The 104,731-nt window shown below is 36.1% G+C and overlaps 1 protein-coding gene across 3 annotated transcripts; it reads left to right on the forward strand.

The window, feature by feature from the left end:
- Nucleotides 1-3,801: 3,801 nt before the first annotated feature.
- LOC140166199 (epidermal growth factor receptor kinase substrate 8-like) lies at nucleotides 3,802-101,320 on the forward strand. Of its 3 annotated transcripts, none has more exons than XR_011860825.1 (20): nucleotides 3,802-4,062; nucleotides 30,059-30,288; nucleotides 32,402-32,511; nucleotides 35,138-35,209; nucleotides 40,672-40,781; nucleotides 43,898-44,209; nucleotides 46,423-46,493; nucleotides 65,050-65,243; nucleotides 68,300-68,415; nucleotides 70,155-70,373; nucleotides 70,797-71,020; nucleotides 74,877-75,057; nucleotides 78,708-78,787; nucleotides 79,571-79,796; nucleotides 80,416-80,646; nucleotides 85,220-85,343; nucleotides 88,031-88,268; nucleotides 91,489-91,621; nucleotides 95,993-96,144; nucleotides 99,460-101,320. XR_011860825.1 is itself a non-coding variant. In XM_072189606.1 (19 exons), the coding sequence occupies exons 2-19, from the start codon at nucleotides 30,137-30,139 to the stop codon at nucleotides 99,547-99,549; spliced, it is 2,883 nt and encodes a 960-aa protein (XP_072045707.1). In that variant the 5' UTR covers nucleotides 3,802-4,062; nucleotides 30,059-30,136; the 3' UTR covers nucleotides 99,550-101,320. The 3 variants fall into 3 exon arrangements, 1 of the variants encoding a protein (XP_072045707.1); XR_011860824.1 differs by having other exon boundaries at nucleotides 3,804-4,062; nucleotides 95,990-96,144; XM_072189606.1 differs by lacking the exon at nucleotides 95,993-96,144.
- Nucleotides 101,321-104,731: the final 3,411 nt, after the last annotated feature.

The following is a 104,731-nucleotide window of genomic DNA, read 5'->3' on the forward strand; positions in this document are numbered from 1 at the left end:
ACGTTGTCTACAAATATAGATAGCATTGCATCATAAGATGCTAATGTTTGCTATCTTCAGTAGATAGCAACATAGCATATGTCTGATTAATAAAACACGTTAATACAGATAGCATTGCAACATAAGATGCTAATTTTGCTATCTTCGGTAGATAGTAACATAACATATGTCTGATTAATAAAACACGTTGTCTACAAATATAGATAGCATTGCATCATAAGATGCTAATGTTTGCTATCTTCAGTAGATAGCAACATTTATATGTCTGATTAATAAAACATGTTGTCTACAAATATATATAGATGGCATTGCATCATAAGATGCTAATGTTTGCTATCTTCAGTAGATAGCAACATTTTATGTCTGATAAATAAAACACGTTGTCTACAAATATAGATAGCATTGCACCATCTGATGCTAATGTTTGCTATCTTCAGTAGATAGCAACACGACATATGTCTGATTAATAAAACACGTTGTCTACAAATATAGATAGCATTGCATCATAAGATGCTAATGTTTGCTATCTTCAGTAGATAGCAACATTTTATGTCTGATTAATAAAACACGTTGTCTACAAATACAGATGGCATTGCAACATAAGATGCTAATTTTGCTATCTTCAGTAGATAGTAACATAACATATGTCTGATTAATAAAACACGTTGTCTACAAATATAGATAGCATTGCATCATAAGATGCTAATGTTTGCTATCTTCAGTAGATAGCAACATAACATATGTCTGATTAATAAAACACACGTTGTCTACAAATATAGATAGCATTGCACCATAAGATGCTAATGTTTGCTATCTTCAGTAGATAGCAACATAGCATATGTCTGATTAATAAAACACGTTGTCTACAAATATAGATAGCATTGCTCCATAAGATGCTAATGTTTGCTATCTTCAGTAGATAGCAACATAGCATATGTCTGATTAATAAAACACGTTGTCTACAAATATAGATAGCATTGCTCCATAAGATGCTAATGTTTGCTATCTTCAGTAGATAGCAACATAGCATATGTCTGATTAATAAAACACGTTGTCTACAAATATAGATAGCATTGCTCCATAAGATGCTAATGTTTGCTATCTTCAGTAGATAGCAACATAGCATATGTCTGATTAATACAACACGTTGTCTACAAATATAGATAGCATTGCATCATAAGATGCTAATGTTTGCTATCTTCAGTAGATAGCAACATAACATATATTAATAAAACACGTTGACTACCAATATAGATAGCATTGCTCCACAAGATGCTAATGTTTGCTATCATATCCTCAGTAGATAGCAACATAGCATATGTCTGAATAATACAACACGTTGTCTGCACATATAGAGCATTGCACCATAAGATGCTAATGTTTGCTATCTTCAGTATTTAGCAACATAACATACATTAATAAAACACGTTGTCTTAATATATATAGATAGCATTGTACTATACGATGCTAATTTTGCAATCGTCAGTAGATAGCAACATAACATAGGTCTGATTATACACATTGTCTATAGATAGCATTGTACATTACTTTGTCTTTCCCTTATTGTTTGTCATATCAAAATAGGCATATCGCAATGAAAGCCTTAACAAAACTGTCGTGCCCCCCCCCCCCATCTTCCCGCCTAGCGCCTACAAAATATAATCATAGAACAAAAATTAATATAAGCATTATTCAACTTCTAACGGGGGGTAATCGAATTGCATTTTGACAGGGGTGTCCAGCTGGAATCCTTAAACCATGTTCAGGGGTTTTTAAACCTAAAAACGTCTGATTTGACAGTTTTTAACAATTTATTTGTTCAAATTGGGACCCATGTTTAGGGATTTTTGTCTCAAATCGGGACATATGTTTAGGGTTTCTTGCAAAAAAGGGACCAATAAGAGCAGTACATCCCCGTACATTATATACGTGAGTACCCCACCCCAGAGATCCGCCACTGAGATGGCGAAGGGGGTGAGACTCTAACCAGTGGTGTAGACAGGGGGTGCAGGTGGGGGTGCCCCGCCCACAGAAAAATTTCATCAGGGACAAAATGGGGACGGCTAAGAGCAAAATGTCCTTGAAAAATGACCAAATATGGGACAAACAATTGACAAATCGGGACCAAAATCTGGCTTTGCATGCTTCCTAAACGGGGACAAAAATCTGGCCTTTCCCTAATTGGGGACGAAAAATAGGCTTTGCCCCTCACACCATAATCCGGGCTAGACCACTGGAGCTAGCCATATTCTACTGCATAAATCAGCCCACTTGTGGGTACATGTATACTATTATAAACGAACAATTTTAGTTTCTCAGCCCCAATTATAAAGTTGGACATTTTTCAAATCCTGTCATGCCAGTAAAACTAATGTATACTTTCCAGGTGCTACAAAAAAGTTTAGAAATAAAGGTTAACATATTTGCATTTTTTGTGTGTGTTTGCCTGTTTTTAGCAATTGGGGCTCTTAAAACCAATTTCGTTTAGGGCTCACTTTTAAACAACAACTTGACCATCGGTTCAAATCCACCTTGTGAGCCCCATCATGCAAATGCGATATTAGACTGGTCATCTGAGGGCGTTGTGCGATTTTGGTGCACATTTTCAGGGCATTTTAACCTCCCAATTTTATATGACAGCACTATTTGGGGATTAAAAAAATAAATATTATCCTGTTCATGTTTTGCCAATTGAAACTTAATCATTTAGTTTAGTTGGAACTAACTGTCTAACAAACACAGAAATGTTTTTAAAACGTTTATCCAAAACATTTTACTAACATTCAAATGTCGGGATATAGGCCTATAAGGGTCATGATGAAAACGTTTTTAAAACGTTATTATAAAATATTTTGGGCAAACATTTTGCAAGATATTTTGTCAACATTCTGTCTTGAATGTTTTGCATTAAGTTTTCAAAAAATTTTTTTAAATGTTATTAAAACGTTTTTATACCCTTTAACCCGACATTTTCTGCAAAATGTTTTGTGTTTGCTGGCGAATATATAGCCTATATTTCTTTTGTATTTTGCAATTTTGAGAGAAAAGGGGGCAAAAACATATTTGCACATTTTGGTACAATTGCATTCGAAAAATTGAAAAAACACAAGTTAAAGCATTTCGAATATTGGGCATGGGCTTAGTCTTCTTTTATGTTAATTTTTAATCAAATGTTATAAAATAAACTGTGTTTGCTAAAATTGAGAAGATAATTATTTAGAGTGCATAGGCTTGATTGTCACAGCATGCAAATGTTTTTATCCTTATGTCAAAATATTGGCCATTTAACATTTTACTTTTTATTGCCAACTATTTCCAACTAAAGGATTAGGATTGAGATTTTTGAGATTGAGTTTTATTTTGTCAAAACCGGCCCGTGATGTTTTATTTCTTTACAGGAATAAGCATGTAAAAGTTAAATTATAAATTGGTTTAAAATGATGATGACTTTTAAGGTGAAAAAAAAATGAAATTGACCATGATCATGGATGATCAAGTTTATTCCCATTGCATACACATCACAAATCACCATGCAGGCAGTCTGCATGCAGGCATCAGGGCATCATCAATGTCATGCGCCATCACTAATTTACAGGTGCCATGCTGTTTGAACTGTACAACATACTCCCTCTGATCTTTAGCCTATGCAGTGGCAAATTGTCTTTTAAAAGAAAGTGTTTGCTCTTAAACCGTAATTATTATTTTAATACCAATAAAATTGTATCTTGCTATCTTCTCATTGTTCATATAGCGAGATAAAAGCGGTGAAAAACAACTGTAAGACATTTTAAAGAAGCTTATTTGGAAGGAGTGCCAACGGCGATACCAGTTGGCCTGCAATCGTCCTTATCAATATCAACAACGCCCCTATGATAAACATGCGCAATGACAAAATACGTACGAAGTTCAGCTCGCCTATGAAGTGACCGAATGACATTTTGATGTGAAAGCCAAGTTGATACCAGTACTGTTTTGGGTCGATTTTTCACATTTTCTGACCATTCTGAAACTGAAAGTAAGGTCACGCAAGGTTGTTTGAAGGAAAATAAACCGGACTATTGGGTAAGTGTGACATGGTGTGAATATTTACGTGTGAATACAGTAGTATGTATTATCATGGACATTTAACATGTGTGTATGACAACATATTATAAGCTTACTCACATGATTTTCCACTGTCATGACTGTATAGTTTATCCGGTAGTCATGGTAGTTTATCATTATGTATAGCTATACTTGTGAGGATATGGATTGAAACCTTTAGAAGAACGTCACAATGTGCATATCAATAGCCAGGCCGGGTACAGCTAAATTAAAGAAGTAGTTACGGAGATTTCTACGGATACTCCACTCCGTACAAATGGCCTATACCGTTTTAATTCGCAAACGTCATACATGATCTTGCGACGATCATGTCATGAGTTGTTCGAGCATGAATGCGAGGGCATCCGTGAGCAAATTCGTTGCTAGTGTTTCTCGAGCAAGTCATGAGTATATTCGCGAACGAACTCTAGCTTCGAAATTGCACACAATAGTTACGCATTCGATGCTACATTGCTATCATTTTTCTGTCGGACAGCGTTGACATTTTTTGTTTATTTTGTCATTATTTATTCTGTAAATGTCGAAATTTGGATGAAAGTTATTTTGATGAGTTAACTGCATCTTTCGAAGAAATGCCTATTTTGAAGAGTCTAAAAATTTGTTGAAGTGCAAATTTAGCGGGAATTTTAGCAAAATATTTGATGCGATCGCCCATCATGATCAGTTGTGTTTACTTCTGAATATCCATTGCTTTTCACAGTGTCATGTTTCAGCGAATCCGACTAGATTTTGAATGCAAAAGGCTCTAACCTAGAATGTGAAGTTATCAGCGAGCAATTTCATGGCTAGACTTCTCGGGCAAGTCATGAGAAGAGACCACTGATATTTTAAGGGCTCTGTGGGAGAGACGGTTCTGAATTTCGAGCCATGGATAATTTATCGTACTCTAATTTATACTCTCTATTAAAAACTTACCATTCCCCTCAAGTTCAAGTAAAAAATTCAGATTTCTCCCCTCGAAACCTCACAAAAAATTTTCGCGACGGGAAGGGAAAGAAGGAAGGAATAAAGAGAGAAAAGAAAGAAAGAAGTTGTTTGCTGTGGGTTGGATTCGAACCCGAGACCCCTCGCATGCCAAGCACTGGGTCGGCGACACCTTGCCACAGGTCTTCGGCTTCGCTGGCCAGCGAAACCGTGCCTATACATGTATATCACTTAGGGCGATTGCATCATCACACCACGTGGGATGCACACACGAACAGCGCATAATATCAAGTAGTATTTTGTAGTACTTGGTCCTGTTAGGGTTAATATGCAAACCATTAACTTGTGTTTACTTCTTCATCTATATCATGCATGGAAAACCAATGCATCTATGATGAAGAGGTAAACATTAGAGTTAAATGGTTAATTTTTTCGTATTATTTGTTAAAATTAACTGTGAATGATCCTAGCACTGCAGAATAGGTCCAGTGGTTCTCCAAAGTCGCCAAAATTTTTTTTTTTAATTAAAATTTTTTTTTACCGATATATGATCAGATTGGATATCGGCCAATATTACAAAATCAATATCGGATATCAGATCAGTAGACAAATGCCGTATCGGTTGAGCCCTAGTTGTTTTTTAAAATGAAATAATATTTTCATTTTGTTCATATTATTAATCAGTGATAAGAAAATATGTCTTTTCTGAATCAGTGTATTTATTTATTTTGGTCACCAAGAGCAATAAGTGCCTAAATAAGCGAGTATAAATATGGCATAGACAAGGGACATTATATAGCAGGTGTTTATTGTTGCTGTTGTCAGGAAATAATCCGAGATACTTGTAGCAGCTCAGGAAGTCATTGGTAGGCACTCCTATGTCAAGTATCTACTTCAGTATGTCTACACTGCCTGATACATTTACCATTTGAAGGTCTGTAATACTGGGTCTAGATGTATAGGGTCTACAATTCTTAGTCCTCTGAAGCAGTTGCCTTCCCCGGATGGATCAAAATACTGGTATATAAATTATCAACATTTGTTGGTTCCAAATTTCATTTTGAGTCATAGTTTTGTATACTATACCGGTACTTGCCAAATAAAAAATGATTCAGGGAGTGGGTCAGCATTTAACGTCTTAATAGTTTTCCTTGGTATGCCATTGGTGGGGAGATATACAGGAAAAGGGGGTACAGTTGAGATAATTTGACATGGTTATAAGTGGTCCAAATTTCAAAAAATAGGGTGTAACTGGCAGTAAACAACCACAGTTTTCCACACCTACATATAATATTCCTGTAATACTGTGTGTATATATTTGCACTGTAGGGTGTTTGTAACCACCCCCAACTGGGGACATACACAGTCGAGACACGTGAAAAACCACTGGGACAAAGGTTTGCTTGAACCGCAAACCAAAACAACCTGATGATGACCTTACTGGGTCATCTTGGACGATAACCTTCCAGATCACCAATCACCATACAAATGCAACTTTATTTATTTACATTTTTTTTTATATTTGGAAAAATTAATATTGAAATGTTTGGCTTAAAATATATCTATTGGACATTGCAATCAGTGAAGCATGCCTCAGTTATTATTAGTTATTAGGCCTGTATTTACAGGTTAATGCAGGACAGTTTTAGACATAATTACTGAACACAGGAAATGGTATATAATGTACATTATAAGGGTTGCCATGGTAATCTGGTAGGTTGTTGCCATCGTGCCAATCAAGGGTTATGAGGCTATCATTTTTTCTTCAGAAAGGGGGTTCCAAATATACGGGGGGGGAGGCATATATTTTGGACAGAAAAATAGGGGGTCATAAAATGATGACCACAGATTGTGTATTTATTTTATTCAAAAAGACTGATTTCAATACAATTTTAGCCTGTTTAGGGGGTAAGGTGTATCAGTGGTTGGGTCATAACATTTTTGTTACTGAAGTAGGGGGGTCGTAATTTTATTGACGCAGACTTTTTGTAAATTTGGGACCCCTTCCGAATGAAAATGGTAGCCCCTTTAAAATAAGATAAAAATTACGAGCACCAAGGATGTTCCTCTCTCTGAGCTTTAAAATGTAGGCCTATACAGATGCACATACATGTACATGCATACATGAATGACTGCTTGCTGAAGGCATAATTTATTATAGTTTTTTTTTTATAGGTTTTAAAAATAAAAACTATAAGTTTTATTTATTTCTCCAGATGGTCTGGGTGCAGGTACATGTTGTTTTAATTAAATTTTATATAAATTTTGAATAGTAATGAATTAAATTAATTTTAGTTGATCAAAATGAATATTAATTATTTTTAAGTACATGCAATAAAACCTTTTTCCTGGTTTCCCAGAATTGGGGTCTGTCGGTTGAGAACAAGCAAACAATTGTTTTTGCCCAATGGGTGGTTACATATACTACGCCAAAAAAGTATCCTTACACTTGGAAGAAAAATCCTAATTTTAAATCTAAAATATATTTGAGTAAATTTATTTGTTTAATAGGTGCACATCTAATCCGGCACATACTTCAAGAAGCAAAGTTACAAGTATTTGATTAGACAAAGGTCCAGTTTTAAAAGTGACAAACTGTCCTATTCAAAACTCCACGGACTAGACATCTGGTTTGAGAGTGGTGAATCTATGCGTGCCTTTAATTTAAAACAAAAGGAACAAAAGAAAACTGAAACAAAAGAACAGAAAAGTACAGAGAAGTAAAAACTGAAATAAAAACTGCTATATGTAAAGCTTCATTGAAGAAACTGTGTTGTCTCTTTGTTGGGATCTTTTTGCGCCTTGTATAGGCCAGTTTGTCACTTTTAACACTGGACATTCGTCTCTTCAATTGCTTGTATAAACTTTACTTCTTGAGGTCACATTGGATTTAATAATAATAATAATAATAGCGACAAGGCACATATCCACTCAATTTAAAGAGCGCTCAAGGCACTAAAACAAAAAACAAGAACTACATTAACATTAAGACAAAGAAAACTGGAACTAAATTAAGAAACATAACTTAAGAATTACAGAGTGTCTCTGACATAAGATGAGTTTTTAACAACTTTTTAAACACAGTTACATTTTTAGCAGTTCTAATATAAATAGGCAGTTCATTCCATAGACGTGAAGCTGCGATTGCAAATGATCTGTCACCCCATGTGCGGTTGGATTTTCCTTCTTGAAGAAGTTGCATGTTTCCAGATCGAAGCGTACGGGTGGGAACATAATGTGAAAGGAGTTCAGATAAATATGATGGAGCAATATCATTAATACATTTATATACAATCAACATAAGTTGTAAAACAATTCTTTGTGTGACAGGAAGCCAATGCAGTGGTGTCATAATGTGTAGGATTAGATAGTGCATCAATTACAAAAATAAATTTACCCCAATATTGTTCAGTTTTGAAATTGTGATTATTTTTTTCAATTGTAAGGATACTTTTTTGGCGCAGTATGTTTCAGATAAACTGATATGATATTAGATTGTAAAAGCAAATTAGGTTATTGACCGATACATTGATGTGGAATTTGTGGTAAAGATACTCAAAATGCTTGAAATGACAATGATAATTGAGCAAGTAAATTGAACACTGGAAATGTGGTATTAATCATGAGAATATTGGGAAAGTCATGTTCAGTCAACATAACTCATTTCCCGGGCTCATTTCTAACCAGATTCCTGGTAGACTGTCTCATACACAACTGATAATAATCATCCTAATGACTTGGTGTTTTCCATGTTATCTGCATGTGAAGAATGTTAATTTTAGGAGCACCACACTAAGATTTCAAGCATCCCTGTTTGTGTCATACAGGGGTCGGTTTAGAAAATAAAAGTTACATGCACCACTGCAGTTTTTCCTTGAATAGGGGCTGAATATCACAAAATTTTGCATGTACATGCAACATTTTACATGCACAGAACCAATGAACCAAAACCCCTCTAAATCGAGCCCTGGTCTCATATCCGTGATCTGACAGTAGGGCCTACACAGTTCAATGCCAATATGTTCACAATGTCATTGAACTTAGCCATTGGCATGAGATTATTTTAGCTGATAATGCCAGCTGATGTGTATTTGCTCACATGCAGATGTACATGTGCAGAACTCAGAGATGAGCAAAAACAAATATTGAGCAATTATTGCTCTCAAATCAGAAAAATCGGTGCAAGTATTCAATGTGAACTTTGATCCGTTATTGTTGATCTACCTGAAAAAGGTTTTATTTGTTATCTTATTTATTTATTTCACATGTTTTTACAGATAATATCCGGTAGGTTTTACACTTAAACTTGAAAGAATATATTTAAATAAAAAGTACTTGAACTGGGTGTGAGATTTGATGATGACTAGACTGCATTAGCATTTACACAAATATAGAAAAACATCAGATGGTCATTGCTCATTCATACTGAGTTTCCGTGGGGGTACTCAAGTTTGATTTGGGTAGGGGTGTTCTGCTGAGAAATTGAAAGTGGACCATCAATATCCAATTTTTCAAACCTCGGACCCCTCGCATGCCACGCAGAAGATCCCCAGCATGTAGCCACACAGGTGACGTTGGCCCGGCCAACGATTCCCTGGGTATATATGACTTGGGCTGATTGCGTCATCAAGTCACGTGGAATGCATGCACGCAGAGTGGTTTTAATAGTGAGCTTTATTGAGACCTAGTTGGGTTAGGGTTAAGGAATTGGATAGTAACTTTTACACAGTATTGTTTGTGGGACTTTGAGAGCATATCAGACACACCAAATTGCATTCTGAATACGAGGAATGTCCTTGTGAAATTTGCGATATAATACAAATTTTTTGGGAAATTATTAAAAATTGATATTTTTGATATTTTTGATATTTAACAGTCCTTTATAAATCTAATGATATGTACGTAAAGTGTATGTAGCTGGGAGGAAAATCCGGAGGAAAATCCATCTATTTGAAAATTTGGACCTTTTATTGAAGATATACATTTTTTCCCCATTTTCTTCCATTAAAATGTCAATTCCTTGACAGTCCTTAACCATACTTGAAATACAAGTGCATAAGGGCAATCATTAAATCTGTATGATTTATGATTAATTTCTATTTTATACAGAGCCTGCATCCCTGAATGAATAAAATAATAAATAAATAAAGACTGACAAATATGTGAAAATAAAATAAAATATGGGCCTACATGTACAAATGCAGAGATAGCACCACTACCAGTACTTGGTCAAGGTCCAGAATGATAACCGACTCTTCTACGCAGTATTTTATCGGCATCATAAAACAAGTGCGTGATCAGATCTGGATTTTCATGCATTGTTTTGATGTCATGAAACTAAATTTAGACTTGATATAACAATTAAAATTGCCCCCTTCTTTTTTTAGTATGGTCATTCTTTCAATTTTGTTTTTGAAATCCCATTTTCACATATAACTGGAGCCCAAGTATCAATATTTTTTGAAATTGTTCAAAATTGAGCAAAATTGTGTTAAATTTAGCTAATAATCTTGGCGTCAGGTATATAAATGGATCAAATTTTCTTCTCGGGAGGAAGGGGGAGGGGCTATCCAAGGGAACCCAGAGGCCTATGAAAAGGGAGCAGAAATCTTTCATAATAGCATTGTTGGAAATGAAATGATTGGATTGGTCTATTTTGGGTGGTGATAGGTACAAAGCACAAATGTGCTATTCTAGTAGTCGGACATCCGGGCACATTGTCACCTTTGCACAAAAGTGTCAGTCAAAGCAGCAGAGAGATAATATGTGCACACATTGGTTTCTTGGTAGTAATGGTATTCTTTGGTCATCCAGTCCGGAGCAAAAGAATAGGAGTGTACTGCATATGCTGTAATCATGGTAATAGGATCTATGGTATCTACATGTTGTCTTTGTGTTGATGTCACTTTGTTTTTAATTAATAATAGCACACAATTAGCATTACTGAACGAATTATTTCAATTTCAGTTTACTTGTATGTATCTGTGAATAAATTGAACTTTGTAATGTGACATCAGAAAGATTAACTACCACACCTCACCTAACACTCACCAATCTGAATGACGTATCGCAGTGTTCATGTACAGTTGCTTCCATATCACAGATGCATTTCAGTTTTAAAATAATGATAAAGGTTTACCAACTTTTATGGAAAAGAAAAGAAAACAATGACCTCTACTGTCCAAAAATAGTTTGCAGTTTTCAGCAGCATGACATTTGAAGTCCAAAATAAGCTAGGTTAAAGCAAAATTGTATTTTTTCGAATTCAATTGATCAGGCTTTGATTTGTTTAGAAATCAAGAAGTGCCTTCCAGGGGAATTCTGGCATTTTGTTTTGCATTTTTCTCTTTCATATAAAGAAATACATAAGAAATAGTGGAAAAGTTTGCTGTCTGGGTAAGAAATTTGGCCATCTTCTCAGGAAATGAACATTTTCAATTTGAGAGTGCAATCACTACACAAAATTTATCAAAAATGCACCCCAAAGCATGAGCACATACCCATTACCCATACATGTCCATTATTAGCATGATTAGAAGTATACCGTTTTTCACCCTGATGTGGTAGTGACATCAGTGTGTTTTTCATTGGGCACAGGTTCAAATCACTAGCGGTCGCTCAAAGTATTGGCATACGTATAGATGCCGCATAGATGCACACGCGAAACAGCTGCCTCAACACGGTTACGCCACAGCCAAATCCAATGTGAAAGATGGTACAGTCCAGTGGAATATTATAGAAAACTCGATCCACTTGGAAGAAATGCTATCATGACTATTGTTATATTGTTTTGACTTTGTTACCATAAAAACAACAAAAGACAAGTTGACCTTGATAATTTATTGTCAAAATATTATTCTCAAAATAGATACATGTATTGGACAAGAATATTCAAACAAGTGCTACATGTACATGCATAAATCCCCGGGGGAGTCACTCCTATTGTGGCCTGTACACCATCCGCTATAATCAACTTTTGAAAAGCACCCTAAACAAGGATTTATCCCACATTTCTACATTGGTCGGGTAAGCTTTCCATACAACTGGTCTCATGATGACGCAATCGCATCACATGGAATACCTGCGCTTGGAGAAGCTTTGTGAATTGAGGTTGTTTGATGTTTGGTTCGGTTAGGGTTGAGTTGTGTGTGGGAGCTGGGGAGTGGGGACTCAGGTGCAATAATTTTAATACACTGTGTTTTTTATTTGTTCAAATTACAATGTTGCTGCAACTTTCATTTGGTACGTCATGAAGTCTAAAATATAACAACATTTCAGTCGACCACCCCCACAAAATGTATGCATGTAAACACCAAGATCATCTTTGATAACCAGGAAGTTTTTGACATTTCATGCCATTATTATTTCCTTTTTGAAACAGAAATGCAGTGTATATATTAATCCAGCATTTTCAAATCTGATGAACCATGAGTTACCATGACATTAAGATGATAATTGTTTATATTTTTTTTTACAAGTATGACTCATTGTTTGACCAGATTTACCCTGTCATTGCACGGTAGGTGCACCCATTGTGTGTTAGTATTTTGGGTGTTTTCCCGACACAAGTTGTGTACGTACAACGTACATGAAGTCAAGTGTCAGTGTCTGCTGTTAGTGTGACATGCATCCATACCGGCACACCTGTACATGTATACATGTATCAGTTACACTGGCATTCAGTAAGCATTTTAGTACTTGACAATTTGTCAATTTGTCTTTATAATTGTACACTTAACGGTAGACTAGGTATTGTTGTTCGAAGCAGCCCAAAAAAAATTCATTATCTAAATCAATATATTATTGAAAAATAACACTTTGATGTTTTGCAAAAGTTCATTCTTCAAGTCATATATTTTGAAAGCTTGATTTATTGTTGTTAATGAGTTATGTACGTTTTACAATAAATGTTGTTGTTTCAGCCCTCTTTACAACACAACTCAAGAAGCACAGGCCCTACAAAAGTATATCTGTGATATTTTGAATTCTTCTACACACTCGCTATGAAATGATCAATGCAATTTTTGCCAAAGCTCACTACCATTCGCAAAATGCTGTGAACTACCAAATTGTAACAGTTAAAAATAGTTGGTAACCTTAACTTGGGATTGATAGATATATCATGTACATTGTACATCTTGTGTACATGTAAGCTAATTAATGCATCCATGGCTGAATATTTCTGTCCAGTTCTGTTCTGTCCAGTGAGGTAGAATCAAAGAGTACCAACTCTGCTATTTTTACATATTGCTCATCATGGAGGTAACTTAGCCCTAACCCTACCCGTGGTTTTTTGCTATCGGAAGGGAAAGAAAAAAAAAAAAAAGGAGAGAAGATGAGGAGAAAAGTCACTTGGCACCCCCGGGATTCGAGCCTGGGACCCCTCGCATGCCACGCAGACGATCCCAGCATGTAGCCACACAGGTGACGTTAGCCTGGCCAACGATTCCCTGGGTATATATGACTTGGGCTGATTGCGTCATCAAGTCACGTGGAATGCATGCACGCAGAGTGGTTTTAATAGTGAGCTTTAGTGAGACCTAGTTGGGTTAGGGTTAAGAAGGCATAAGTCTAGGAAAAATATGCATATTAACCCTAACCCTACCCGTGGTTTTTGCTGAACCATGAAATGGTATCAGCCTATAAGTGTGTATGTTACTAGGTCCCTAACTAACCATTTGGTCTGAAATGGACATATCTCTAAATGCCACGAAGGTATGACCCCATGAGTGGTGTCATATGAAAGAGGAAAACATAAAGAATATAATAAAAATATTTCCAAGCGTCAGAGGTCATCCAGGGGTCACAGGGGTCAAAAAGGTCATTTAAACCAAAAATGCTCGATTGAGCTTAAATTTAAATGCAATGATCCTTATGACATCCTAAACATGTTGCAAATAGTGTAAAATTCATTTAAGGTCATTAAGGGGTCATAAAGGGGTCAAAGGTCAAGTTGTTCAAAATGCTCCAATTGAGCTGAAATTTAACCGCAATGATTCTTATGACATTCTAAACATGTTGCAAATATTGTAAAATTCATTTAAGGTCATTAAGGGGTCAAAGGTCAAGTTTTTCAAAATGCTCCAATTGAGCTGAAATTTATATGCAATGATCCTTATGACATGCTAAACATTTTAAAAACATTTTAAGAATCATTTAAGGTCATTGAGGGGTCATAAAGGGTCAAAGGTCAAGTTTTACAAAATGCTCCGATTGAGCTGAAATTTAAAGGCAATGATTCTTATGACATTCTAAACATGTTGCAAATATTTTAAAATTCATTTAAGGTCATTAAGGGGCAATAAAGGGGTCAAAGGTCAAGTTTTCAAAATGCTTCAATTGTAGGTATAGGCCTACCACAATATACTGCCGAAGCCACATGGTTCAGCTATGGTGCGGTTATCGCTCTAGTTTTGCTATTGGAAGGGAAAGAAGAAACGAAAAAGGAGAGAAGATGAGGAGAAAAGTCACTTGGCACCCCCGGGATTCGAGCCTGGGACCCCTCGCATGCCACGCAGACGACCCCCAGCATGTAGCCACACAGGTGACTTTGGCCCGGCCAACGATTCCCTGGGTATATATGACTTGAGCTGATTGCGTCATCAAGTCACATGGAATGCATGCACACAGAGTGGTTTTAATAGTGAGCTTTAGTGAGACCTACTAGTTGGGTTAGGGTTAGTATACCTCTGGATTATTTTGTTATGCGCCTGGCAAGCATTGATTTAAAGTGTGTGGTTGTTTATGTCCGGCATGTATACATGTTGTGTCAAAAACATTTGCTGCATGCAGAAATCTTTGTAACGCTAAAGCTTAAAGACACAAATTAAATTAATGTTTGATATTTAATGTTTGATTTTGGGCTCTTGATAAATGCAAGAGGTACCCCGGTATATTATCTGCCCTCAATGATGGACAAACCAAAATGACAGGTTTCAAGTTGGTAATTTTAAGTATAACATCTTTGGTTTTGTCATAACATATGGGAGAAATGGACATGATAATTATTATGGTCTTTCATAAAAGCAAATCTTGTGTAAATATCTTTTAGCAAGTTTGAGAGTAAGAATTTCTAATATCTTGTTTAAGAAAAATGGAAACTGCGATACAACAACCTCTGTATAGCTAAATCACTGACTGATCAAATCCTAACAAAACATCAATTAGTGCATTTTATTGACTGTGATTTTATTGATTTCAATCGATTTGTGAGCCTGGTGCTATATACTGGTGTCAAATGTTGCAGGTTGTTGTATTCACTATGGACCACAATGGCCTCATCCCAATGGCATAGTTCCAATAACCTCAATTTAAAAACACTCATAATGCAAAATTTGACCTCAAGTTGCAGAGTTGAGTTTTTGTACCCAAATTTTCTAAGGTCATTCAATGAATGTACAAATGTATTAGGGTTAAAGAACTGTGCCCTGATAGATGAACATGTTGTGGATCCTAGTGATTTCACTACATGTTATTGCCATGTCTTTTTTGTTCATTTCATCCAAAACGGTCCTGTCATACATCTTTCCCAATTAAACACATTTCTCTTGCATTTGATCATTTCCTACTCTTCCCTAGAAAAATCATTCTAATACCAAATCTACACACCATGGAATTCACCATATCACGTCCAAGCACTATTCATCATATACCCCTGCATAACGAAATTCAACAATATTCAATATCCAAATTCAACAATATTCAATATCCAAAGCAATATCCTCACTACAATAGGTCCCAAAAACAGAAATCCCCCACCCCACATAATCGCAAATTGACACGAAAGCTTCATTCCCATTTATTTCATCCAAAACGGTCCTGTCATACACCTTCCCCAATCAAACACATTTCTCTTGCATTTGATCATCGTCTACTCTTCCCTAGAAAAATCATTATAATACCAAATCTACACACCATGGAATTCACCATCACGTCCAAGCTCACATTGGGCGCCCCATTCCTTTTTTAAAGGAATTTTTATTTGTTCATCTATAGGTAAACTGCAATTGGTGGGATATGGCATTTTTTAGAAGTTTTAAAACAGATTAATTAAGTAGGGTAAAGCAGGGGGAAAGCCGGGGTGGAAAGTAACTGAAAAGAGAACAAGGTATCGGAGATTTGGTTAAGAAAATGTAGTTTTTAAAATATTTAAAAAAAATATTGTAAGAGCTGTACTCAAATTTGGGCTAAAAAATGCAATAATACAATGTAAGTCAAAACTGAGTGAAACAAATTTACTGACTCAAGTATTATAATAGTCCCAACCCTTTTTTAAGTGAACATTTGTCAAAATTGGGGAGTGGGACTATACTCTGAATTAAAAAATAAATAAATAAATAAGAAAGTAAAAAAAAAAAAATGAAGAGTGCATCTGGTGGGGCCTAGAACTAAATGCTAGGATTATTTATGGTTGATAATATACTTGACATACATACAGGCATGTGAATTTTTTTCAGGTTTAACCCTGAATTCAGGCTTTTTTTGGGTCAAAATTTCCGCACTTTCTTTTAATTTCAGCCTGTTTTTGGCCTTTTTAGCCTAATTTCACATGCTTTTTCAGACTTTTTCAGGTTTTTTTTATGGATGATCATTCTCATGCCTGTACATACCATGAAATAAAAAAAATTGCAAAAAACTTCAAAATCATGAAAATATGTTTTTACAATTCTCTGCCTGGCCCACCTAAAACAACTATAAAGTGCATTATAAATGTTCACCACCTTATTCTTGGTTATTGCTAGAGGTTATAAATAGCATTTAGAATCTGGGAAATTCCCAGAAGTATTGAAATTTCATATAGGTGATGATCTTTGGGTGATGATTTAATACAACAATGAGGTGTGAAAACAACTGCAGCTATGATACTGGAATTATACAGTGCTGGGCTGGGGGCAGAGAGAGATTTATTCCAGGGATTTATTTCCATTTCCATGTGTATTGGTGAAGATTTATATAGATCAATATCTGGAAGTGGAAAAGTGGTTTGTAGTTTTGTCAAGAAATTTCACTCACTCTGAAAGGGGTAATGAGGATCAAGTTTGTGCACATCGATTCCATTTTAATAGGGGCAGAATAATTTATGACACAATTTTGTTATTTTCATTAATTTATGTGCTTAACACCCAACATCCATTTTCGCTATGCTAATACTAGTAATAGCAGACAACATTTAAGAAATGTCACACCTAAGGAGGCATTTAATCTGATGGATCTGTATGACTGTTGGTGATATGAATTATGGTATACCTTCTTGACATAATTTCACAGAATTTGTGGGGGTGGCCAATTTGGCACAATGTCATATCATATACCAGAGGATGATTTAAGGAAGCCCCATCATGCACTGCAAACGTGTTATCACCAGAGTTTCAACTGCCACTTTACTTTTCAAATCCCATTGAATTCTGTGCAAAAGACGTTGTTTAAGAATTGTGCGTGTGTCATTATCAGTCAGTCGTGAGCACGCTCAAACGCTGCTCTGTGTGAAAGTAAATATGCATAACAACCAGTGCGGCGTAATGCTCCGTGGCCAATTATGCATACTAATTAGCTCATGACATTCCCCTGTTTGAAGAGCTCTCATTTCTTTGTTTTAACACGAAAAATTACGAAACTTTCAAATTATCATGCCAACCCAATGAACTTTGCGTTGCGAAAAAAAAAAGTAGATCCAAGTTTATTTGGATGAATAAATAGCGTGTGTTTTGAACTAGCACATTTCAGTACAAATGTCGGAAAAAACGCAGTATTAAATTCCATTTTTCTGCGGTAATTGAAATAACACATTCGTATAATTCAAAATTCTGACCGATACAAAGGTTTTGAATACAAATACCTCGAAAAATCCGTGCAATTGGCGTAAATCGACCAGGAGGTAGACACTTTTTTGGGAAGGTAAAATGAGGTTCGAGAACAATCAGCCCATGACATTTCCCTGTTTGAAGAGCTCTAATTTCTTTATTTTAAAACGAAAAATGATCACTCTCTCAAATTAGCATTCCAAACTAGTGAACTTGTATGTCACAAAAAAGAAGGAAATCAAAGATTATTTAGATGAAAAATAAAAGTGTGTTTTGAACTAAACAATTTCAGCAAAAAATATGAAAGATAAAACGGTTTTGTACACAAATGCCACGAAAATGTTGTACAAATTGGCGTAAATCACCGGGAGGTAGACAGTTATCGCGAAGATGAAATGAGCTTTGAAAATATTCAGGTTTTTAAAACTTTTTGTTTACTTATTTATGCTGTGGCGAACTGAAGCAGCGTATCACACTGTACACCACTTGCATAAGCGCGGCGTTACATAAAAGTTAACCATGGCATGGCCGGTATTTGTGTTAAGGCTGCGTACAACCCGAATGTTGATTGATAGGTGGCCTTAAAAAATACCACGAGAAAGGCCTGCAATTCGGTAAAATTCGCATTTTTCCATCATTTTTTTGAAGAACAATTTAGACACTTAATCTAAATAACACAGACCTATAAATATACCAAACGAAGCGGAATTATGTGAACTACGTGAAAATGAAGTCAAAAAAGTTCATGATTAGGTAAATCGGAGTGGAGGTAGACGAATGTCGCCTAAGGTTTTCAATTTGGAAAAATTGAACAAAAAGTTAGTGTCATTTAAATGATCAAAAACAACAAAAATAAAGCAAACTTGGTCTCGTTTTTTGTCACAGAATTAAATGTACATGCCTCCTTAGCAATTTGGAAGCAATTTTGAAATGTTTTTCAGAAAACAGATGACAGTATATACCTTATCTTTCAGGTCAGCCAGTGCTGAGCGTGTTTTTATCTAAATTATTGTACACGGATTGCGGCGAGAAACCATGAGATTCTTCGAGATCCTCATTTCACAACTAGCCGATTCAGCTCATTAGCGACCGTGCTCACGACTGACTGATTATTAGTTGGTCGATTTCAGATCTAAAGTGATGTATGCATGAAGGATAATTCACACCTTCTGTAGGTAACATAAAATGTGAAATCGACCAGCATTGTGAATGCGTTTTTATTGTAAATATATCAGTCCAAATTCAAATTTAACCATGGCCGTCAATGCAATGTGCAAGCAGTCGTGTCATGTTCACTCACACAGCTGTGCTAACGGCAAGTCAACACAGTGGCGTGGTGGGAAGTGCTTAAATCATCCTCTGATCATATACCAAATGAAAGTGGCAAGAACAGGGCTGGTAAAAAATAGCACTGGTTCAGTGTGGAGGTGACCGTGACACAGTGACATCGCCCCGATATCTTCATAGTAGAAATCACCATGGTAGGTTGAATCCACAGCCACACATGGCTATTTTATTCGGACCTTATGAGATGCATATTATTAGCGAAGTGACCTGACTAAGGCTATGACAATAGGCGGCTTAATTGATTTCTCGCTGTGTGAGCAAGCTTGTATACGACATTGCGGTCAATGGTTAATATACTGTCTCCACTTGAGTGAGTGCCGCTATAGCCTGCTGCGCGCTGTAGTCCATAGGCCTACAGGACCAACGCAATATAAAATTGAGAGTTTTGGTCAAATTTTGAGTTCAAAGCGCTGCCAATTTTCAAAGCGCACGCTAACGACTATAATATCTGTTCAACACGTATTTTCAAGTGTATGAGACCACATCTGGTTTCTTGAGAAAAATTCATTTACGGGAGATATTCATCATTTTCTAACTCAGTATCCGAAGATTTTCGTCTGATATCAAAATCGTGCATAGCAATTCACGTGTATCGATCCCGTGTATTCATTTTAATGTCTATGCTGCACCAAATAATTATTAGCCAGGCGATGTCGGTGTGCGTGATGGCACTCTCTGACATTACAAAATCCACTCGCGCTGCACGCTTGAGCGGGTGTGCACCCCAACTCTTCGGCGCGAGGAACTGGAACCATTTCTAGGTCCAAAATAGGAAGTTAATCACTAGACAATTCTCCTTCAGCTTCTGGAGATGCATGATGTAGAGTTCTGGCTAAAACTTATGTATCCCAGGGGGAGGTGCAAAGATTTGTTGCAGTCAAAAACGAGGGGTCAAGCATTTTTGGCAGGTCAAAAGGGGGACAAGTAATTTTGGCATGTCGAAAAGGGGAGGGAGGAAGCAATTTTTGGCACATATGTTTTGGCACTGCTTAGATATTATGCCCTAAAAAGGTATAAGAAAATGTTAAGAACATATTCAAAAAGGCAAAATTGATAGATCTATACATTTATAGATCACCCTACATCAATGCGTTGAGGCAGCTGTTTCGCATGCGCATCTATGCGGCGCTTTTAAGCGATTTTGTGTGTTCACCAGTGCTTTGTGCTAATGTTAGCGATTTGAAGTATTATGTCCAATGAAATGTGCACTGACTTCACTGCTACATCAGGGAAAACCGGTATATAGGAGCATAAAATCAGGATTATGCATGCATACTTGTATTGCAGACTTCAAAAGGCTTGAGAATGCCTTATGCAAACACTCCCTACATCATGGTCTGTATTGAAGCCACTTTGATAGCAGCATGTACCTATAATTATCCCTCAACCATTGTGATAAATGTTGACTTATATTATAAGTATTGTAGACCTCAAATTGTATTTGCATATAACTGATGGTATAGAAAAAACATTGCATTTCAATTTTGTGATAATAATGTTGTGTTTTCCCAGAGTTGAAAAAGATGCTCACCTCAGATGCTTGTAGGACAGATGGAGTCTATTTGTATTTTGGCTGAGGGACAATTTGTGGTTTGAAAGCCTGTTTGAAAGTCATGCGAATTTTGGTTCCACCAAATGAAATTTTATACTAGCATACATATGCATTGTTCATGGTTCATAATGACAGGGGGGCATGTATAGTCCATAACAAATACCAGTAAAAAATGATCGGTGTTCCCTGAATCAGACCCAGTACCCCCTGAATCAGTTCTGGTGTCCCTTATTGGATGACTCACGCTACGCCACTAGCTGGTCCAAGTGGACACACTTATAGGCTACACATGTATAAACCACAGGCCTGAATAAATTCAACTAAAGCAGGGAGTGGGCATACATTGTGGATATGTAGGGGAAAGTGGGGTAATCCCGGGCACCTTTCGTTAAGGCTACACAGGTACAAGATTAAATAAAGTTCATCAGTAAAAATCATATCAATGCAAAGTAGGAGTAATGTTCTAACTAGTAACTAGTTTTTAATAACTCAACATCTATGGTTAATAAGTTATAATTAAAAAACAAAATGGTAAAAATGACGGGGTAATGCGGACACGGGGTAATCCCGGACACATGATTGTTGCTAAGAGGGAAAGTGGAGTAGGATGATAATCCCCTAGAATGTATTAGGTACTTCTGTTACCTCAAGCATACAACTATGGGGCTGTTGTTGTTGTCTATATTTGCGAAATAACAAGTGTCCGGCATTACCCCATCTGTATAGAGACGCATGTGTCCGGGATTACCCCTCACGGTCCCGATTTAATTTTTCAGTGCTTGTTCTACTAATCCATTTTTAAGATACCAAAATTCACACATCCAGCTAACAATCAAGTATCAAACATAATTGTCATCCATACTTCATCTGTAACCCTTGTGGCATTAACTGTCACCCAGCTAATAAATCACTTTTCAGATAAAAAGTCAAAAATGACAATGTCTGTTTTTTCGTAATTTTCACAAAGAAAGATGAGACCCAAAGCGCTGGTAGTAGTACACGTGAGGTACACCTTGAGGTAGCTAATACCCTAAGGTAGTATAATAGTGCCACCCTTCTCCGTTTAGCTGCAATCGATGTGTCCGGGATTCCCCACAGTCCGGCATTACCCCACTTTCCCCTACCTGTCCTGACCAGGATGGTCCTACCCTGTCCTTGTGAGTTGTGACCATTTTCTCATGTTGTACCTCTTGGGTAATATTACTAACATTAATAACTTGCCAAGTTGGAAAGAAGTTCTTTAACCCTAACCGTATAAAATCTTACAAGGAAAACCTCTGCGCATGCACGTATCCCCACATCATGCCATGGCGCAATCACCCTAAGTCATTATACGCACAGAATCGCTGGACGGCCCAGTGAAACCACCGTGTCATGAGGTCGGTGATCATGTGCGTGGCACCGAGGGTCCCAGGGTCAATACAATTCCTGGGGTACCAAGTAAAATCTTTGTTCATCTTCTCTCCTTGAATAGCAAAAATCGATGGTCAGTGTTTGGGTTAATGTTTCATTGTGTTTGTTATGTGCCCTCCATATAATTAAATTCAATTGCTGTAGAAATATATTTGTACACCTTTTGTTCAACATCAGTACTTCTACAAAAGTCTAATGTTGAGGCTATTATCCTTGCTCGTCAATGATTTGGTGAATGAGTACCCCCTTCAGGTCATTTGCATTGCTAAAATGGACAACTTGGATGGCTAAATTTAGGTCTGCCAAGCATGTTAGCATTATGTATGCATGTAAACAGGGCCTTGTTCAAGTGGCTTTAAAAAGGCACACACTACACCTACATTGTTTATCATTGGACTTTAGGATTGGTTTTGAATTTTTTTAACACAAAATGTTTCTAGAAAAAAATTATAAGAATTTATGAAAAGAAATGTTTTTTAATTTGAAATTTGAGTTGCTGATAAAAATGGATGATATTTTGTATAGAAAATTTGTTGCAGTAGTTAAATTTATGTTTGAATTGATAAAAATGTAGTCAGCAGGTTATTTTAGATCAGATTTAAATTTGTTTTATTGGCTTGCACAATCGAAGTTTTGATAGACAATGTTAAGATTGCATAATATTAGTTTGCTAAAGTGCTCATAAAGGCTTTTCTTTAACTTCATGTTTGAAGGGTAGATTTGGATAGGAAAGGCAGATAGGCTTTTTATTATGTATTGTGGTGGTCTTGATTTCAATTATTGATGTAGATCTGGACTGAAAAGAAGAATTGTTACATGTGAGTAGTGTAACTTTGCTTGATATCTCATTGATTTAATGGCAACATAGTGATTGAAAGCTTACTGAATGACTGAAATTGTTGCATAAGCAACATTTTCACATGAATCATTGCAGAGAAGGATATACTACAAATCAGTGTTGAAAGAAAGACCATGTAGGCCTAAAGCTGCTTACAATTCTCATAAGGAAGTGCTTTCTCAAACCGAGTTAAGTTTATGTGAGGATCACTGGATTCTTTAGAGAAGTTTCGGAACTCTGTAATTGTACACAAAATGCACATTCATGAGTGAAATTTATTACTTCAGATCTTGCAGAGCTTGAACACTTGATATCATTGAATTGTATTGTGAGCAAATGCTGATGAACGGCAACTGCTAGCTGTGACCGAATAGGAATATATGCTGTGCTCTTGATAAACCTAATCTTGGAGGAATTCTCTAGTATTATGTCAATGTAGGTAGGTAGAGTTTTTGTCAAACTGCAGCTTCCAAAATGATATGTGAAGTACAGATCAAGTGGAGATTCAAAAGTGCAGTCATTGTCAGTAAGACTGATCCATTCTCTTGAGCACATACTGGATTCAGGAGTTCAATTATGTCGTCGCTGACGAAAAAATGCCGTTTTGAGAAAATCGCATTTAAAGTTTTTCCAATTTTTGAAGACCCACTGGAGAACACCAAAGTAAAATATGTTTATTATTATCAAAGAATATAATCAATAATATATCTCTTTTTGTTCTCAACATAATACAAACTTTTTATTCATTCACTAATTAGAAGTGATTTATCTGCAAACTCATACAGCAGTATGCCAAAATATGCACAATTTGACAACCTATATAGATGTATATGATACGCCATGTGATATGACAGTATGTAAAAACAATAGGAAACTGCAGTTACACAGTGGCCTATGGCGACGTATCATGAGACGACTATGATACGACTGTATGCCAAAACACAGAACGAAGATTTAGGGGGGGGGGGGGGTTGACATAAAAACCATGTCGTATCATACTAATTAGTGCCATATCTCATTAACAAATTACATTTAGATCTCAAAACTTTTTGAATATATAGAGTTTCATTCATAGATTTTGAAAGTTTATATAACTCATTTTGCCCAAAAATTGTCATATGACAGTATGCCAAAACAGCGACGATATGTTATCCCCAAAACAGTGTGATGCATTATAGCATTACAACATTTAATACATATCATTACAACATGCTTTTACTAATATATATTACGCTATTAATTGCAGCCTGCTTAAATTTTTTTTTTTTTTTAAAGCGCAGTGATTTATAGTGCGCTACGCACAGGCACAACGCCTAGACGTTGATCCACAAGCCTCAGCACACTTTACAGGTTGTCGCTGACCACTACGGCCTCATATCATTCCATAAACCATTAAACAGCAATTCAGGGACTTTGCTGCTTCAAGAGCGGACATTCCACATAAAACCATCGCAACCAGGATCAGCTCCCCGAGTTTCGTACGGGTTACAACGAGACAAATTAGCAGTGAGTTCCTTGTCCAGGGGAATTTCAAGCTAACTCAATTTTACACGAGATCGTACTAGGCACCACCAGGGTTCGAACCCGCAACCTCTCGCACCATAGTCGAATGCCTTATCGATTGAGCTAACTTGACTGCTACTGAAATTTTAACCCTAATGCCTCTGGTGCTTTTTGGTGTAGTGGAAGGAAAGAAGGAAGTTAATCACAAAAAGATTTGAGTTTGTTTTTATTTTTCAGATAATTTACTTTTTCATGAAAATAATGAAAGTGTTTGCCAATATGAAAAAGTGATGCACACTAGTGATGGGAAACTTGGAATTAACTTTCATTAGCCTTTTTTTGGGACTTTCAGTAGGAGACACACATGTTACCTTTGTCATGTGTGTGAAATTGTGCAAAATCCCAAACAATAATTGCTCAAATAATTCCACAGAATTGAAGTTCAACCAGAAAGGTTGGTCATATGAGCCTAGTGGGTGATGGAATTACTTATAATGTGGCTTTTATTTGAGAGAATTCACTCATGAAAAATTCTCTTCCTGGCCTGTGTCGATCTCTCCAGAATCTGGCACTGGTTGCTTGCCAACGTTATAAACAGATTTGTTTGTATCTAGAGAAATTGTTGTTGATGATCATATTGATTAGAAACACCTGCTATACATGATCTTGAAGGTAACAAATGTTTTAACTAGATATTAGTCGTGTTCACATTGTCGGATGTACGCCCGGCGGAACTTGATCGCCGTAAGTTGCTAGGAGTAGCGGTAGGCGCTGCTAGGAGTAGTGGCAGTGTGAACAATGGTCAGCGTAAATTCCGCTAGGCGTACGTCCGACGATTTACTCCTGACAGGCGTAAGTTGCAATGTGAACGCTGCTACTCCTGGCACCCGGTGTAAGTATGACCTTTTGTTAGTCGGAAATAAGAAATTACATATCGCGCGGTTGATAAAGGTCACTAATTGGTGTAGTGCTAGGAGTAGGCTAGGTGTGCACACGCGGTAGGAGTAGGGAAAATATTTGTGGAATTTTGATCCATGTTAGCGTAAGTTTACGCCGGGTGTAACTCAAAATGTGAACACGACTTTATTCTGTAAACATTATTTTGCCTCAATGCTATAAAAATTGAACAGGTTCATGTAACAACATTTAGTAGATTTATGTAATTGTTCCACTGCACTACCCATCCAACAAGTTCAAAAAGGGGACTAAGGGGAAATGAGCTCCATTGAGGCATTGCCTGTGTGTATACATGTTTATTTCAAATGGGGATGTTCCTGTCAGGCCCGTACATAGGATTTCATTTGGGGGGTGCTGATTTTGAAAAAGTGGACTTTTTTCCAAAGGGGGGGGGTGATTTTGTGAAAAGTGGACTTTCTTCCTAAATTTGAAGCTTTTTTGTCCAAAAAAGTGTAAAAACCTGATTTTTTGCTCGCTACTTGATTTTTTGCTCGCTACCTGATTTTTTTGCTCGCTATGCTCGTAAATTAAGAAATTTTGGGACTTTTTGTATACTTTTCCAAATGGGGGGGTTGGGGTGGGGGCTGCGTGTGGGCCTGGTTTCTGTGATACTTAAGGTTTTGTTTTTAGCCACTGTTGTGCATTTATTGTCTCATATAACACGGATGACATCATCATTTTAAGTAGAACAATGAGGTAAGCTGAGTGCTTTTAATTCAAATAAAAATATTAATCATATAAAGTATACAAAATTTTAATCAGTCCCGCTGCAGTTGCTATGCGTCTTTGATAGGTTGAAATAGCGCATCACACACTATTGCAGGAACTTTCTGAAGTGTTTAGGAATCCATGCTTTTTTACATTCCCCGTATTCTAAGTTTGTTCAATGTGCTGCAAATACCCTAAACATGCATTTGAAAGTGGGCGATTGAAAATATGCTGATAGTGATTTGGGCCCCAACATGACAATTCAATATGTTGGCTATATGCACAGGATGTAACTTTCCCCTGTCATTCCCCTTTGCCGATTCAGTGAAAGTTTTGCCATAAACCAGTGAACAACCAAATTGGGTTCATTTTAGGATAAAATTAAAACTGTTTGATGTACAGGACCATGTTTACACACCATGTAAATCTTGCTGGTTTTGATATTTTATGTTTGGGTGACTGCACAGTCAGTACACAAACAGGACATAATTATGTATGTTTGTTTGACTACACATATTTGATGTGAATAATATTTGGTGTCGGAAAGAATTTTAATGATCCCTACATGTATATTGACAAATTCCATGTTGTGGTTTGCCAGATGTTACTAATTTTCATGAATCATTGAGAATTTGCCCCAGAATTTGACATTACACAAAGTGTATTCAGTGTTCTTTACTTGTAGTTGTAAATATACATGTTTTATACAAAATCAGTTTCTGAACTTTTTTCATAAATAATTTTTCCACTTTTTGAAATATTTCTCTAGCACTAGTAAATTAATATCAGAGGAGTCAATAGACACATGTGCACCTATTTTTGTACAAAGTTTGAGCATCTTTTCTGACATCTTTTGAACCTTGGCTCTTGAATTATATAATTTTACACCTTACAGTCATGCCATTTGTGTAATTATGACGCTATCATAATACTTCTGTGTATTGTTTTCAAAAGTTTACCAACTGCAGTTTTGTGTTGCGCATGTCGTTGCTATCGAAATCATCAGTTATTTGCATTGCCTACTTGATAGGTATATAAGATTGACCTTTAATCGCAGATATCAAAATATGGGTCACTTCTGTCTATTGTTAAAAAAAAGTTTGTGTATTGAAAAATTTTTAACTTAATCCTGTTTTGCCAATTTTGTCCGTTATTCTAATCTTCTTTGGTTCAGATAAAAAAATTATGTCATCTACAGTAGATAGCAGGAAAGTTATAAATAAATTAATCTCAACTCACCAACTTTATATTGAAAGTGCAGACTTCTGCACCTGTCAATTGCAATCCTTGCTCTGGGATGTAACAGCTCTTTGGATAGGTTCTTTTTTCAAAATTTTCTCCATTTTTATGGAAAATAGCCCAATTTTCGATATTTTTCCCCAAATCTTTTTTGGAAAATTTGTAAGACAATGTCAAATTCAGCCGAAAATTTTGACTTTATATTGATGGATCCAAATTGGGTAAATGGGTATATTGCTGGGTCCACTTTCAAATTCTCAGTGGCACACCCCTACCAAAACCAAACTTGAGTACCCCCCAAGGAATTCGACCACCATTTTTCTAACGCATGTTGGCCCAGGCCTGGTACCCTCTAATACGACTGGTAAACAAAATATCGGATCTCATTGGCCATAAATGATAAGCTCATTATAAATACAGGCACATGATAGAATTATCATCTTTATCAAGCATTTTATCTCAGTTGTGGTCAATATAGAAAACATCCTTTACAGTACACTCAGTGCATTTGTATTGCTATCTACGTTATTTCAACTGTTTGATGGGAGCGTGATGCGGTAGTTTGTGTGCGTACCTATTGGTCATAATTGGATCTACCGGACACTGGCATTTTTCAAAGCCATCTTGGGTTTGGACTATTTGGATATACTGGACATAACTCTTTAACTGCATTGCATGGGTGTAGCAATCTTGAGTTTAGCCATTTTGTTTATTGGATCATTTGATGCAATTGTACAACATACGGTACGTACGTAGTAGTGACTGCAATATATTTACTTTAACTCAGTCAGTAGATTGAGGTGTCGTAATATTGCATACTATTGTGATTTGAAGTTGAGAGATTGACTAGTTACTGCTGTTCATCCATTTCAACAATTTTGATAATTTAGCTATTGGCATTATGTATGATTAGGAATAATAAAGACACAGGTATGTTTGCTTCTGGCAGTTATCTCTCTCTCTCTCTCTCTTTCTCTCTCTCGCTCTTAAGTCTGATTCTTACTCCACATCACAGCGCGGTGCGATGCTTTGTAAACCTCGCAGCATCGCGAGACGCTGCGAGGTTTTAAAAGCATGTGGGGTCTGCATCTCCATTTATGGTCATTCTGCCGACCTTGATTTTACAGCAGCCAACCACAAGCGTGCATGGCTGCGATATCGCAGCGCGATGCTATAAAGTTGAACAAAATCCAACTCCATCGCGGACCGAAATTTCCACCACGCGATGAGAATTTTTACCACCAAGCTCGTAAAAACCTAGCTCAGATTTCAGTTTTTATAGCATCGCAGCATCGCATCGCGCTGCGATGTGGATTAAGAACCGGACTTTACTCTTTTTGTTGCTTTCTTTTCTCTCTTTCTGCCTTTTTGTTTCTCTCGCACTACTCCGTGTCGCTGTCCGTTCCTCTCTCTCTCTGTTGTTCTCATTTTTCTTTTCCATGGTAAATAATTACCGTATTATTTTATTTTTCCTATTCAAGCGCTCTACCACCTGTCATTCGGGACCACACATAGTGGCAGAGCCAGGAATTATTTAGGGGGGGGGGCATTGGGAAGGCAAAGTGAATTTCAGGGGGGGGGGGGGCCAAAATCAATTTTGAGCAAAATTGCCGCAAAAAGTTGAAATATTTGTAAGTTTGGGTTTTCACTGGGGGTGGGGATAACTGAGGGGAAAGAAAAATATTTGGTGGCTTCCCCCTCTCCCCGTAATGCTGCCACTGACCAAGTACATCCCTACATTGTACCGTAAACGTTCGTCTAATGGCGCACCTGGACTCCTTTGCCTTGGGGTAAATTTCTGGTACCAATACAGAGCTCCCTCCCTTAAAAATCCCAACAAGAATTAAGGGCATGTGCCCTTATTTGCTGGTGGGAATTTTATGGGAGGGCACTTTAGTTTGTGTCTAAAATTCCAGTTATGGCAAGGGAGCCCATAGCGCCATTAGGCGAACGTTTACGGTATATATACACACACACACACACCCCTACATACAAAAATGTAATCATCGGTGTTGCTATTAAATACTTGAACCACCCTATACACATGTATGAAACAACAGGTGGCCATCTAATGACATTCATTATACCAATTTATGTGCAGTAAGACCATGCCATTATAACTTGCTTGATTGACTTTTTACACACCCAGTTTTAAACTTTTATTAACAAAATTGAAAAGTACTACCACTGCTAATTAACAATACAATTATCTACTAGGAAAACAAGTTTGTTGTATTATGATTGTAGTTGTGAGATCGAAATCTAACTGATACATGTATACTACTAGTCTTTATTCCTTGAAATTTGACAGAACTTCAAGACAGGCCTAGGGTTGCCAAAAATTTCATCCCAAATTACGAGTCAAATAATTGAAAAGTCACCCAATTTTGGTTTCTATGGTACAGGAAACTACCAGAAGTTGCGGGAGCCAATCTCGGTTGCATTTTGTTTTGGACAATTGTCAAAAATCTTGCCATGACCCTTTGTGACCTTTGACCTAATGACATGCTTGTATGTACTCATTGTCACCCAATATTTTTCTTAACCATTTTGTTTTGTACAATTGTCAAAAATCTTGTCATGACTCTTTGTGACCTTTGACCTAATGACATGCTTGTATGTACTCATTGTACTGTATTAATTTACTATTCTTTTCTTTTTACTATTTTACAGCTTCTGAGGCCGGAAATTAACGTAACTCTAGGAGGGGGGAATTGGAGGTATCAGGACTAAGGCCCCCCTGCTCACAGAATGCCTATTCCAACTCGAGGACAGGACCCCTATGACCATGATCCAAGATACCAAAGTGATCCCAGACAACACCCTAGCAACGATCCAAGATACATTAGCAACGACCCCAGATATCAGTCAGATCCGAGACAACAGCCAAGAAATTCACATGAGTAAGTTGACATAATGCTAAACTAAAATATTTTTGCTAGATCCATATCCATAACCCCCTCTACAACTTCATCCAAAATCATTGAGTTCAAAATGTACATGGATCTGATCCATTTTAGCCAAGGGCAGAAATTTTGAACTTAAAATTCGCTGTCGTAGTGCACGTTAGAATATGACCGTTGCTTGGTCAACTGGATCACGCTTTCTGTGTTACGAACCACTGTTCGAAATGATCACAACACAAAGCCTATGGCGATCAAAATTCGGAACAGGTGTATGAGCCCAGGCTTGGAGCAGTAACCAATGGTTACTAACGTACACTACGACAGCGAATATGAACAGAAATAAGGAGTAATAAGTGGCACCTTAAAATGGCAAAATGTAAGTGTCCAAGAGATAAAGGATTTACAAAGCAAAGGCGACAAAGAGACACACCCCTTGTTCTATGGTCCTTGTTTTGGGATTTTGTTTTTTAATTTGCTATATTGGCATGTAAAATCAGCTGTTTAAAATTGGATTGAGTTTAGGCATGGGAACGTTAAATGCATGTATACCGTCAATTTTCAATTTTTCAATGCTAATCAACAGTTAAAGGTAACAAAATCTGAAGACGACATTAATAATTTACATGAAACTTGCTCAAAACATTAATTATTTAACACTAATACGTCAAAATAATGCATAGCAAATTTCACCTTATGTACGGCACCATTGGTACTAACATATTCTGTTAGAAATTCCGGTTTTGTGAGGTGCACCACACCTATCGTATATTCATGAAATCTTGCTGGCAGACGGGGCTGGATCAGTGCATGTTAATACGTTAAACGCACGCATCACTGATGCGTTAAACGTTTAGGAAAATAAACGGAATAACCCATCCCTAATTGAGTTTCACAGAAATTGATGTCTATGCATGTAAAAAGTGAAGTAAAAAATGCAATTATTAACAGATTTTGGTGGGTTTTTAGAGTCATTTGCTTAAAAAAAAGCCCAACTGACCGACAATACTTGAAAAGTCTGTCCTGCCCATGAGGAGTTTTTTTGTTGTCAACTAACTCTATAAATTTTCATAATTGCTGACTTTGTCTTAAGGGATCTAAAATGAGCATTTATTATGCGTTTCGACAGTATTTTTGTGGGACATGAGAGCACCTCGGACCTATCGAATTGCATTCTGAATCTGAAGCATGTCTTTCTGATATCAAATAATTTTCATTTTTGAAAATCACAATATAAATTATAATACAAATTTTATGACAAATTATTAAAATTTGATATTTTTCACATTTTTGATATATAACAGTCCTCTAAGTAAATTTTTTAAATTTAATGATATATTCTTAAAGTGCATGTAGCAGGGAGGAAAAGCCGACGGTCAATTGAAAATTTTGACCTTTCATATTGAAGATATGGATTTTTCCCCAAAAGACCTAATTTTTTTTTGGTGTTTTGGGAAAAAAATCCATATCTTCAATCTGTAAAGGTCAAAATTTTCAATTGATCGTCGGCTTTTCATCCCACCTACATACACTTTAAGTATAAATCATCAGATTTATAAAGTTTACTTCAAGTACTGTTAAATATCAAAAATATCAATTTTAATGATTTGCCATAAAATGTGTATTAAATTGCTAATTTCAAAAATCAAAATTATTTGATATCAGAATGACATTCTTCGTATTCAGAATGCAATCGATATGTCTGATGTGCTCTGATGTCCCAAAATAAATACTGTCCAAACGCTCATACCCCAGCCCTTAAGTGGATCAGATAATGAAACATTTTGGAAAAACAATTTGGGAGATTTGCAGAACTCTTTAAGACTCTTGCTTACAAATTTGATTCCTTTGATTATGCTGCTAATAATAAATACACCTGCGATTGTTATGTGCTTTTCTGCCTATACTGTATAATCAAACTATAACATCATAATAACTCAGTGGATCATTTGTATTTGTGTGAACTTTGATCATCTGCATGAACATACAATGTATGAAATCAAAAATACACATATTACCCAAAAAGATAAGACTGCATGTAAGATGTTGTTAATGCAATACACTCTTGAATATTTTCATCACTTTTGAAACGTTTTCCTTACTTATCCTGTAGTACGAACGGACACATGATGAATGGTTACCCACCAGGACCATCGGCCAATGGGGCCAGTAGAGGGGCCTATGGGCCAGGAGGGGCAGCACATGTCCCTAAACCTAAATCAGGTAAGAAAAAGCAATAGCGTAGTATTGAGCGTCTGTACAACAAATGTGTGCAATCACATTATGTGTTAAAACATTAAGAAAATTATGAGTATGTGATTGTTGCCATCAAGAAATTTGTTATTTCTGTAGTCTTTATTATCTTTTTTTCTTCAAAGAACATGCTTGCAAAATTTTGCAAGAATCGAGTTTGGTTTCCCGAAGTTATGCAGTATTGTGTAAAAACTTGATAGTTAGCATATATGTGCTTACTATCGAGCACTTTTAAAACATGCAAACATGAAGAGCCCCATCCACAAAAGTGTAAAGGGTTTGGAGCAAATCATCAATACACATAGTTATATACGATACGAGCAAGTAAACCTGCAAATGTGTGTCTCAACCCCTTTAGCTCAGTTGGTAAAACGCCAGACTTTGGTACAATTCAATTTTCGTGTTTTCAAAATCGCTTGATAGTTAAAGCACATATGCTACCTATCAAGTTTTTATGGTATGAAGATTGAGACCCAGGACACAAGCACTTTTGGTTGCTTTTGGAAAAGTGTGCTACCTCATTGGTCAAATACAGGGTGTCCCAAAGGTCTCGATACCTTTTTGAACCGTCATATCTTTCGCTAGGATTGACCGAGGGGAAATCAAAATACATATTTGGAAATAGTAAATTCAGGCAATTATTTTGATACCAAACATGATACATTTTCCTTCGTTAATAAGACATACATGACCAATGAACAATGCAACTCAAATGCAACATGCCAATACTGGTAACCAAATATATGCGTTTCTCGTTGAGAATTATAAAATCGATTTTTAGACTTCGCTCTTCGCCTTCTATTCTAGTACAATTTTGAAGAAAAAGCTTATCTTATTCAGTTATGATATGGTTGATGATGATAATATTGAAATCATTTCTTCATAGAATTTTCAATCTAACAATGGTTATATATTCAAATAGAAGTTTCAACCATGGCCCTGACCAAACTGATTATGTAGCACCGACTGAAGATCAAATGTGACAATTATTGTTTAGAACATGCCTTGAGTTTGGAACACTTGTAATGGAAAACAACTGGTTGTTTCCTTGGGTTTGCAATTACAATAAGAAGAATGATACTTTAATGTTCACCTCCCGTCTTTCATCATCCACTGCGTAATTATTAAGAGTTATGTCCTTACATTCCTGGTGCAGGAATTTTGTGCAGGTTGTGAGAGAGCAGAAAATTGAAGAATGGAATATTACACAACTTTAGAAGATAGCTTTTACTGGCTTGAGTTCTGAATAAAATCAAAGCATTAGTACACAATTCCTGGTGTTGTATATCATCTTGATAGTCTATTTTTATAATTCGAGAACTGTTTGATATTTGCAATTGAATTGAATGGGGAGACATTGGTCTTGAAGTTGAGAGGAGATAGTGGATAGTTGGGACCCGGAGATGTCCTGTAAACTTTTTGTATGTTTTTTGTGTAATATACCCAACTGTGTCACCGTAGATTATTTATTATGTTAGTGATGTTATATGTCAAATTTGGTGTCAAAAAATTGCCAAAGTTTTCTCTTTTCAACGATACCTTCACTTTTATTATCGCGTGCTGAATATTAGAGTTATGAACGTTTAAAATGGTATCGAGACTTTTGGGACACCCTGTACCATTCGCTCGTCACTCATTGATGGATTATAAATTCAGCGTAACTGCTGAGGTCATTCATTCATTTATTAAATTATTACAGTGGTGTCATAATTAGAAAATTGCAAAAAAATTTCTTGTGTGACTTGGGTCTAAAATTATTCTGATCTGATTGCTGGGATGACTGTGCGGACATGCACAACAATACATGACCAATGTATAATCTTGTATGCAAATACTTTTTGAAAGATTCATTATCGGAAATATCCTTTATTTTAACATGGATTAGTATGATTGTAGCTGGAGATAATAGAGTTACATGACTTGTATGAGCAGATCTATATCAATTTTATTTTGTATCTATGATATGAAGCTCCTTGTTATGTAATACTTTGCTGGTAAACATAATATTGGGCCATTCTACAGGTAAATTAAGTGGTTCTTTGCCAAGATCGAACACTATGAATGCTAGTGGCTCCGTGATAAACACACGGCCCGCACACACACATAGCGCAGTACAGAAGAAATCATACACGCGCCTTACATTGCATTCACGCTTAGTACGCTACATGGATGCAATGCGCATGTTCCAGTTTGGCCAGAAATACTTTATTTACTTGTAGTTGAAATCCATACACCCCTATGGAAGATATGACTTTGCCAAAAGGTGGGGAACACATCTCCCTGTCCCCCAGGATTGACGCACATGGGGATCTTAGGTAGCTATATAATCCGATATAAACTAAAATTGGGTCAACTTATAGCTTACGGAGCTAAACAATTCCAATTTTTTTTTCAAATTTGAGTGAAAGAGCTACAATAGTCTAGAGTTCATGATTCAAATGTGGGTCTTAAGAAACTGCTGGGGAGCCTGAAAAAGGAACCATTGACCGCTGCACATATACCCGTACCACCTTAACATGTTAGTGACCCCAAGGTATATAATGCTCATATTAATTGTGACATTTTCATTACATCACATATGTATACATACTATCAGGGCCTAAAAGGGCAGGCAAATCAGCCTCCAAAGGGCCTGGCGGAGCCGCTCATGTTTCCAAACCAAAGAAAGGTAGGCATTGCCTGTGCAACCACTATAACTTGTGTTTATATTTAGCCTTGCTGTAAGGGACTGGTCATTGAAAGCTAAGCAAGAGAATAGGACAAAGTATACTTTGCATCTTGGATTACCCAGTGGAGATCAACATTAATTATGTGGCAAAGTTTGGTACCACTTTTTTTTAAAACTCTTATCTGTGAAAAAACTAGGTGATCTCTGTGGATGTGATTATTTATAAACATCTAAAACAAGTATTAAAAGGACTTCTTAATTCCAAAGATCAAAGAAGTACTAAGTGAAAAAAAACCCACAGAAATTGTTGTCCTATTATCCTCTTGCACAAGAAATGTCCAGTCAGTGAATGATATGCTCCTGGTTCCTTCATTCTGCATATTTGTGGGTATGCATGTTTGTGAACAAACTTTGAAAGTACCCCCTTTAGCATCTAATTTCACAAAGTTTTCAGGTGAAAAAACAATACCTGTTTTTTTGCTAAGACATGAACAATATATTTGATGGAAATGAATTTGACGAGTCCCAAAAACTGAGTATAAGGTTTGCATTTTTTTGTTTCCCAAAATTAGAATTTAGAGCAATTGACCTTTTCGGTAAATCCCATAAGCCTTTGCGAGTTCACCTGAGACCTTGTCATTTGACGTCACAGTGACTTGCAGTAACGATGTTCGATAAACGATGTGCTCATGACAAGTTCTCAGGTGTACTCACAAAGGCTTATGGGATTTACTGAAAAGGTCAATTATGATTATCTATTGATTCATAGATGAAGAGTACCCCTTTTTTACAATTTCACAAATATGCATTTGAAAAATTACCCATTTTTGTTGTGTTTCGCAAATCGCATTTTTTCATCAGAAATCGCCCCCTATTTCACAATATTTAAAAGAGCACCCCTACCCACGGATACCCGGAGTGCAAGGACCAGGAATATGCTAACAGTGGATACCATCAAACTAGTGATCTTTGACTAACTCATTGCATGAAAATGCTGGTTTTGACTAATATGTGGCAATAAATGATGACTTGAAAGTACATATGAATGCATGTTCATTATTTTATTTGTCAAGATATTTCCTTTTCCGTTAATGAGGTACAGTTGTTGTGATCACAAGCTTGCAGGTTTTAAGCCGCAGTGCTGTGCTAAAATTTAAAACAGACTTGTTCTATGAGAGGAGTGGTAAGCTTACTATCTCCACCCACCCCACCCCACTCTACCCCCAAACCATGCCACCCCCACCTCACAGAGAACAAGTTATTCTGCCGCATCTACATGTAGCTCAAACATGAAGGGAAAGAGATTGGGCACAATCTTTGCCTTAATTTGCCCTTCTATTGCCCCTTTACACCAGTTATCATACATAATTGCTATGCTGTATTTCAAAATAGCGCATGCTTATCGTTGCAAAATGGAAACAATTTTGTTGCTCCCCCTCCCCTACTCCTCACATCCTTCATTTTATATAACAACTGTAATAATCAGTTTTGTTTTGCAAATGTCCTTAATTAACAGTTCCTCTTCCTTGATTTTATTATAATTATATCATTGATTTTAAGCATTTTTCTTTTATCATTCTGTATAAGTCTATATATTAATTCTGTATAACAAAGTCTGTAAATATTTAAATGTGGCAAATTTCTTTATACTCTTTTGTTATAATTTATTTATACCATAAGTACACGTATGTTTGAAGCATAACAAATGTAAGAAATTGAGTTTTTTTCTTTTATCATTCTCTGTAAGTCTTTTTATATATTAATTCTGTTAATTATTTAACCACTGTAATTATTTATATTATGTAAATTTCCTCATACTTTCTCTTTTCATTGTTATAATTTCATTATGCCATAAGTTTGAAGCATAACTGTAGGTAAATTAGGTGATTCTTGGCCGAGCTTGTATGTACCTGCTGCGATGCGTGCATGTATGCAATCTTCTGGACCACTCTATACACGCATATGTGTTTATTGTGCAGCAACAAGCATGTTGAGTATTCCTTCTTGGCCAAGAATTGCCTAATATTCCTATAATGCAACAAATTGTATAAAATTGTGTCCCACCCACATATTCACTGATAATAGTTTGTGAGCAAGCAAATTATCAATAAATGTTCATGTTTATAGCATGTTGTGTAAGACCGACTGATATTTATATCCTAACAACCATTAAATGTAAAAATAGATTAGAATAATGAAATGTTGAATATGTATGCTATATTGCATGCAGATGTTATGATAAATATGATACTTGTCAAATTTATGCTGTTGTTTTGATTCATGAACACAATAAATATATGTGTTGTTATTGTGTGATGTGGGGTAAAAGTTGCAGATTTAACCATTATAAGAAAAGGACAAAAATAATTAGCTGTGACTCTGATAAACTGATATTGTCATGGAAAGGGCATCAAATTTGCAGTATTTGAAGACATCCTAATCAAAATGGAAAGGGCAAATTATGTCAAATCAAATCAGATCCTAAAATTAGGCCCGACCCTAAAGTGTTTTTTATTAAGTTTTTTTTTTCAAAAAAGGTCAATCAATTAATTAATTAATTAAATCAACAAAAAAAAGAAGAAAAAAGTTCCAAGCCCTTTATCAAATGCAATTTAGAGCTTTAAAAGTAAAAAAAAAACCATGTACCTACGATACCCTAATTTTTTATGTTACGCCAATCAAACAATTTTCTTTTTGTGGCCTAATGCTAGCACACTTATTTTACCGGCAATGCTAGCACACTTATTTATCAATTCATCAATTCCAATGGCATATGCATCAAGTATTTATAGAGGAAAATATTAAATATAGAAACAGGTACACCTGTCACGGCAGATACACAATTAAGTGGTGAGATGAATCCAAATGAGTTGCTTGTCATGTGAAAACATTGGGGAGCGACTTGGCGCAGCGGTTGTTCCCTCACTTGAGTCTTGGGTTCAAGCCCCGGCCATGCCCAAGGACTGTACATGTATGTGCACTTGGTTCATCCCGATCTATGCTTGCTCTAGCAGGTTTTCTCTGGGATCTCCAGTTTCCTCCTGCTTTCAAAATCAGTGATTAGTTGTTTGATTATCAAAAAAACTTCCTTCACCAAATGGAATTTGGGGAGATGCACAGAATACAGATAATACATATTTTATGGGAAAAAAAGATTGTAGTTGTATCAAAATGGGCTTGCTCACTAACAACAGTCATTTAGAATGTATTTTTCAATCTTTTGAAATAAGAGTGTGTATACATATGACCCATTTTGCTTGATCGCTTCATATAATGTGTTTAAGTACATGTGATATGAGAAGTAGTATCCCTTTTAAAATAATTAAGTTTGGCTTTGAGCACAAGACTGAACTTGGGCCACGCCTTAACGGTAATCAATAATACATGTAGTAAATGCTTACATGCAATTACATAGAGTTACCTTGACATTAACAAATCTATATTAATACGAAGCATTCTACATTTCTACTCAATCGTCCCTGAACAAGGTATTACAAAATCTGCTTGATGAACTGGAAAAATATGCGACTGAAAGTACAAGTTATCACAGGGTATAGTTATAGCAGATTTGACTTGTAATAAAAAAACATGCTTTTCAGAACAGTTACACTTAAATAAAAGCAAAGGTAGCTGAATGGACTGTTGAGGAGGGTGGATTTACATGTTGGGGTACTAACCTGGCCTGGGGTACTAAACAGAACATTCAGCTGTCATTACCATTACCTGAATTTGCCATTCCAATTGAAATCCATTACCCCCTATGGAAGACATGACTGTATATATCCTACATCGGGGGTGTCGATTTCAAATGGAGTCACTCATTTAAAAAAAAATAGGTAACCCCATTTGAAATTTAAATTCAAAATATTGTATAAGTTTTGTCCCATCAGGACCCAAGGCTGCAAGTGTGTGTCTGTCTGAACCAACTGGTAATAGACAAGTAAATGAGGCTCTTGTTGCAGGTGGACAACATTGACAAGCAAGGGGAATTTTGAGAAATTAAAATATCTTTTTGTTGGAAAATTTTCTGTAGCTTAATGTCTATATATTACATAGTTACATGTTCAGGAATGACCCCAAAGACATGTATGATATGAATCAAAGGGAAAGCTGGCATTTTGAAAAATGAAATTTCTATTTTTGTAAAAAAAATGCTGCTAGCTACTTCTACATCAATGATTAAGACTTGTATAATGTGATATTACCGTACTATTTTGGCTGCTAAATTTGCATCACTTATTATTGGCTACAGCATGCATGCAGTGCCCCTAGTGAATCTGTGCTACCCTTTTCATCAAATTCATTGCAGTGTAATAATTCACTGTTGTATATGGGTGTGGTTGCTTAGGTGAATTGCATTCTCGATCTGTCTTTGTTTTGCTTTATTACAAGGTCATTTTAATTCTGGCCATGTTTTTGACATTGACATTGATTGAGATTTGTCCGTTCCGTTAGCAGTTATTGAAATTGAGGAGATGTATAATAGTGCTGTGCTGTTTAATGCTTGTGTTTAATCATTTACATGAATGCACTTTAAAAGCATTAGAGGTGTACATCTTAAATGTGCATTTTAAAAACATCATCCAGATGGATATGTGTTGGTAATTAGGAACAGGGAGGTTTTTTTGTGGTTAGAAAATTTATTTTGAGATTTGGCCGAAGAGACATAAATTAGTCAATCGGTGGATGTTCAGAGGATCCATAAATTGAAATTTGATATCAAATTCACTGTTTTCAGTGAATTCAACAGCAATTTAAATTCAACAGCAACAATCTGATCTGATTACTCCTTTAAACAATATATACGATACCGACTTTTGAAGTCATAATCTAATAGCCAATTAATACAGATTACATTTTCTTCCTAGTGTAAACATTGCGATACACACAGACTATCACAGACGAAGCACAAACAGCCAAAGTCTCATGCTTTGTATGCTGTGAATTCTCGCATATTCATGAGGGCCGATTATTCAATCGTGCATGTCTAAAAATCACACCAGCATTGTGTGCCTGTGATAGAGTGTCTTCGCGTTTATGCAAAAAACTCTAGTATCTTTATCCTATGTATCAGAATTTTCAGGTAGTTCCAAATTTTCCAGTAAATTATCTGCATTAGACATGCACGGATCCAGGGGGAGGTGGGTGCTTTGGTGGCTGCAGCACCTGGGGTATGAATCAAGAAAGAGAGAGAGAGAGAGAAAAGAAAGAAAGAGAGAAAGAAAAAGTATGCACCAAATCGCGTGAATTGAGTTCAGAAATGCACTGCCAGGAGGCCAGCTCATTGAACCCCCATTTTGGTCGGGGGGGCAGTCCTGGATCTGCCAGTGGCATTAGATGTGGCCTTAGTCATACTAACAAACTTGCAGACATTGAAGTGACAAACCAAGTTGCTTTACAGAGACAGGGGCATATTTAAACTTCCTCAAATCTTTTTTATTTGTGTTTGCTCTATTTTACAGCAGCGGCACCTGCAATGGCTGATCCTTACAGAGATATGTACGCTGATCCACATGCTGTGAGAATGAGAAGAGACCAGCAAGGAGTGGCATCAAAGACATATTTAGTTGAAGTAAGTAATTTATGGGTGTGTGTATATGAGGGTGCGTTTATTTTCACTGTGGACTTCAGGTCCATGTTTCATGAGCTTAACACTAAGACTGTGGAAGTCCACAGTTCCTTTTTTTCAAATTTTTCTCAATTTTTTTTGGAAAATAGCCCAATTTGGCCTAAATTTGGCCAAAATTTTTGAAATTCGCCAAAATTTGGAGGAAAATTTGACTTTTGGTATATTGATGGGTCCAAATTTCTTGAAAAATTGGTATCTTGATGGGTCGACTTTCAAATTCTCAGCGGCACACCCCTACCAAAACCAAACTTGAGTACCCCCCAGGTTCCATAGGATGCTACACACCTTTAGAAATAATTTAGCCAGCACTTTTATACTGGTCCATATTATGGGTCTAATGTTTGGTTCATGGGTGGTGATTAATTGTCAGCAAAAAAAAAGCGACTAGTCCACAGGACAGGACAGGCTGCTCCTGAAAGTAACCTGTCCATATAGATGTTATGTTTAATCTTGGTTTTGATGTATCAGTTCTCGGGATGGTGTCTTAGTGTTTGAGATGTACAACAAAATTTTGGAAGTGAGCTTTTTTCATGGATATATATTGAATCATACTGTAAAAAAGAGAATGTTAACATCGCAAAATGCCCCTTTAAATAAATAACAACATGTACAAAGTCCATTACTTTACATAGAATCGTCTTCATGAAATTCTCCAAGAATACACATCATGACCCACATCTTAGTGATAATCTTTACAAGTTTAGAAATCGACATTCCCTTTTAAAGGGAATTTTTTATCCTGTCCTTACTGAGCTGTAAACCCAAGTGCTCATGGCTGGGGCTCATGGTTGCGGGTGAAAATAACCTGGGGTGTGTCTGAGAGTAATTGAAATCCAACAAATGCTCTAAATGTAAAAGACAATTTTTATGATCTCACATTCTCTGTGTAGTGGGCAGAGTCACAAAATTGGAATATAATGAATAGCATAGGAAACCATTTTGTTTTGCCAATGGCACTCATTTTACACTATTGTTAAAATGGACTTGGTCCATTGTTTTCAGGGGTTGGTCCTATATTTTCAGGACTGTTTAGGTGAAGTAATTTGTTAATAGTAAAGTGAAACAAAGCCTTTTGTGTGGCATTGTTTCTTTATAATTTGTGCAGGTGTAATTACCATAACATTGTATCATAACCATAGTCTCAACCAGGAAATTGTGGTATGTTCTTTTGATTCAGGTCAGGTCCTTTTGTGTAGTAAAACTTGTTACTATTTTTCAAATGCCGGCATGTCACTATTTGTATGACTTGTATTCAATTTCAATAGAAATTTGCCAACCTGATTTTGTACAAAACTACTTTAGGAAGCTGTCATCACTATTTTTAATACTTTTTCAATTTTTTTCCGCCCTTTTTCTTTACTAATTCTTTTTGCCGCCCCTTCTTCTGCCACCCCTTCGTTTTGGCCGCCCCCTGCTTTTACCCCAGGGGCTCGTGCCCCAAAGCCCCCAAAAAAATATGCGCATGCAGCCCCACAACAAATGTCAAAATGTGTCCTATATTTTGTTCCCCTATCTCCTATATTTTGTTCCCCTATCTGGAAGTATTGTGTATGTACTGTAGCATGCACACATTTTGCAATCTTGGAGTTAGGGCCTAATATTAAGTTAAATGTCAGTTGAAGTCACAAGCCTTTCCATAATTTTATGACCCCCCCTATTTGTTTGTAAAACAATTATAACCCCACACATTCCGTCCAAACAAAATGACAGGCCCCCCACCACCACAGAAATGGAGAGAGATTTTACTCAATTTGATTGTCATCACACAATGCCTCCATAGAACGAATTAGTACTGCAAAATTTTGAAAGTGTTTTTACTTGATGGCTGTTGAACTTTGGGTATAGACTGACTACTGTAAAAGTGAAGATTCTAACTAAGTTCCCTTAGATTGACCTATACACAAAAGGAATATATTTGTGTGTTGTTATTTTCACGGTAGCAGCTTGGAATGCGAAAAGAGCGAAAATAAATGTAGCACAAACATTTCCACATATGATTCTGTCCAGGCGTTAATTTGATCTTTTTGTGCAGACAACTTTACCACATACCAATTTGAAGCTATTTTTGGTTGCGGCTGAAATCGATTCTTTGTTACTTGTATTGTTTTTTATAATAAGAAAAATATCTGTTGTAAAATTTTCTTCAATAATGTGATTTAATAAAAATCAAAAGGTATGAGATATGACTCAATATTAATTTTTATGTTTTGCGTAAAGTCATTGATTTTGATAAGAGAAAGTAATAATGGGAAGTGATATATAAATTTGGAAAAACTCAAGAGAAAAAAAATTGCTATAAAATAAAAAAAATACAAGAATAAAAACCTGATTTCATGAAAAATGCAAATTTTCATTACAAAAACCATGTTTCATTGTGTATAATATTTTTGCAAATAATCAGTTTTTATAGCTTACTGTGTCAGATGTGAAAATATCAAATCAGAAAACAGTACCCAATTTTGATACATGTAGATTGGATCCTCAGAGAGCCTAGTAATAATTTACAGAAAAAAAAAACAATGAAAAAAAAACATGATTTTGAGTGCTTATCAGCTATTGAACTGTGTTGGAAATTGAGTTCATGGTCCTAAATTGTTAAAACAGGTGTGGGGGGACTACTCAATACAATGAGCCAAATCAATGACCTGTGATTTAATTTTTGGGGAAGGGTAATTTTTCATAATTTTCCTCAATTTTTCAACAAAAAAATCCATTTTGCCTCACTTTTGTGTTGCCTGACAATATTTGTTAATTTGGGTCAAAATTTCTTGGAAAAAAATGGGTCCACTTACTGAATTCATATAAGTGGAACTCCGTACCCAAACCAGATTTGAGTTGCCCCCCTCCCTGCGTTTTTTTAATAAAATCTTTCATGATACAAACATTGATCATGATTTTATCAAAATGCAGGAGGAGAATGGAAAATTTAACGAAGTTATGTGTAATTTACATTTTCTATGTGACCCAGTTAGCCAGTAGGTTTATTGTTTAATTGCTAATTACTAAGAAACATATTTATATTACCATTATAATTATTTATTGTTTACCATTATTTTCAGCATCTATGCACATTCACAATGGACCGTAAGGACGGACTCGTCACCGTCGAAGACGCAATACGCAAACTCAAAAGAATGGATGCAAAAGGAAAGGTCTGGTCACAAGATGTCCTCTTGAGAGTGACGGATCGGGAGATCCAGATCGTTGATGAGATGACGCAGGGAGAATTAGAGAACTTTAGTCTGTCGGATATTACACTCCTCTCTGCCGAAGAGAATCAGTGTAACTATAATAGTGTGTTGGTGATTAAATTCAGAATATCAGGACAGAAAAACCCACAGATGTACCTCTTTCAGTGCGACAGAAAATCAGTAAGTTTTAATAAGTCATAACATGGTCTGTTCTGTTGACTCCACAACAAAATGTCAGCCCCATAGAATTGTGTGCAAAATCAGTAGCAGGGATGTGAGAGTTCCTCTTTTCAGCTGATTTCCTCGTTTTTTATTGCCAAAATTTACACCTTTTTCTTTTATTATCAGCCCATATTTGGCATTTTTACCCTGATTTTACGCCGTTTTCAGCTTTTTTCCTCGTTTTTGGTTTGTGGCCTCTCACACCCCTGCAGTAGGGGGTGGGGTCGGATGCAATGTTGCCATTTTTGATGTCGCCATTAAGACAGAATCATGAAATCTTCACAAACTATTCTAAATGTGTTAAGTGGTGTCAAAGCAAAATTATGTTATTCTAAAAACATTGTGGTGTGATAAAGTACCTCACTGTAAGTATGTTGTTTTTCAATTTGTCACTGCTCACCATCTTTTTTAAACAAGTTGTCAGCCACGTGCCACATGTTTTATACCACTTGAAAATTGGCATGAACATAATGTCTGTTTCCTTTGCTAAAGCCCCGTGATTAATAGTACGTTACTTGTATTTTCGCTAGATTTTCCTGACCAAAGTGGAACATAATGGGTCCTTTAAAATCATTACAAATTACTCAGTATCTCTAATACTGTTTTACTTGCACAAAGAACACTAATAATCAAGATTAATTCAAAATTTAGCCAAAAATCAGGCCAATTTATATTCTGAACTAGCCTGGTGTGTCTTTTTGTGTTAGGAATGAATCAAAATTAATTTGTCAGACAGAGCCTGACCAGATTTTATATTTAGAGAATAAAGGTATGGGTTTTAGCCACTGGAGTGCATCTATCGTCTCATATAACACGGCGACATCATTATTTTTGGCGTAAAACAGCTCGAAGCCGAGTTGTTTTACAAAAAATAATGATGTCGCCTCTGTTATATGAGACGATAGATGCACCTAATAATCGCTAAAAACAATACCTTTATTCTCATTCTTAAACACTTCAATTCAAAGAGAAATATCATAAGTATTACAAATTTTAAGCAAATTAAATCCGACATTTTACAAGGAACTACCTAGGGCTTAAAATCTATCAGTCCCGTTGTTGCTATGCGCCTTCGATTGGTTCAAATAGCGAGTACGCGTACCACGTTGGTGCACTGCACACACGCTGACCCGTGTGATATCATGTCATATCACACGGGTAAGAACCAATAAGATTGCAGGAACGTTCTCAAGTGTTTAAGAATTTCTGGTGTAAGCTTACAAAAAGGAAATAGAGTAGATCATAATGGTGATGTAAAGATTTGTATTGTCAAATTCAATTAAGATAAATGGACCATTTCATGGAAAAAAATTTTAAATAGAAAAAGAAACTTGGGCAGACTGGCATATATTAAATTGAGAGAGCAAATAAATCAGAAGTGACAGGGATCAATTTAAAGCTATAATGTACAATTTTTTTAAAAGATGAAGCTGATTTATTTTGCTGTTTGTAGGACAACCACAATTTTTAATTTATAATGCCGTAATTGCGAAGTAAAATCCTGCATAGAGCTCCGTGTTAAACTGACAAAATAGTCAATGGGGTTTCTGTCATCTTACCTCATTATTTCAGCTTAAAATGGACAGAAACCCTGCCTAACATTTTTGATAATGAATAATAAAATTACAAATTGTCGGAATTTGTACATTATAGCTTAAAGGAAGTCTCCGGCAATCACAACATTATGCGTTATATGTAAGAAAAATAATTATCAAGAACGAATCACATGGTTTTATTTAAAACAAACTCATAGTGACCATAAAAACAAATAAAAACATCCGTCTCTCAGAACGCGATATTCAAAATTCCTGGGCGCCGAAATTGTCGAGTGCAATGACGTCTCAGTAATACAATGAATGCTGACGACAATGGTGCACAAATAACCATTACATCATTGCACTTAGACAATTTCGGCGCGGGAATTTTGAATATCGCGTGTTGAGAGCCGATTGTTTTTATTTGTTTTTATGGTCAATATGAGTTTGTTTTAAATAAAACCATGTGATTCATGCTTGATAATTATTTTTAAGGCATAATGTTATGATTGCCGGAGACACCCTTTAAGGCATCCAAGATTTGTCTAGAGCTTATTCAACTGTGCTACATGGAATATCGATAGTAGATTTCTGGTGAATATTTACTACAAATTACTTTTTGGTCTTATTTTACAGTGCAAAGAAATTGCTGATGACTTACAAGTTGCAGTAGACCAATCTAATGGCAGGAGGAAGAGGGCATCAAGGTAAGTCTAGAAACGTGTGTCTCACACCGCCAGTGAAGTGTGGAGAATGAATTCCCTGAAATCAGTCCAAATGTAACAGGCTTGGGTCTGTTGAATCGATTATTTTTTTAACAATCACCCAAGCCTATTGTGCAATATGTATGCACAGTTAGTTGCATGGTGATTGACTGATGATCTGTGACCTGTTTTTTTTTGTAGGAAGTAAATATTGCATATTTGTTGATATTTTGACTTGTTTATTTTTGAAACCACATGATACCCCTGGAGATATAAAGAAATTTAAAGATATAAAACAAATTATACATAAATTTCAAAGATGTTTAATTTTGTAGAGTTGCATAACGTCAGTGTGCTAGAGTGAGCTGATTCAGATAAAAATTTACAATGATGCAAAACTGGCCATCAATTTTGAAAGAAGAAAAAAAAGACTTTACAAGCATAAAGGCAAACACTGTATAACACCTAGACAATAATGATGGTAGTGCAGGTCAAATTCTCGGTATTTCTGATGTTGGTTGGACCCATTTTCCATTTACATACAATTGATGGCATTTCATGAAAATGTGTTGAACAAAAACAAATGAGTAAATAATAAATTGAATTGTTTCAATTGTATTGGCTCTTCTGTAGATGAAGCGTGGCTTTACTACAATTTGTAATGGTATGAAAACAGTAATTAATTTGGCCTTGCTCAAGTCATGACAATGACATTCACAAGTATATTCTTGTCTTCAAATTTGATTTCACTGATTAAAATTGTATTGAGTAGTTCTTAAAAGGGTTTATTTGTGGGGACCTGGCAATATGCCCAAACTGTGCCCAATGCCTTTGCACTGTAAACCAAAGAAATAATGACACCTGGGTATTTTTTTAACAAACTGGAAGGTACTTCAGAAAGATACATTTAAAATGCATAAAGCATCAAAATTGTCATATTTTGCTCCATGGGGAATATTTTTTTTACTTTAGCTGGAATGGAATATTTATTATTTGGAAATTTACTTAAAAATGAAGAAGGAAAAAACCCAAACACCAATTACAAACATACAAACAAACAAACAAACAAAACACCCATCAGACTTGTGAAGGAAATGACATTTGTGTCATAATTAAATGCAAAAATTTGTATAGATGGAACAACAGTGTTAATATAAATTATTTATTTGGACTACTGTAAATCCTTGAATAGTCGCCTCCCCCCTTCGATTAAATGCCCTCACCATTTTTTCAACCAAGATGTTTCAGAAATGCTGATATTTCCATGCTATCTTGTGCAGGAAGCATACAAGGTACACACACGATCGCTATTTGGCACCGGTAGTTGGCAAAAGTCTGATAGTAAATCCGGAAGTCATCGTTTCCGAGTTCATAGTTTGTCATTTCAGCGTGAATTTTAAGTTTACCTAATAATTTTAACAGGAATTATTGTTCTAAAAATGACCTCTAATAAACGCCCCTTTTGGAAAATGCAACGACCCCGGGGGCGACTATCCAAGGATATACGGTAGGCCAATTGTGAACTTTTGGTATACATGGCAAATACACAGATTATTGCAACAAAATTATTGCACAAGATGGATTTATGTCTGATTAAAGTGCATTTAAATTTGTTACAATATGGTTTATGAACTTTAATGAGCTGTTTACTAATGATATGCATGAATACACAATATATATTCAATCAGTAATTAACAGCACTACAAGAGAAGAAGAAAAATAAATGGTGATTGTACGCTTTACATATCCATTGATGAACTATTAAGCAACTTGTGGGTATCAAGAATATGCATTGGGACTGAACCATTGTGTGCAATTGTAACAAAAATTATATACACAATTGCATTTTCATTTGAAAGTAAACTAAATTAATTATATTGGGTTCTTTTAATTGGTGGATTCAAAGTTATGCTCTGTAATGTCAAAAAATTATGTTGGACCACTTTTGGTATCTTTGGTACTTAGTAGTTAAATAAAAGTTATGCATTGTGGCTGATGAATTAATGGATGATAGATATATATTTTTAATAGTAGCTACAAATCAAACTGTAATGTTGCAGCAGGGTAAGAACAAAAAAAAATTGACCCGATTCGTAGAAATATTCATTTATCATGGGAACTCCATGTGAGTAGGATCATGTGTGTCAGAGAAACGTGATGTTTCTAACAAAACCTGCAATTCAGTCTGAGAAATGGTAATTAGACCCGGGTGTTACCCAGCAGGACTTACAATTGACCACAAGTTATGTGCCACTATGCTTCCATGTTTATTTATGAGTTCACAAAAACAAAGCTGCTGGTTTTAAGTGAGGAATGGTATATATTTCACATTTGGAGGGTGATACCACAACCACATTGCACCAATACTTTGATTGCTCAAATACAGATGACGATGATATGTTAAGGTGAAGCTGTGCAGTTTGGATTTATTTTTGGTTTGGTTTGGTTTGGTTGGGCTATTCCAGTTGAAATCCACACTACCCCTGTGGAAGATTTTGGAAATATCTTCCACAGGGGGAGTATGTTTTTCAAATGTAATTGGTCAGAGGTAATCATTTTGAAACACATACTCCCTCTGTATTATATAGCTTTACCTATATCTTTCACAACTGGAGTGAGTATTACAGATAGAAGTTACCCAATTGTCTATTGTACCGTATTCAAAATTGATACGCCCTCTGTGGCAGACTAAATCTTCCACAGGGGTAGTGTGGATTTTTAACTGGAATAGCCTTAACCCTAACCCAACTAGGACTCACTAAAGCTCACTATTAAAACCGCTCTGCGTGCATGAATTCCACGGGACTTGATGACGCAATCAGACCAAGTCGTATATACCCAGGGAATTGTTGGCCGGGCCAACGTCACCTGTGTAGCTACATGCTGGGGATCTTCTGCGTGGCATGCGAGGGGTCCGCGGTTCGAATCCCGGGGGTGCCAAGTGACTTTCTTCTTCATCTTCTCTCCTTTTTCGTTCCTTCTTTCCCTTCCGATAGCACAAAAACCACGGGTAGGGTTAGGGTTAAAGGAGTATTTCTTGATCCTAGCATCCTCATTTTATGACATTTTTCAGTAGATATCCACGAAAAAAGCTTATCCCCAAAATTTCAGTTGATTCCGATTTTGCGTTTGCGAGTTATGCATAATTATGTGTATTACACTGCTCCATAGACAATGTGTTGTAATTTCGTTCTGGTATACCAGAACAAAATTCAAATTTCACGATACCTTTGCTAAACGAATTAAGCTGCAAGAAATTTTTTGTACATAAACATTATGTAGCCAGAGGTTTCCAATGATATAAAATTCTCAACTTTTTTTGAGAAAAGTGGGATGGGGCTGTGGATCACGAAATGCCCTTTTAAATGTGTTTATGTGTATTGATGTTCTTTTATCAAAACGTTTCATATTAAACTGATTCATACACTTGCTTGGGGAACTAGAAAAATTCATAGTTATGGGCAGGGCCATGTGATTCTGTAAAATTGCTCATATTTACACTGGTACATCAAAAACTGGAAAACTGCAACTGTCACATCTATTTTTTTAATAGTTTGTGCTCCTTCTGTTGCATAAAGACGCACTTTGTTACAATAAGAGAAACATTTTATTAGGAAAAAAAACACCCAAAATCCTCTCAGAACTACCTTAACAGTTAATGGCTTACTGATTAAATATGCGCTTATCGCAGATTGATTAGTGTAAACAATAGAAATTGTATAAGGCTGCTGGTAATTAGTATTGGGTCAGGATACAGTGTGTGTGTGCATGCAGTGATGCACATAACATAAGACCAGAAGGTTTCATCATTTTTCTAGTGGTTTGCCTCTATACCAACAGGTTTTATTGCGGCAAGCTTTTTTTCTATTTTCTGGGATGATAAATAAAATTTTTCCATAATTTCCTGTGTATTTCTTTATATGGGGAAGCAAACATTCTTTTCAAATGCGAAATATTCCTGAGAATGAGCTTGTTTCCCTTCTTTCTCCAGCCTAGTTTCTGGAGGTATGTTTGTAAAAACAATTTTGTTATCTGAATTGATGCTTACATGTAAATACCAGTGGACGGCACATCATCAATTTTTTATTGGGTATGTTCTCCATGAAACTGGATATGCTGGGTCTTTGGGAGCTGATGGCGTATTAGTAATAAAAATTCCTTAAAAAGGAATAGGGTGGGCAAATGAAAAATTGTTAAGAGAAATGAAAGAATGAGTAAGTCAAGTTCACAATTAATAAAAATTCCTTTAAAAGGAATAGGGCGGGCAAATGAAAAATTGTCAAGAGAAATGAAAGAATGAGTAAGTCTTCACAATTAAAAACAGGAAAATATGACACAACATCGATTTCCAATGGGGAATAGCACAAAGCGTATAAACAAAGTTAAAAGAGTTTTTAACTTTATACGTTTGTTATTCCTTCATTGGAGGATGTGTCATATTTTCCCTGATTTTAATCTTATCTATTGCTTATCCTTTGTTCTCTGCTGGTCAGTTGGAACAGATTTTCCCTGTTTTTATATTAACCCTTCACATCATAACAGAAGACGTTTTATGTTAACATTTTATATAAAACATTGTTATAAAACTTTTGTAGATAATAGTTATTTAAAACATTTTAATAATCATACCTAGAGTTTTTTTAACATCAGATAGAAAGACTTCTGCTCATCTTCTCTGGTGAGACAACAGGGCTGGGGTATCTTTCCATATCAAAGTTTAAAACTTATGAGGGGAAAAGTTTGATTTTGCAATATTTCGATATTATTTTTTAACTTTGTAACTTTATTATGATTAACATAACTGTATTTTAAAGCGTCAAACTATATCATTATTTTGTCCCAACAAAAATAATCCAGGGAATAAAATAATATGTTTATTTATTTTATTCAACCTGGGCCATAATTTTCTACTGGTGCACATGCATTCTAATAATTTGTCTATAATACCTTATACAAGCATCACCAAGCACTATTTGTCACAAGATTTGAAAAGTAAATAGCCTATGTACACACTGAACACAATGCACATACAAGCTGTATTTAAGTACATGCGAAGCTGTCAGTACAGTATAAAATGATATATATGACCTTCACGATGCTATTAATTTAGCCCAAAGATTAGGAAAACTAGCAAAACTGGTGAACTGGTACTGTTCAAATAAAAACATCTGCAAATCTTGCTGCAATTTCCAAATAGTATTTCTATTACTTAAATAATTATTTTTGTTATTTCTTTTAATACAAACACATTACTGCCTATGGTGACTTTATCGTATTCTTTACATATCAAAATCAAGTAATAATTACAAAACTCGCCGTAAACTATCACCTCTGTGGGTGTTTGGGATATAACCGGCACGAATATTTTCTCAACACTGCGGTATGTGAAAAAGTAGGTCAATAGTCAGAGAATACAGGGCGGGTGCGGCACGCCGCACCCGCCCAAAAACAGGGAAAATATGACACAACATCGATTTCCAATAGGGGAATAACAAAAGCGTATAAACAAAGTTAAAAGAGTTTTTAACTTTATACGTTTATACGTTTGTTATTCCCCCATTGGAGGTTGTGTCATATTTTCCTTGATTTTAATCTGATCTATTGCTTATCCTTTGTTCTCTGCTGGTCAGTTGGAACAGATTATCCCTGTTTTTATATTAACCCTTCACATCATAACACAAGACGTTTTATGTTAACATTTTATATAAAACATGGTTATAAAACTTTTGTAGATAATAGTTATTTAAAACATTTTCGTAATCATACCTAGAGTTGGTTTTTTTATCATCAGATAGAAAGACTTCTGCTCATCTTCTCTGGTGAGACAACATGGCTGTGGTATCTTTCCATATCAAAGTTTAAAAATCTGTCATATCAATTTCCTCAATATGTTGTATTGCAACTTATGAGGGGAAATGTTTGATTTTACAATATTTCGATATTATTTTTTAACTTTGTAACTTTATTATGATTAACATAACTGTATTTCAAAGCGTCAAACTATATCATTATTTTGTCCCAACAAAAATAATCCAGGGAATAAAATATTCATTCATAAATTATGTTTATTTATTTTATTCAACCTGGGCCATTTCTACTGGTGCACATGCATTCTAATAATTTGTAAAGTAAATAGCCTATGTACACACTGAACACAATGCACATACAAGCTGTATTTAAGTACATGCCGAAGCTGTCAGTATAAAATGATATATATGACCTTCACGATGCTATTAATTTAGCCCAAAGATTAGGAAAACTAGCAAAACTGGTGAACTGGTACTGTTCAAATAAAAACATCTGCAAATCTTGCTGCAATTTCCAAATAGTATTTCTATTACTTAAATAATTATTTTTGTTATTTCTTTTAATACAAACACATTACTGCCTATGACGACTTTATCGTATTACTTACATATCAAAATCAAGCAATAATTACAAAACTCGCCGTAAGCTATCACCTCTGTGGGTGTTTGGGATATAACCGGCACGAATATTTTCTCAACACTGCGGCATGTGAAAAAGTAGGTCAATAGTCAGAGAATACAGGGTGGGTGCGGCACGCCGCACCCACCCAAAAAGGGATCTTTTGGAGCTGCAAACTGTTAAAATCAATGGTATTTCTTAGCTTTCTGGTTGAAAATTGTTGTGGAAAAAACAGAAATGTGAGGAATGAGCTCTTTTCATAGCTGAGGTGTTTTTAGTACTCTGTTTTGGTCCCGGTTTTGGTCTATTTCAGGGGTCTTTCAGAGCTGCACAGTATATAATAAAAGGTCTTTCCAGGGGAGCAATATCTGTTTAAGTCACTTACATAAATCAAAGTGCCACCGCCCCTCCCCCTAGCTTAAATAACGGAACTGAAAATCATGATGGGCATTAGTTTCATTTGCACCCTATCTAGGATGTTGTAGCTCTGATTTTAAAAGTTGGGATTTTAAAAACTGAAATTGTGGAAGAAAGTTGATACTTCAGTTAATTACTGCAAACGTTTCAAAATTATACTGATTCACAGGTGGTGTAATTATATTCGACTAATGAATATTAAACAGTGACTATATTTGGAAACTTAGTCACTTAAGGAATGCAAGGCATTGATTGTTGCTTATTTTGTGCCTGTTAATAGTATAGAAATACCTGCAGAACTGAAAATAAGCTTTGAAAGTTGAAGGTTGGGTCTGAAGTTCAAGTTGTTGAACTTGATACTGGTGCATACAGATAAAACTAAAATGAAAAGTCAAGTACAGAAGCCATATTGATTATGTCAGAATCAGGTAACCTCAACCTTTTGGTCACAGTGCAATGACCCATGCAAATGGTATTGATATTGGTCTTTTGCACTCTCAAAATAGAATTGGTAAAGTAGAATTTTGTACAGCAGTAATTTTTTTGGCCTGCCTAATTACACATAAAAAGATGGTTTGTAAAAAGAAAGAAAACAGGAAAGTTTAATTCACACTATGATGCACTTATGAAACTATTGAGCCAACTTAAAATTCTGCTGGACAGGGAACTCCATGGGTAGTGATATGAACCCAAGATCTTGATTTACAAATTGTATGAACAGATAAAATATTTGTGGTAAAATTAGGTACGGAAAAATGTAATTTGTATCCGAAACAACATGTACACTTTCTATATTTGGATCTGTTGCGTACAGACATACTATGTTACTTGAAATACAGTATTATAATCAATCTTGGATCTATTTTAGTTCCCTCCAGATTATTATTGATGTACAATAAGCTGTTACGTGCAGACATGCTGTGTTATGAAGTATGATACAATTATAATCATAGATCTAAAGTCTGCACAAAAAGTAACTCAGCTGTTATAAATACGCCTATAGATTCAGAACAAATAATTGTTTTCACAATATTTCAACATAGAGAAGGATGATTTATTTACGCATTGTGATACCCCATTCATCAAATGTCGTTCAATATTAACAACACAGTAGTGCTTTTACAGAAAAATACCCGAATTTAAAAGTTGCAGTTTACAGCGATCAATGGTTATAATGCCAGCACTGTAAACACGCAAAGCCCGCCATTAACCTCGCGCTTACTTCAAATCAATACAAATAACTGCAACTTTTAAATTGGGGTATTTTTCTTTCAAAACACTGCTGTATTGTCATTATTGAACAAAATTGGACCAATGGGATATCTATATGTGCGTAAATATCATCCTTCTTTTTATGTTGAAATATTGTGAAAACAATTATTAGTTCTGAATCTATAGGCATATATATAACAGCTGAGTTACTTTTTGTGCAGACTTTATATTATATATTATTTTGAATGATAAAAATAAGTTATTTTTAATTTTAGTTGCCTCCAAAATCATAATGTGTACAATCATAGTAATAGATCTATTCTGAATCTGTTACGTGGAAACATTATTGTGTTATATATAACATTTATACAATAAGCCTATATAGAATCATATATCTATTTTGAAATCTGTAATACGTGCAGATGCGCAATGTTATGAAACACGAAACACGGATCGTGGGAACAAAGAGAAAAGACCCTGGATGACTTGGATGTACATCGTGTCCGGGATACATATACATGACACATGAAAATCACAATATTTTGCCCTGCATGGCCAAAGGCACAAATATTTTCTTTCTTTTGCTAGCAAAATTGTGTGTAATTTGTTCTGCATGATGTTATTGTGTTAATGCCTGATTGAATTCATGAATATAGAAATTGATTTTATGATAGAAGTGACCTAAAATGAGTGAGGACCGTATGGAGTAAAAGGTGTTTATCATATATTTTGATTCTGCATACTACTTGTATATCCTTAATTGTGTCATTTGCTGCACTTTTTGCTGATATTTGTGGGGAAAAAACCAAATAGAGCAAAAATAACAGATACATTTTTTTAGGAAACACAATTTCATGCTATTGATATGAAACCTGAAAAGCATGCCTCAAACATGGAGAAGACTATTTGGCAATTGGCAGCTGCCATTTGAAAATACATCAAACTATAGAGACCTGTGGGTTTATTTCAGTACAAATGGATATGAAAATGGCCTATTTTTGCTGCATTGAAGCATAGATCCTGTATCTTCCAGGATCTATATGATTGAAGCCAAAGTTGATGAAAATGTTCCCAAAATTTCTGGAAAATCTGTAAAAACTGCCAATTTGTTTTAAATGTTATAGAATATTTGGGCTCTTAATATAGTTATACACTTATACAGGTGGGTCAAATTTTTAGTGAGTGTAGCGATCGTATATCCACTAGTGTGATTCTTGGAGGCACCTAGGTGATGTACATGTACCCAAACTTATATTAACCCTAACACCCATAAATACCACAATGAAAACCACTGCGCATGCGTGAATCCCAGGGTCTGCGATGACGCAATCGTCCTAAGTGCTATATGCTCACGGAATCGCTGGGTGTTACGGTTAAATGGTCATCCAAAAGGTAATTTCTACTTTGATCGAGCTGGCCTTGTGTTCCTGGGTCTTCTGGTCGGGGGTATCCACAAGGTAGAAAGAGGGCACAAATATCTCAGGTACGTATATAAATAGGAGAAATAGTGGGTGCACTGTGTGAGCCTGAACAGGTTTCTTATCAACATTCAGGATTATCCTTGTGACAATAACCGGATTTAATCATGTTGTTATGTCTATTTGATAAGTCCCAATCATGCATTACATGCATAGAGAAGCAGGCATATTAATGCATGTACCAAACCATTACATATATGACGTCACAATATGGTTGGTTTGCATAATATTGGCTGTGCAAGCTATTTTTAGTAGGCCAGGACAATTGGACATTCAGGTCCGTACTTTTGCTGCGGTGCGGAATTTCCAAAATGTGGTCCTCTTCACCCAAGTGAGGACCGTATGGAGTAAAAGGTGTTTATCATATATTTTGATTCTGCATACTATATCCTTAATTGTGTCATTTGCTGCACTTATGATATTTAGGGGAAAAAACCAAATAACAGATACATTTTTTTAGGAAACACAATTTCATGCTATTGATATGAAACCTGAGAAGCATGCCTCAAACATGGAGAAGACTATTGGCAATTGGCAGCTGCCATAATAAGACTATAGAGACCTGTGGGTTTATTTCAGTACAAATGGATATGAAAATGGCCTATTTTTGCTGCATTGAAGCATAGATCCTGTATCTTCCAGGATCTATATGATTGAAGCCAAAGTGGATGAAAATGTTCCCAAAATTTCTGGAAAATCTGTAAAAACTGCCAATTACTTTTAAATGTTATAGAATATTTGGGCTCTTAATATAGTTATACACTTATACAGGTGGGTCAAATTTTTAGTGAGTGTAGCGATATATCCACTAGTGTGATTCTTGGAGGAACCTAGGTGATGTACATCTACCCAAACTTATATTAACCCTAATTCCCATAAATACCACAATGAAAACCACTGTGCATGTGTGAATCCCAGGGTCTGCGATGACGCAATCACCCTAAGTGCTATATGCTCACGGAATCGCTGCCCAGGGCAGTGTTACCCGTGTGGCTACCGGGTGGCTACCGGTCGGTGATCATGCGCTTGACATGTGGGGGAGGGGGGGGTCTAAGGTGCGAATCCAGTGGTGCCAAAATTAAGTGACTTCTTTCTGGGCTTCTTTCTTCATCTTCTCTCCTTTTTCGTTTCTTCTTTAGCTTCCTATAGCAAAAGTAGGGTTACGGTTAAATGGTCATCCAAAAGGTAATTTCTACTTTGATCGAGCTGGCCTTGTGTTCCTGGGTCTTCTGGTCTGGGGGGGGGGGAGGTATCCACAAGGTAGAAAGAGGGCACAAATATCTCAGGTACGTATATAAATAGGAGAAATAGTGGGTGCACTGTGTGAGCCTGAACAGGTTTCTTATCAACATTCAGGATTATCCTTGTGACAATAAACCGGATTTAATCATGTTGTTATGTCTATTTGATAAGTCCCAATCATGCATTACATGCAAAGAGAGGCAGGCATATTAATGCATGTACCAAACCATTATATATATGACGTCACAATATGGTTGGTTTGCATAATTTTGGCTGTGCAAGCTATTTTTAGTAGGCCAGGACAATTGGACATTCAGGCCCGTACTTTTGTTGGGGTTGCGGAATTTCCAAAATGTGGTCCTCTTCACCCAAATTGCTTGCATTCAAAAAAGAAGGACTTCACCCCTAAAATTGAATGCAAACGAAGGTGTTAAGACCAAGGAAAATGAGATTATGGTTACTTCACTATATTTTAAGCCACCTGATTGTTCATGCTGAAGCAAATGCATTAATCAACTCTGCAACTTAAATTTGGTGGCGTGATGAGAATGAAGACAACTGCTACTGAAATGTCATGTTATTTGCACATTTATGGATATTAATGACTCTATTTGCATATTATTTTTATTTACAAACCTCTGTTATGGGGACAACCTTAATTATGAACTGAGTAATATGTTTGACTGGACAGATGATTGCAAGAAGTTAGCTTACAATAACTTTCTTTCCCCATCAACATTTTTGCAGCACTTGATCACAGTTTATTTTTACATTGGACCTTAACATGGTGCTTTTAGATCCAGATTGATCCATGTCAATTTGCATAAAGCAGCAGGGCATATGCATGCTCATAAGCGACTTGATATGTTTACTTGGCCCCAGGGTTGCCAAAAGATTTCAGCCCGAATCGTGGGTCAAATAATCCAACTTTACCATTGGTTTCCATGGGGCAGGAGCCAATGTTGAAAAGTCGCCCAAATTTTTTCTTAACCATTGGTTTCTATGGGACAGGAAATTGTCAAAAGTCGCGGAGAAAATGTTCATAAGTCGCCCAATTGGGCTACCAAATCGCGGGTTTAGCAACCCTGAGGACGAGAAACCTGCCAGGCTGGATACTACATTATTTGTATGGCTATATTTATACATTGTACTTGACTGATGGTATTTTTGCCGTTGTTCTAACTAGAGTTACATGGCATGTGGATATCAGGAATCAAAATGGGGACAACCCGTTTGCCCAAAGAGTCATTAGTCCTAACAGGTTGAAAGTTATAGGGTTTAGGACATTTTATGTTAGGATTAGAGTTTAAGTTAGGATTAGCATTAGGGTTAGGGTTAGTGTTAGGGATAGGGTTAGGCTAAGGCTAGGGTCAAAGTTAGGATATTATGAGCCAGGGTTATGTTTAGGAATATGATTAGGGTTAGGGTTATGTTTAGTATTAGGACTTAGATTAAGGTTAGGGTGAAGTTTAGGGTTAGGGTAAGTATCAGGGTGTATACAACGACTCTTATTGGGTTTTTGGACTAACACAACCATTCGGACTATGGACCTGTAGCCATCAAAATTAATGCTCTGCGTGCTATAATTTGGTTCACGGTCACCTCAAGTTTGGTAGTGACGTCAATGTTATTTTGCAGTTGCACCGTAAGCGTGCACTCAGCGCGTTTAACTTTCCACGCGTGATTCAATACTGCGGCAAGCAAAATATGCACATACGTCACTACCAAACTTGGGGTAAACCAAATTATAGCCATAGGCTTCAACATAAAATGTACAAGTTTTAAAATATTTTCTAAAAATACCAAACGCTATTAAAGAGCTAATGAACCAATACTAGTCTTGTTTGTACTCATTTGAATGCATTTTTCATGCTGATTCCTAAATATGGTTATGAAAACTTATAATTCTGATATTTTTGAATTAAAAACAAATTGAAACTTGTCTTGTGCAGTTGACACCCACATACATGTAGAAAGTTAACCCCATGAGAACTACTTGCCGATTGGCCAAAATGAATTTTGTGTACAACTTTAAACCAATCAAGGAGGGTATTAATAAGATCATCTGCAAATACAAGTTTGACCATAAATTGTTTAAAGCCTAATCATAATTGGCAATTGAAATGAGCATTTCAAGTTATCAACCAATCAGAAATGCTGTTAGATGACCGGTAGTGTCCAGGGGATTAATGATCCAGATCAATGTGGACTTGAAATGTGTTGTGTGGACTGCCCTAATTCAGGGGGGTTTACTACACGGATTATCACGATTCAACACACTTGGTAAATATGACACCCACACATTAAAAGCACATATCTCAAGGCTGCTGCATATATTTTAAAAAGCGTAAATAAAGAAGACGCTGATGGATACCGGTTTACAACTTTGGAATTTTACCTGTGATATCTTGAGAGGTTTTATGTTTGTATGTGGTTTGTTAGTTTGTATGCTTTACAGAATGGCACAATTGTTTGGGACTCTCAGTCATAAATGGTTCTAAGTAGAACCTATGGTTCTTGAGCTGTCCTGTATGTGGAACCTTAAATAGTTCTACAAAGAACAGGAAATGGTTCTGGAAAGGCTTGAATGAACCATTTTTAGACCTGAAAAGGGTTCAGAAAGGTCAGAAAGAACCATTTTGTGGTTCTTTCAACTTTTAGGGGATAGGCAGATCATAAATTTTTGGTGGGTATGTTTTCCGGGAATTCTGACATGGTGAGTCTCTGGGAGCTGATGCTTTACCAGTAAAAGGGTGTCTTTTGGAGCTACAAACAAGTAAAAGGCGGTCTTTTAGAGCTGGGAACAATCAAAATCAAGGGTCTTTCTTAGCTTTCTGGTTGAAAATCACCTGAAAAAAACCCCCCAGAAATGTGATGAATGAGCAATTTAGCGGTCTTTTAGTGTTGAAATTGTCAAAATCAAGGTCTTTCTGAGCTCTATTTTGGTCAAATTTAGAGGGGCTTTCGGAGCTGCGAAATCCAAAAAGGGGGTCATATGGGGGAACATACCCGTATGGTCATTTGTGTTAAGTTCCCCCATCAGAAACTGGCAAAGTGGATTAATTAGTCCCCAAGGATAACTCCATCATATCAGTGCACATCTGTGACCAAATTTGGTATGAAATCTCACAAGATAATACAATATAATAATATAAAAAAAAACCAATTCCTTTTATTCTTATGTAATCTTTCCATCCTTGTCCTAACATAATAACAATCCCATGCTACATTCAGCAGGTTTCTGATAACAATGTATCACAGATCAGATGAATTACTTTCAATTTGTTCTGCGGATTTATTTAGTACATTAGCAAATATGGCACATTTTAGATTATAGTATCTTAAACAGGTATGGTGTATTGTAATGGTTTCAAGTAAACTTAGCTTTACACAATGGGATAAAGATAATTCTTTTATGCTTTAAGCTTATGGTTTTGGTTCTGTTTTCTCGGTCTCATTTTATACTTTTGTCCCTCATTTAGAGCTTTGACATTTCTTAACATCATACCCTATGAATTATAGCATAAAATTGTGATGGGGGAGAAATTATCCTAACCTGCTAACTGTGCATTGAATATGAGAATGCACTAATGATGCTTTGTATAAGAAAAGACAGAAGGCATTGTTACCTGGCAGCAGGGTTGCCAAACCTGCAATTTGGTAGCCCAAATGGGCTACTTTTAAAGATTTCACAGTGATTTATGACCATTTCCTGTTCTATAGAAACCAATGGTTAAGAGAAAAACTTTTGATAGGGTCCTGTTATACAGAAACTAATTGATAAGAGGAGAATTGGGCTGCTTTTTTGTGATTTGCCCCTCTAATATAGCTTATATTTTGTTGGCAACCCTGACTGGGTGTTAATTAGAACATGTGAAATTAGAGGAGGATATGTTACTGGTTTCTTCAGGAATGCTGATGTTTTTACTCTAAAAACAGATGCCCAACTTTGAGCAGTTTTAGTGTTGAGGACTGTGTGATGTTGATTCACATTGATTGAAGTGTTCTGGATGGATAAATTGTCTAAGTGAAATGAGGAAAGGATGAGAAAAGTTGCACAAGGAAATAATGATGCAGGAACAAGGAAGTAAAAAAAAACCAAGAAAAGACACTATATTATGGATTATGACAGCAGTATGAAATGGATTTGCAATGTACTTTGGCTCCTCAGTCTCCATGATAGCACTTCAGATAAGATTTTTTGTGGCTTTGTACAGTAGTAAGAACTAAGGTTTCAGGGAAACAGCAAGGAAATACATATAGGATGAAGAAATTTCATAGTTTGTAGTGAAGTTTGACTCGCAGCATCCACGAAACTGCATCATTTGGAATTTTTTGCAGTATTGCACTGGATTGATATTACTAAGAACAGAAGTCATTGAGAAATGATGTCTACTGGGATTTGTTGGGATCGCCGGCTTCTCTGATTTCATGGCAATGAATATCATATCAATGGACTGGATATAATTCAGTACTTGGTGAAATAATACATGTACTAGTCAAGTATGGCACCAGAACCTTGTATTCATTGATATTAAAGAGGAGGTTTGAAAGATTTTACTTTCACCATATTTATCATTGGAACTATTGGAACGTATTGGTAAACTTTGCACAGGCTTAAAAAAGGTGTTGTAGTTTCTATATTTCTGCATTGAAAGTCAGTTTTTGTTGAATTATACTCCAGATTCTGAAGAAGTATTAGTACTCCTTTGTTTAAATGATTAGGACCTCAGACTCTCAGAAGAGAAGTTCCAGCAATGATGAATCAGCAAGGAACGTTTAGAATCGTAAAAAAGTCTTTTTATGACAAGCAAAACGATAGTGCCAAACCAGAACCAGGATTGAAACAATCGCCAGCAAATGAAAGGGAACCACACAGACACAGATCCGGTGATCATCAATATGAAGGAATTCCACTTGATAGTTATGGACAAGTTAAACCTACCAACCACTGGCAAGCAAATAATAATAATGTCAAGAGAAAATCTTTGATAAAACTGTACCCAGAAGCTGATTCAAATGTGCATCATTTGCAATCTTTCAATGAATCAAAGTTTGCTCTTGGACCAAAATTTGTTCACAACCCCAACTCTTCTGAGGCCAATGCCAAATCACCAACATTCATTGGCGATGGAAGTGTTGTAGTACCATTTGATGCTAGTGAAAAGTTGCAGAATTCATCAGAGATGTCTTGCTGTAAATCAAGCAAGATTAGCCCATCCTCGGTGCAGCCACCCAATCCGCCTCCGCTTAAGAGTAAATATTTCTTGCCAGAAAATGATGCGTCAGTTAGTGAAAAACAATCAGGAATGGGTGGTCATGTGGCACCTCACATCAGAATGTCTGTGACAAAGAATCCTCTGCGGTTGTCCAATACTGGTGATACGTCACAAAGACAAGAACCTGCGATGGATAGCAAGATGACATCGAACATCAGGGAAGGATCACTGACAAAGAAAACCAGGCAGCAATCCAATCCAAGCAGTTTTCGCAAAAGAGGGGAGTCTACATCTTCAATGGATATTCAGATGACATCAAGTATGAGGAAGGTATCATTGACAAAGAAGGTACAGGAGACAAGCTTTATAGAAGGGCAGCAACCAGTGGATCCCATGCAGCAGGTGGTTCCTTTGCCTGGAGTACCTGAACCAGACTATATTGATGATGGTAGTGATAATGAAGCAAATATGAGTGGGAGCCAGCGAAAGTCTAGCTTGAAATCAGTCATAGGTGTTCCATGTGTTGGTCCCCAGAGTTTCATAAGATCATCTGTTAAAGAACAACGGTATGTTCAGTTTGGGCTTTATTAAGGAAAATGAGGTCTTTTTGAGTAAGAAAGATTGTATTTAGATGTCCCTTAAAAGGACATTTTGTGATCCACAGCATCATCCCCCAATTTTTCTCCAAAAAAGTTGAGATTTTTATACCACTGGAAACCTCTTGCTACAAAATGTTTATGTACAAAAAATTTCTTGTAGATTAATTCGTTTAGCAAAAATATTGTAAAATTTGAAGAAGAAAAAATTCCGTTCTGGTACACCAGAGCGAAATTACAACACATTATCTATGGAGCAGTGTAATACCATAGACCATCTAATTATTAGATGGTGTATGGTAATACACATAATCATGCATAACTCACAAATGCAAAATCAGAATGAACAGAAATTTTGGGAATTTCATTGATATCTGCTGAAAAATGTCATAAAAAGAGGATGCTAGGATCACAAAATACTCCTTTAATTGAATAATTTGTATAAAATTGTTCATGAAAATGTTTTTTAGAACAGGGTAATAATTCATATTGTTTTGTATTGACAATGCGTTGTGTTCTATCAGTTAATTGTGATATCAATAATTGCAGTCGTAAACATGTTTCATATTAATACTGGCCATGAACATTTGAATGCGTATAGTGTTGGTAACCTATAGTCAAATCTGTCAAATCATGCCTTTGTAGGACTTTTATTAATCATAAATTTGTGAAGCAATATTATAACACTTTTGTTGGCAACTAATTCAAATATATAATAAAAAAAAATTGAAACCAGTTCAATGTTCCAGTTTCAATCAAAATTGAGATTACTTACAAAGTAGTCCTGTCTGGCATCTTACCAAGTATTGATCCAATCAGTGCCCACGCTTACAGGTTCCCATTATTTAGTTTTCCAAATAATATCTTCATGTGTCTGGCCAGTAAACAACAAAAAGAAGTAGGCTATAGCATAATTAACAGATTCCAGCAAAATTAGCAGTTTTTGAGAAAATCTCCAAATTTGATTTTACTTTACTGACTCGATGAAGGCTACATGTATAGTTAATGCTCTGCAAAAAGTTTGCAACCTGGCCATATACATGTAGGCATCAACAGGACAAGTCTAAGTTTTGAGATATTTTCTCAAAATATCACGAGCTATTTTAAGAACCACTGAACAAATATAGGCTTGTTTGTACTCATTTTAATGCATTATTCATGCCATTTCCAAATATGGTCATGAAAATTTCCAATTCTGAAATTTTTGAATTTTTTAAAACTTGTTGCCTGCAGTCGACACCTGCGTGTAGAGGGTTAATATATAAGGTTTATTTGTACTCAATCATCAAATACAGAATTATGGTATATCTTCTGTAGGAGGAGATTAGGGAATATTTTTCATGTTGACACATTTGACTGCCTTCATGTCTTGTCTATATTGGGTTATTGAATGTCTATGGTTTATCCCCAGGCTGACACATATGTAGGCATCTGTTTTGACATACCTGGATGACCTGTTTTGAGACAAGCTGTCATATTTCATATACGTTGAATCAAAATAATCAAAATATTATGCAGAATTGCAGAAATGGCTCATTGTACACAAGATAGAGTCAAGATTTGATTTGATGGTTCTTTATTAGGCTCTATAGTATAGAGAAAAGTACAAAAGTGTTGTTCAGGGAACGATGAATACAAAATGTGCATAACAAATTTCAGTTAATTGTTATGTAAAATGTTTGTAGCCTCCTGAAGACCTAAAAGTTTGCTATGAAACTATTTGCAATGTTTATAGCTTAGTTAATTTAGAGTGTCTTTGCTCAATACGTGTTGGTCCTAGATACCATGCTGTTATGCTTTTGCATCATGTTTAGTATATTTTATTTGTTGGGGTGAGGGTGCCTTAAATTCTTCCCTACCTCAACAGTTGGATCAGGCATTGAATATTCATGATTGTGATAAAACTTGTCATAAATGCTGATGTATTCATCTGTCCATTTTATTCTTCTTGCAATTTCTAATATTACAGGCAGCAAGACTACCCTCCAGGAGGCGCTGCTGGTGCAGACCCCAGGCGAATGGGAGGAGGGGCTGTACCAGTCCACCATGACAGAGGCATGTACATTCCACCCCCACCAGATGATCCCCCTCCTAACCCTCCAGCTGATACTCATGTCAGGAATAAGGTTGCAGCCTTCGCTGCTGCAGCGGCTGCAGCTCAAGGTAAGAAAAGCATCAACATTTAAAAAAAAATATAAGTAAACAATTTTCAATAACAACAATTTATTAGTGAAATTCAGTTCAAAAACAGTTGTTCAGCTTTCATGGTGAAAGTTATTCTAACAAAATGCAAGAACTTGGGTATGTCCTAAAAACATAAACGTAAGTTTTCCATATATTAGAATCTCGATGTTCCTAAACCTTCTGGGTGCTTTTACGAATGGTGACTGGAATCAGATGCACGGGTGGTATCTTTAGAATTGTTAGTGTTTCTATGACAATTTTTTTCTAGAGTAATTAGTGAAATACTACTACTAGAAACACTATCAGTACACCTGGATCAGTACTCCTGGATCACCACTTTTACAAACAAGAAACCAGACAAAGTTTGAAATGTTGAGAAAGTATTATCCCTTGAGTATGTTTTAAGAACATTTACATTAATTCTGAACTGAACTATCCATCTGGACCGCTTCCAGAACAGTGATGGTCAGCTGTTCTGATTGGTCTCAAGTTGAGAGTAATGCCATGGTAGATTTTGCAGTGGCAGTTTTGGATCAGTGCGTTCGCCAGCATACCGTATTTCAGTCAAATAGTCGCCCCCCCCTCAAATAAGCGCCCCCACCACTTTTTTCAACCAAGATGTTTCAAAAATGCCGATATTTCCATGCTATCTTGTGTAGTAAGCTTACCAAGTTGCGCACATGGTCCATAATAGCGTCAATAATTGGCGAAAATCTGGATCAGAAACCCGGAAGTGAGCCGGAAGTCAGTGTATCTAGTTCATAGTTCATCATTTTAGTGTGTGTTTTTTAGTTTACCTAATGATTTTAACGGGAATTATCGTTCTAAAATTGACCTTGAATAAACGCCCCCCTTGGGAAAATGTAACGCCCCCGGGGGCGTTTATTTGACGAAATACGGTACGTACAAATCTCCTTAGTTGAACATGCTTGATTTGAATCTGCCGCTGCAAAATCCAACATGGCGTTGCTCTCAACTTGAGACGAGACAGACTATAGTCTATATAGTTCTTGATAGACTCATCTTTTTAATGTGAATTATTTTTTAACTGAGTCTAAGAAGTTATATTTTTTATACACACCCATAACAGAATTCTCATTTATTTTGACATTTTATTATATCTCCAAGGACGATAGATATTCAAAAGTACATGTATACCCACAAATCTGTGTTACTCTAGATAATTCTATCTGTGTTACTCTAGATAATTCTATCTGTGTTACTCTATATAATTCTATCTGTGTTACTCTAGATAAGTCTATACTCTAATGACCGAGGACAATTTCCTTTAATAACTGATAGCTATTTTTGTATCTGATGGTAGACAGTGATTGTACATCAAAATTGTATAGAACCCATAAAATGCAGCTGTGTTCTTGGTACCACAGTATGGATGAGGTCAATGTTTCTATCTTGCAAAAACCGTTTTATATTTATTTTAAATGAAAGAATGTAAAGCTTGGCAAATTGGCTATTCAAGTTGAAATCCATACACCCCCTATGGAAGATATAAGCTTTTAAAACCCCTACACAGGGGGTGCAGATTTCAAATGGAGTACCCATTATGTAACCTCATTTGAAATTCACACCCCCTGTGTGGGAGATTAAGAACATGTCTTCTGTAGGGGGTGTATGGATTTCAGCAGGAATAGCCCAATATTACACCTGTATCAAGAAGCCTATAACATACCTATTATATAGCACAATCAAGTTAAGTGAGTCGCTCAAGCAATCAAGTTAACTCAATCAAAACTCAGGTGCATTGGTGTTTAGTGATGGGAGTTTGAGCCCCGGGGCAGTCCATGTTTATTCTCATGAAATTATTGAGCTAACTTGGAATTCCCCTCAACAAAGAACTAAACTGCTTATTGTCTCTGTCCGTGACCCGTTTGTCAACTCCTGGAGTGGATCCTGGCTGCGGTGGTTATTCTAGATCGGCTGACTAGGGTTCTGTACCTATTTAGAGATGCATCGCTGAATGGTGCTATATGGTTGATATTTCATTTTAAGCTGTTTGGGCCTGAGTTTGTACTCTTTATTTCCAAGGTCTAGTTAGATGGCTGACATGTTTCTTCCCTTTGTATAAGGCTCTTAAATGCACCCTTCTGTCTACATTCTATAGTCCATCATAATGTAGAATGCATTATACATAGACAGGTTGAAAATGCACGCAGGACAGATGGGCATTCTTATGGAATCGGGAGTGGTACCTGAAGTATAACATATATCCATGGTGACAATGGTCAGTTCTTTAGATCACGGAAAAAGCACTGTTAGGAGTATCGTTACTTAATGTAATTTATTCAAATGGGTCACTGCTAGATTGGCCCACCCATTAACCTATTATTACATCAAAGTGCACTATATTTTTGAGTGAAATTAACTCCAATCTCATAATTTTATTGATGAGAAATCCAGCTCTCTAACCAAATTACAATAAGGATGCTTTTAGATAATTGCATCCACCATTTTGTTTATTTCCCTGGACTGAATTCATTTTGTTTACAGTCAATCATGATGTCAGTTTGACCTTGCTCTTTAGTTCAATAGAAATATACAAAAAAGTTCAGACAGTAATATATTATTATGATTAAATGGGGTGAAGCAGATTCTTTTTGAACCTGTTGAAAGCAGCAAATAAGGGCTTTTTGTACTAATACCTGGTTCTGAACCGCTTTTTGCTTAATAAAAGCTGGTTACATATAACCCGGTATAATTATGCCTAAAAATGTTATTACTCTTTTCCGACTGATTCAAAAATCAGATTTCTTTCTTACTTGAATTTTTATGTATTTGTAATAAAATTTGCAAAATGTTTTGCCTGTTTGTAATTTGTACTGCACAACAGATATTTTCCCAAAACAAGCCTGACAAGCGTTATATAAAGTATTGGTTTTTTTTATATTGAACATGACAAAATATTAAAAAAAGTAACAGGCTGACCGGTGACCGACCTTGAGATTGGAGCTTTAAGTAGAATACAAACTTCTTTTTTTAGTCCTTAAATCAATTTGTGATATATTGCTATTTTTCAGCGAGTGGTGCAGCCATTTCACCTCGGGGCTTCCAATCACCCAAGTCTCATCCAGTCCGTACGACAGAAACAGAAGAACCACTGGAAGTAATAGCAATGAGAACAGAAAGAGACGTGGTAAGAGAAGAAGGCAATCTATACAAATAGCGTATAGGCTTTGACTTGTAACAATTACAGACAAATAATTAGGGCAAGGGGTTATCATTTTCTTCGGAAGGGGAGATCCCAAATTTACGAAAGGTCAGCATCAATAAATTGCGACCCCCCTATTTCGGCAACAAACATTTTATGACCCCCCCCCCCACCACTGATACACCTTACCCCCTAAACAGGCTAAATTGTATTGAAATCAGTCTTTTTGAATAAAAATAAACACACTATCTGTGGTCATCTTGTGACTCCTTACATTTTGGTCATCAAAAATTTGATGACCTCCCTATTTTTCTCTCCAAATATTTATATATACCCCCAGTATATTTGGGACCCACCTTCCGACGAAAATGATAGCTCCTAAAGAGAGCAATGTTTCCCAGTGGCAAAAGTTTTGATTCCGGTGCAAGAGGTCCCGGTTCAATTCCCAGTGGTAGCAATTAGCAAAAATGTATCTTTATTACTGGAAGTAATAGCAATGAGAACAGAAAGAGATGTGGTAAGTGTTTAGATTACTTCACTATGTAACATAGGCTTAGTATAATGTGGCCAAGCGAATAAGGTTTTGATTCTAGTGCAAGAGGTCTCCAGTTCAATTTCCGTGGAGTCAAATATCATAAATTTATTATTCATTCTCTCCAGTACTGCATTAGAATTGTGAAATGACAAACCATCTCGCAGCCAGTCCAATTAGGTATGGTGCAAAATTATGATACCACATTGTACTGACTTTATGTGTTAATTATCTGAGACTGTTTCAAATTGCTCTGCGTAATGAAATTGCACCACAACTTTCAAAATGGGGTGCAAAAGTGAACCCCAAGGTAAAAATAATAATTTGAAGACTGGAATAACCCCATTGAGGAACTCATACCCTGCGCTCTGATATTGTAGGTCCTTGTATTATACAACACCAATCAAACGTGGAACCCATTTGCACCAAGGAAATTATAAGCGACCTTTGGTGGTTTCAATTATTGTTTAGTGTCATGGGCAATGGTTCATTTTGTCCATTTCACACCCTTTTTAGTTCAGATTTAGATGCTTTAACTTGGTGTGATATTGCATTTTATTTTTTGAAAATTGCACAGTGATGTGTAGTAGTATGTAATGTGTTAAATTAAGGCAGGGTTGTAGCTAGCAGAAATTGAGTGACAGGGGACAATTGACAGAATTTGCTTGATTTTTCAACAAAAGTGGACACTTTAAGGATAAATTTGGTAAAAATAAACATGTGTTTTTAGTTTGAGTGATGGGTTCTAGCATCAAAATGAACCGTCAGTGATGTTACAGGGGAATGCACTAAAACAACAATTTACAATTATAGTAGGTCCATTTTCTATAGATTGATCACACAGAATCCTTTGTGGAACTTTGTTCAATATTATTATTATCACACTCGCGTGAAAATCAAATGGTGGCTAGAATGGTGATGTCGACCCTGGAGTTCAAAAATTGAGACTGGCAAGAGCACCCTCTGGCAGCACATCATATTGGGAATCATGAGAATTCAGTGGACACTAAATACAGGAAATTTGAGCACAGCAATAATAATCAGCTTTTGGTACTGCATGCATTCTAAAATTCCAGGAATTGTTTGTTGAGCATAACTTTTATACTTGTGTATAATTATTATGAGCAGCCATGGTGTAATTGACAGTGAATTCCTTCCGACTAACAATTAATTTTTTCTTTCCAATTTTCAGCAAATTCTTAATCACTGTTTTGACGACATAGAGGCTTTTATCGGGCAGCTACAGAAAGCAGCCGAAGCATACACAGAGCTTGCGCGCAGACGACGATCGCGCAAGAATCGTCAGAAGAAGGAACCGGGTGATGGTCTACTGCTGGCAAGGTCTAGACCTCCACCAGAAGCTGCTTATGTAGAATGCTTCCAGAAATTTAAGTACTGTTTTAATTTACTGGTAAGTGGAAATTTGTGGTACAAATTCTGATGTTTTATCGTTTGAATTGGGCTAATTAAGTTTTTACGAGATATTTACTAAACTTGCATGAGTATGGCTTAAATATCTGAGTAAAGCTCTGACCATTGATTAAAGTAACAAGGCAAACATACAATGTTAGAATCTCCTATTATCTGTTCCAACTTCAATGACACCTCTGTCAGTTTTAAAAGAGGTTTTCAAGTGATTTGATGAGACAGGTGCCCTGTTCAATTCTTAGCAAATCAAGGCTGTATTGATTACATGTTTATTTACTCCATTGCATTTACACACACAAACCTCCTCTGACAGTGAATGGAATTTATCCAGTGTGACATCACATGGTGTCAACGTAGCTGAAACGTATGATAATATATCGTTGTTTTTTTCCTTTCTTGTTTTCAGGCGAAACTGAAAGCTCACATCCACGACCCCAATGCTCCTGAACTAGTTCACTTTCTCTTTGTGCCTCTTGAGCTCATCATTCAAAGTTGCCAAGGTAGCGACCTACCTGCAAGCGTTGTGTCACCGCTGCTCACACATCATGGAGTTGAACTCCTACAGAATTGTCTTACCTCACGAGAAAATGAATTGTGGCTGTCTCTTGGACAGACATGGACAGTGCCTGAGTAAGTTTTTTTTTCTTTCTCCAAAATAAAAGTTGAGATTGTCAATGGATGCATGTACTATCACTGGAATGAATTCATACACCCCTGCTATGCAAGACATTACCTTAACCCTAACCGAACCAAACAGCAAAAAACCTCAATTCAGAAAGTATACGCACGCTAGGTGTCCCAGCTGATGTGATTGCGTCATCATGCGAACAGTTATATGGTCACTGAAAGCTTTGCCGGTCAAGCTGCACCAACCTGGAAAGGCAGGCCCATGCACATGTCTGTCACCTGCGTGGTCGCTGGTTCGAAACAGCGCCCGAGACAAAAGTTTTCCTTCCTTCCTTCCTTCCTTCCTTCCTTCCTTCCTTCCTTCCTTCCTTCCTCCTTCCTTCCTTCCTTCCTTTCTTCCTTTCTTCCTTTCTTTCTTTCTTTCTTTCTTTCTTTCTTTCTTTCTTTCTTTCTTTCTTTCTTTCTTTCTTTCTTTCTTTCTTCCTTTTTTTCTTCCTTTCTTCCTTTCTTCCTTCTTTCTTTCTTTCTTTCTTTCTTTCTTTCTTTCTTTCTTTCTTTCTTTCTTTCTTTCTTTCTTTCTTTCTTTCTTTCTTTCTTTCTTTCTTTCTTTCTTTCTTTCTTCCTCCCTTCCTCCCTTCCTCCCTTCCCTGCTTCCTTCCTTCCTTCCTCCCTCCTTGCCAAAATGCAACTGGGGTGTTAGGATTAATCTCCCAAACAGGGAGTGTGAATTTAAAATGAATGGGTGACTGCATTTTAAATTTTCACACCCTGTGTTGCAGATTAAGGTCATGTCTTGCATAGCGGGGATTTCAACTTGAAGAACGGAAGGCCTTAAAAATCAGACAATATATCAGCATATTGTTTAATGGACAAAAATATGGAAATAAAACCCATAACAGTGATGTTGCTAAATAAATTATTTGTTTTGATTGATAGAATCAGAAATTTGTTGACACAATGTATGAAAGCAATTCAAGGTTACCCCTGCTCAGTTGACAAATGATAACAGCATGTTGTAGATGCCAATGATGGAGTTCTCCTTTTTCAACTCTCATGCTTGCATAACAGCGCAGAATTTGTGAAAACTGATAAATTATTGAGCATGACCAGATCAATAAGTTAACACATGAATGTGTCGTTCTTTCAAGTGGCAGGTTCCTGTATATGCCATTTGCAATTTATTTTATTCAGTAATACATTTGTACAATATTGCATCGTCAAAATCCATTAGTTGATAAGAAAATTGAAAATTTTCCAATTCTTATGGTAACATCCTCTTACACTTGAGGCTTCTTTTAGAATTACAATTCATATAGTTTGAACAGCTTGTAATCAGTGGGAATTGTTGGGAATTTACCACCGGGGTACTCAAGTTTGGGTTAGGGACGTGCCGCTGAGATTTTGGAAGTAGACCCATAAATATACCAATTTTTCAAGAAATTTGGACCCATTGATATACCAAAAGTCAAAATTTTCGGCCGAATTTACCCAAAATTGTCTTAGTTTTTACAAATTTTCCCAACATTTTGGGAAAATTTTGAAAATTTTGGCTAGATTAAGGAAAAATTGGGCTGTTTTCCGAAAAAATTGAGAAAATTTTGAAAAAGGACCCATTCATATACCAAAATAGGCTTTGAAAAAGGGGTCATTGATATACCAGAAGGCTGAAAATGCTACCCATGTTTGCGGCACGTCCCCGTCGGGTCATTTGTACTGAGTAACCCCCCCCGGGTTTACCACTAATTCCATTCCACTTGTCTGATATATATTGTGCGTGTAAGATAAAGTAGACAAAGTATAGGACTTGAATTAATGATATGTGATACTTCTGGCGAGATGGCACAAGACAATTCTCTAAATTAAATATATTGATATTTATTTGTGATGTTATAAGGCCCGCCAATTACGAGCTGATCAAACATAAGTTCAATTTCACAATTTTTGCATCGGTATGTGCTTCTCTACTTCCAACATCATGCTAATGGAAATTGAACAGTCAATAGGTTGTAATAATAGGGATAAATTACATGGTGAAGAATTAGAGCATGAATTATTTACTATCTCACTTGAACTGTTGCGGAAGAGAATTTGATTTTTTCAAGCATTGAGACAAAATTAGAAAGACTGTTTGTTTATAATAAATGCTATCTATGTGGTACATAAAATCCATTTTGATCTAAATCAATCCAGATATTATAGCCTGGTATTAAAGTAAATGTTTTTATTCCTCCATGTTATGTGTTGCGCATCGAGTATATACGAGCGACAATGCAGAAGTGATAAACGATCACACTGATCAATGGTCATGACAATAAGATGGTTGACCCATTGGTCATTGGCGCATAGAAAGGGCGGAGACCTTTCCTCTTCTACGTGATCGATAATTACCAGCATGTACCCGGACCACAGAAGAATTAAAACATTTACTTTAGTACAAACATCTGTAGGTTGTGATAATATGCATATATTATGCTTGTCTGAACATGCAAGATGATGATTCTCTTCTTTTTCTTCATTCTTAGCTTCAAGCATCAAATAACTCTGATATAATCATTTAGAAAAAAATGTTTTAGAAACTTTATTAAATTGACAATCAATTACAGTCTATTTGAAATGTTGCTACAGTCCCCAAACCAAAATGGAATAGGCTGTTCTAGTGGATATATACATACCCCCTATGGAAGACATGACCATAATCTTCCACACAGAGGGTATAGATTTCAAATGCAGTCACCCATTCAAGTAGCCTCATTTGAAATTCACACTCCCTGTGTGGGAGATTAAGGTCATGTCTTCCATAGGGGGCATATGGATTTCAACTGGAATAGCCCAATTCAGGTGTAGTGCACCTCCTTTTGGTTCATTGAATATCACTGAAACAACAAATTGTGAACGGAAAGAAAAGAAGGTGTGTCCTGATGTTTCCATGGCAACGTGCAATTTTCTGCTGGTTGATTATAATCTCTTTTCAAGGCTGTGGTGTGATTGATCCTGAAATGATATGACAGTCAATACGGGCAGATGGGGAACCCAAATTGGTAGCTGATTGAGATTATTTACAGAGAAGAAGAAAATAGCTATGTGAAATAACAGGGACAATATATAAAGCTGTAAAAATGGGTTTTTGTGTGTGTGTGTGTTAAAAAGAGCATAAAGAATGCTAAAAAATTAAATCAATTTCCTCTGACTTTTGGATGTATAAGGTAGTAGGATATGACTTTGAAAATCTGTGGTAGCACTGGATATTAAAAATCAAAATCAATACATGTGCCCCTCTGGTCAACATCCTACCCACATACTACCCAGGACAATATTATACACGAGGTAGCTGGAACATATATTCTTAAAAACTTGAGAAAGTTCCTGCAATCTTATTGGTTCTTAGCCGTGTAATATGACATGATATAACACAGTCGACGCGATACTCGTACTCGCTATTTGAACCAATCGGAGATCATGTCACAACAGGACTGATCGATTCTAAGCCCTATAGGTAATTCCTTGTCAAATGTAGGGTTGAATTTGACTGAAATTTTGTATACTTATGATTAATATTTTTATTTGAATTGAAGTGTTTAAGAATAAAAATAAAGGTATTGTTTTTAGCCGCTGTTGTGCATCTCATTTAACACGGGCGACATCATTATTTTTTGGTGTAAAACAACTCAGCTTCACCTCATTGTTTTACTTAAAATAATGATGTCGCCCGTGTTATATGAGATGATAGATGCACGCCAGCGGCTAAAAACAATACCTTAATTCTCTAAAATAGAATGAATTTATTTCAAGGATAAAGTGGAATTGTTTAATGATAATAATGAAATGTTTCTCTCTTTTTGTGTTCAATCAATGATTCCAGTTCTGAGTGGCCTAAGGACAGGCCAATACCTCCCCGCTATGTGCCTACCTTCCGAGATGGATGGGTCCCACCTCATGTGCCAGAGAGACCACTCAGTGCTGATGTAGGTGCAGCTGTAAATGCTAATGCTGCTGTCGCTGCAAACGCTGCTGCTGTAGCTAGAAGGGGGAGCGGTAGAAGAGTAAGTAATGCATGAATCAGGAAGAAAGTACCAAGTTGGATTCAATGAGCTATACCAGTTGAATAGGAAAATATTAGCTTAATTATCTTCCATACAGGGAGTGTGAATTCCAAATGAGGTTATCTAAATGGATGACTTCATTTGAAATCTACACCCCCTGTGTAGGAGACTGAGTGCATGTCTTCCATAGGGGGAATATAGATTTCAACTGGTATAGCACCTTGTGATGGATCATGATGGCCAAGGTGGCCATGTGGTGAGATCTTATGCCCATATCTTACCAAGCAGTGGGCAAAAAAAACTACATATCGTTCAGATGTCGTTACCATACCCCAATGTCAAAATTGCTACCAGTGGACTTTAAGGCAACTGTCTGGTGATGACTGAACGATGGTAGCATTTTACAATCGCTACTAGCACTTGCCACTGTGAAAGGCGGGTAGCATTGTACAATTGCTACTGGCATTTGGCGACTAGCATTTGTCCTGTCACTCATAACAAATTTCGATATGGGTATTATATATTGTTACATTCCCAGCTGGTACTTTCATTTTGTTTTGTGTGCTTTATGCGGCTTGAATTAGACATTGCTTAGTGTTGATGTAGATTAAACCAGTTCAGTAAGCTTAATTTCTGGTGTCATATTACATAGGTGTAGTACTTATACATTCAATATTTACTCCTCTTTACAAATGCTTCTGCTTTAGTCAAAACCAAACATTATTGATGGTTTCGCCTATCATGGTCGGTAGGCACCATCAAAATGATGGTTGTAGATCCATACTTCAGTTGGATGTATCACGACTGAAGAAGATGTATTATCAGCCATGGAGGAGAAGATCCTCTTCAGTCGGGATACATCCAACTGGAAGTAAGGATCTACAACCATCATTCTGATGATGCCTATACCGACCATGATAAGTGAAACAGTAAATAGTGAGTAAAAGTTTTGTTTTGTTTAAAAGAAATCTTTTATAATGTTGACCAACAAACCTGATGAATCTATTTAGTGCTTGTGCGTTAGGTACATATAGACGTGATGTTCAGAGTAATTCACTATGAAGTGGTTAACGTAGGTAAGAGGGACGCCTCATACACTGGAACATTAAAACATTACATACTAGCGCACAAGATCAAGTTCATGATGCTTACCCACAATTCTTAAAATGTCAATATACGAGGGAAGAAAGAACCTCGCATTGCACACTACAGCATTTTAAAAATTAAATTACAATGTAAACATAACATATATAAGTATGGAAGACGTATCTGATGTTCTACCAACTGAGCTACACGGACTGTCCTTGATATGCAAGGCTTGAGTCTGGTACCCACCGTTGAGCAGTCAGGGTTAAAAAACACATACAACATGCAACAGTGCACAAGATCAAGTACATAATGCTAAACCATTAGCTTAAAGAAATATTGGGAACATGGTAAAGAGGCTTACGCACTGTACATTTGCTCAGTTTTTGCAACAAAGAAGGAGAAAACTTGAAAAGTAAAGCACTAATATAATAATTATTGCTTATTAATTATTTTTAAAACAATCGCCTCCGTTGATAGCCTGCAACTTGCTGAATCAGTTATATATCAATTTGCCACAGACAATATAAAAAATCAAATTACTACTAATATTAAAATAAAAATTTTGTTTAATGAGTCTGGTGTATGACAATGCAAGTGTTGTCATTTTGTTTTCTGGCTTAAATTTCTACTGTTCAAGGAACTCACTGCTAATTTTCCTAGCTTTTTACACATGCAAATCTGGGAACTAATTTTGGGTGCTATGGTATAATGTAGAATGTTTAGGTTACATGCTTCATAGATACAAGCCATTGTTGATGGCTTGTAGAATGTCTGTGGCCTCCATGATCAACAATACTCTGTAAGGTATGGAGAGGCCAGGTAGGTTTGCCATAATGCACTGTAAATTACGAGGCTGACAAGATGGCTTAATTACAGTTCTCAGCAAGATCTCTTCACACTGGGCTATTCCAGTTGAAATCCACCCACCCCTGTAGAAGACATGACCTTCATCTCAAATGGAGTCAGCCATACAGGTAACCCCATTTGAAATCTACACCACATGTGTGGGAGATTAAGGTCATGTCTTCCATACGTTGTGTATGGATTACAATCAGAATAGCCCAATGCACAACATCTATGCTGTAATGAAATACATGTGTGAATAACACTATTGTTATTTGAAAGCGATGGGCAATTGCAGAAAAAAGTGATGCATCGCTTGTCACTTTTGCATTTGTACTATTCATGGCGATAATGATTGCAGGCGACAATTGAAATATTAAAAATGCCACAAAATACATTTTAGGATGCAGTGATTGGTGAGTGCAGTTTATGTGACAAGCAACATCGCTCATGAATAGTGATGGGTATTGATCACAGAATTAGAGAAGGAGAACCGGGACTCCCTATACCGCCACGTACAGTCGCGCCTTCAGCTATGGGGAGAAAATTGGGGGTATTCGGGTCCTTGCCGACGATGCGAGGAGACAAACGAAAACAATTCTGCATCTCATCTGAAGCGTCTTGGTACTCGCGCAGAGGGTCGCATCAAGTGCATCTCTCAAATGCGCCCATCATCCATATCGCGCTTGCATGACAACGAATGCCTCGAGTGCATTCCGAGGTAAACTGAATACCCCCAATTTTTGTTCCATGCCTGTATCAAGATGGCGGTTGAGTCCTGGTTCTCTGGTTTTAATTCTGTGGTATTGATAGATCAGCTGCATGCTCTGAACATGCAAGTAAACACAGCATACATGCGATTTACTTTTCTGCAAAATCGATCGAGTTGAAATCAGGGGTAGCGCGAGCACAAAAAATCAAGGGGTCCAATTTAATTTTTCTGGACCCTTTGGTACGTGCAAAACCAACATTTAAGGGGTCCGATGAGAATTTAAGGAGTCCATCTGTCTGAAATTCTAAACTTCGGAACTTGTCAAATATTCCAGTGAAATTATTAGTGTTGTTGGCCTAATGGTGATTCAAAAGATTTACTGATCTTTTTATTTTTTTAATTTTTAATTGATGATTTATGCCTCAGTGCATCGTGAAATTAAGGAGTCCGTACAGTTTTGGTCACTTTCAACTTGAGATTTAAGGAGTCCAAAATGGGCAAAATAAAAAAATAAGGAGTCCCTGGACGCGCAAACTCCTTAAATGCGACCCCTGGTTGAAATTCAGCTTGAGTCACACGATGCTACTTGGCTTGTTTTAGCAAATGTGGAGCCAATATGTCATGACATGATTCAGTTAGCCAATCAAGACCCCCCTGCAGGTTTTGCGCAACACAATCATTGGCAAAAAGTGGGAATGATTTCTGATGAATGGTGTAATTTTCTGCACATTTGCCTGTTGATGTCTGTTGACACCAAAACTGCCATAAAAGATCACCTCCTTTGTGAACTCACAGCCAAGTGTACATGTGTGCCGGAGTTATTAGAAGGTATGAGGGGTCATGGAGTACTAAATTATCAGTGTGAAATGAATCTACCATATATCCATGTGGTATCAGTTGAATTATTATTGAAATTTGCTGGTACTAGATTGAAATATATAATTAATCATCAAAATATATTTGTCAGATAATATTTTATTTTCTGCGATTTGCTGTTGTTTTGCAGCCGGACTATGCAGATATTGGTTACCAGCGTCAGGATAGCCTTCCATCTAGTGGACCACCATCAGATAGCAGTTTACCCAGGTAATGCCTGCCCTGATTTATGCTTAAAATCACAGCTACAATATTGTAGCTATATTAGTAGCTGAAACAGAAACAGACTTTGGTGATGAAAAATGTCACCAAACAATGTCCTTGGAGAGAGGAAATATCGCTTGCCCCTGAAACAGTATCCTTTTTACATGTTTTTTTTGCATGAGCATGATTTCCACCTCTTAGTACAAGTGTCTTTGGACAAGACACTTTATCTCGCTTGACCCACTCTACCCAGGTATAAAATGTGGAGCTGTTAGGGGGTAGTCATACTGGTGCTGTTATGGTTGACACCCAAATGGTGTCGTGGAATAAATGTAAAGCGCTTTGATAAATGTTCCACAGGCACTTCAGAAATGCCTACATGTAGTATTAATACTTTTGTAAGTAGGCGTCACACACAAAGTCTCTAAATATGTTATACCGTAACGGTACCTTGTCTATAAGCGTATACAGTGCTTCTGATGAAAACTAAATTAATCCAGGCACCATTATGGAATTTGAGCAAATAAATTACAGATCCAAGCATATACAAATAAGTATTATTGTAAGACCAATGTATTGTATTGGCATATTTACACATGTATTGTATTAATTTTGCTTTCATCAAAAACAATATATGCTTGTTGACGATGTTTTACGGTATCAGTTATCCACAAATAATTTATTTTGACCCAGATTTTAACCAAGAATGAAAACTGGAAGTTAATTCAGGCTACAGTGTTTAGGTATAATCATTATTTCCAACATATTTTATTTTATTCATCACAACAGGGAGCAACCAGCACCAACCGTGAGACCTAAACCAGCTCCACTGCAGGCGACTACTCCACCACCAGCACCCGCTAATAACTACCAACTTCCCCCAATGTCTCCCCCACCAACTTCTCAGCCAGCCAATTTACAGCCGGGGGCTAAGTCGAGGTACGTCAAGGTGAAATACGACTTTGTGGCTAGGAATCGCAAGGAGCTGACCATTATGGAGGGAGAGACGTTAGAGGTGAGTCCAATTTCATGATGATGGTGGTGAAAACGACGGCAGTGATGACACTGTGACACTGACAATGATGATTATGGTGACAATGACGATATCAATAAAGAGGATGATGAAGATGACATTAAAGTTTGTTTGGCTTATAGAAGGTGGAAAAAATAAGACTCATAGCACTGTGTATTGATATAGAATGTCGTGCATGACTAGCACACTCTTATGTGAATTTACACAAGCGTTAGTTGGGACTTAATTGACGCGCGCAGTAACAAAAGCCGAATAATTTCTGCCTTATATCGGAACAAACTTTAATGATGAAAATAAGGATGAAGAAGAAAAACAAATGCTCCATTTTAAAAGACTTCAAGCAAAATTTATAATTGCGTTCAATCAAAGTGGCCCAAGATACTTCATAAACCTTTTCAAGTGATCATCTAGATGCAGACCAAAATTTTCCACTCACATTCATTGTTTAGGAGGCTAAATTCTTCTCAATAATATAGGAGGAAGCAGTAAATATCTTTCCTTGGGAAACATTAAAGCTAGTTGGGCCCATTGAGGCTTGAATATAGATTGTGCTTCATATTCAGTGACAACCTTGATTTTTGTCTTGATTTACATCCACCAGGTCCTTGATGACAGACGCAAGTGGTGGTGGGTGCGGAATTCCTCAGGTCAATCGGGCTACATTCCGTACACAATCCTAGACCAAAGTGATCAAAACCAAGGTGGAACCAGTGACCTCCCCCAGCACCAACAACGCAACCCAAATTTCAACTCAAACCACCAGTCACCAAGTCCACCACCGCAGTCACCGATGACATCACCGACATTCCCTGAACAGAGACCAGTGCCTCAGGTGAGACGACATGCATTGTACTATTCCAGTTGAAATTCATACACCCCCTATGGAAGACACGACCTGAATCTCCCACACAGGGGGTGTAGATTTCAAATGGAGTCACCCATTCATGTAACCCTGTTTGAAATTAACACTCCCTGGGAAGATTATGGTAATATCTTCCATAGGGGGGGGTGTATGTTTGTCAACTGTTTTTTGTAATATATTAGAGTTGTGTGGTATGAATTACAAATGGGCAAAATATTTTGCAAATTTCATACCAAATTATATGAAAGTTCAATCTATTTTGTCAGATTTTAGGGTTGGTTTGAAAGGGCGATACAAATCTTTTTTAGGCCTAATGGCTTCAGTTGGGGTAGTCCACAGACTACTGCAGACCATGTGTCAAAATCCCCATGCATTGTATGTTGTGAATTCTCGCATATTCATGAGGGCCGATTGTTTGATCGTGCCATGTCTAACAATCATGCCAGTGTTGCTTGCCTAACATTGCGTGCCTATGCAATTACGCAATTAGACCATAACAAATGCGGTAATTGCGTAGCAGTTTTGCATGTCGCATTTCATGGAACAATCGGCCCTCATTATAGGGTGATGCTGAGACTTTGACTGCTTGGACGGCAATGGACGCTATCTGTTATCTTTTGTAATGTAATAGACCACATCCAAATGAGACAAGTAAAACTATAAACACAGGTGGATAGTGAAAACTCAAAGTTGTGTATCGCTGTCAACATTTGCCAGTACTTACACGAGCATGTGGGGGTGTATGAATATATGTGTAAGAGCATGTGCACTGTGCAGGGATGAACATACATATATAATCACATATGTTATCCAAAATATGTATCACATCTTTTTTCTTTATCCCCTTAATCCATATTTATGCATCATTTCACCCAATTGCACTAGTCGCTTTTCCTCCTCAGACAAAACGCCTGTTAATATTCAACGAGCTTGTGTTCAAATGGAGACATGCACACGTATGTAGTTTAAACCGGTTTGAATTATTTTGTTTTTAACACACATCACTTGTGTTCACTGTGTCCATGATTATTTCAATAAAACCCAACAATTATTTAACCCCACAAAGAATTTTGCTGTTAATTTATTTTTCATTTGTTGACTCAATACCACAATTTTAATGAAAGTGGTGTGCTTGTTGTTGCCAAGATTTTACACATAATTCACTATTTTATTTTGTATTTGCAAATCTGTGCCTATCACTCTTCTCCTTCTCTTTTTTTGTATCATTCAATGAATGCACCCACAGTGGACCACATTAAAGCCATATTATAACATTTTCAAACAAAATAGATTAGCATTTCTTTACCATAAAATGTTAGCTTTTACTGTCAGATATATCCCTTTTATTTTTGAGCCGAACAACTACGGCAAAGCAAAGAAAATTGGAATTTACTACCAGCGCACATGTCGCCAATACGTACCACTCCTTTGGTCATGTTATAGTACGACCTTTTGTTGTGTATATCACCGTCCCGCACGCCGTCACGTACTGTGTGTTATGAACATAAGTGTATGCGTTCGACTAATAATGCCATCGTAATAATAAAGCGCCGAATCCGGCGTTTTATTCAAAATCTCGGATTTTGACAAAACTGCAGCACCTAGAGTCTTGATTTTTGCAGGCTATATTGGTTTAATAAAGTACAATTTAATCGTGTAAAAAAATGAATTAAAAAAATTCAGTGAGGGTGTCCTCCTCAGCAAATGTTATAATATGGCTTTAAAAAAAAAAAATTTTAACAAAAAAATTGTACTTAAAAAAAGTACAATTTTTTTGTTCACGGCACTAGAAATTTTGGACATCAAACGCATATGGTAAATTGTCCGTAATCTGTGATAATTTTGGTATTAAATTTTGTCCAAACTAATTTCATGATGTTTTTTTTTGTATGTGACTGTTTATATCGAGTTTATTCATTTGTTAATAATGTGACTGATGAGTGAATTAATGAAGTTTGATGATTTGTGTTGTGTGCTGCTTACTACTCCCTATTCCAGAAAAATACAGAACTAATTTTTTTGAATAAAAAAATATTATCCTGTTTTGCCAAATGAAACATAGCTATATCCTAATCCTTTAGTTAGTCCTAACTAGCAATAAAAGTCAAATTTTAATATTTAGCCAATTTTTGGAAATAAGTGCCAAAAACATGCGTTTTAGGGTGTTTTTCGTATGTAGTGACAATCAAGCCCAAAGACTTGGACTAAGACTAATTTCAGTTAAAACATTCTAAATTTGGGAAAAGACATGTTTCATTCTTATAACCAATTTAATTAAAGTAGCACAAAAAAAGTGAAAATTATAGCAAAATTTCTGCATTATAATACTCAAGATTTTGAATGCTTAGACTTCCAAGTCTGTGATTTTTTTACTTTATTGTCAGAAAACGTGCCAAAAATGCATGTTTTTGGCTCTTTTTTCAAGAAATTAGTCAAATAGTGAACTTTTTCTTTTATCTCCAGTTAGGACTAATTGAATGATTAGGACTAAATGAATGATTAGGATTGAGCTATGTTTCATTTGGCAGAACTTGATAATATTTTTTTAATCCCAAAAAATGTGTAGGCCTACTATATTTTTCTGGAATGGGGAGTAAACAAATAACCCTACACCAGAAAAATAGAACAAGAATGAAAGATAAACAAGTTGAAAGTATTCTGAACAAAGTATCAAAGTACCATAGATGTAGATCCTGGGGGGGTAAATCCCTGCAATATTTTGCCAGGGGGTGGTACATACAATCATCCCCCCTAATGTTGCGGCCCTGGCTGAGGCCTGTATATGGGTTTCTGACCAAATGAACCATATATTTGGCCGTTTTAGCCACAAGAGTGCAAATTTTTGTGCCCTTCGCACGAATTTATTTTTGCACCATATTTCATCAGTTTAGCTTCAAAATGGCGAAATTTTCACGCTCTTCACACACATTTGTACAATAAACTTATTTTGTCGCCAAAAAGTGCTGGATTCACTATACTTCAAGAATTTTTTCCAACCCCATCCCCCCAAAGTCTATGCCACTGCAAAGTACACTAAGTATTCCTTTGTGTAGTAATAATATATTAATATATTAAGTCGGCTTTACACTGGACTTTATTAACTAAATAAATTTTAATTGGTCTTTTTATTGCTGTTAGTGTATTGAAAGTGTCAAATGTGGCAATGTCTTTCATGTTGATGGATAACCTTGCCATTCCTGCCTAATTTTAATATTTATTCATTAAAAATAAGGTGTAAGTTGGCATAATTATGTTATTCACTTTTATTGTGTTAACAAGTCTGATGTTATTAACAATTGCAATTGTTTTGGTTTACTAAACTATAACTATTATTTTAGGTGCTCGACTTTGTCCACAAGATGCCCAGAATTCTACAATGTTTTATTATCAGGGGCATTTTGTAATCTACAGCCTCTTCCGCCCACTTTTCTCAAAAAAAGTTGATATGAAACCTCTGACTACATAATGTTTATGTACTAAAAATTTCATATAGATTAATTCGTTGAGCAAAAAATATTGCCAAATTTGAATTGCATTCTGGTATACCAGACTGTAATTTAACACAGTGGAATCAACTGAAATTTTGGGAATAAGCTTTTTTGTGGATTTCTACTGAAAATGTCATAAAAAGAGGATGCTAGGATTACAAAATACTCCTTTAAATGTTGGTTTAACTCATGCTTCCTAAACTTGTTTTACTGTTACCCGACTTTCATAAGTTTGGTAGTGTTGTGAAAACAGAACATCTCAGGTTTTCCAGTGTTGGTATCCTGCCCTTTAATGCATGCATCATGAGAGATAGAAAGGCTTCAGGGAATGTACGTAAATTCCTCTTTTTGAGGAGATGAACTTCTTCCCTTTTGTTGTTTTATTGTTACTTTTTTCCCTTTTCAGTCAAGGTCCATTTCCCTTTGATGAAGTGCTCACGCACAGTTTGAGAAGTCCTGAAAACTATTTTGAATTATGCGGTATTCAGTACATAATTGTTTTTTTCTTTTAATTAAATGATTTAAGGGTGGATGTTTATAGTTACACAATCTTCCTAATATCAAATCAAATGTGAAAAAAAAATAGGTTTTACAATATGTAAGATAGATTTTACAATATACTTTGTGTATGCTATATTGTTTTTAAAAATTTCAGAGAACAATAGATGTAGACAGGATTGATGTATCATTATAGGAGAGTGGAAATTTTCTGGAAATTTCTGTATTTCTGGAAATTTGCCCATATAAAAAAATTCTTGAAATGTAAATTTTTTTTTTTTTTAATTTTTTTTTTTAAATTTCAAGAATTATATGATTAAGGACCATCCTGATTTTCAGGAAATTTAGCAATTATTCACTTGTGTTACATGATTAATCTTATATAATATGCATAAGCAGACTTATTACAACTTGCATACCTGTTAAAACATTTTGATGGGATATGGAAATATTACTAACATACCAATATCAAGTTCCAGACATCTTATGAGGCATAGCTAGTTTTACCAAGTATACCTGATGTTAACTTATTATTTTACATTTGTATTTTCCTATAGGCACCACCACCACCTGTTCCTGCACCACCACCTCCACCACCAGTGGAGCCACCTGGTGACCTCCAGGCACAGATACAGAATACACTCAAACTTAAACAACTGCAAAAACAGGAGACAAAATCAGGTAATTATAAAGTAGATCACCCTTGAATATGGACATTTTTACAGAACATTCAGTCCCTGGTTCCTAGAATGCTCAATGGGCTGCCAAAAACCAAAAATATGCATGAAAGACTGTCAGCCTCCGGTTTATAGGTTAAATGTCATTTTCTAATATTTTTCATAGCTAATTATCAAAAATAACACAAAATATTAAAATTTTGTTTGAGCTAACTCTTAGCCTCAAGATTTTGAATGCTTTGACTTGTGACAAGTCTTTGAATTTTGTGACTACAATTGTAAGAAAACATGCCCACTGTCCCTCAAATTGCAAAAAAAAGAGACTTTTATTGCCAGTTAGAACTAACAAAAGGATTGGGAGTTTAGTTTCATGATCATTTGGCAAAACAGGATAATATTTTTTTAATCCCAAAAAAATTGTGGTGTTTTTTCTGGAATAAGGAGTAGTAGGTCCCTGAACCCAGCTTAACTTGTATATTGGATTGTAAGACTTGTTTAGGGTTGATGCACCTACGGTTGGTTCATATTAAACCTTTGTGAAATTCAGCCCTAGTCAATTGGTCCGAGAACCACTATACAGTTATGAGTATTCATAATTTGCATCGTATCATTGAAAGTGTTGTTTTTTTCTCTGCCTAAATGGTGTGCTTGATAGTGTGTTCATGCTATGTCATGTTCATGGTGAAGTTAAGGGGTGGGGTATGAACGTTTGGACAGTATTTATTGTGGGACATTAGAGCACATCAGACATATCGAATTGCATTCTGAATATGAAGAATGGCCTTCTATTATCAAATAATTTTGATTTTTTGAAATTCGCAATGTAATACACATTTTATGGCAAATCATTAAAAATTGATATTTTGATATTTAACAGTACTCAAGTAAACTTTATAAATCTGATGATTTCTACCTAAAAGTGTATGTAGGTGGGATGAAAAGCCGACGATCAATTGAAAATTTTGACCTTTCAGTATTGAAGATATGGATTTTTTCCCAAAACACAAAAAAATTAGGTCTTTTGGGAAAAAATCCATATCTTCAATATGAAAGGTCAAAATTTTCAATTGATCGTCGGCTTTTCCTCCCAGCTACATACAAAGGTCAAAATTTTCAATTGATCGTCGGCTTTTCCTCCCAGCTACATACACTTTAAGACCATATCATTAAATTTATAAAATTTACTGCGAGGACTGTTATATCTCCAAAATGTGAGAATTTTCAGAATGCAATTCGATAGGTCTGATGTGCTCTCATGTCTCACAAAAAATGCTGTCGAAACGCAATAAACGCTCATTCCAGTTCCTTTAAGAACTTACAAAATGTGACCTGCTACTATGAAATGAGTGTAAAGTCGACGCAAATTGGTAGTTTTGAGACGTCCTGGCTGATATGTTGGTGTTCTTTGTTACACACACACCTGTTCAAGCCAATAGTATGTCTCTACATGCCCTTTGTGAATGGGGAACAATGGGCCATTCATGAAGGACATACTTCTGGCTTGAACAGGTGCATGACAAATGAACATCAACTCAGCAGTCAGGATGTCTCAAAACCACCAACTTGCGACTTATTTATGCTTATTTCGTGGCAGCAATCACAAAAATACGCTTTGTGGAAAAAATGCTTCCAGGCTAAAATAAAAGCAACAACAATCATGTCTTTTGTTGGCAAGCAATTTGTGCAACTAACTTTAAAGAGCTTAAAAAACATTCTTTTACAAGCTTTTCACAAAAAATGATAATAAACTTAAGATGCAACTAACAAATTTGCAAACCAGTTTCATTAACTTAAATACTATTTCTTACCATCATTTAGTTCCTCTTTCAATCTATTCTCTTGTATATTTCATCAAGGTGTTGTTATGGTTACAGCATTTGCATTTGCATTTGCAGGGAAATATGTTCACTTCTGCTCCATATTGAATACCTGCTAACATTGGGGAGCCTGAAAACCTTCAACCCTGAGACACAGGGGGCAAAATTGGTTGTAATTTGGTTCTATTGATGTCAAAACAACAAAATCATTAGTTGTATTTGGGTTGTCTGATGGTTGTTTATAGAAGTTAGTAAAATGTTATAGTGGCGTTAATAACATACTACTAACGTAAATATAACAATGCCAATGTCAGCGAGGTTGTGGTAAAGTTGTAATAACGTTAAAATGATGTACAAACGTTTATATGCAACCAAAATAGGATGTTAAACCAGCAACCTCATTTTATCTGCTGAGAGGCTGGGAGTATATCCAGGAGCTGAGCAGCTTTAAATATTCCAATATTGCATGTTTTTTGGCATAAAACAAGGGGGCTCAAGCCCCAAATTCATTTCCCTGTTCACACAACTTGTTAAATTCGAGCAATACCTGGCATTGTGTGTCATTCTTTCTAATGAAAAGGTGGATTAGCGCTATCTCTCTGATAACAGCTATCAAATGCTTTAAATTCTGTCTATAATCTTTAAAAAAAAATCATGCTTAAATTAACATAAAGCTTTCTTGCTTGAACTAACATAATATTTTGCTTCTTATTTTCCTCATCGCTAACCTATCCATCCACCTGCCTGTTGCCACCATCTTGAATTCAATTCAATCATCTCCATGGTGCTTGGTGTGTCTTCATCTGGTGTGGAATCACTATCCTCCTCCTCCTCCTCCATCTCCATCTCCTCCTACCACTATCCTAATATGTAGCAGCAGCAGTGGCTGGTGCTACCGCATCCAAACCAGCTTACAAATCCTCCACTTTGCCTCGTCCAGAAAAGAAACAGATGGACCTCCACGAGGAGTTGCTGCGTCGTGTCAGCCAGCCTGCGCAGAAACGGAATTTCCGTGTGGTGAAGCAGAACAACGGACCCAGCGTGTATCTGTCGTACGAGTCGGAACCAGACGATGTCGTCAAGTGGTTGCAGAGTAAAAGTTTTAACAAATTGTAAGTACAGTGGAATCAGTGAGGTAGAACCAAAGAGTACCAACTCCGGCTAGTTTGTGTGTCATTAAGCTCATGGAGGAAACAATAGTGTACCCTCGGATTATTTTAATATGTGCCTGACAAACTTATTTAGTTGTTTGTTTGTGTCAAAAACGTGTGTTAAGCACTGCATGCGAAAACCTTTGTAACGCCTAAAGACACCAATTATCATCCATTTCAGGCTTGAGCCAATATGCCAGAGGTACAATATTTGGCCTCCATGAGTGACAAACCAATATGGCAGATTTAGCATAGCGTTACACACAGACAATTTTGAGTCGGTACTCCTTGGGTCTAATCTCCTTGAGTGGAATTCGCTCAGTACTTGAAGTGATGTATCTACACTGGGCTGTTCCATCAGAAACCCATACTCCCTTGTTGAAGACATGTCACTGCTGTTTCATTGACAGTTGAACTATATGGAAGGAAAGGAAAAGTTTCAAAGGGAAAGGTTTTGCACATTTTATGTTAACATCTAGCTGAAAACTGGAAAATTACGAAATTCAGTTGAAGTTAACACAGTTTGGGTCCATATTTAGAAAAATTTTGTTTTGCCATTCCTTTTCCTTTTCCACTGTTTTGGAAGAAGTATTTGGATTGGGCAAAACTGATGAATTTGGTTGGATCCTAAAAGCTTTGTCAGGGGTCTGATTTTCAAATGGAAATAGCCCATCGATCGCCGAATTGTTGATGCCCAGTTGAAGTCAGGTTCTACCAGTTTGTACTTGCATGTGATATCTGATTGCATATCTAAGTTCTCAGAATTCTTGGATATGTATTATATTGGAACCCTTAATGGCATATTCAGAGGTAGCAAATGTCACCCCTTATTGCAGTAAGATATTACAAATTTTACCCCCTAAATGGTGTAAGACACTAAAACGGACCCCTTTGGACATTTTCCTGGTATTCCACTGATTAGGCTCTGTAAGTATTATGTTGTGGATCACACCATATTCACGCCAAATTTTTCTCATGAAATTCAGGTCACAGGAAAAATAAATTGTGAGGCCCGTCATTATCTGATAAACATAGAGTAGCAGTCATTGTAATGCACTTCTCCAAATTTTTCAACAACAAAAAAGAGGGAATTAATTCATGTAAATACATGTATGAAAAGTATTGTTTAGATATAATGCATTTATAAGAAATTGTTTGTTTTTCAGTACCGTTCAATTTGGGGAAAAAATGCTGATGCTTTCCAAACTTTTATTTTTTCTCTTGGATGGACTGGAATTTAATGGCAGAGGGTAACACATCATGGTATCTTTTAATTTGGCCTTTCGTTACACACATGTATAAAGTTTGTTGTGTTTATTGTCGCCATTCATTATCTGACTGATAATGCTGCCTGTGCCTAATCAGTTCAAAGTTACTATTTTGAATCGTATGACCCATTTACAAGGTCAGGTCTGCCAGCTCGCAAGGCCGCCTTTTGTTAATACATAACATTGACTTCTTTCACTATATTAATATAGATATGCAAATGTTGATTTATGTTTATCGTAGTACACACTGATAACAAGTGTACACATACATGTACAAAATGTTTATCCTTGAAGCAAAATCTAGATCAATTTTAACCATTCCAGTTGAAATCCATACACACCCTATGGAAGACATACCTTAATCTTCCACACAGGGAGTGTAAATTTCAAACGGGGTTACCTGAATGGGTGACTGACTACATTTGAAAACCCTCTTTGTGGGAGATTAAGGTCATGTCTTCCATAGGGGGTGTATGGATTTCAACTGGAATATCCCATGATACAGAATAAGGCCAATGACTCTGTTGTGTAAATATCAACCCATGTCAAGTTTGTATATGGGATGTGGATCCATACATCATTTTTAAGCCAATACGAGGTCATTGCAATAAATTGGCTGCTCAATGACTTATGTTTGATATTGTCTGACACCAGTTTCAATGCCCCTTTCAGCACATATGTAGCAAGGAATTTTTATCCAAGATCTAAAAAAACATTTGGAAAATGGTGTGATCATTAGCTATTGATGAATGATCCTAGCATTTAATACCTCTAAGTCCAGGGACACTCCAAAACTGAAAAAACTTGGAAAAAAATTATTAAAAAAATCTTTTTTTAATCTGTAGTGGTACTTACATGCACAGTGAGATTTTGTTCAACATAACTTAAATAAAAATGAAGAAACATTTACAACAGTTGTACTACATTTTACTGTCATTTTACCCCATGAAATGGCCTCTCCTGTGATGCTAAATGTGCAGAAACCCCCTGGCCCCTGGACTCCCGGCCGTGAGGGGCGAGAGCTTCGCTCGCTACACTTTCTATGCTTCACCTCTAGGGTTTTTTTTAAAACATTCAACCACAGCCCTGCAAGTGAACCAATACCAAACTCAGCAATAAAACCAATCTTATGTTTCTGACAATTTTAACAGGGGTTGACAGGGGTAGTGTTTATTTATGCTTAATACTGAAATATTTACCATTCCTCAACATAATCTTGATTTGGAACTGGTGTTTTACAAAAGTCTGATAATTCTGGTAAAGATTTCTGGTCCCACATATTCCTAACAGCTTTCAGATATAACCAAAGCATGTTTTAAGCACATACATGTTCAACACCTTAGACTGGTGAATATGAAGTTTTACTGAATAATGAATAATGAAAAGCAGGTTTTACTGAATAATGAAAAAGCAAGCTTGTCCTTTTTGATCTGTCCAGTTGCAAACTAATTACCCATTTCCATTAGCCTTAGGTTTAAACTTTGTTGAAACATGAATTAAAGTTTTTACTTCAATACTACACTATTTTTTGCTCACCTGGAATGTTTTCACTTGTCCGACTAGTGTCTTCAGCAGATGGTGATGCTGTTATGATATCTTGTCTACAATGGGGATATTCATCACTGATGACGTCATGTGATTGACAGAATGACGTCGTAGGATGTGACGATGTAGCACCGCCCCCTGGGCATCAGCAAGTTATCCCAAATAGGGTCTATTTCAAGTCCTTGGTCACAATGTAGTCTTGTTTTTTGAAAAATGGTGTAGTGTTGAAGTTAAAACTTTCATTTTATCTACCACTACGTATGAATATCCACTCGTATATTTGTTGAAACAATTTAGCCTGTATTCACATATAGACAAATTTTGGTGATTTTAAATCAGTTTTTGATTATCTGTGGTCTCTTTCACAGGACAATAGACAGTCTGGGAGTGTTAACAGGAGCACAGCTATTCAGCCTTACTAAGGAGGAGCTGATCCAAGTCTCTCATGAAGATGGCGCAAGAGTCTACAGCCAACTCCAAGTACAGAAGTCATACTTAGAAGTGAGTACAAGAGTAGTGAATTTAGTAAATTTTGCATGATTTTGTGAATGCTTTCATTGTTTTTTTTTATTAAATTGTTTTTTGTCTTCTATGTGTTTTCTCATCACAGTTATGTAGAAGGCTTTTTGTCAGTTTTAAAGATAACAAATTACTTTTGAATCAAATTTCCTTCAATTTGTTAGAAATTTTGCCAACATGGCAGCATAAATTTTGACAGGTTATCTTAAATTCTTATACAGTTCATAGTTCCATTTATTTCTTACAAATTTATGTGTTTATTATTTTGCGCTGTATATAGACCACTTGACATCATTGTTGATCAACAAAGGCGAGGGACTGGTCTATCGATATGCTTGAACGAACCGCTACACTGTTCAATGGCTTTCTTGTATTAGGCCTATATGAAATGTGGTGGGTGATTAAAAAGCAAGTGCCCTGAGCAATCTATGATGCGTATGCACACTGCAGGGCAAAGAACAATGGAAATTGCATAATTTGTGCGCATACTGCCGGGCAATGATGTCACATGTCAAGTGGTCTATAGAAATAGCCTTGATCTTGTTATCCATGTACATTGTGGATATGTTGTGAAGCATACAGACAAACAGTATGTAGTCAACCATATGATTTCAAAGGACCACAGAATTTAAGACTTTAACATTGAGCTATTCTGTTTAAAATCTACACTCTCACTGTAGAAAATTTGGGAAGAGAGTATGAATTAAAAAAGAATGATCACATAAGGCAGCTCCATTGGAATTTTATTTACCCTCTGAGAAAGATTTTGCATGAATCTTTTGCAGGAGGAGGATGAGTTGCAAATAAAATTTCAACAAACTTTGGTTAAGTTGATCAAATTAAAAAAAAAAGAAACATGGGTTATATATGTTAATATCTAGTTTTTAAAAATTCATTTAGAAAAAAAGTTTTTACACAAATTTGTTTTTTGTTACGTTTCCCAAAAAAAATTGCCTAAAAAACAATTTTTTGGATTTCCCCCCCCCAAAAAAAACTAAGCATTTCTGCCCAAATTTGACCCCACAAATGGATTCATCAAGTCTTTGCTATTCTAAATATGTATACTTTTATATACTTTAGACCAACAATTTGGCAGTTATGAGGTCCAAAAATTTCCATAATTCAAAGGTTAAGACTAACCTTAAATACATTAGCCCATTTTGTATTCAAAGCAAAGTTCAGGTAACAAAAAAGAGACAGGGTGTTTTGCTGTCATACTTGAAAGAAAATCGCTGATTTGTGTGAAATTAACATGGTTGGTTTACTTCATACAAACATGTACATGGATAATGAATGGGCATGCCTGCATGCCTTCCAGTGCTGTATATTAGTTTGCTAGATATTTTGTTAACAGTGTTTTATGCTGCTTGGAATACGGCATTTTTCTTTTGTTTTGTACAATACCACCTGGTTAAGTATGAAGTGAGAAAAAGGGTTGTTCTCATGCATAAATGATCAAATATAATATGCAGAATTGAACTCGCAATATTGCAAGAGGAATCACCAAAATCATGCCATCGTTGCATCGTCTAGATTAGTCAGGTCTTTGATATTTTGTCATAGTGCAAGAAAAGTACAAAAAGTAGCAAGGAATAGAATTTGTCTATGTTTTCTCACTTCATATTTCATACCAAGTATTTTTCTTATATTTGCTGCTTTGCATGTGTAGTTGCACACCATGAATACAAAGTTGAGATACACTCCAACAAAACTTCAACAATTTGTTAGCACTTCAAGTAGCAATGTATTCAAATTTAAAATTATGGTCACTTGAATTCGCTATAGAAGTGACGTAATAATCAGATTAATTACCATAGCAACAGATGAATACAATTTTGAATACATGTATATCGCCCTGCACTACAAGCAAATTGCACTTATCACATGTCATGTATGTCTGCAATCATAGATTGAATGCAATACCGCTCTTTTCAAAGATACTAATCTTACAGGTGCGAGTGATCAGCATTTATGGTTCAATGCATAGGTATCGCGTGAACGTTGTAGTCCAGGGCAATCTATTCAAAAAATGTATTCATCTATTGCTATGGTAGTTAATCAGATTGTTACGTCACTTCGACAGCGAATGGGGACAAAATAAATATATAGACATACTTCGTTCCTTAAGTAGGGGCAAATCCTGACAATCTGCAGAGACTTCTGTAAGATTGATTCCTTTTGAAACATCCAAATCTTTTAATGAATACCAGAATGTGTTGGAGTGAATCTTAGCTTGCAAAGAGCAGAATTAGTAGCTTGCCATTAAAACATGTTAATATTTTATGTGATGGCACTACAGCAAAAGTAGAAAATGCACTCAATGTATTATTAGATATTCCTTCTGTTCCTCTCCCAATTTGATGACCACATCTTTTTATATATATATTTCAATTTACCTATTTTAGCCCTATTAATGGGTTATTCCAGTTGAAATCTATATAGTCCTCTGGAAGACATGACCTTAATCTCTCCCACACAGGGGTGTGAATTTTAAATGGAGTTACTTTCAAATGGAGTTACCCATTCAGGTAATCCCATTTGAAATTACCACTCCCTGTGTTGAAGGTTAAGGTCGTGTTTTCCATAAGGGGTATGGATTTTAACTGGAATAGCCCAATGCATGACCTGTTCCGTGATTGTCATATCCCAATTTACTGCACCCTACTATAGTGCTCCTTCTGTGCCCCTATGGTTAACCGTATGTACCCATGTGGTTACTTTAATGTATCACTATGGTTAACCCTATGTACCCCAATGGTTATTCCTTTGCCCCCATGGTTACACTTATTTACCCTTGTGGTTATCCCTATATGTACCACTGTGTATCCTATGGTTACCATTATGTATCCCTAGTTACCCATATTTTAGACCTTGAAACATAATTACCCTTATGCACACTTATAGTTGTCCCTGAACCCTATGTTATCCCTGCATTTACTCTATGTATACCTCTATGGTCACTTTTCTACCCTCATGGTTACCCCCATGGATACCCTATGGTTACTCTCAAAACTTACAATTTACCTTATGGTTGTCACTCCTGTATCCCTCTGGCTACTCTATGTACCCCTGCGGTCACTTTGCTATGTACCCCTATGGTTCCCTCTATGTACCCATGTGGTTAACCCTGTAGTTCCCAATGTGCCCTAGAGATACCCCTACCCTGCATTTGCATACAATGCATAGAGCTGCTAGCTTAAGCTAAATGTTTTTGTAAAATAGTTTTGTTGCTGAATATAAATTTGAATATTTCAGCTAAGTGGATAGTTAAAAATAAATACCAGGGAGATTCTCATTTTCAAAACGTAGATTGTTAATTATTCATGTATTCATGATTGATCTTAATGGAACTCCTTAAAAATGAAAAATGATCTATCCATTCATGCACATTCATTCTTATATAAGCAAATGTAATATCATTCTAAAGACGTGACCCAGAAAAATTGCATCTCAGAGATTGTGTCCCTAGCTCATCACATTAATTTGAATTGAATTCATTGAATTGTTTCATGTTTTTTTTCTGTTGAGAAATACAGAAATGTTGTAACCAGACTCGATTCTGCCATTTTGCTATTCCATTTGCAATCCATACACCCCCTATAGAAGACATGACCTTAATCTCCCACATAGAGAGTGTGAATTTCAAATGGGGTTACCTGAATGGGGGACCCCATTTGAAATCTACACCCCGGTTTGGGAGATTAAGGTCATGTCTTCCATAGGGGTGTATGGAATTAAACTGGGATATCGCATTTCACACTGTCCCACAGGATATTTACAGAAGAGCTTTTTTTTTAATACACATTCACTGTTTTAACTCATATCATTGAATTGTCTGGAAATTCTAAAATCTGGAAAAAGTTACGGTACCTAAAAAGTAAAATATAATACCAGTATTTCTGTTTTGCTTTAAATTGTTTTCTTTGTCAAATCTTACTTTCATTTTAGAAAAGTATGTTACATGAAATTTGTGCACTAAGTGATCAAAAATGAAATAACATACAATCTTATTCTTGTTGAATTAATTACTAGTTAAGTTAAGATGGCCTTCAACTGAGTTTTAAGAAAAAATTGACCATGGATAAAGATGTAGCCAAAAATGGACTCATTTCAATTTTCTGAGCATTCAGTAGTCATAGCAAACACAAAAATTTAGTCCTTTACAAATTAGCAAGATAAATTGCGTCCAACATTCATTAAAACGTCCTAAAACATTCTAGACTTAAGCTAGCAAACTACGCATCACGTCCTCTCCACAATTAACTCACTCAAAACATTTTGTAACCAGTAGTCTCGTTTGTTTGTGATTTGTTTTCTCCACTTGTGCATCACTTTTGCACACGTTCCTAGCAGGAGACAGTGGAAGGCTCTTCCGAGTTAGCGGCCATAATGGAGCGTCGAAAAGTGCGCTACCGATTCGATTTAATCCAACGGTGACAACGGAGCGGTGTTGAATAGCCCTCCGCCTGATTTCAATCCTGCCTCACCCCCGGCACTCTCTGGAGGTAGTCATTTTTCCTCACTTTAACCTTTGAACCCATTACATGACCCCATGATGTGACTTGGTGATATTGTACACTTTGTGGAAGTCTTTGATATAGTATAGTATCTATACTTTGTGTCTAAATTTGTCAAATTGTGTGATTTTTTCCTTCGAATTTTTGCATGTTTGCATGAAATGTGTGCAAATTATTGTTGGTATCACAAATTACTCTCCTCATAAAATAAAACAACCAATCCAAACCACAAAAACCTTGATGGTAAGGTACGTAAGCTGCCAATTGTCCTCTGATGCTGTGAAATATTCATCATATTTTGAAGTAGCCCCTTGGCCATCTGTTCGGGGCTTCTGGAAGAAAATTTAGTGGTATCCATCTTCATCCGCTATGGCTGGAGGAAGTACCATGGCCAAAAAACATGGAGGCATATTTTTTTTATTTAACATTTTTTTATTTAACTTTTCTTTGCATGTATCGTTTTTGCACTTGGTTTATAGCAAGGTGCCATTTGCTTTTAGCACACGTAGTGTACAGCATATGGGAACAATGAACTAACTTTGATTATTAAATGCACACATTGGTGTTATAGAAATGGTTGTATTTTGTTCACAAAATGTATTGATGATTAGTAATTAAATTTTTATTTTTGCTATTATTTCTTTGTGGATATCTTAATTTAGAATAGCATTGTCATAGTGGGTGTTTTTATTGGGTGAAGCGATGAACATTACATTTATATTATTTCTATAATATCTAAAACACAAAAATACAATTTACATCAATATTCATATGTTGTTCATTCTTGGACAAATGTGCAATTTATTTCTCTTAAAAAGCTTTTCTGGCTTTCCTCTGCCCCCAAACTATTGTTAACAACCCAGTTTTAGGTTGTGAACATTTTGCAAATGGGTGGGAATATGGACTTAGTATTGTAAACAAATCATTTCAGAAAGGACAACAATATTAGATGGAAGTTTCAAGGAGAGAAAATGACAAAATACACACAAAACAAGAGCAAGATATTCTTCATTTATAAGCTGTGGTGTAGATGAAAATTTTTGACTGCTCAGTTTCAGAAGTGGGTAAGTGCAATAGCTGCCCTGTGAACATTTGGCAATTTACACAGTATATTGTACTCGTCTACACATGGCAGCTATTGCATTTACCCACTTCTGGCACTGAGCAGTCGAAATGAATTTCTTACGTTTCAAGCATTACCTCACCACATGCATTGTTTATTTTTCGAAAAATTTGATGTTTTGTTGAAAATATTTACTTTTTACCATCAACTTCATCCGGTGTGGCCTCTAACACAATATCAAGTCATTCTTGCTTCCATCCAAAATTTGTAATAATATTTAAAAAAATATCAAAAGAAATGACGAGAGGCAAAAAACTCTCGTCTCTTGCAGTTGACTGTAAATCAGTAGCGGTCCAAGATTTGAGATATGGTCAAATTACCGGGAGCCGAGTGGTTGAAATTGGCTAAAATCATTGAAACTACAGTCAGTCTACTCTGAAGTACAAAGTACCGACGCGGACGTACGCAATGTGCCGACTTTGAAGACACGCATACCTACAGCAGAGACGCAGCACTACACACTGTTTACACGCTGTATATGCGCGCGTTGTCACTTTGTACTTCAGAGAGGACAAACTGTAGGCTGATTTGCATGATTTTGCAGTCATGCTGGGGCTTGTGGCCCTCCTTTCCTTCCCTGGATCTGCCGCTGATAAATAGTGGGAAAGTTTTTACTGGAATTTTGAGGGCCTTGAGGCAGGCCTGACCTCCATACCATGGGAAAATCTTGGTCATACTTATATTTGTATCATAAGCTCATCCCATTTGTCTTGTGGGGTCACACTATATTATTATGCCAAAATATGGCTGCTTTCAAAAAATGTTAGGAACTGCTTTCATGTGAAACAAAGATTGGTAATCTGGCAATGAAATGACTTTCCCGTGTACGATGTCACCAAGTCACAAATAAGAACACGTTTTTGTACATGCATTGATAATTTATCGTCTTTTGTGGTAATCATAGGTTCATGCATGTCAAATATGTCATAATCCATTAAGAATTCCTGAATCATGTATACGTAAGATCCCACACATTCAATTAATGATGTTTATAACATTGTACACCCAAATCATTGCATAAACATGATAAATGACATGTGCATTATTTGCTCTTTTGAGGAAACAAAGGATATCAGCCTTTAAAGGAGTAATCCTCATTTTATGGCATTTTTCAGTGAGGTATCTGTGAAAAAAGCATATCCCCAAAATTTCAGTTGATTCTTATTTTGCATTTGCGAGTTATGCATGACTATGTGTATTACACTGCTCAATAGGTCACTGTGTTGAATTATGTCCTAGTATGAGGATATTTTTGCCATACAAGTTAATCTGCAAGAAATTTTTAGATATAAAAGGAGGGGTTTCCAGTGGTATAAAAGTCTCAACTCTTTTTGAGAAAAGTAGGGGGATGAGACTGTGGATCACGAAATGCCCCTTTAAAGGCCATGATAAGTTATGGCTATTTTCATATATTTTGTTTAATTCGGTTGGGGGGGGGGTGAAGAAGTTACCTTAATGGAAAACTGCCAAAATTAATACCAGTAAGCTCCATTATGGGTTATGTAGGTTCACGTCATACTGATGCAGTTGTTGCAAAAATAGTCATAGAGGTCACAACCAATTTAGATTTTCTGACTTTTTGGATGGACAACAGAAAATTAGGTTTCATGTATTCCAATTTTACTTTAGTTAGAACATAATAAGTAAACAGGTGGATGGGTGGTTACAATTGCTACCACAGAAGAATGCCCTGTTTATCGCTTAATGCTCTGCTAGCCATAGGCGTCAATATAAAAAGTCTGAAGTTTTGAGATATATTCTCGAAATATCAAGAGCTATCTCAAGAACCACTGAACCAATAGCAGGCTTGTTTGTACTCATTTTAATGCATTTTTCATGCTGATGTTAAATATGGTTATGCAAATGTACAATTCTGAAATTTTTGAATTTTCAAAGAAAATTTGAAACCTGTTGTCTACCGCGTAGAGAGATTTAAAAATGGGTCCTGCCAGGATCTTACAATGCTATGCGGCTTGGCTAGGGAATGAGGTGTCAATATTTCAAAGCTTTTCATGACATGATTCAATCAGGTGAATCAGAACCCCACTTCCGTGTTTACGCTGTGTATACGCTTAAGCGGTAAAAATGTGCCATTCTTCTCAACAAGCAACAGTAACTAAAAACACTGATAGTTAAAAACGTATCATTAATCATTATTTTGAATCTTTGTTGTATTTCAGAAGCAGCGCCCTCTTGGTAGCCTTCCCAGCACGTTGCGACGTAACCGATCTAATAGCAATGGCGTAACCAATAACGGTAACCATTTCTGATGTGATGACCAAAACTGCATTGTCATCACAAACTTGTGACCATCACCCAGGTGTTTTGCAAAATATTTATATTTCTATGATTTTATCTATAACTGTAAACAAAAACGCAAACTGTTGTTTGTGTTTAGCTTAAAATGCATTTTTTTTCAGAGTCTTTGTTTGTGTGCTTGATAACAAGGTACAACAACAAACAAACTGTAATCTAAATAAAGGAAATTCCAGTTGAAATCCATACTCCCTTTGGAAGACATGACTTTAATCTTCCATACCAGGAGTGTAAATTTTAAAAAGTGTCACCCATTCAGGTAACCCCATTTGCAATTCACACTCCCTGTGTTTGCCACTAAGGTCATGTCTTCCATGGGGGGTATGGATTTCATCTGGAACAGCCTATTGTGTACATATGTAGGTGAAGGTATCAACAAGTGGTGTGATTAGACTTTGTCCAATTTGAGGTCGAGATAAACATGGCTGCTTATCACGGAGGGCTTGGCAATTGCTGATCACCACAGCTTTATAAATGTTTATTCTCTTAAATTGACCAAATGAAATATTTAAATCATTTAATGGCTGATAATAGGAATCAATCTAAACAGATTGAAACAATAGATTGAAATGGATTTTGAGATTGAATCTTGCTCTTTATGTAGATGAGTTCACCATCCAATCAAATGTTACTTCTAATGTACTGCCAAATGACATACGATTGAAATGAGATTTCAAACTTTTTTAGAGTGAATATTTTCAATTGGAAAGGATTTGTTCCTAACTGCAGTCGGGTAAAAGATTGAAAAACATTGAAAATCAATCTTTTAACTGAAAACTCAATTGATAAAGATTTGTCCATGGTATCACTCTTTTTGATTGATACAATTGAAAATTCAAATCATTTACCTGAATACCGGTATTCAGTTGAAAATTATTGTCCTTAACTGCAATTTTGATTGAATATTCAATTAGAAAATTCATAGCAACAGTGCCACCGATAGCTGGCCTGGACCCTGTTTTTTTAATGGAAAAGGAACATTTCCACCAAAAAAAAAGAGGCAAAATGGGGTAATTTTGACCTTTGTGTCCCTCAGCCACAGGCACCATAAGACCCAGGTTCCAGATGCACATTACTGCATATGGAAACAGAGAGGTAGTAGTTGGTGTCTGACTTCAGATTGGACAGAGTATGACATTTAATGGAGGGCTGATAAAGTGTCCACATTTTTAATAGTGCTTGTGTGGGTATCTTTTCAAAATGTGTTGATACAAATGAAGTTATGGTTATAATGCTCAAGAGGTTCTGTGGTTTTGCATTTGTTGTTGGTGAGTGGGGAAAACAAGCAGATTCTTTATATTGGCAAGTTAATTAAGGTAAGGTGGAACTGTGTGTGTAGACTGTTCAACATGTTGAATTTTAGCTTCATGGTTTTAGTTCGATTTGAAATGCACAATCAGAGAGCTTGTGTATTATATTTGTACTATTTCTGCATTTAAAGCAGTTGGAAGAAAGCAAAACACAATTTAAGTGAAAGTACAGGCAGTTGTATTTAAAAGAAAGTTATGTACCTTAACCCCAGGGGTGCTACTGGCCAAATTACTAGTGTCTGCCTCTATAAGAATAGTTCTGATTGGTCGCAAAGAGACCTATATCATATAGTGAGCCAATCAAAGATGTGGTAAGAATGCGCAGTAGGGCTAAATGGGATTAAGCGTATATAAAAGCGCCAAGAGATCTAAAAGCTGTGTTTTGATTGGTTACTTGGATTATTACATCATGTAATTGGCCCGGGGTAATTGGCCCATCAGGGGCACTGTAAGAAAGGCAATAGGACCCATAGGGTTAAATATACCAGATAAACAACCATTGTTTTTTTCTTTTAGTTGTAGACTATAGACCACTTGACATCATTGTTTATCAACAAAGGCAAGGGACTGGTCTATCAATATGCTTGAACAAACTGCAACACTGACCAAACTACGATGCGTACGCACAGTGCAGGGCAAAGAACAATGGAAATTGCCATAATTCGCATGCAAACTGCAAACTGATGTCACATGTCAAGTGGTCTATATTTGGTCTCGCAGTAAATATTACCTACATGTACCCAAGAGAAAGGTTTAGACTCGTAAAGTATGTTCTTGTGCCAAATTATAGTATCAAATTTGTGTCTAAATGTTAAGATGTGTGCTGTTTATTATGTATTGGGACTGTCATGTTTACCAACAGTAATAAAAACTTTGGTTAGTGGGAGCTATGTTATTGTGCTATGTATATTTTTACACTATAAGCATAAATCAGTCATTGTGTTGATTCAACGATTGTATCATTATATATATTTTAAGTTTCTTTATTTCCAAGTAGGAGTAGAGGTCAGTACTTTTGAGCGTGAAAGTGGTAAATTATTTTGCAAAACACTTGGGTGTTTCTGAAGAACTGTGTATGTTATGGTGAAGAAGTTTGGTATATGCAGTTACCATGGTTACAGCGATCATTATCAGGTTGCGTTCCAGCACCTTGATAATCAATGAGCTATTCCAATTGAAATCCATACACCCCCTATTGAAGACATGTCCTTAATCTTCCACACAGGGAGTGTGAATATTAAATGGGGTTACCTGAATAGGTGACTCCATTTGAAATCTACACCCCCTGTGTAGGAGATTAAGTCATGTCTTCAATAGGGGGTGTATGGATTTCAATGTAATAGCCAAATATATTTTGTATATAAATAGTTTATAGCTGTAATGTTATACACACACATATATTATATTTTTTTGATTTGCAACAAGATGTAATAGTTTATACTATCCCCATGAGAACTACCTGCCGATTGGGCAAAATGAAGTTTTCATTATCAATTGGACCAATCAGCAACATTGTTAGAATAATTTCACCACACAAAAAAATTGGGGTGAATTATTTGCAAAGCTCCTTCTGATTGGTGATTAAAGTGAAGATATCACATAATTGACCAATCAGAGGCAATGTTAGATCGGCAGGTAGTGCTCAGGGGGTTATCGATAATGAAACACGAAATGTATAGTCAATCTGTTTGTGTATATACTACTGCAATCAACGAAAAAACACAATATTATAGTATTACACCAAATTGACAGTGTTTAATTTAAATACAAATCCAGCTATTTATCATGTATTCTAAGGCCGTGTTTATTGTTTTAAAATGTTTTATCATGAAAGTACAGACTTTAAGTTTCTATGCACAGAGAACTTTGCAATCTTGATATTGGAGTGTAGTGTGATTATGTAGCACGGCATGTTGTTTACCTGTTACATTCTTGGATGGACATGCAGAGATATGAGGCATGTTCAGTTGGTCGTAGAATTCTCAAGGATTGGCGTACTCGAGAATTGCGATTCCCGAGTCAGTCCCCGATTGCGTGTCCACAGGACTCCATTGAAGACTGGGTGGGAACCAATAAAATTGCATGAATCTTTTCAGCTGTTTAAGAAAAGTCTTGTTAATCTGTATTTGAGAAGTGCTACAGTGATATGGATGTAGTATTTCTTGTAGAGTGTGCCATTGCACCTTTCCCCTGCAATGAATAAGGTGTAGGGCCTATCAAAAAACTCAAAAAGTGGTGAAAAAATTAATGAAATTAATTTATTTTTAAAAGATAATGGGTTTAAATTCTTGTCTGTGAGATAAAAAGATTAAGCCATTCATCAGTTCTAGGAGGACAGCCAAAATTGTTCACTGAGCTCGGCCAAGCTTTGTTGCCTTCGGTATAATGCTTCTAGCGAAAGGGTACCCAGTTTTTAGCAAAGCCCAAACCCATAAAAGCTTGTAGAAAACTCGCAGGCTTTGCTGAATTTATACAAGTTGAAAGTTTTGTAGACTATCTCTGCATTTCCCTCTAACAATGTTTATCATTATGTGGTGGAATTTGAAGGATTTGATATTTTTGTTGTTGTTATTGTGTATTTATATTCAGCCCAAGTTTCTACTTGAGCCTGGAGTGCGTGTGAGTGTTGTAAGTGTGTTTTAAGGTACATGCATGTTTGTGCAAAAAAGGTCAAAGTTCATATTGCACTATAAATTTCTGAGACAAAAATGATAAGAAAGGTTGTTTATATTTGGTTCTGCAAGGTCCGTTTAGACAAAATATTTTAGAGCTTTATGGTGTGTTGCCGATATATTGATAACTTTTTACCTCAACTCAATGCATTTCCAAGTTAAAATGTATTTAACTTTATTGCGATACCGCAATGCAGTATGATGCGGTGCTGCAACGCATCACACCGCAAAACAATTGTGACGTAGTATGAACAGACATTAAGTTCACTGCATGCACTTTGATTAAATAAGTGTAGGCAGAACTAAAATTTGTCTCCTTTGTGCATATTTGATTGTAACTGCTTGTTGTTAAAGCAGTCCCAGAGGGCAGAGTTCTTCTCAGCAGTACATGTGTTTATAGTTCCATATGAACTTGGCAGCTTTGTTTATCTATTTTGTTGTGCATTTGTGATTGAAAGGTATCAGAGTGCAAAGTTCTTTATATTCTTGTTATTTTAACTAAGTGTAGCATGGACCTTTGTAAAAAAGAACTGGACACAGTGAAGTGCATTGTGGGAACCAGCAAACGTTGTTCATCGAAAATTTAGTCGAATGGAATGGAAAATACATAGAGTGTTCCTATGACGATACTGATGATTTATATATATAATTATATATACTATATAGTACTCTTTCACTTTCCAAAGATTATTTATCTATCGTTTGAAATTGATTCTTGATGAAGTACTATGACAATCCAAATAAGAGGAGAAAATATTTAAAGTACAAATTTATTTTAAAATATATTGATAATCGTGTTTATAGTGCAGTACCTTGAATGAATTGATAATCAGATAGTGCCTAAGTTTGAGATTTATTGGGAAAATAAATTTCCTTTGGTTCCAGGGAAGTCTGATTGACAAAACCTTCATATATATGCCTTATTTTGTTATACTGAATTTAATATGAAATTTGATAAAATAATTTGAATATATTGTATTTGAACCAGATGTTAGCCTTGCTGTTGAAAAACCTTGAAAACTTTTGGCAATATTTCAAGGGGTCAGTGACACAAAGACGTAACTCCATTTTTTTTGCGAAAATGAGATTTTGATATCAAAATTTTCAGAAACATGAGCACTCTCAAATAAACACATTGAAGTAACTCCATTTAG

The sequence above is a fragment of the Amphiura filiformis genome, chromosome 12 (assembly GCF_039555335.1).
Source record: "Amphiura filiformis chromosome 12, Afil_fr2py, whole genome shotgun sequence".
Taxonomy (NCBI): domain Eukaryota; kingdom Metazoa; phylum Echinodermata; class Ophiuroidea; order Amphilepidida; family Amphiuridae; genus Amphiura; species Amphiura filiformis.

Coding starts and splice junctions, on each gene's coding strand:
- LOC140166199 (XM_072189606.1), top strand. CDS start 30,137: ATGCCTATTCCAACTCGAGGACAGGACCCCTATGACCATGATCCAAGA. Junction 30,289..32,401: donor CAGCCAAGAAATTCACATGA/GTAAGTTGACAT, acceptor CTTATCCTGTAG/TACGAACGGACACATGATGA. Junction 75,058..78,707: donor GAAGGGGGAGCGGTAGAAGA/GTAAGTAATGCA, acceptor GTTGTTTTGCAG/CCGGACTATGCAGATATTGG.